Source organism: Nelumbo nucifera, chromosome 4, assembly GCF_055504915.1.
Source record: "Nelumbo nucifera cultivar China Antique chromosome 4, China Antique-T2T, whole genome shotgun sequence".
Lineage (NCBI taxonomy): Eukaryota > Viridiplantae > Streptophyta > Magnoliopsida > Proteales > Nelumbonaceae > Nelumbo > Nelumbo nucifera.
Window position 1 is genome coordinate 96947027 of NC_142652.1, and position 144179 is coordinate 97091205.

At 37.3% G+C, this 144179-nt stretch overlaps 4 protein-coding genes across 9 annotated transcripts in view; 3 read left to right on the top strand and 1 right to left on the bottom strand.

Moving 5' to 3' along the window:
- Positions 1 to 5006: 5006 nt before the first annotated feature.
- Positions 5007 to 55581, top strand: MTR4 (RNA helicase, ATP-dependent, SK12/DOB1 protein). Of its 2 annotated transcripts, XM_010277657.3 has the most exons (14): positions 5007 to 5571; positions 9158 to 9358; positions 9440 to 9658; positions 9839 to 10177; positions 28898 to 29002; positions 31013 to 31123; positions 34489 to 34739; positions 37339 to 37462; positions 37562 to 37844; positions 37934 to 38088; positions 42881 to 43030; positions 43120 to 43352; positions 50294 to 50558; positions 54917 to 55581. In XM_010277657.3, exons 1-14 carry the CDS (start codon positions 5311 to 5313, stop codon positions 55193 to 55195), a joined length of 2976 nt encoding a protein of 991 aa, XP_010275959.1. In that variant the 5' UTR covers positions 5007 to 5310; the 3' UTR covers positions 55196 to 55581. The 2 variants fall into 2 exon arrangements, with proteins under 2 accessions (XP_010275959.1, XP_010275960.1); XM_010277658.3 differs by lacking the exon at positions 31013 to 31123.
- Positions 55582 to 61412: 5831 nt separating this feature from the next.
- Positions 61413 to 101419, top strand: LOC104610843 (26S proteasome regulatory subunit 6A homolog). The gene is made up of 10 exons (XM_010277659.3): positions 61413 to 61680; positions 61788 to 61904; positions 64290 to 64397; positions 76934 to 77125; positions 78171 to 78362; positions 83059 to 83177; positions 89625 to 89712; positions 99855 to 99974; positions 100069 to 100209; positions 101106 to 101419. The coding sequence occupies exons 1-10, from the start codon at positions 61564 to 61566 to the stop codon at positions 101181 to 101183; spliced, it is 1272 nt and encodes a 423-aa protein (XP_010275961.1). The 5' UTR covers positions 61413 to 61563; the 3' UTR covers positions 101184 to 101419.
- Positions 101420 to 106551: 5132 nt separating this feature from the next.
- SMB (NAC (No Apical Meristem) domain transcriptional regulator superfamily protein) lies at positions 106552 to 109655 on the bottom strand. Of its 4 annotated transcripts, none has more exons than XM_088903395.1 (5): positions 109401 to 109655; positions 108325 to 108521; positions 107408 to 107682; positions 107101 to 107205; positions 106552 to 107013 (listed from the first exon to the last, which is right to left on the bottom strand). In XM_088903395.1, the coding sequence occupies exons 2-5, from the start codon at positions 108497 to 108499 to the stop codon at positions 106693 to 106695; spliced, it is 876 nt and encodes a 291-aa protein (XP_088759521.1). In that variant the 5' UTR covers positions 108500 to 108521; positions 109401 to 109655; the 3' UTR covers positions 106552 to 106692. The 4 variants fall into 4 exon arrangements, with proteins under 4 accessions (XP_088759521.1, XP_088759522.1, XP_010275962.1 ...); XM_088903396.1 differs by having other exon boundaries at positions 107101 to 107202; positions 109401 to 109654; XM_010277660.3 differs by having other exon boundaries at positions 106552 to 107205; positions 109401 to 109654.
- A 23896-nt stretch (positions 109656 to 133551) lies between these two features.
- Positions 133552 to 144179, top strand: part of LOC104610845 (uncharacterized) — an 18367-nt gene continuing 7739 nt past the window's right edge. Inside the window, exons 1-3 of one of the 2 annotated variants that reach the window (XM_010277664.3) lie at positions 133552 to 133837; positions 138228 to 138823; positions 138935 to 139050. In XM_010277664.3, the coding sequence (XP_010275966.1) occupies positions 133650 to 133837; positions 138228 to 138823; positions 138935 to 139050 (900 nt within the window). In that variant the 5' untranslated portion in view covers positions 133552 to 133649. Of the gene's footprint in view, positions 133838 to 138227; positions 139051 to 144179 lie in introns of both variants that reach the window. The other variant, XM_010277663.3, reaches the window with a different exon arrangement.

Consider the following 144179-nt stretch of genomic DNA (forward strand, 5'->3'; position numbering starts at 1 on the left):
ACCATTGAAATACCAAAATGTCCCTAAACAGATAAGAGATTATATGTTCATGCCATATCATAGTATCATACATGGTTCAAGAGATTACATATAAAAAAAAAGTCTCTAAACAAATGGTGGGGAGCTTTTTAGTACATGAATGATGTGGCCAATATGAGCCATGCATCAACAAAATAGAGGACCCTTTGGATTGACCATTTATTTAATCCTTTAATCAAAATCAACCCCAATACCACTTGCTATTTGTATTTTCTCATAATTAATAATTTTCTCATGAGTCAAAGTTTTAATATTTGAATATTGTTTGATTTATTCAAATGAAAAAATAGCAATAAAACAACAGGTTATGGTTTAAAATTTTCCCATAAATTGTTAAATAACAAGAGGATGTCACATGAAATATTTCCTTTAAGTCTTTGGCATGAATCCTGCTCTATCATCTTGTTTTGTCAAATGCTATATCCGTTGTTAAACATTGAGCTCTTAAATTGTTTCTAACTACTTCGACCAAGTTATTTTTTTGGCCTTAAATTGTTTCTAAATTATAAGATTAATTGACCTGCCTCAATGATATATTATCATATAATATAGGGTTGAAAGATAAATACGTAATCTCATGCTCTATCTTGGACACCGAATATAAGAACTTGGACTGCAAAGCGGCATGAGTTGGTCATTAAATGGTGAAGATATGGTACTATGGAGCAGTTGAACCAGCTTCAAGCTTTCAAAAGTTATAGGGGCCCAACTAACGCGTGAAATACTCCGCCTGTTTGGATGAATTGGAGAAAGGAAATTGAAGAACACTCAAAATAAAGTTATAGAACCCCTATTGGCTGTTGAGGTTGAGAGGTTGATGGGATAATTGAAGACTAAAGGGAGATTGTCGAGTTTGGGACTTGGGACTTTGGGAGGGAGGAGAGGCAAACTCATAGGGTTTCATAGTTCACAACGAATGTGAAAATTGAATGAGGAGAAAAAGGGTATTGGGCGGTCCTTCATACCGGGTATGTTGGAAAGTGTGCTTGGAAGAGAGATTAAGGTCTTATCACAGGTTGTATTAGTTTAGCACATTTATGTATAGTGACAAATGGAGTGTCTGACAGATCTAACTACCCTTATTTGGGTCACCCTTGTTGGTGAGGTGCTAAGTTGGTTGATCATTAAGGTTGGTCTACACAACAAAATTAACGGTTAGAGGATTGGTAGGTATTGGGTTGTTGTTTCTCGTTTGCAAATTGCAAATTATATAACTATAGTGAACTCACCCTAAGGAATTTAAAAACCCTAAATGATCATTTCCAATGGATCTCAAGGTTGAAATTCAATTGGGAAAAGAGTTGTGTACCGAGAGTTTTCATGGGAGAGGAATGCCTTGTTTAGTTTGTGAGACTACTATCTTGTGATGTGAAAAGTAGGACCCTAGAGTACCTTGTTTATATTAATTATGGAAATAATCAATATATAGCTTTTTCTTAAAAAGGGACATTGATTTACTTAATTTGCAAATGAATCCCTCAAAATTTAATCATAACATCTCATTACACATTAATTGTTTGTGTCATCCCTAAACACACATGTTAGGTGTAATGGCTAGTTAAATCCCAATAAATACTATTTTAAAATTTAAAGAATTCACTGTATTAAAAAAAAAAAACTTAAACAACTCAACAAATCACACATATATGAAAGGACAATCATCCAAAAAGTTATCCTACCTTAATCAAACATACACCCTAGCACTCTTGCTTGTTGACATGATATTTCTATCAATAAGCAAGGGGCTAATGTTAAGAGAAAACATCGTGAGATCATTAGACTCCTTTCAAAAATAACATAAACAACATTGCAAGATCACCAAACCCATTTTCAAAAATCATAAAATGACTAACGTTGTTGACAATAAGTCATGCTTATTGATGAATACTCCTATCAATAAACTGGAGGGCTAAATGTAAGTATGTGTAGATCACCATCATATATATTGTGATAAGGACCATGATAACACAAAGGCAACCACAATAGCAGAACCAATGATGAACACTATATCAATTGCTAGAGGCATCGCAAGTCGCAATCACAAAACCCTGTAATTTCCCAAAATCATACAAGAACTACAATGACACATGTAGTGTCACCAGTAAATGAGAATCATGGTTACCAACAATGTCTAGAGTAGCCTGACAGTAGAGTACGCCATGTAGGTAACCGTGATGGCACTTTATTCACAATTGGTCGTGTGGTCATCAAAAGAAACTCATCCATGTGGTCGTGTGGTCATTACAAGTAAGCTAAAAGGGTTGTAGCTATAAATTTTCCCACGTTAAAAGCTTATGGATATGTGGTGAAACCTAGTGAACTTAACCATTATGTATTCAATGAATTATAACTACCTTTCAAGACAATAAAGTTTCTTCCTATCATTTCTCGTATCCCTTTATAGCCTAATCTACTCATCTATAAAAGGGAGAGGCTTGAAAGCCTCCAAACGGGATCATCTCAAAAGTACTAAGAGATCTCTTGCCTACTAAGCCTTCTGCCTTCTTATTTCCATTACCATCATCCTTACTTGTCCTAGACTAACACCCTTTTCCTTCTCTCACCCCTCCGGTCATCCTTTGCCTTTTAAGGAGACCTTACTATGTGTTGCCTTACCTCCCTAACTTCACACTTTGTTCTTTTTGGATAATATGTTGAAATGGGTCTTCAATTTCCTACATATCTTAGGTTAGTTTGAGGTAGTCTCATGTTAGAAGGTAAATGTGGCAAATAATGAGATGTGTGGTAATATGAGAAGTGGGAAATATATCAAATTTGATAGAAGTTATTGTCTATCAAGCGGGAAAATTTCCAACTAACTATTTAGGTTTACCCCTAGGCGCCAAACATAATATAAAAAGCATTTGAAACCTAACTATATAGGCCATTAGCAATGTATAGGGGTGTTCACGGTTCGGTTAACCGAACCATGGCCCCTTTTTGTAAACCGAAAAGGTAGTACCGGTTTTTTCATTTTGCCAAACTAAAACCGAACCGGTACCACCGGTTAACCGGTTCGCCGGTTTCGGTTTTTGACCGGTTTGGTTCTTCGGTTTTTTGGTTTTTTATATTTATAGTATATATTATATAAATATATGTATATTATTATATTATAAATAATAAATGATATATAATATATTATAAATATTTTAAAAAGATATAACATATTTATAAATAGATCATTATAAATATAATATAAGTATATATTTTATATATAATGAATATATATTTATATAAAATACATAGAAAATATGTGACATATATTAAAAATATTTATAAAATATACATATAAATATATATACTGGTCGGTTCGGTTAACCGTCGGCTTTTTATAGGTTAACTGAAAACCAAACCGGTCCTTCGGTTTTTCAAAAATTCCGAACCAAAACTGAACCGACCAGTTCGGTTAACCGCATTTTGCGGTTTGGTTTTCTCGATTCGGTTCGATTTTTCGATTTTTCGATTTTTCATGGACACCCTTAGCAATGTATCTTAGAGGAGTAAATTAACTCTAACAAAAAGTGTCTTTTCAAGACCAACGGTTTAAAATGTGTCTCTTTTTTCAATCCCAATGGAGGTGACTAAAAACTAGGTGAAGGCAATAAGGGATTTCTTGTATAAATGTTGGAAAGATGAAGATAAATGTCATATGGTGAGATGGGAGTATATATGCAAATTGAATAATTTTCCTTTGGTAGTCTTCCAACATCAAGGAGCCTTTCTATAATGAAGACAAATAATTGGCAAATCCTTGTGAAAAATGAGTGTGTAACAAATAATAAAAAGCTAGGAGGGAAAGATATAAATTGACACATCCTTGAAACATCAAGAATTAAGAACTAATTGATAACGAGTGTAATGCTTTCGACTATAGGTAGACATATGGTTGTTGAGTATGAAGGGGACTTTGTAAAATCTTAAAGAAGTTCGTAAGATAGCATAAAATACCTTCTTGGCAATGGGACTATAATAAATTTCTCATTGGACTTTTTCTATGGTAATTTGACATCATAAGAAAGTTTTCCAGAGTTATTTGACTTGCAACTTTGTTGCAGCAGTCCCAAAGCTGGGGCAGGTTTTGCTTGCCCCATACCCAACCCCTAACTCAAATGTTCCATCCCTGTCTAGTTGTCCTTGCCCCAAACCCCAATGGGGCTAGAAATCCTATCCCCATCCCGTCCCTGCAAGGAACGGGGATCCCCAAATTTGCCCCGTCCCGCCTCAATCATTCCTACTTGCATATTACAAATTTATTATTATTTTTCGTTTTTTTTTTGAAAACTACATAGAACTATTTTATTTTATGTAATATAATATAGTATAATATAATATAACATATATTAACAACTAGACTAGTTTGAAAAAAGTAGAAATGCAAATATATATAGCACAAATGTATATAAAATAATTTTGCACTCTACATATTTGTATTTGTACTCCCTCCATAAATTTTGACCAATCAAAACCCACCCATGAATTTGATAAATAACACTATGTTCCCTACCACGTTTATGATTATGGTTTTATTGGTGAGTTGTTTTTTGGATATCATATCTTTTTCATATCATAGTGAAACCCATATATATTATATAATATAATTGGGGCAGGGTCAATGTTGGGTTCCATTCTTGATCCCTTGAATTTTGGGTTTTTCAGAACCCCTTGAACCCCGACGAGTGGTAAAAAATCCCGCCCTGACTAGGGTAGGGCTATATGGTGACACAAGGACACGTCAAATTGCCGTCTCCAAATTACTCTCATACAGTCATTTACACCAGAACAAATAAATTTTGCACCGTAAATTATAAAAGCTCAGCTTAGAAGGAGTATAAATATAAATATGTACGGTACATATCCATATAAAATAATATAAAATACATAGTTTTGCACTCTATAAATCTGTATTTGTACTCCTTTCAAATGAGATTGGCCCGTTCAAACACTAACCACCTTTACAGCCTTGCATCGGGGGAGATATTCCCGATGCAAGATTATGATGGTTGTTCCAACGGGCCTTGCAGTGACTGAAGCCGATCTCTTTTTGACCTCCGGTTCGAAAGGTCCGATTCTGACAAACATTTGATCTCTATCTCGCTGGATTTATGCATACTTGCATAGACCATGGCGGTTATCCTAAGCAGACCAAAACCCTAATAAAATAGAAAAAGGATCCCTCTCTCAAATACGACACAAATCCAGTGTTTTCGTGGTTCTTGAAATTTAATTGCTTGTAAGTAATCTCTCCGTTTTGAATCCTTGTTCTGAGCGTCAATGGGGCCTTTGAAGAGGAAATCATTCGACAGTCCCTCAGAAGAGTCTGGCCAACCGCAGAAACAGCAGAGAGAGAACGATTTGGTTCGTCTAGATGAGACGGTAGCCTGTGTTCATGACGTTTCCTACCCCGAAGGTTACGTTCATTCGTCAAAATCTTCAACTCGAGAACATTCGAAGCCTGCGAAGGAATTTCCTTTCAAGCTTGACCCTTTTCAGTCGGAGGCAATCAAATGCCTTGATAATGGTGAATCCGTTATGGTGAGCTGCAATTCTTCCCGCTATGAAGTAGCATTATTCTAATATTACTTGACAGACCCACATTCCTCGTTTCCTGTTTCGAGTGTCTTTTCTCATGAAATTTGTTCTGCTCGTCGTCTGTTTATCATACTTTAAATTTTTAAATGATATGGAAGCTATCTTGATAGAAATTGAGTGCTACAGTTGAACTGTAACTTGGAAATTCCTGAGATACACCTAGAGCCAATATGAGCTCTATAGGTATGACCCAGAACCGCGAGAGAGAAAAGTTGTTACAACTCAGATACAGCTAATCTTTTACGACTTGTAACCACTCTAACTAATTCTATTTATACTGTTGCTATGACAATAAATCTGGGAACCGGCTGTGAATGGAGCTGCAGTCTTCCCATGTAGATCTTCTGGAGCTGTATGTGACCATTGAATCAATACATGTGTGACTGGAGCATTATGTCGTTTGATCAGTCGGTGTTGTAGTACTGCTACTGGCTGCACTCGAAATTGACAGTCAGTCCCTGGTAGTGTGGGATGGGGACTTGCGTTGGTCCTAACCTTTCTTTTGAGCTGGGAAGCATGAAAGACAGGATGCACCATGGAAGTAGGTGGCAGATTCAACTCATAAGCAAACTGCACCAATCTTCTGGAGAACCTGAAAGGGTCCGTAGTATTTGGCCATGAGCTTTAGGTGCCATAATGCCACCGAACTCTCTGTAAGGTTGCAACCTAAGGTAGATCCAATCGCCTACCTGAAAGGTCCTCTCAGTGTGGTCCTTGTCTGCTAATTGCTTCATTCTATTTTGTGCCACGGAGAGATTATCTTTGGTGAGCTGTATCATCTGCTGCCTCTGGAACCAAAGGTCCTCCATAGCCGCTACTGTAGACTTCAATTGATGTCCAATAGACAATTAGGGTGGAACATAACCATAGAGGGCCTGAAATGGCGTCATTTTTAAGGCGGTGTGGTAGTTGGTATTGTACCACCATTCAGCCAAGGACAGCCATTTACACCACTGCTTAGGTCTTTGGCATGTTATGCATCTAAGATGGGTTTCCAAGCACCTGTTGAGTCTCTCAGTCTGCCCATCTATCTAAAGATGATAGGCTGAATTGAAATGGAACAGAGTCCCTAATAGTTTAAAGAGCTCCCTCCAAAATCCACTAACAAAGAATTTGTCCCTATCCGTGACAATGCTTTGGGGTAACCCATGAAGCTTGTGGATGTGTTCTAGGAATAAGACTATAAGAGACCAATGGACTCAGTAGTAAAGGGGTGTGCCAAAGGAATAAAGTGCACATACTTGGTAAATCTATCAATGATGACCATGATGGTGTCTTTGCCTTCTAACTTAGCAAGTCCCTTGAAAAAGTCCATGCAAATGTGGCTCCATGACTGGTTGGGTATGGGTAGTGGCTGAAGCAGCCCAGGATAAGGGACAATCTCTTCTTTGTTTTGCTGACATACATCACTCTTAGTCACAAACTTCTGAACATCTGCTTTTAGGCAGGACAATAGAAGAGAGACTTAATTCTATTGTAGCATGCCTGAATTCCTGAATGCCCCCCTACAACTCAAGTGTGTAGGCTACTAAGAATTTTTGCCTTTAAGGTGTTGTTAGAGCCCATGTAAATTCTGCCTTGGTACCGCAAAATGCCTTGGTGATACTGATAATGGGGTTCAACATCTTTATTGACGTAAAGGGCTGCAATGAGTTGCCTTGCTTTAGCATCTTTTTCATAACTTTTGATGATTTCTTCCATCCATAATGGCTGAACACTGGACACAACATTACAACAACCTTGATCTTCAGTAAGCTTAGAAAGAGCATCGTCTGCTCTATTCTCCACCCCTTTCTTATATTCAATTCTGTAGTTGAATCCCAACGATTTAGCAAGCCACTTTTGTTGTAGAGTAGTAGACCATTTCTTTTCTAACAAGTACTTTGAACTTTGATGGTTAGTATAGTAAATTATTGTCTCAATAGGTAAGACCTCCATTTGGTGACTGTGAAAACTACTGCCATAAGTTCTTTCTCATAGATAGAGAGGCTCAAATTCCTCGTGCTCAATGCCTTGCTGAGATATGCCAATGGCTTTCCATTTTGCATAAGGACAAGCAATGTCTGAGTACCCAATTGAGCCACCCATCAGTTGGTAGAAGTAGGGCTGTTCACGGGTCGGTTCAGTTTGGTTACACAATATTTTAGCAACCGAACCAAACATCTCAAATTGGCTAATAAGCCAACCGAAACTGACCCAAAAATAACACAAACCGGTTAAAAATAATGCTGTCAGATGCTCGGTTTGGTCGGTTTTAACCGAACCGAGATTTCCATTGATGGATTGTTTTTTCTTTTTGCAGTTTATAGGTTGTAGCTTGGGGTTTCGTATGAAATGACATGAAAATTGAAAATAAAAAAGAAAAATCGTTACGACTTGTACAGCTTTTATGGCACTTGTTTTGATAACAAATAATTATTTGAATATTTTAATCAAATATCAAAATACAAATTTAATGAAAAAGTGATAAGGAGTTAAACAATGAATATGAATTGTACACGTTTGCGGTTTGCCTAAAAATAGGCCTAGAGGGTAGGGGCTAGGATTGCAGACCTACAAAACTTGGTAAGTCATGTCCTTGTCTTGTGATGTCTTAGAAAAAGTAGTTTACATTACATATCACATGTGAGAGAGAATTGACTTTTTTAACCATTATAACACATTATGTATCTCACTGTCTACAACCATTTATGTATCCCACTTTATACAACTGTTCAGATCGGTTTTACTTGGTTTGTAAATTACTAAATTCAAAAACTGCAACACAAACCGATCGGTCGGCTTATTTATGTCTATAAACCAAGGCTGATTGAAAATTTAACAAAGCCGACCAACTTAGATCAAGTTGGGTTGGTTTAATCGGTTTGGCCCAATTCATGAACAGCCCTAGGTAGAAGCAGGATAACTTCATCAAAATTGAAGGAAAAAGAACATCTATTCCATTGGTCCAAGAGGGGATTCAATTCTTGACCAATTAACCTGGATTTTTAAGCTGATTGGTTGCAAGAAGCTTGCATCATCTATGCTATTTTTATCTCATGTGCCATACTGCTGAATATATTCTACAAGTTATACACCATAATAGTCCTTTTTTAACAATGTTGTTACATTTTGATATGGCTCTTAGTTTCTAGTTTTCCTTCTGTTATGTACTTGATTGGGTTCCGCACTTCACCACTCAGACTTGCTACTGTTTTGTATTTTTAATTCTATGAATTTTATTTTGTTTAGAATTTTCTTTTCATTTTTGAATGGATTTATGGTTTGTAAATAGAGAAAAAGAAAAACATGGATGTATGATTAGTAAATAAAGAAAAAGAAAAACATGGATATATGATTTGTAAATAGAGAAATGAGTTTCCTGAATACAAGACATGCTGCTTTAGATCGACTTTGGATAGCCCTATGCTTGTATGATTAATTTGTAAACAGAGAACAAAGAAAACAAAGAAGTTTGTGTCCCTACATATAACACCATGATAGATACCTCCCTAGGTGTACTTAAAGTTTTCCTATGGTCTTCTTATAGGTATCTGCCCATACATCAGCTGGAAAAACGGTAGTAGCTCTGTATGCTATTGCAATGTCCTTACGAGACAACCAGCGGGTCATCTACACTTCACCAATCAAAGCATTGAGCAACCAAAAATTTAGAGAATTTAAAGAAGAGTTTTCAGATGTTGGTTTGATGACTGGAGACATAACCATTGAGCCAAATGCTTCATGTTTGGTATGTTGAATGACTCATTTTGTGCTTCTTTGTGTTTTCTTTGTGAGACTGAAAGTAGGATCCAAGAACTGATGTTTTCAGGTCATGACCACGGAAATTTGGCGTAGTATGCAATATAAAGGATCAGAGATTATGCGGGAGGTGGCCTGGGTTATTTTTGATGAGGTACATTACATGCGTGACAGGGAAAGAGGTGTAGTTTGGGAAGAGAGTATTGTCATGGCTCCAAAGAACTCATGTTTTGTATTCCTGTCGGCAACAGTTCCTAATGCTAAGGAGTTTGCTGATTGGGTAGCAAAGGTGATTTCCTCTTGCTCACATTTTACATACTACCATTAAGCACCAGCATACGGTAATGCTCCTATTTAAAAATATCATTTTTCAGTGGTATGCATTGTTTGAAGGACCATGCTTGATATAGTGCTGTATTAATCTTGTTCCCATTGACTAAAAAATATTAATATTGTCCCAAAAATGCAGGTACACCGACAACCATGCCATATTGTTTATACAGATTATCGGCCTACACCACTTCAGCATTATATTTTCCCTTCTGGAGGCGATGGCCTATACTTGGTGGTGGATGAAAAGGGTAAATTTCGTGAGGACAGTTTCCAGAAAGCCCTAAATGCTCTTCTTCCTGCTGGAGAAGGAAACAAGAAAAGAGAGAATGGGAAGTGGCAGAAGGGGTTAATGGTGGGTAAAGCAGGAGAAGAGAGTGACATTTTCAAGATGGTGAAAATGATAATTCAGCGTCAGTATGATCCTGTTATACTTTTCAGCTTTAGCAAAAGGGATTGTGAGCTTTTGGCAATGCAGGTAAATTTTCATTTCTTGAAAAAATGGCTTTCTAGTGAATGTGTGCCCCTATCATTATAAGCTTTACAAGTCATATGGTTTATGGTTTTAACTCTAACTTTAATTTATTGTTTTTGATCAGTAAAAGATTTTGTTAATAATTCATAAGTTTAGTACAGTCATTAAAGCAATTTCCACCCAAATTACATCATATTACAACTTTGCCCAAAATAAAAGAGGCCTGTCAACTCCCTGTTTTGCTAACACATGTGATTCTTGGCAGTCCTTACCCAGCTGAAAGTAGAATTGGACCTATTTGCTGGAGTATCAATTTCCCTGAAGGCATGTCTGTATTTCCAAGGGTCCGAGTTGATTTTCTTGGTCCAAGTGATGACTAGTTGTGAATCTCCTTCAATTTCAAATTCCCTTATTTCAAGGTATCACAAATCTCATTCCTTGTAATAGAGCCAATATTTCAGCCTGAACCAAGTCTCCAAAGCTAATTGGTCCCAAATACAAGGCTACTACCTCTCCTTGGTTGTTTTTGAATACACCCCTTATGTCTGCTCTTCTTGGACTGCCCAATGAGCTACCATCAAAGTTCAATTTCAGTTTGTTAAAAACTGGAGGTCTCCATTCCACTCATACAGTTTCTATGTGTCTATCTGTTTGTGCCACTTCAGTCCAAGCCCTTATTATATCATTGGTTGAGAATTTTCGGAAGAGGTTTAAAGTATTTAGCCAATGTGTTGTCCTAACTGTTATGGCTTCAATCAGTTCCTCCTTAGATTTACTCATCTCATTGAAGATCCTTTGATTTCATCCTTTCCGAATGGCCCACACCACCACTGCTCTTACTGCCTTCCTCATAATTCTTTATCTCTTTTTCTGTTGCCTCAAGAAGTTGGAGTTGAGCAAATCTACCACATCTTGCGAGGGAACCTATTTTCCACCAAAAAGAGAGCAAAAGTATTCCCAAATACTGAAAGGATGAGAGATCCATCGTATGGACGCTCAAATCTTGCGGAATTAGGGGGCGAATTTCAAAAATTTTTCTCTCCCTTCAACTGGGAATCACATTCCCTATTTAGAAAATCACATTTTCAAGGATCAATCTTGAACCATAAATTGAACCAGATCTGAACAAAAGCAGTAGGAGAGGATTATACCTGATACGGAGAAATAGTATCTCCCAACGAAGGTGTTCACGCCCAAGGAAGATGGTGTAGTGTAGGATGGAGCAGAATCAGCAGTGTTCTTCTCCAAGAACCTGTTCCTTCGCAAGAAATAGCAGGATGGCACGTGAGCACAGCTTCCTATCAGTCCCTTCACAAGGAACTGATATCAAGATCGAATCTTGATTTCTCCCACTGAAGAGGAGGTCGAACTGGCAGGTGAGGCGGCGGTAGGAAAGAGGCGGCAAGAGAGTATTTTGGCAGGTATGCTGAATTCTCTCTTTTGTGATTTCAGCTCTAAAGACTTGCAGTGATCTGATGATCTTGTGATAATCTAAAGGCTGCCGCCCCTTCCTTCTTTTGTAACCTTAAAGGATCAGCTCCTAATCCCATTAGGTGTTGCTGATCCAAATCTTATTTGGATCAGACATCCCTTTAGGTGTTGCTGATCCAAATCTTATTTGGATCAGACATCCCTTTAGGTGATAAGGATAAACCCTTATCTTATCTGTAGATTAGATAAGCCTTCTCCTAATCTCATTAGGAGGTTTCCAGATCTAAACCACATTTAGATCTGGACTCTCTGAGTGGATAGGGTTAAGACCCTATCCTATCTGCTAATCCATCTCAGAATTCACCCCATATTTAACTAATTAAAACAGCCCAGTTCGAAATGGGCTTTAGGCCCATTAAGGTCATGTGCTCACTTATCCTTCCTAACTGCTGCCCAGTTGGGCTTCCTTGTATGGTGTGGGACCCAAGCATTGATCTACACATCAGCCACATGGGTTCAGCCCAGCTTTTGTTACAAGGCCTGGCCGAATACACTGTTATGGACAGTGCACCTCTGAAACCCATCATCAGGTATTACCCATCATATGGGCTCTATGGGCCCAACACTTACACTAAGTGGTCCCTGGGCCAAGCCACTTTGTAACACCTAGGGACTGTGGGCAGATGCAAGATTAGCCCATCAGGTATTACCCTCTATGGTCTTACACTCAACCTCTCAGCCCATAATGATCAAACACTGCCCGACAAGAGAGGACCTCTCCCTCGGCTGCAAGGAACAATGTTGCACTCTCTGTTTATATGGATCTCGGGAATTAAAACCTTCTTGCAAACATTTTGGAAACCGTAATATATATACTTTTATATCTCATATAAAATATATTTTGCAAAACAAATCTCAACGATTGAAATCGGCTGCCGACAGTCTTGGTTTCCATTAGTGAAAGTGCATCCTCGATCATTACCTTTGTCCGACAAAGGGGCTGATCCTGTCACTATGATCACCCACTCAGATGAATTCTCAGACTGCCCCAACATACCCAGGTTTTGACCCCCGCTAAGGATCTTACTGATTGGTACATCAAAGACTGCCCAATCCAACACCTAGTGTAGTATAATAATCGAGTCTAGGGGTCGTGTGTAATTTTCCAGTTTTGCCCATTAATCTCCAAGGTCCAGGGCAATACTGGAAATCTGGTCCGGTTCAAAGATCAATTAATCCTACACTGCATGTGCCTTGGGTCTCACCCTGGCGGCTGAGATAGGCCACCCCAACCGACTTGGTGGCACATTAGTGTCAGCCTTATCAGGATAGGTCTCCCCAGACCGACCCACTGGTTGTGAACATTCTAAACTAACACGAGTCTCATTAAGTGTGCAGTTTAAGGGTATTACACAGAAACATACCAGAGGAACATGAATCAAATATGTACTTTTATTCATTTACAATAAACTCATAATGTACATCGTTCTGATTGAAGATAAGGGCATACAAAAACTGTCTAACAAATACAAGATACAAAGGAACATGATATTAATAAATGGGAAAGAGTCTCACCACTATTCTTGAAAAGAAACACATGTGAGGAGATAGATACTTATTTTGCCTTCTTTTCTATAGCAAGTCACATGTATTGATCTTTCCAAGAAATACTTCCCAGCACAAAGCTTGTACTTTAGGAGTTATAGATTTAGACCAGATTTTTCTTACCAGGAAGTTCACTCCACAGGCTCAGATAGAACTAGGAGGTTAAAAAAAGAAGCACAAGTGAATAGGCCATCAGGCAAGGGGACCCAAACTCTACCATCTGAAATATTTTGATCCAAAAAACATTTTCAAGTTTTGTGAGTAGAACAAGGGAGTCACACAGAGAACACATAGGAAAAATATGTTAGGTTTGCTTCACACTAGCGACCAAGTGGGAGAAGTGGAGAAGAAAAGTTTTCTGTTGGAAGAAACTGGTGGAAATTTCATTCCCAAAATAAGGGAGGATAAGAGTTCCATGGTGATTTTGTAGGCGACAAAATAAAAGATTTTAGGAGCCAAACTAAAGTGTATCCCATGCTCCCTGGAACTGTTCACCGGTGGATGTTGGCAGTGGTTGTGGCTGGTGTTGACAGTTGAAGCGGTGCTGGGGGAAGAAGGTAGGAAGAGAAGGAGATGCTGGTGGGAAGTGTGGCTTGAGCAAGACGAAGAGGTGAGGGAGGTTCAGGAAACCTGCCTTCAAAGGAAGATTTTGAGTAAGTTTGAATCCCATCATGTAGAAGTAAGTAAAAGGGGAGCCTCCTACGTGGAAGCTTTAAAAAGAGGCAAAGGTGAGGCCTCACATGGCCTCTTACGTCACGTCTAAAGAGGTTTTTTTCCCCCCTTTTCCTGATGGGAGACCGCAGGAAGGTCTGTCACTTGACTATGAGCAGAGGGGTCGAAGACAAGCTCTCTATATTGGATTAAACATCAAATCCCTCATCAGGACAAACCTAATCCCAGATATTCTAGAGACAAAGAATATCGATAGGAAGAAGAGGATGATGGGGAATGGGTTAATCGTGAGGAAGAGTGATGCTTGGCACCCAAAAGATTTCAGGCCTATCAGTTTAGTGTCTAGCATTTAAAGATTATTGCTAAATTGCTGTCATTAAGGATAAAAAAGGTGCTTCCCTCATTGATCTCATAGGCTTAAGGGGCCTTTATTCAGGATAGACAGATTGTTGACCAAATTTTAATTGCGAATGAATGCGTGGAGGCTTAAAAAAAGATAAAGGAAAAGGGTGTTTCTATCAAATTGACCTGGAGAAATCCTATGATCTTGTTGGTTCCTAATTAACGTTTTAAGAAACTATGGCTTTGAAGGGTTGTGGTGCAAGTGGATTAGAGGGTGTTTGCAAACTAGTCACTTCTCGGTCATTGTTAATGGGTTAGTGGTTGATTTCTTTGAGGGGATCCGAGGACTTAGACAAGGTGATTCTCTTTCACCTTTTCTGTTCATCTTGGTGGCTGAGGTTTTTTAGTAAGCTGATCTCAAGAAGCAATTGTTTGAAACTCTTCAGAGGTTGTACAGTAGGAAGAGAGAGTATTGGCGACTCACTTTCAATTTGTAGATGATATCTTGATCTTTTGCTATGGGGAGAATGGAGAAGGAATTGCAAACCTAAAGTTGGTGGTTAACCTTTTTGAGGCGTACGCCTGGAGGCGCTCTCAAAACGCCTTGAGGCGTATGCCTCTTGCGCTTTTTTCATGAGGCATGCTAGAGGCGTACGCCTCATGCACCTCTTGTGTTCTGAACTACGCCTCATGCCTCTAGGTAGTGGAACGCTCACGTCATGCCTCTGTGTTTTAAAACATTGATTGTGGAAGCCCAATTGTATCGCAAGCCTTAGCCCCTGTAGTAGACCTACCAGTTCTGCTATCAATGCATCACCATGCTCCAAGGGTCCTAAATACAAGGTCACCACTCTACCTTCTATATCTCTAAAAACACCCCCTGTTGTCAATCATGCTTCCATCAAACTTTAGTTTTTTGAAGTTGGGAGCAAGGGGCTTCCACTCCATCACTACACTTGCCTTGTCTTGAGCCCATGGTGTCACCTCTTTCCAGGTTCTCAAAATATCATTCAGTGAAAAGACTGAAGTCATCCAATATTTTCGCCTATTTTGCAGCTTTTAGTTTACTAAATCAAAGATTTATGCTTGAGACCTACTCTTGTCATTGAAAATTCTTCTGAAATAAACTGTGAACTATGAAGATGGCTGGTAGTTGGGGTGACAATGGTTGCCGGCATCAGCGGCCGTCGGCGATAAGGCACGTTAGATCAGAAGGAAAGGAGCTTAGGCGTTGGAGTCATTGGGGGAATCAGTTTGAGAGGGAGGAGACTTCAACCAAAAGAGTGGAAGGCGACAAGGAAAGAAGGGAGTTGATGAATGGGGTGTGGAGATGAAGTACGTTGAAGGTAGCATCGCCCTAGAGTGGCCGTTGGGAGGAGAAGCTGTTCTAAGGGTAAACTTGAAATCCTTCCTAGTGGTTGATAAGTGCAGAAGAGAGAGTGCGCTTCTTGTTGTTGTGTTGGTTGGGACTTTCGACTGGGAGGGCTTCCATTTTAGCGACTCGTAGAGTTGGATAAATAAGGTTAGGGATTGCCCTTCAGAGATTGGGGTGCAACGCCTAGACAAGAAGAGATGAATCTTCATCTTTCCAAAAGGGAAGATGCTCAAAAAGTCTTGGATACTGGAGATAGGTGTTTTAAAGGGGCCCTTTTGCATCTTGAGCCTTGGTTGGAATCCTTTGGAGTTTGGCGGGGAAGTGGAGACTTACCAGGGTTCATTTGGGTTCAATTCTACGTACTGCCTCTCCACCTATGGTGCACTGAGCTTGCTAAGAAGTTAAGACTTAAGAGATTTGTGTGGAGGCTTTTTGGAAATTGATGACATAGAGTTTCTTCGAGAGTCCTTTGAATATGTTCGAATTAAGGTGCGATGGTTGCGTTTACCTCCTCAGATGACGAACATTGTGGTGGGTGAGGTTATGTATGGCGTCACTATATGGTCAGAGCTGAAACTAGAGAAGATGAAAGTGTTGGAGGATTTCCAAGAGGTGGTGGAAATCGAATCGGAGCTGGTTTAGAAGGTTCTGGCAGGATGCTCCATTGAGATAGAAGTCATGGCAAGGTGGGAAGACTAGAAAAGGAAACACAGGGAAGGGGTTGGAGGAGAAGCCGCTTGGTGGGGCTCTGCCACTGTGGACAAGGGAGGAGAATGTAGGTTGGTTGAAAGGAGCAGAGGAAGGAGACGTAATCATGACCGTTGAAAGCCTAGTAGATTGGATGGCCAGGAGGGCGTTTCGAAATCTTGTTCGGTTGAGGTGAAGTCACAAGATTTTCAAATTTCAAATAGGTGGGGTGCTTTAGGCTAAGACGCGGAGTTCATTGAAAGGATCTCGGAGGTGGTTGTTAACCATTTCAAGACTCATGGAGTTGAAGTGAACTTCGACCAAGGGGCTTGGGCCCATTGGAAGGAGGTGGGCCATTTTTCTAATTTGCTTGCCAAAGGGGCTAGGTCTGATTTGCTTTAAGGGTCTAGTTATCTTGTGTCGATTGGGTTTAAAGCCGACCGACCATCAAGGCAAGGGCAAGTCACCAGCTCAGGTTGAAGACTTGCTCTCTTCTTCTTCGAGGGACTACGATAGATATGAAGAAGTTGGAGAGGGGTTGAGCCGCTTTTCTTTGATGAGTGAAGGAGAGATGGAAGAAGTGCTCAGAGGCGCTTGTAGCGGTGGGAATCATCGGATTGAAGCTAGCCCGTTGTGTTTGGAAGTGGGAGATCAGAGAACTCTAGAGTTAAGGATTGGTCGGCGGACTGGAGGAAAGGTTTGGTCGAATGTTTCTAGCAATGGTGGGGCGGGAGAGGAAATAGGGTCATTAGTTGTCAATCTAGAGGAGGCACTCATTGGAGGAGTTTTAGCAAGTCCAAGGGAATCCAAGCAGTTAGGCAGATAACAAGGACTAGTAGTGAATCTAGTAGTAGTAACAACTGATAAAGATGGGTTGCCAATAGCTCCACCGGAACCTTTAGCGGTGAAGAAAGGAAATCAAAGCAGCTGTTGAGGCTTGCTTGGGGCCTAAACGAAAATGCGGGGAGTGCAAGTTGGAGTAATAAAACTTCTTGCAGGTGGTTTGAATGGAGAATCTAAAAATAATTTCGTGGAACATCCGGGGCTTGGGCTTAGGCAAAAGAAGAATGGTAGTAGGCGGCTTTTTGAGAGACAAGAAGACTGACTTTCTAATTTTGCAGGAGACTAAGCTTCATAAGATGAAGCACGACGTGATTCATCTTATGGTCTAGTTTTTAATCTTTTCTCTTTAGACTTACTTCAGAGAAAGAGACCCAACTATTGTCTACTTCCTAATAGATGTGCTCTTTGTAAAGCTGATGGGGAATCTGGCTACCACCTCATGGTCTCTTGTAAGGCTGCTAAAACTGTTTGGGAGTGGGTTTTCTCCCGTTTTGGGTGTTCTTGGTATCCTCCGGAGACTGTCCATGGTTTGCTTTCTCCTTCTTTTTTCAATTGGCCTAGGAAGCGAGGGAAGACTATGTGGAGGTGTATTAGGGCAGCGATATGCTGGTCATTGTGGGAAGAAAGAAACTCACGCATTTTTTCCGACAAGGAAAGAACATTGGAAGAATTGTTAGATCGAATCCTTTTAAGGGTTGTTCACTGGCTAAAATCTTTGGAGTTGTTTTCAGATTTTCCTGTGGATGACTTGCTAAGAAACTGGAAAGAGATTGCTTCCAATGCTAGATGCAAGAGGACTCTTTGTCCGTTTTGGTCCCCTCCCCCCTTGGGCTTTATAGAGCTGAATTTTGATGGCAGCAGTGTAAGGAATCCAGGGCCCTCTGGGATTGGAGGAGTCTTCAGGAATGAGGAAGGGATTGTTATTGCTTTATTCTCTGGCCCTATTGGAGAAGGTGACTCTCTTAGGGCTGAGATCCTTGCAGCGCTTGAAGGAATTCGAAGAGCAAAGGAATTAAATATCAGCCGTTTGATCCTAGAAGGTGATTCGAAGGTGGTGGTTAGTTGGTTGAAGACAAAGGACAGTGGTTTGTGGAACTTTAACAATGAAAAAAAACAGTTATTATGGCTGGGTAGGGACATTGAGATTCAGTACAGCTGGGTGAAGAGGAGTGCCAACTCATTTGCGGATGGGTTGGCCAAGCAAGGAGTGAATAGGGAGTCTGTTTTTTGGGATAGTTTTTAATCTTTTCTCTTTGCACTCCCTTTGTTTTCTGTTTTTAGGGAGCTAAGATATTTTATCTCCCCTTTTGTATCCATATTCTCTCTTTTCTTTTAATTTAATGAAGCTGGTGTTATTGATAAAAAAAAAAAAAAGCACGACGTGATTCTTAGTGTATGGGGTCTGATCCTTGTGACTGGCTAGCTGTGCCAGCCGAAAATACAGCAGGAGGAATTGTTTTAATCTGGAACAGTCGAGCTTTTAAGTTGGTGGACAAGGAGTGTATGGGTTGATTGTTTCTTCGCTAAAAGAAGCTTTTCGGGAAGAGTTGAATGAAGTAAAGAGGAAGTGGGATGGTTCTTGGGCTATTGGTGGGGATTTCAGTGCACTCTCGAGGCAAGAGCACATGAAGGGGTGCAGGGGCACAAACAAGGGGACGCGGATGTTTGTAGACTTCATTCGAAGATGGGAACTGTTTGATCTACCGCTAGGTGGAGCTTGGTACACTTGGACCAACAACCAGGAGATCCCCTCTTTGGTTAGGCTAGATAGGTTCATTATCTCTACAGACTGGGAAGACCTCTTTCCCAATACTTCTCAGGAAGCCTTACCGAGAGTTTTGTCTGAGCACGTCCCATTGCAGCTGTTGACTAGTGGCCCTAGGAATAAGGTTCAGCCCTTCTGGCTGGAACATTGTTGGATGGACTCAGAGAATTTCTAAGCAAATGTAAAAAAGGAGAGCTGATTGCTTGAGAGCGGAGATGGATCTCTAGGGGAGTCAAAGAGAGTGGAGAGGCTCAAGGCTAGGACGGAATATGATTCTTTAACTTATCAGGAGGAAGTGAAGTGGGGGCAGAGATCCAAGGCTCTATGGTTGATATCAGGGGACAATAACTCTGCTTTTTTTTCACAAGTTTGCAAATGCAAGAAGGAAGAATGACATCAAGAGGCTGCAAGTAGGGGATGCTGTTGTGGATCAGGAGAACGCGATTGAGGAAGTCATTGTCAATTTCTATGAGCAGCTTTACAGTGAATCGTGTAACGCTAGACCAACTTTGGATGGTTTCCATTTTGAGACGCTGTCCGAACACCAAGTGGCTGAGCTGGAAAAACCTTTTACTAAGGGGGTGAAGAGAGCTTTAGATGAAATGGAGGGGGGCAAAGTGCCAGGTCCTGACGGCTTCACTATCCTCTTCTATAAGAAGGTCTGGGATGTCCTAAAACCTGATCTAATGCGGTTTCTGGAGGAGTTCCATCATTCTGCAGCCTTAGAGCAGAGCTTGAATGCTTCCTTCATATCCCTAATTCTGAAGAAGAGTGGTGCAGTGGAGATGAAGGGCTTTCGTCCCATTAGTCTAATTGGAATCGTTTACAAAAGCCTGGCTAAAATGCTAGCCTTCCAGTTAAGGAGCGTCATAGGCTCTCTCGTATCCATCTATCAAGGGGCTTTTGTTTATAACATACACATTCAGGACGAGGTGTTAATTGTGAATGATTTTATTTATTCTAGAAGGAGAAACGGCAGAAAAGGTTTGGTGTGTAAAATTGACTTAGAAAAGGCCTACAACCATGTCAATTGGGCTTTTTTGGATTATAATGGTTAGAATGCATTTTGGTAGCAAATGGAGAGATTGGATGAAGGTGTATGTGACAACCCCCAGGTTCTCTATACTAATAAATGGTGCTGCTCATGGGAACTTCAAGAGTTACAGAGGATTTAGGCAAGGCGACCCTTTGTCTCTGCTGCTCTTTCTTGTTGTAATGGAAGGCTTAAGCAGGCTGACTGCTAGGTCTGCTGAGGCAGGGTGTGTTGATGGTCTCAAGGTCAGTAACAATGGTACAGAAATCCCTATTTTGCAGTTTGCTGACGATACATTTTTCTTTTGTGATGCCTCATCAGACCAGCTAACCAATCTGAAACTCTTGCTGTTCTCGTTTGAGGTGGTGTCTGGCTTAAAAGTGAATCTGTCCAAGAGTGAGTTAATGGCAGTAGGGGAAGTCGAGAATGCAGCTGATTCGGCAAGCCTATTGGGCTGCAAAGTGGGTCGGTCGCTTCTCCCATAAGTATTTGGGTCTGTCCCTCGGGGCCAAGTGCTTTTCAAAAGCCTTGTGGATTTCAGTTTTAGAGAAAGTTGATTTAAAGCTAGGCTCCTGGAAGGCTAGGTATCTGTCTAAGGGTGGACAGAGAAACTGGTTTTCACCTATTGGAAACTTGCCAGTTTGCTAAGTCCATTTGGGTGTGGGCATTATCCCTCTTTGGGGGTAGATGGAACCCTCCATCAAATTTGCAAAGCCTTTTTTCCCCTTCCTTCTTCAGGTGCCAATTGAAAAGGGGAAGGACCATGTGGAGATGCTTGAGGGCTGCAGTATGTTGGGCTTTGTGGGAGGAAAGCAATTCCAGGATCTTCTCTGACGTAGAGAGAGACAGTGAAGAATTGAGAGAACTGATCCATATAAGGGTAGTACAGTGGTTGAAATCTTCAGAGATGTTTACAGACTTCACAGTGGATGATTTATTGAGGAAGTGGGGTGAGATTGCTAATTGCACCCAGCCCAAAACAGTAATGAGTGCGTCTTGGACCCCCCCCACCGGCCAGTTTTTTAAAACTAAACTTTGACAGGAGTAGTCGGGGGAATCCTGGACAATCGGGGATTGGAGGTGTGTTTAGGGATGAGAATGGGCTTGTTTCATCCATGTTTTCAGGCCCAATTGGAGTGGGTGATTCTCTCAGGGCTGAGATTTTTGCAGTTCTGGAAGGAGTCCAAAGAGCTAAGGAGATGAATATAAGAAAGCTCATCATTGAAGGGGACTCGGAGGTAGTGGTAGGGTGGCTGAATAAAGAAAATAGCAGGTTATGGATGTACAGTAATGAGAGGAGGAAATTTAGATGGCTGGTTCAAGAGATGGAAATCAAGATCAACTGGGTGAAAATATCAGCTAACTCTTTTGCTGATGGGTTAGCTAAGCAAGGAGTTGAGAGGGAGTTAATGTTTTGGGCACAAGTGTAATTTTTTCCTTTTTTCTGTTCTTGGGAGCTCAAGCTCCAGTTGGAAGATAAGAAGGTTTATCTTCATCCTTGTAATATTTTTGTGATTAATTAATGAAATGTGGTTATTGATCAAAAACAAAAGGTAACACTATTTAAAAGCGTACTAGCCAGTCTTCCGGCTTATTACATGTCCATTCTTCCAATTCCTTCTGAGGTGGCTGACCATATAGAAAGGAGAATGAGAGACTTTCTGTGGAGTGGATGGAAGGACTCATCCAAGTATCACTTGGTGATCTGGGATCAGGTCTGCAAATGTGTGTCGCTTGGAGGTTTGGGGTTAAGGAAGGTCAAGCTGTTCAACAAAGCTCTTTTGGGTAGGTGGCTCTGGAGGTTTGCTATGGAGCCAAATAATCTGTGGAGGAAAATCATAGCTGAGAAGTTTGGTTTGAGTAGCAACGGATGGGATACAGATCTATCACTCTCTACCTACAGCTGCAGTTTGTGGAAAGGCATATCTAAAGTTTCAAGTAGTTTTAATGAGGGGCTGCTATCCAAAGTAGGGGATGGAAGGAAGGTGAGGTTTTGGTTGGACTCTTGGTGTGGTGATTTTACTTTAAAATGGTTCCCTTTTTATATAGCATGGCAGAAAACAAATTGGCTTGGGTGGCAGATTGCTATGAAGTGAATGGTAGCTCGATCTTTTGGAGGCCTTCTTTTAGAAGGGGTTTCAATGATGGAGATTAATCAAATCTCTGATTTGCTAGCTCTACTGCAGGTTCAGCCTCTCGAGGTGCAGAATCAGGATTCAAGACTTTGGAAGTGGACCCCCACAGGGGTCTTCTCAATCAAGTCCTTTTACAAAGGCTATCCAGGGTTCAGCAGCTCCCTCCTAGGTGAAATTCTTTGCATGAGTGGCAGTGTTAGAGAAATATTTGACTAAGGATATGCTATTGAGGAAGGGGTACCCTATCCACTTTTGAAGGGCTCTTAACTTGCATTGGTGCTGCCCTTTCTCAGTCAAGGACCTTTTGCTAGAGTGGGGTATTCTGGGCTTGTCAAGGAAAGGGAGAGTATGCTGGTTAGCAGTTCCTTTAGCTGTTTTGCGAGCCATCTGGTCAGAAAGAAACTTGGGGATTTTTGAGCAAAAAGCTTCACCAGGTTTTGTGGTGTTAAGGAGCTGGTTGTCAATACATTATGTATTTAGAAATGATACTTTGTCTTCTTCCGTTTTGAATATAGACTTTTTTTTTTGTTTTTTTGGGGGGGGGTGTAAATCATAGTTGTCAAGGTGTCGACTAGCCACCTCGTCCAAATGCCATGACTTTAGCAGCTAGGTGCTTTCCTAGGTGACAAAAATGACAAGGCGGGCGCTTTTTATGATATCATCTATATTGTTGTATCTTATTAATGTACATGTTAAAAGATTTTATTATATACTACATATATCAATTATACTTTGTTTTAATGTTTTACTATTGAAATTTAAAAGATCAAAGGGTTTTGAGGAGAGAAAAAGAAAGAAAGAAAGAAAGAAAGAAAGAAAGAAAAAAAGAAAGAGGAAAGAAAGAAAAATATTATAAAGAGGTTCTTTTTTTCTACTCTCTCTCTCTCTAATTAAATAAACAGAAACTCCATCCTTGTTTTTCCTATTTTACTTTCCATCTTGAATATTGATCATATAAATTTAATAACCATCTTTAGCTGCTAATTGATATGAAATTGCTTTGTTAAATAATTATTATAGTAGTATTATTTTTGAAAATAATGAAATTAATATATGTGATGATTTGCCACATTTACAGGAAATTTAATGTTCTTACTAAAGGGAATTGCTATTTTTTCTATTAAAATACATGCTGAATGATATATAAAACTAGGGAACTATCAAAAGTTAGCATTTTATATTATAAACTTTTTATTGCCTAGGTGACTATGCGCCCCGGTGTTGCCTAGATGCCTTGAAAACTATGCTTATAAGTACATACTCTCATGTACAACCTCTTATATTCGATGAAATTTTGCTTTACTTATTTTGCGTTAAAAAATTTTTTATTGATAAAAAAAATTTTTGCTTTACTTATTTTAAAAAAAAAAGTCCATTTCTTTCTTGCCAAATAGTCCAAATCATGGCTGTTCTCATTGCTTTCTAAAGTAATATTCCTCTTTTTGTTGGTTGACTCAAGAAGTTAGGATCAGAAAGGCCTGCCATGTCCTGAGGAGTCCACCTGCACCCAAATAGAAAAAGAAGCTACTCCCAAATACAATACACAAAGGAACAAGAAATGAAAATATGGGAAATTGTTTCACCACTATTCAAGCAAAGAGAATACATGTGAGGGGGGATAAGCATTTATTTGGCTTTTTTTTTTTGTAGCACATCGCAAGTGTTTATCTTTTCAAGAAAGATCTCTCAACAGAGGGCTTGAATTTTAAGAGGGATAGGCTTGCTCCAAATTTCTTTCACTAGGGAGTTCACCGTCCAAGATAGTAGGTTGTGTTGAGATATTGAAAAAGGAAGCACAAATGAAAGATCTAATTGGGAGATATTGACCACACCCTGTTGTCCTCCAAATTTAGATCCAAATAAATTGACTCAAGTCTAGCCATCAAAAGCATGAGAGATTCACATGCTGAAACCCTAAGCCCTCTTCTAAAGCCAAAGTCCTAACTTAAACTTGATTTAGAGAAAGCCACAAATTTTGAGATAGATTCAAGATTGTAAATGGAGATTGCATAGAGCAAGGGATATTGGACGTTGAGAGGATTGTCCCCCAACCAAATATCCTCCCAAAACAGGTCTTTTTGTCTGTTTCACACATCATATTGAATGAGATTGAGAAGGGATATTACCTCATAGATTGCTTACCAAGGAGAAGTTGAAGTTGCATTAGAAGCTACCTTTGCATCCCAACCATAGTTTGATTGCCCATGCATGCTTTTAATAACCTTATGCTAGAGGCTTTCACTTTCAAGTGGAAACCTCCACAACCACTTCCCTAAGAGAGCTATATTCTTTTGAACCAAATTACCTTACCCAATTCCCCCTTCTCCTTTGGCCTACTAACCTGTTCCCAATTAACCGAGCGATCCTTCTTCTCAACCTCTGATTCCCATAGAGGTGTAAATCGGGCCGTGTCGAGGCAGGGGCCTAAGCGGGTCGGGCTGGTCCGTGGGCCAAGCCTTGGGCTAGACAAAAAATTGAAAAAATCTTAAAATTTTATTTTATATGAAATTTGATGTATACAATTGTTTATATATCTAATAATAAAATGAAATTAAAAAAATTACAATACAATTCTAATAAAATAGTATAATAACATCGAAAATAAAAATTTATATATATATATTAATATATTATATATTATAAAAATTATATTATCCCGTTCCGGCCCGTGGGCCTGAAAACACAAGCCCGACATGGCCCATACCTTCGTGATGTGCCTGGCACGGGCCACGTGCTATAGTGATGGGCCGCAGTTGGCATAGTCCAATTTACAACTCTAGGTTCCCATATAAAGTCCCTCATGATCTTCTCTAACTGCCCAAGAATCTTAATAGGGACATGGAAGGTAGAGAGGACATAAACCGGGAGATTTTTCAGAGTAGCCTTGATCAGGGTTATCCTTCCTCATAGTGAGATATAATTCCTTTTCCAAGAAGCCAACATTTTAGTAAATCTCTCCATTATTGGTTTCCAAAAGCCCTTAGTCCTTGGATTCCCGCCCAGTGGAAGGCCTAACTACTCTATGGGCCAATTTTTAACTTCACAATCTAGCTCCTCAGGTAACCCACAGATTACCTCTTCCTGCACATAAACACCTGCAATACAACTCTTTCCTCAATTTACCCTTAAGATTAGAGCTATCCTCGAAAACTCTTATTTTTTTATTAGTTTTAAAACTAATAAAACCGGAAGCAGATATCTGAAGCCAATCTAAGAAAGGAACTTGGAAAGAAATCGCTCCTTTCCCTCAAACGGATCGGGAGGGAGGTGTGCCACCCGAAGTCGAACCACACACGCTCATCTCTTACTGTACGCCTCTGTCTGAACCGAGTGCTAAAGTGCTTTTAGATTACTAAGAAAGGTTATCTCTCCTCTATTGTGTAATTTTCCTCTAATATAATCAAATTCTGTTACCGATCAAAAAAAAAAGGCACCGAAATGGCTTTTGAATGTTGGAAGAATTGAACCTACATATTCCATCCTTGGAGTGATTATCTTTGCAGTGTGAGAAACATGTATCATTGCTAGTGGACCTGAATTCCCAAATGCAGGAGCGTATGCAAGTAATCCAAGAATCTTGCTGGCATCCCTGTTCAGAGAAACAATGCTTGGAAGCACTGCCCTGTAAAAGTTGAACTGGTCTCCTTGGTAGCTTGCACTCCCAAGACAATGACTGCAATTTAGGAGGCTTGAAATGTTACACTGAGAACAGAGAGTCAAGCACACAGAACATCAGAGAATCGAAATGGGGGACCTGAGAGGTCAATTGCTCGGTTGGGGAAAGAAGCAGAGGGGCAGGAACAGGATTGATGACTTGGGTTGAAGACACAAGTCTGAGGAGAGAGGATGAGTGCTGAAGTTGGGAGAGCATAGGATCTGGAACAATGGGTGATTGCAACTGGGAGACAAGGAGAAAGGGAACAGAGTTAGAGGTGATTATGATAAAAAAAAAAACAAAGTTAGAGGTGAATGGGGGGCAATAAGTTATATTTGTCATTGGTGAATGAAAATGTATGAGCTGTCTTGCTCTGGGGGCGAGCTGTGGGCTATCTTCAATTTGGGACCTAGTTATTGAAGGAATGGAGAGAAAATTGGCATCTTGGAAAGCAAAATACTTTTCTTTTGGGGGTAGGGTGACTTTGATTAAGAGTATACTATCCAATTTACCTACCTACTTCCTCTCCCTTTTCCCTATTCCTAACAAAGTTGCAAGAAAGCTTGAAAAACTTCAAAGGAACTTTGTTTGGAGGGGTTGGGATGAGGAGAAAAAAATCCATCTTGTTAGTTGGGAGCAAGTCTGCCTCCCCAAGGATGAAGGTGGTTTAGGCATAAGGAAGTTGAAAACTTTTAATTCTGCCCTTCTCTGTAAGTGGATTTGGAGATTTGCGGCTGAAAATGATGCCTGGTGGAGATCTCTCATTGCTAGTAAGTATGGTGTGGAGTGGGGCAACTGGAGAACTAGGGACCCTCCTCCCAGTTGGGGAAATTCTCTGTGGAAAGGGATAATGAAGAACTTCATTATTCTTGCTGATGGGATATCAATTAAGGTCGGCAATGGTAGTAGAACCAAGTTTTGGAATGATTCTTGGTGCTTGGATGGTCCTCTTGCTGAATCTTTTACTCTCCTCTTTCAGTGTGCATCTAACCAAGAGGCTTCTGTTGCTGAGTGTTGCAGCTTATTTGGAGATTCAATTACTTGGTCCCCTACATTTAGAAGCAATCTTTTTGATTGGGAGTTGGAAGAGATAATGGACATGTTGATTATTCTTCAGACTCAAGAGGTCGATTTCTGCTCAGAAGATAAGTGGTATTGGAAGTGGAGTCCAGATGGTGTTTTCTCTGTCAAGTCTTTGGCTTCCAAACTTTGTAGAATGGGTGCCACTGATTTCCCTTGTCATCAGGTATGGAATCCCATTAGCCCATCTAAATCCAACTTTCTAGTTTGGACTATGGTTCTGAATAAATGTCTGCTTAGAGCTAATCTTGTGAGAAGGGGCATTCAGCTTTTGGACCTGTCGTGCAGTCTGTGTGGGAACAATCCTGAAACTACTGATCATTTGTGCATTCACTGCCCGTATTCTTCTCATCTGTGGAATCACTTCTTTGGCTCTATGAACTTAAGATGGGCTATGCCAAGTTCAGTAAAGGAACTTTTGTGTTGCTGGAATATCAAGGGGCTTAACAAGAAGAGGAAGATAGTGTGGAAGACTATTCCTAGTGCTGTCTTATGGTCCATCTGGTCTGAGAGGAATAGTAGGCTTTTCTGTAATAAGGCTTTAAGTCCAGAAGAGTTAATCCAGAAAGCTGTGGGCAAACTAATCTCTTGGGTGTCAGTCTCTGAGGAGTTCAGAAATTGTAACATGTCTGTTGTTTTTCATTCCAGTTCTTGGTGGAATATGTAATTGCCGAATTGTTCAGTCGGCCTTTCTGGGACTGATCTCAGCTTGTTTGTGTATCTTTTGATTCAATAAATATTATGTTATCTTTTTCCAAAAAAAATTTATGAGCTGTCTTCAGATTGACAGAAAGAAGTTGGAAAGAGATGAATAAGATGACAATGATTATCAACTGTAGCGGTGATGATGGAGGAAGGTCTAGTTGATAAATGTTATCATCAGTGGAGACTGGTGAGATTCGGAGAAATCTAACGTGAGACTTGGATTGACTGAGAGACAGACATAAGGCGAGGGGGGGGGGGGGGAGCTGTGGAGAGAACTGAGCAGAAAAGAGACTTGCGAAAAGAGGGGTGTCTGGTTTGTAAGGTGGGGTTAGGTGAACTGGGTAAATGAAGACAAAAGAGTTTTCAGTAGAAGACCAAGGGACTGCCATATCTTCTTATTAAGATACCATGGTGCGGGAATTGGGAAATAGATAGTAAAGTATTAGGTGCAGTGGGATTTTGAATTCTGGCCGAGCTTATTTGGGTTTTCAATTTACAAATAGCATACATATGTACTTTTCCCAAGATTATCAGGCTCTCCACAAGGTTTAAAATGCCAGTGTCGGTGGAAATGTTGGTCATTCAAATATAGGAAACATGTTGGAAATGTTGGAAATATTGTATAATTTATAGACATGGTGGAAACATTGTAAAGTTTGCAAAAATATAGAATGATATTTTATGAAATGATAAAAGAAGCATAGGCACACCTTTTTAAATTGTTATCTTGTTCCAAATCATTAAACAGAACTAAGAAATTAAGGTTATAGACAAAATAATGCACTGTGAAGTTGTTTTCTTGTAAGCCTTAAGATCCAAAACTACATGATAGAATGTGTTCAAGCAAAACTACATGATAGTCTTGTCACCAAATTTGTTATAATACTATCCCTTGCACTCCATCATAGTGCTGGACCTGCTGGTAGTGTTCACTGGGGAATATGTTGATTCTAGTAAAATTTTGTGTCGCTACCCATGGAAATGGAAGTATGTCATGGATATATTAGGAAATTTATGGACATTTCAAACCATGACTCTCCTTGTGCAAGAGTGTTTATATAATCTATTAATTTATGTTTGTAGAGCCATATATTAGGAAAATATTTATTCCTAGATTATGCTGAAATTTTTTATCTTTTTTTGGGTAACTTTAATTTGAAGTTTTTGAACAGACAGCAGTTAAACATGAATCTAACTTGGTTGTTCTTTCATCTTATCATTTTTTGTCTAATCAAGTTTTACAGTGTTTTAATTCGATGGTTCTTTTTCTTTATTTGTTATAAAAAATTTCCATTTACTAGTGTTTTTGACTTTTTTCAAGCTTCATATGGCTTTCTGGTGATTATAATTGACAGCTAAAGCTATGGGTATTTCTCATTTTTCTTGGTCTTATAGATGGCAAAAATGGATCTTAATGAGGATGATGAAAAAGTTAATATAGAAACTATATTTTGGAGTGCCATGGACATGCTTTCAGATGATGATAAGAAGCTTCCCCAGGCAAGATGCTATTCCCTTCACATCCATATAATATGTATGTTGTTAAAGTATTTATGTACATGCATGAATGTTATGATAAGCCTAAACCTTGGTAAACTCTTGACTTGTTCCTTAACTTGTCATTCAGGTTTGAGGTACTACAAAACCATATTTCCTGAGGCTGTGTTTGCTTTGAAGGAAAAGGTAGGGAAACAATGTTAACCTATACAAGGTTTGTATAGGTTTCCCTTCCTTTCCCTACTTTTTCCTTCTAACCAAACACATCTTTAAAGATTTATTCTCTTTTTAGTGGTCCACTAATTTTTACTGTGTCTATGTTTATACTTTTTAGTCCAAAAAACACAAACTCAATCAGCTACTTGGAATGCAGGAATGTTAACAGGGAAGGCTGTAAAATTAGTAGATGCAATGATATAGATGGATTTAAGCAATCATTGACTAAACCTCAATAAAAAATGAAAATGGAGTTAATAGAGAACACTATTCACTGTCTATCTTCCATGCATATCTTGTAAAGCTAATTTCTCTTTATCCAACCATTGGATTATATTAAGATATGGATATACTGAAGCTTAAGAAGTGTAGAGGAGACCCTCCAAGTATCAAGCTAATCAGGTGGTAGGAAGGCTTTCATCAAGAGAGATCACTGTTTTTGTTTTTTTTTGAATGTTAACAAATTGTCAGTGAAAGTCAACAGGTTGACCAGTAGGCCCCACTAGTATTTATAGTACTTCCCGTAATTGCTATTATGGTGAGTTTCATCATTACCATTTATAGTAAATCATGACTTATATTTTTTGTAATTTCTGGTTTCTTTTGTGAAATTAGTTTTAGTAAAATTATAAAGTTATGGAAGTGTCCTTTTTGAAAAGGAAGTTTTTAATTTTTTTGAACTATGAATAGAAGTAGGAGTTAAGAGTCCAAGAACAAGTTGGAAGTTATTTTCGGGTCTACCGAATAGTGTCAACAAGTCTTGAAAAGAAAAACATATATATACTGATAGGTTTGTGAATAGCAATGTATTTTATTCTAATTTTTTTCCTGCTAAGGACTAAACGAAGAATTCTTTCTGTTTCTACCATAGCCATCAGCTGTTTTAGAAGTGATACTTATGCCCTGTTCTATTTTCTCAAGCTGGTTCAGCTCTGCTACCTTGGTTAGGTTGGTGTTGGTGATCTGGTTTGTGGAAGGTCGATTTTTTGGGTTTGTTGGTTTAATCTTTGACCAATTTTAACTCTTAACTCCAAATTTACCGTCTTTGTACCTTGGAGATTTTTTTGGTAATTATGTACCTTAGGGATTTGGAAGGAAAGGAATAGAAGGATTTTTGAAAGCAAGACAATACTACTAGAATTTACAAATATCTCAGCTCTTTTATTTTGGACAGGGTGTTGGTGCATAAAGATTTTAAAGACATGAGCAGGACTGATTTTGATATGAAGTGGGCGGATCTTGTGGGACATTAAAGGGTGCTGAATTTACATTCCCCCCCCCCCCCCCCTTTATTTTTTCGATAGGAAACAGTGACTTTCATTGAAGTTAATTTAATACAAAATTACAACTATCAACCACCCAAGCACATGGATGCTAACCCCAAAAAACAAACTTAAATTACATTACTGTCCAAAAGAAGCTTTCTCTAAAAGTCCCCTGCTTTGCCAATATATCAGTTAGCGCATTAGCTGACTTTTTGACCCAATTGAATGAGACTCCTATCTCCCTTGCTAGCCAATTTAATTCCCTCCTTTATCACAATTCTGTATTTGGGATCCTCTCATTTTAGGAGGTTTCCCACATCTATATTTGTAGACATATTAAATATAAATATTTTGATTGATACTACCACTACTGATAAAAAGGGAAAATTTGGTTGAAGTGTTTGATGGAAGTATATATATGTGCTTCTGTGCTTCTCCTCAAGTTTATTTTGGTTCTCATGTTGAGAAAACAGGTTCATTGACCAATTGTTATTTTTCTTATGTGGTTTCTTAATGTTCTAATAATCTACAGGTTTCAAACATGTTGCCCTTGTTGAAGCGTGGAATAGGTGTTCACCATTCTGGGTTGCTTCCAATTTTAAAAGAAGTGATTGAAATACTGTTTCAAGAAGGTCTGATCAAGGTTAGAGGAAAAAAAAACATAAAAATTTTCAATTTTATAGTGGGTGTTTTTAGCAGATTAATAATTATCCTGACTATCTGGGGTAATGGCCTATTGGGAGGGGTAGACTGGATATGGACGTAGCCTTTGGCTCTCCCTTCCCCCAAATTGGCCATTCTCTGAATCACCTCATTCAGTTTATATTACCAAAAAAATGATTGCTTGTTTTTTAATCCCTATTTTCTTTTCACTTATCCTTCTGTTTATACTTCCTGTTATGAAATTACTAGTTTTCAAATGTTTTTTGAAGAAGGTGAAGTATTGTATTATATTCAATGGAGAAATGTAGTCCAAATGCAGCTGTACTACTAATTGAGAGAATTTGCAGTGAATGAAAAGGTGATTTGGGGACTCCAGGACTTCATTGCATAGAGAAACATAGAGCATTAGATCTCTTCTTCTCATCCGGTTTGTAGTCAAACATCTTTCAAATGATGCAGTCAATTTTGGAAGGGATGTGGGGGTGCTAAATTCTGGACCAGGGAAAGTCATTCTTCTGCTAAAGTGACAGCATATTATTAGGACTGATCTGATAATTTACAAGAATTTTTTATAAGCTACACAGAATTTTATTAAAATTTAGAGGAGAATACAACAAGGGGCTAGATATAAAACCCTTTACAACAAAAAACCCCACCACCCTATTATAATTGAGCCCAATACAAATGATGTCTTATGTACTCCTTAGCTAATCCATCTACCAAGCCATTAGCGGATCTTCTTATGCATCTTACTCGAATTTTCACTTGTCTTGGCAGCATCTTTTTTTGATAAACAAAGTAATTCATTATATTAATTAAAGCAAGGGGTATTCTTGAAGAGGCGCAAGCTGTGTACTCTCCAAGGCAACAACAAACTACAACTGTGCCCAATACAAATGATCCTTGGCTACCCCTTGCTTGGCTAGACAGCCATAGCATTGGCTGATTTCCCAAAATGCATAGTAGACTATGATAGTTGTGGCATGAAATGCCTGACTGTGAGACATGGTTGACTAACCCAAAATGCATAGTCGACCAACTGTAATAGAAATGCCCTGTCTGAGAGGAATATTGCCAAAGATAGCAATAGTCATTTAAACCTTAACTAACTGAGTTAAAACAAGTATTAGTTGACTGAATAAAAGGAGTTAGTTGACCAAAGGATAGAAAAATATTCCCCCCTTGATCTAGTAGATGACTACTAGAACATAGTAGTTGACTACTTAGAAGAAATTTGACCATTTGAAGGTTTAAATGACTATTGCTATCTTTGGCAAGCCTTCTATCATGTTGGGGAGATATTTTAAATCATTACTATGTTTAGTTAGAGACTTTAAATGCCTAGAAAACGGTCACTTGCTTTCCAGACTTCTATAAATGGAGGTCTCCATCTTGATTCAAACACAAGCAAGAAAAAAAACAACCTGAGCTATTAGTGTACATAGTTTTTTATTTTTTGAAGCGACTTTTGAGCTTTGATAGTTTTTAGAGGTGAGTAAAGCTGAGAAGCCAAAGGTCTCATACAGTCTCACCTATCTATTGAGTGTATCTTCGTTGATCTGAGCATTTCTAGGTATAGTCTTGCAACTGAATAGATTTGTGTTGTATATTGTTATATCTGCCTATTTGAGAGGCCTTGAGTCTTGCTGTACTGTGTTTTACTTGTAATTCTGAGCATTTCTATGTATAGTCTTGCAACTGAATAGATTTGTGTTGTATATTGTTATATCTGTCTATTTGAGAGGCCTTGAGTCTTGCTGTACTGTGTTTTACTTGTAATACCTTGAGTGCAAGAGGCGTCTGTTGGGTAGCTGCCCAACTCAGATCCTCTTCGAGGGAGGATAACCTCCAGAATAGGGGAAAGTGAGAGTGAAAAGAGGAAGAGATCAAATCTTCTTATTATCTCCTTATTGTAAGTACACCTCTGTATTTATATTCAATCTTGCCTTCAATGTGACTGATTTACAACAGAATTATAACAACTTGCCAACTTGTTTGATTTAGTTAACTCCAATTTGACTCAGTTAATTCCAGCTGTCTTTGCACTGGCTTCCTTATGCAGAGGTGGCCTTCTTCTCCTTCCAGAATATACTTGTAGTTTCTGCCCCCTTGTGCCTCTAACAGTGTCCTAGGTTGAACACCATTTAGGGTTTGATAGAGACCTTGAAGATCTACTAGTTCAGGTTTGGCAGGCACTTGTGAAGTTCTGTTGTGTTTGGATATCACTTGGAAGCTTATCCAAGGTTGTAGGAGCCTTGAAAAACCTATAGTTGTAAGGCTCTGTTGGGGCTTGGAAAGTCCAGCTGGTTTGGTTAGAGAAAATCCTTAGAGGATGTTTGAGGTAGAGGACATAAGTAGGGGTTTCTGTCAAATCTCTATAAAAATCTTGTGTGCCTTTCTCTGTGCTTTCTTTGCTTTATATTTTCTTTACTTTTCAGGTTTCTGCAGTTCCTTTGCTACTAGCATTTACTAACTCTTTTACTAACTGCTTAAACTTGAGTATCTAAAGATCTTGCAGTTATTGCACATTATTTTGTTTATTTTCATTTGAACTCCAAGATTTAGATATCTTGGTTCAATTACTGAGCTACCAACTTTACTAACTCTACTAACTGCACTAATATCTTTGATTAGTAGTTTGTGTGATTTATAACTACTAATCACTAACATTTAACTGTTTCACATTTACATTTCTGCAGTTATTTACATTTATTGCTTTATTCATTATTCAACTGCATTATTTATTTTTAGTACTTAAATTGTCCTTGAAATTCCGGTAGCAGTTCTTCAACTGCTTGAATCTCAAGTTGATTATTCCCTAGTAGCTGGTTGGTCCTTATCGCTAGTTGCAAATCTTGGCATACACAAGGAAAATTTTGGAACTGATATTTGGTCCTCTTTGAATTGGTCTTAATGGGATTGAAAGCATATGTATTTGAAGCCTGCTAGTTTCTGTTTGTACTGTTTCTCTTTTAGTTTTGTAATTTGTGTGATGCCTCATCACCTATTATTCTTGTACTTTCTTTTCAATTAATGATTTTTTTCTTTTTTTTTTATCTTCAAAAAAAATTCTATCCTCCTATACAGTGTTGGGCATTATACTTTGAATGAGAGTTAACAGTTCATTCATTGGAGGGACTTCTCAATCATTTAGATTCCTTCTAAAAATAGGATTCCAAATCAGTTCTTCATTCAACTGTTCATGGCAGTCTTCTTTTATGGCTTTATTTGGGCAAGAACATAGAGGGAACAAACACTTCTTACTTGTTTCTTTTTACCTATTTTATTTTCTTGTCTATAATTGATTTTCAAAGTGCTTCTTAGTAATGATATATTCTCTTTCAGTGTTTATTTGCCACAGAGACCTTCAGCATAGGTTTGAACATGCCTGCAAAAACTGTTGTGTTTACAAATGTTCGTAAGTTTGATGGTGATAAGTTCAGATGGATTTCTAGTGGAGAGTATATACAGATGAGTGGTCGTGCTGGTCGCCGTGGTATTGATGAACGAGGGATATGCATCCTCATGGTTGATGAGACGCTGGAGCCATCCACAGCTAAAACGATGCTGAAGGGAAGTGCTGATTGTCTGAACAGGTAAGTACACCTCTTGGTCAATACTCAACTTGATGTTTGTATCTCATCTATGCATGAATTAATGACAAAAAAGAATGGAAACTAATAATTTAGTGGTATTGCATAATTATAAGGCAAGAAAGTCAACTAGGTTACAGAAATGTACATGTGTATTTCTCTTATTGTGCATGTAGAGTATGAACTATATGTATATCTGTACACTACATACATGGATGGATGGGCTTCTTGAGTAAAGGATCCAGAAATCTTCTTTGTGGTCATATCCTTTGTATTTTTTATGGTGCAATTTCTTTTTTATTTTTTTTATTTTTGATAAGCATCAAGGAAAATTTTATTAAAGAACAGAAACCACACTGCTTAGAACCAGAGCAGGTGGCCAAAAATTACAATGTCCTTAGTAGAGCAAAAAAATGACAAAAACAGCAGAAGAAATTTCTCTTACAAATTACAGCCTGGTCCTGGACAATTTTCTTAACACCCCTTGCCACCTTTGGCCAAAACAAGCCCTTCTTGGTTTATTTTTAATAAAGACATTGATATGTTGGACAGGCCCTATTATTCAGGGAAAACTTTAATACTGGGTAAGGTATGAGGTTGATGTGGACTTGGGAGTGAATTTTGGCTGATCTACAGCTCTGATTGATGGTTTAGATTGGATTCCTCCACATGGCAGAAATAAGTGGGGTTATCTGGAAAGAATTCCTGATTGACCTGATTGGGGAACTTTTTTTTTTTATAAATTGAAAGATAATTTTATTAAGAAAAGAATAAGCATTGCAAACATCTCAATGAGAGGCACGAGATGTGACCTCTCCTTTAAGAAATATTACAGTTTTTTAATAACTAAACCATTACAATGCAGCCCAGTATAAGAGTTCCTGAGTTGCCCGCTTATTTAGCAAAATAATCAACCATTATATTTTCTGATCCGCCCATCCATTGAATTTTAATTGCTCATATTCCTTGTTAGCCTGTTACCTTTTTTTAGAGGATTCTTATAACACCAAGTGAAAGAATCTGGGTCCAACAGCCACCTTGGAATCTCATTCAACTAGTAGATTCTCCCCTCGAAGTTGGTGTATAATCTAAATCCCCTATATAGCAGCTACAAGGGAATACATGACGTAAATGCATACATACACATATGTACATGCATATTGGATCAACAATAGAATTTTATGAATACAATGGCTTCTTTTTGTTCGTCTTACAAAATTTCCCTCTTGTGAACCATTGAAGGACTAGCCAATTTTTCTGATAGATATTTTTATTTTTTTCTTAGTAAAAGGATTTTGTCCTTTTTCTCCTTTCCTGTCTCAAAAAGTAGTTTCTATTACCAATAAAATTATGGTTACTGCTTACAGAAAAGGGTTACTATCCTTTTATATCTATAAAAGGGGAACCACATAGCTGTGTGGGAGGTGGTTGCAATTTTTGTTTTTTTAAAGGTCTAATTGGTTGACGAGACAATTAGCAACTTTTCAACCTCAAAGTTATTTTAAAGTTTTTTTTTTGTTTATCTCTAATTATTTAAAATGACATGGTATATAATTTTATTTCATTGTTCATTTTGCTTTTTACGTATTTGTGATCCCAATTTTATGGGGTCTACATGAATCCTGTTTCACTATTTGGTTCTGTTTAATGCCATATCCATTGTTAAATTATGATTTATGAGCACGTTAAGTCATTTCTTTCTACTTCGACCCATGTCCTCTTTGGCCAGCCTCTAGCCCTCCTAGCCCCTGTAGCATATTAAAGATTGCTTCTTACAGTACTGTATGCTGTCTTTTATGCACATGACCAAACCATCTTAGTCTACTTTCTCTCATTTTATCATCTATTGGAGCTAGCCCTTAGTTCTTCTCATTGACTTCATTTTTGACCCTGCCTAGCTTTTCCACTCATCCATCTTTGTATACATGTTTTTTCCCCACCTATTTTTCTGGACACATCTTTCTTGATTGTCCTACACTCTGCTCCATGCAGCATAACTGGCTTTATCAATTCACCAGATTTATCAAACAAAACCTCCTTTTGCATCATCTCTTCAAAACTAAAAAACTCTCACAACACTCTGCATATCTTTGTCCAACCTTCGCTTCTTCTACCCTCAGGAAAGTGATTGATTTGCTTTTATCCTATCCCAAAAAATTCAAGGACAGAAATGTACCTCCCCTTTGCATTTTTCTTCCTTTCTGCAACATATTTCTTCTTTTGTGTTCTTCCAACACCTACTTCTTGCGAGCAAAGCATCATCAAAGAGCTTCAAGCACCATTCAATCACCTCTCTTCCAACCCAAAAAAAAACAATGACAAATCTTTCTCCTTAAATACTAACTGTTATTTTGTGTGGACTAGGATACAAGTCATTTATGTGGTTTTTATACCCTTGAAATACCGATAGTGCTTTGGATTGCTCATATCTGATTCCCAGAGCCTTAAATGATTATGGAGTAGGGGGTTTAAACAAATGCAGGAAAAGAAGTGAGATTTGTATATTTTAGGAACTGTGTGGTATAGATCTATGACTGCAATTACTGTCTTTTATTTTGCATCTTTTCCTCTTTGACCTGTTCCCTTTTTCCCATGCATTCAGTGCTTTCCATCTAAGCTACAACATGCTTTTGAATCAAATTCGATGTGAAGATGGTGATCCAGAGAACCTACTCAGGAATTCATTCTATCAGTTTCAATCTGACCGTGCAATTCCCAATCTTGAGGTCAGTTGATATTGGCCAAGCTCCAAAGGAGTTGTTTTACTATTTTAAGGAAATGAGTTGGAATAGTTGTTTAGCTAACCAGTATGATTTATTTTGCAGAAAGAAGCAAAGAACCTTGAAGAGGAGAGAGATTCAATAATAATTGAAGAAGAAGAGAGTTTGAAGAATTACTATACTCTCTTACAACAGTACAAAAGTTTGAAGAAGGATGTTTGTGATATTGTGTTCTCCCCAAGGTACTGCTTACCCTTCTTGCAGCCTGGCAGGCTTGTACGTCTCCGATGCAATGAAAATGATGACAGTACTCCTTCTTTTTCCCTGGAGGATCAGGCTACATGGGGGGTAATAATCAATTTTGAAAAGGTGAAAGATGTTTCTGAAGGTATGTGGCCTGAAATGATTTTTGGTTGAGCAATAACTCTCTCTTCTCATTTCAGCCTATTGATTATTCACATTCACTTCAACTTCCAGATGATGAAAGTAGAAAACCAGAGGATGCAAACTACACAGTAAATGTTCTTACTAGGTGTATTTTCAACAAGGATGGGATTACGAAAAAGTCTCTTAGAGTTATCCCGTTAAAGAAATCTGGAGAGCCTGCTGTTGTTTCCATCCCTATTACACAGGTAAGTCATCATTTGTTCCTAGTGATTGTCCAGTTTATTTTTACCAAGGATATCATATTCTGTTCTTTTCTTTTGGGCTTTTTAGCGTTCTCTTATTTAGTCTAGACTAATATACTTTGAAATTGGGAAAGAACTTAAATACCTTTAGGATTTCAGACTAGATGCCCTGGGCCAGTAAGAATTTGTGAAAATAGGTCTCACCTCTCCTTTAGTCTTATCTAGGGGAAAGGAAAGGAGGTTGCAAGAGGGGGATTGCTATCGTTGATGTTGTCAAGTTCTAACCTTTCTTCCTTGGGGGGGGGGGGGGGGGGCTTCTAAAAGTTTGATAAAGAGGGGGAAGTGATACTGGTAGGAGGGATGAATTCCTTACCAATCGATGTCATTGTGTCTAACCCTCAGCAGGCTTCAACCTTGCTTGAAGAGCTTGGTAAGATGCCAGAGAACTTGGAGACCACTCCCCAGGGAGCAAGGCAAGTCAAAGCTTAGAGTGAAGCAAATTTTGAACCTCTGGCTGCCATCCTATTGAAGCATCAGGGTCAAGAATAACATGGAAAGGAAAATGATGTTTGTTTGGTCCAACTGGGATGTGTACAAGACAGTGAAGTGTCTTTGTGGGTCGTGTCTAAGTTGCTCAGTTTCGGGGAATTTTTGGGAGTTTCAATAAAGAGTCTGGAAGAAGAAACCAAGACCTTGCTGGTTGCTTTGGAAAATAGGCATCTAATTATAAAAGTCAAACAGAATAGGAGACAAAGGGAGGAACTTCTGCGACTGACTTGGGGGTTGAATGAGGGGGCTGAAAGAAGACGGTTAGTAGCAGGGGATTTCATTAAAGAAAAAAAGCTGGATATTTTGATATTGCAGGAAACTAAATTGCAGAAAGTTGATTTCCCAGTATTAAGAAGCATCTGGGTTTTTAGCCGTGCAACTGGCTTTTTATTCCAGAAGTGAACACTGCAGGGGGTGTAGCTCTTGTTTGGAATTGTTCCACCTTTGAATTGTTGGATAAACAGGTAGGAGTCTTCTCTTTTACGGTGAAACTTTATTGGCAGCAAATGGACACATCCATATTGGTCTCTACAGCCTATGGTCCCACTGGTTCTTCCCTAAAGCCCTTATTATGGGAATAACTCAGTGCAGTGAGATGTGTGAACAGTCCTGATGTTGTATATGTTGTATTATGTTACTGTAGTCCCTGTTGTACACCATTCCTCGTTTGTTTCTTTGTTGCCTTCTTCTTTAGCCCTATAAGGGCTTTTCTGTAATTGTATCTATCTATCTATCTATCTATCTATCTATCTATCTATCTATCTATCTATCTATCTATCTATATATATATATATATATATATAGGCTCTTTGGGGTGGGGTCGATTCATTCTGGATTCACCCCTGATTTCTGGTGCTTTCTCTCTAGTACGAACTGGTTGTCTGGCATGGTCTCAGAGCAGGTTGCTCTATAATCTGTGTTTACTGGTTACTCTCTCAAGTTTTGTTGGTTTCTGGATTCAACGACTGCTCTAGGGTTGTTTTAATCAACCTTAAAACTGGTTCTATCTGTCCTGTGATTTCAGCAAGAGAAATCTCCTTAGAACTCTTGGAAGTTTTCTGTTCGAAGTGAAATTTCATTGGCTGTTGCCCAGACCAGTTTTACTTGCTCAGAAATTTTCTTTCAGTTTGGACAAGTACTAGAGGAGTTCTGATCTCCTCTCTTGGGCGGCAGCAGGTTTCTTCTTCTTAATTGGACTGTCTCATTCTCAAGTGTTCTTGCAAGCTTCGAACACTTCATCGCTGGCTGCTATTGTTCCAGTCTGAAGAGTTTTCACTAGGCTTTTAACATCCATCTTTGAGCCCTTGGTTGGAAGTCATTTGAATACTGTTTCGATCTGCACAAAATAGCACACTTTTTTCTGGAAAATTCGCAAATCAGGTTGGTGAATTTCTTTTTTTTTTCTCAATCGACTGTTCCATTCCTCTTGGGACCATAGATTTGGTGTTGCCCTAGGGCAATTTTACTCTTCAGTTGCTTTGTTGAGGTTCTGATCAGTTCTGGAGGGTCCCTTAGTTTGACAGCCCTGAAACTCTACTGGTTTGGACTGTCAACACTCAGCACTAGTTGGTTGAAGTTGTTTTGGTACTTTTCTTGAAGGATTTCAATTCCTTTATAGGGTGGAGCATCTCTGTGGTTTGTCCAACTGAAGTTGATTGGTTCTACAATTTTTTGGACTCAGTTTCTCTCTCTCTCTCTCTCTCTCTCTATTTTTTTACTTCAGCCTTGCTGTCAAGGGTGATGAATTTTGTAACACTGATGAGGGAAGCAAGTTAATAAGAAACACTATAGTGCTGGCCGACTCCACCCAAAAGGAATTAGCTGCATGTGAGATCGAAAGAAGGGTCCTCACCACACTCAGAATATGCCCATTCTTGTGTTCTGCCACCCATTTTATTTTTTTGATGAATAATAATAAGTTTATTGATTCAGAAGCAACTTTAGAGTGAGTTCATACGTCATCCCAACGAGAGGCACGAGCTGCAGCCCCTCCTTGAGTCTTACAAGTAAACTAGGAAAGGAAAACAATAATCACAATTGAGCCCAAAATAATTCTTCCCTATTTACCCCTTGCTTAGCTAACACATCTGACAAAGTATTTGCTGATCTCCCCACCCACTGTACATTGACCAACATATTCCTTGTCAACCAACTAAATTTCTTCATTTCATTCTTGTATCGCCACATAGCCTCTTCAGAATTTTTAACCAACCCACCACCACTTTGGAATCCCCCTCGATTATTAGGTGTTGTACCCCCAGCTGGTTTGCAAATTGCACCCCTTGTACAGCAGCTAAGAGTTCTGCCCTGATGGAGTTCCCAATTCCCAAGGGACCTGAGTAGAGCAACAAAATCTCTCCCTTCTCATTTCTCAAAGCACCCCCCACTCCGGATAATCCTGGATTACCCATGTTGCTTCCATCAAAGTTCAACTTTATTGAGCCTTCGGGTGGAGGAGACCAGCTTGTAATTGATTTGTCCTTTAAAGATGAGCACCTTGCTACTGCTGACCAATTTCTCCAAAGGTCATTAAAGGAGAATTGATGGAAGATTTCCAAGGTCTTCAGCCAATGTATTGCCCTGTTTAACACATAGTCTTTCAATTCCTAACTGCTCCTTTCCTTTTCTTGAAAATTTCTAACATTCCTTTCTTCCCAAAGAGTCCAAATCAAGGCAGCACGAGCACATCTCCACATAATTCTCTCTATTTTTGTAGGCCAATAAAAGGTAGAATGGTTGAAGAGCATGTGAACTTCTGCTGGTAGATTCCAACTACTCCCAAACAACGAAAGTAGCCAAGCCCAAAGGTCTGCAGAAAAGAGACAAGATATTAATAGGTGGTAACAATCCTCACCGTGAGCTCTACAGAGGATACACCAATTAGGAGAAATATAGAGAAAAGGTCTTCTCTTTTGTAGGTTTTCTAGAGTGTTTACTTTCCCATGGAATACTTCCCAACAAAACGTCATAATTTTTTGGGGAACTGGTCTGCACCAAATTTCTTTTGACGGAAAGGGTTGGTGAGAAGAAAGTTGAGAGATGGACTTGAAGAAAGAAGCACAAGAGAAAGTTCCAAGAAGGTTTGAAAAAATCTTTCCTCTGTTCTTTCAAGAAGGTTTGAAAAACACCTGAGTTTCCATCATAATACTCTCTCCCTGAATGTAAAACTTTCACCAAGGCATTGAATTGAAATCACAGCCTTTATTTTCCAAAGAAATGTGCATCCTTAACTAATCGATACGCCCTTTGTTTGTGGTAATTCCATACCAAAGCACCAGTATTTAGATATAAACTTAAAAGGATTCCTTTTCTAAAGAATGGTATTGATAATTTAGGTTATAATCTTTGTTTTGCAAACAAAGAAAAAGTTAGGCTAGGATAGAGAATCACAACTTTTGTTTTCCTAAGAAAAGTGCAACTTTAACTAATCGACTTGCCCTTTGTTTATAGCAATTCCACACTGAACACCAATAATTAGATGATAACTTGAAAGGATTCCATTGCTGCCTTATTTTATTATTCTTTTTTATCCATTTTATATGTCACCATCCATTCATGTTCCATCACAAATACTTGAAGCAACAGTGTGAATATAACAAAATGCAAACACATTCTATTTTATTTCAAATAGTTAGAGCTACAAACAAACATACAAACAAAGCTTTGAAAGGACTTTGTGGTTGATTTGGTTGAATAGCCGTTAACTAACTAGTCAACCTAGTTGATGATATGTCCTAGGTGACTTCATCATGAGTATACCGACCTACTGGTAATGCAGTCTGTCTGTCCCTTGACTTACTGGTCACTTGACAGTTGGATAACTGTTTTTTCATTAGTTCCTTGAAGAAATTGAAAGTTCTTTATTTATTTTTTTTGGAGAGAGGAATCTATTAATATGCTGTGGCTTGAACAAATTGGGAATGTTGAGCCTTTAAAACTTTAGTTGGTCCAATGTTGGTCACAACTTTTGGTAGTTTCTGCACAGTGTTCATGCTTTAAGACTTGAGCCTATTTTCTAATGTTTGCATGCCAGACAATGGCCCAACTCTAGTACATCTGCCACAATGAATATGTCAAATAGTGCAAATTGACCAAGATCATTGAGCTTTACTGTTTATTTAGCATATTCCTTTTCGTGTTGAACATTCAAAGTTTTATTTTTTTGTTTAAGTACATACCTTTGAATATTCTGACAAGCTAGAATATTCTTACTAAAAAATTGTTTACTATTTTTCTTGACAAACAGATTGATAGTTTGAGTAGTATTCGCCTTATCATAGCAAAGGATCTTTTGCCATTGCAAGCTCGAGAGAATACTATAAAGAAGATTTTAGAAGTGCTTTCCCGATTTTCTAAAGAAGGGATGCCTCTCCTGGACCCTGAAGAGGACATGAAGGTTTGTTATGTTGAATTTTCTTTAAATCATCTTGTATTTATGCTTTCATTTGTTTAATTGGTTATATCCGGTTTTTGCATATTCATCAGGTTCAAAGTAACTCGTACAAAAAGGCTATGCGTCGGATAGAGGCTTTGGAGAGCTTGTTTGTCAAACATGAAGTTGCTAAGTCTCCACTTATTGAGGAAAAGCTCAAAGTCTTACAAAAAAAGCAAGATTTAACAGCCAAGATAAAGTCAATAAGGAGAACAATGCGTTCTTCCACAGCATTGGCTTTTAAGGATGAATTGAAGGCACGGAAGCGGGTTTTACGGAGGCTAGGGTATTGATATTTATTTAGATTTTGATTTCATCATTCCAAGGTGGAAAGAGTTCTTTAAGTAGTAAAACTCTTGTTTTGCAATTTTTCTTGACACATACCATTTGATAACCTGTAATGGTATCTGCCTTTGCTGCCTCCTGCTCAAAACTCTGATGTTTTTGAAGTTCTTTCTCAGCCATCCTTTTTCATTTCAACAATTGGTGTAATTGAATCCACCAAACTTAATGGAGGCTTGTCATCTCTTCCTATTCAAGAATCTCAACTTTTCATGTATCCCCATTTTCGTAACACCATTTTGTTCTTTTTAACAGCAAATGTTGTATCATCTATTTAAGCTGTTGTAATAAAGGTTTATCCTTTTCTAGAGTGGTTTGTTTTGGTCACAAAAGGAACATGAATTCAAACCAGAAAATTTTCTTCACTTATTGTACTAAAATAAACTGAGCCTAAAGAAACTGGAACATTATGTCATATGTTAACAAGCTTCAAGGGCAGGTTACCCTGTAATTGTGAGTCACCATGGTTCTAGTTTCGAAAAGGTTGCTTCATATGTATTTAATTCATATTACTTGATGGTGTTGGATTTTTGTTTTAATAGGAATCTGCTGAATTAAAAAAATATATATATGAAGGAAAGTAGTTTCTTGAAGAGAGAAGGAAGAGAGAAGGAGAAGAAGAGAAAAAGAGAAGTTGAAAAGAAAAGAGAGCAATAATCTGGCCGCCCCCTTCACTTATTATTTATACTAAAATAATAGAACAGTACAAAAACAACTATGCCCTTATAGGGCGACAAAACATAAAACAGCATATATAACACTCAAAACCATAATAAAATTTGGATTCACATAACTACTGTGGTCCCCACCTCCTATCTAACAACTAACATAAATCATCTACTCGGAAAAACATCATAAAACTAATTAATCTTCAACACTCCCCCTCAAGTTGGGAGTAAATGTCACACATTTCCAACTTGCGTAGATCATGTTCAAGCTTGTTTTTTTTTTTCTTTGATGAATAATAATAAGTTTATTGATTCATAAGCAAATTAGAGTGAGTTCATACATCATCCCAGTGAGAGGCTCGAGCTGCAGCCCCTCCTTGAAACTTACAAATAAACTAGGAAAGAAAAACAAGAATCACAACTGAGTCCAAAATAATTCTTCCCTATTTACCCCTTGCTTAGCTAACACATCTGACAAGGTATTTGCTGGTCTCCTCCACCCGAAGGCTCAATTAAGTTGAACTTTGATGGAAGCAGCATGGGTAATCCAGGATTATCCGGAGTGGGGGGTGCTTTGAGAAATGAGAAGGGAGAGATTTTGTTGCTCTACTCAGGTCCTTTGGGAATTGGGAATTCCATCAGGGCAGAACTTTTAGCTGCTGTACAAGGGGTCCAATTTGCAAACCAGCTGGGGGTTCAAACTTGTTCTTTGCCACCCCTTTAGTGAGAACATCAGCTAGCTGCAACTCTGAAGAGACATAAGGCAAACAAACTTCTCCGGTTGTTACCCTATCTCTTATAAAGTGTCTATCAACTTCAATGTGTTTTGTCCTATCATGCTGAATTGGATTGTGGGCAATATTGATTGCAGCCTGATTGTCACAGTATAACATCATATGTTCCCCTACTTTCACTCCAATCTCACTCAAAAGAGATCTAACCCAAAGAAGTTCTGAGACACCATGAGCCATGGATCTATACTCAGCCTCTACACTTGACCTTGCCACAATTGCTTGCTTCTTACTCTTCCAGGAGATCAAGTTTCCACCTACAAAGGTACACACTCCTGATGTAGACCTCCTGTCATCTAAGCATCCTGCCCAGTCTATATCTGTATAGGATTCTAGCTTCAGGTTCTCATAATTTGAGAAAAGAATGCCTCTGCCAGGGTGCTTTTTCAGATATGCAAGTATTCTCTCAATAGCTTCTCAGTGTTGAACCCGAGGTGCATGCATGTACTGACTCACAACACTGACAGCATAAGAAATATCTGGTCGTGTCATACACAAATACAGCAGCCGGCCCACCATTCTTTGATATCTTCTCACATCCTTTACCAATTCACCATCCACACCAATAATTCTGTGATTTGGATCAATAGGAGTGCCTGCTAGTTTGGTCCCCAGCTTCCTAGTCTCTCGTAGTAGGTCAAGTACATACTTTCTCTGTGAAATGAAGATCCCATGCTTGGATCTTGCAACTTCAATCCCTAAGAAGTATTTGAGCTCATCAAGATCTTTTATCTCAAATTCTTGCTACAATGATTTTTTGAGATCATCAATCTCCTCCAGATCATTTCCTGTCACCACTATATCATCCACGTACACAATCAGAGTTGACACCAGAGTATCTCTCCTCTTCACAAAGTGGGTGTGATCAGACTATGTCTGTGTGTATCCAAAACGGATGAGTGCCCCTCTGAACCTGTCAAACCAAGCCCTAGGTGATTGTTTCAGTCCATACAGAGATTTTCTGAGTCTGCACACCTTTCCTTTACCAACATTTTCATAAAAGCCTACTGGAATGTCCATATATACCTCCTCCTGTAAATCACCATTGAGGAAAGCATTTTTGACATCAAGCTGGAACAAGGGCCATGAATAGGTGGTTGCTAGAGATAAAAGGATACAAATTGAACTCATCTTAGCTACTAGTGCAAAGGTTTCCAGATAATCAACACCATAGGTCTGAGTGTACCCTTTTGCTACCAACCTTGCCTTGTACCTCTCTATCCTGCCATCGGCCTTATACTTCACTGTGAATACCAATCGATATCCGACTGTCTCCTTGTCTAGGGGGAGATCAACTATTTCCCAAGTTTGGTTTTTTACCAAAGCATCCATCTCATCTTGCATGGTTGTTTTTCACTCAGGTTTGGAGAGAGCCACAGTAACATTTCTGGGTATAGACACAGAATCTAGGGAAGAAAGAAAAACACGGTAGGAGGGTGATAAGGCACTGTAGGAAAGATGGTGTGAAATGCAGTGGGTTGTACACTTTCTCTTCCCCTTACGAAGTGCACTGGGAAGATCAAGGTTAGTGGGATCAGTTGCAACAATGGTGTTAGGGGCAGAAACATTATCATCAGAAAACATAACAGGCTCAGGCTCAAGAGGAATACCTGGAGTTGTATCTTCTGAATCTGGAGTTTCAAAAGGACTGACAGAGAGTGGTGTGGGTTGAGGATGTGTGGAGTCAACCATCATCTGTCAGCGCTGATATTGCTGTGAGGTTGCCCGTAGTGGCTCAGGTAATTAAATTGGAGGTGCAGGTGCTGGCTGAACTGATGGAGGCACCATAGAAACAGGAAGAGGAACAGATTGTGAGTTCTCCCCAAAACTCTCCCCCTGAGGAGAACCACTCGAGAAGAAGAATGTGGATTCAAAAAAGGTAACATCCATAGTGACAAATCTGCTCCTCGACACTGTGTCATAACAGCAATACCCCTTTTGGTTCTGAGCATACCCAAGAAAAACACATTTCTTGGCCTTGAAATCCAATTTCTTGCGATGAGGGCCAAGAATGTGAACAAAAGAAACACAACCAAAAACCCTCAGAGGTATATGAAATATCTCTCCATCTGGAGAAAGAAGGCTAAATGGCACCTTAAACCCCAAAGTCTGTGAAGGAACATGGTTAATCAAATGCACGGCTGTAAGGATTGCATCTCCCCAGAACTGCACAGGAACTGAAGCACACACCATAAGACTCCTTGCCACCTCCACAATGTGTTTGTTTTTCCTCTCAGCAACTCCATTCTGTTGTGGTGTATAAGCAACTGCTCTGATGAACTACACCATGTTCTAAAAGATACGTGGTCAGGTCCTTTTCAAAGTACTCTCTGCCATTACTTGGTCTAAAAGCCTTAGTTCTCACTCTAAATTGTGTGGGAACCATCTGGTGGAATTGTCGTACTAAGTTAGGAACCTCATCACGTGATCTCATCAAATATATCCAAGAATATCATGTATAATCATACATCAGTGTGAACAATATTAAAAGCAGAAGTACTTTTATTATTTGGTTTAAAAGACTGTCTACAATGCTTTCCTAACTGACAACTCTCACACTCCAAAGTAGATAATTGAACAGACTTAAACAACTTTGGGAAAAGACATTTCAAAGAACTAAAAGAAAGATGTCCCAAGCGATTGTTCCAAAGCATAATCTGGTTCACTGACTCTGACCCACTACTACTGCTGCCGCTAACATGATGGCCCTGATGTCTTGGAATCTCATCCAGAAGGTAGACTCCATTCTCCTCACAACCACTCCCAATCATCTTCTTTGACTCCAGATCCTACAAAACACAATTACCAGGAAGGTCACAGAACAATTCAAATTTTTTGTCAAAGAACTAACAGACAGTAGGTTGGTATGAAGTATAAGGACATGTAAAATAGAAGATAGAGTTATATCATTGGTCACTCTAACTGTCCCCTTCTCAGCAATGGGCATATGTGAACCATCTGCGGTAGAGACTCCAGAGCACAATTGATAGGAACTGAAAATGGTAGGGGCATTAGTCATATGCTCAAATGCTCTTGAGTCTATAATCCAGGGAGGTCGCTCCTTACCTGAAGTGGATGCAAGATTTGCAGTTGCATATGAACTACCTGTATGTGCAAAGGAAGTGGTGTAGTTGGGTCTTGCATTCTGCTGTCCATCTGGAAGGGTAGAGCTGGGTGAATCTTTCTTACTCACAAGCTGTCTGAACCTCTCTAATTATGTTCTCACTGCTGCTACTACAATGGATTCCCAATCAGTTTGAGAGAGAGGGGCTGAAGAGTCTCCTGTAGTGGCTACATTTGCATTTCCCTTCTTGTTTCTTATCCGAGCAGGCATAAGATTTGGATGAAGTTTCCAACAAGTGTCCCTGGTATACTTAGGCTTCTTGCAATAATCACACACCAAGTCCTTCTTATCTTCCCTTCTAGTCTCACTACTCCCTTTGTCTCCATTCGGCTTAGATTTTGTTATACCAACCATTGCCAACTAGTCAATCCTAGGCTGTCTCAGCATTACATTCCTCCTACTCTCCTCTCCAGAGACAAAAGCATAGGCCTGAGAGAGTGTCACACCCTCCCTAGAAAGAATATACTGCCTAGCAATGTCAAATTCAGGGTTCAGCCCTGCCAAGAACTCAAAAACCCTATTCCTCTCTACCAGTCTGTGATAAGTTGTTGCGTCATTTACACTTTCCCATACCACAGTTTCTAAGTGATCTATTTCCTGCCATAGGGTTTTCAACATGGAGAAATACACAGCAAGAGGTTTTTCTCCCTGTTTCATACTTATCACCTAATTTCTTAACTGATAGGCTCTGGCTTCATTTTGTTTCTGAGAGTAGGTTTCAGTCATTCCATCCCAAATCTCCTTAGCAATATTAGCCCATAGGAAATTTTTTGCAATATGAGGTAACATAGAATTATACAGCCAAGACATTGCCATGTAATTCTCTTGCACCCATCGGGAAGTGTTTGCATCAGGTTTCTTCTCCTCCCCAATGAGATACCCTAATTTTCCACGGGCACCAATAGCCATCTTAGCTGATTGTGCCCACTCCAATGAGATACCCTAATTTCCCTCAGTATCGGTAGATTTTTTTTCGGTATTCCAACTCTCCATTTTACTTCAAACAGTTCAACAGTAAAAAAAAAAAATAGATTGGAGACCTTCAAAAAATAATTTAATATCACACACACAGAAACCAACCCTTCCGAAAGAAGAAAACCCTAGCTGGAGGGAAATCTCTCTCCTCCCCACGCCTCCCAACAGAGAGAAAAGTGAGTCGATCACTCCGGGAGGCCTAGAAAATTCCAGAAACCAAACCGCCCTCTTCAGAAAATCAAAAGAAAACTAACAATACCTAGGCGCCCAATTCTGGGACTCTTCCTCGTACTCCAATTCTTCTTGATTTTGATGCCGAACAGTAGATCACCTTCCTGATGTCTAGATCCCACAAAAAACTCCAAGAACTGGGCAATCCATAGCAGATCGATCAGCCCTTTACTACTTCATGCAGTCGACTGATCTAGAGTTGTATGAGAATGCTTCAAGAAACCCTAGCCGATGCTCTGATACCAAGTAGGAATCTGTTGTATTAAAAAAATATGAAAGAAAGTAGTTTCTTGAAGAGAGAAGGAGAAGAGAAGAAGAGAAATTGAAAAGAAAAGAGAGCAATAATCTAGCCGCCCCCTTCACTTATTATTTATACTAAAATAATAGAACAGTACAAAGACAACTATGCCCTTATAGGGTGGCAAAACATAAAACAACATATATAACACTCAAAACCATAAAATTTGGACTCACATATCTACTGTGGTCCCCACCTCCTATCTAACAACTAACATAAAACATCTACTCAGAAAAACATCATAAAACTAATTAATCTTCAACAGTTTTCATTCTTGTATTACATCTCATTGCTATTCTGTTCAAGATGGCAAAGAAAAGGCTATCCTGTTATATGTTCTCTCTATCTCTCTCTGCAGTGCTTGGTAACTGCCATTAGGGGCCATTACTTGGTGCAGTAATAAAACCCCATGCTGACAAGAATGTGAACATGGATTTCATTCTGAGAGCAACCACTTTGTGCAAAAAGGGCACAAGGTTCAGTCCGTACCCAGTCCACTCCTCCTAAGACACGGAATAGTGGGGATCAACATTGGGTAATGGCCCTTATTGGATCAGTAATGCCACCCTTCCACTTGGTCAGAATAGAGGATATTTAGAGAACACAAATGATGAACCTTTATAGGCTGACTAGCTACTTTCTGGCTAAATAATTTCCATTAGGGTGGTTAGTAAATTACATGAATTTATGCATATTTTTAGCAGATAATCACGGCCTACTAAATATAAACTATTGATTGCCACAGCTCTCTCTTATTTTAGGTGTCACATTGAAATGTTTGAATGGAATATATTGCAGATATGTTGCAAGTGATGATGTTGTGGAGTTGAAGGGAAAAGTTGCTTGTGAGATCACTAGTGCAGAAGAGTTGACACTGACAGAGCTCATGTTCAATGGGGTGTTAAAGGACATTACCATTGAAGAAATGGTGTCACTTCTCTCATGCTTTGTGTGGCAGGAGAAGCTTCAGGATGCCCACAAGCCCAGAGAAGAGCTTGGCTTGCTCTTTACTCAATTACAAGAGACCGCAAGGCAGGTTGCAAAAGTTCAGCTTGAGTGTAAGGTACAGATTGGACCTCCTGTTGTTTTTTATTATGTTTCTTTGATCATCACACAAAGTAATCTGAAGTGCAACTTGGAAAAAGGAAAATATAAGTGCAAGTCAGTGGTAACTGGGTCAGATAAACATACTAGGTTCTAAATCATAGTCTTAAACTGATGAGCGTCCAGATTCAAGTCATTTTATTTTATTGATTCTTTTAGTTTAAGTCAAACTGTGGTGTACATTTATGGTTATAGTCTTTAGAAGATATAATATAAATGAAGTGCTTCCCTGCCATTTGGGCTGTGATCTGGCTACCTCTTACACTACCTGCCATCGTAAAATTTGTATAATTTTTAAGATTCCAGGGAAAGAAAAAAAACTTTGACTGAAAGTGTGGCAAATAAAAGTGGTTGTATGACTACAATGCTTCTTAACAAATGAAGGTCAAAATTCACTGAAACCAAGTTTTGGGTGGGAAAGATTGGTTATCGAGTGTTTGACATACTTTAGGCTTTCTTACGGAGTCGCATCATGCCTCAGCCTCACCTTGATGTTTCCATGTTAAAGTGTAATTATTTTAGTTGTAATGCAGTTAATCACATCATATTGTATAAGCATGCTTGAAAAGGTGTATAGGGGTAACATAAAAAACCAAGCTACACCTTAAAGAGACATAATTAGGGCTTTGCTTCTTCAGTTTTTTCCTTTTCTTTGCAATACCTACTTTGATGCTGTCTCCTCTCTATATCTTTGTTCCATTTGAAATAACATGTGCCCCATCTCTAAATATGTTTGTTTTTTTCATCTTTTTATTTAACATATTCATAGTCTCTGTATCTTCCTCATGCATTAAAGGAGCAGAGACCCATTCCCTAGTTTTTGATGGGCTATATAATGTTTTCTTAACTATTGCAGTGTTTGATCACTTAAATGCTTTCTAGTTGCTGCACCAACTAAGGAAACTTGAAAATTCATAGGAAAAAACTTAGAGCATCTCAAAACTACACTAGCTGCATTGTGCCATCACAAATTATTTGCTAAAGAATCTAAATGTGATTTTGGAAAAAATCACGTTCATTACTTGGGTCTTTCTGAGTGCCTAAGAGGATTTTTGGCCTCAACTCACATCTATTCACGTTCATTACTTTGGGTCTTTCTGAGTGCTATACACAGTTCATAAGGGGATACGGGCAGATGGTAGGCCCATTAAGATTCATTTGTATGGACCAAAGCAGCCCAATCCACATTTGATCAATTAAAACAAGCTTTCTCCATCCCACCTGCACTTACTCTACCTGATTTTAATAAGACTTTTATACTTGAATGTGATGCCTTGGGTGGTGGCTTAGGAGTCCTTATGCAAGATAGTCAGCCAATTGCCTACTTTTGCAAGACACTCAATGGACAGTCACTTTGCAAGTTCACACATGAAAGAGAGTTGATGGCACTTGTGCATGCAGTCCAAAAATGGAGGGCCTATTTGTTGGGTTGCAAATTTATTATTTGTATGGACCAACAAATTCTGAAACATTTGTTGGAACAGCAAGTCTATACAGATGCTCAACTCAAATGGGCCTACAAGCTTATGGCGTTTGATTATGTGATCGAATGTAAAGCTGGGACTTCCAATAAAGTGGCTGATGCACTACCTTATATGCATGAACTCTCCCACTTATTAGTTTCACAGCCCCACTATCTATTATTGGACATTTTCAAGAAAGAAGCCCAAGAGGACTCTAATATTCAGCTGATTCATTCCAAATGGGCCCAAGACCCAACATCAGTACCTGGATATTTGGTGGAAGGTTCAACTATTTTTTACAAAGGACATATGGTCCTCTCTTTTACTTCTGCACACTTGCCTCAACTATTGCAATTATACCACAACTCCCCAAAAGGAGGATGTTTAGGTCTCTTACGGAATCCTGTCATATTGTTTCCGTCTATTATTGGGTGGGATGAAGTTTCCCTTGACTTCATTGTGGGCCTACCAAAATCAAAAGGCTTTTCTATTATCCTAATAGTTGTTGATCATTTATCTAAATATGCTCATTTTATCCCATTGGCTCACCCATACACTGCGGCATCAGTGGCAGCTATATTCATAAGAGAGGTCACATGCCTCCATGGCACACCCATTGGCCACCATGGGTTGTTTAAGTGTGGTATAATTCCACATTCCATGCTTCTATGAGTATGACCCCATTCAGAGCACTCTGTGGTTGTGATCCTTCCCCCATTCTTCCTTATGAGAAAGGTTCCACCTCTGTAGCTGTTGTTGGCAGTGGCACACATCTAACAACAAGAGACAACATTCTTAAAGAGCTCAAGGCATATTTATTAAGGGCCCATCAGCAGATGAATGCTCAGTATGACAAACACCATTGTCAAGTTGAATACAATGTGGGAGATTTGGTCTAACTAAAGCTCATTCCCTACCGTTAAACCACATTGGCGGGGAAAGCCTGGCACAAATTCTCCCCAAGATTCTATGGGTCATTCACTATCACTAAATTGGTAGGGTCAATTGCCTACCGTTTGGACCTTCCCCAACATTGCCGACTTCATCCTGTTTTCTGTGTATCAAAACTCAAAGGCCATGTAGGACCTGCAACTGTCATAATCCCCTGTTTTACCTTGATTAGGATAGCCAACCCTTGCTTCAGCCCCAACAAATATTGGGTTATAGATGGACACAGAAGAACAAGCAGCTGGTTTAGGAAGCCCTAGTTGCCTGGCAAGGACTACCTCCAGAAGATGCTACATGGGAAGCTTGCTCATTGCTGCGCCAACAATTTCCTCACTTCACCCTCACGGACAAGGGTGCTTTGGGAGTGAGGAGATGAGGAACTGTTAGAAACCAAAAACAGAGCAAGCCTATTATTTAGGTGTACTCAAGAAAGAATACATGTGGGATTAAACCAGCTGTTCAACAAACTAACCAGCAGGAGACCTTACCAACCAGCTGGTTGGCACCTTGCATACAAGTGGGAATCTTGATTCTTGAGTGGTTACAGCTGCTAGAAATCTACATTATACATGCATAAATAGTAGATCAGGAATAAGAGAAGTTTACATTTGTTTCGATTCTCTCTCTCTCTCTTCAGGAGACCACTGCTATCTCAAATTAGTGTCTGTGTTAGGCAGGAACCCAACAACTTATGCAGCCTGCAGCCCTAGCCGATTCTTTGTTGGAATTTGGGTACGGAAGAGCTGGCCGTTCTGGGTGCTGTGCTGCAACTAATGCTCAGAGCAGCATGGTGATTGGTCGGGTCAGAGACTGTGCTGGTCCTGTCCATGTTGCTAGAGTGCATAGAAACTTACCCTGGGTGGCGTGCCCTTAAATAAATGTCCAGAGAGCCATTGTGCCTCCCTTTCGTGGGACACATGTTGTGGCAAATGGTCCTTGGTTGAGCCATTCCTCGATGTGGCTTGCATGTGCCATCATGGGCGGGGGGCCTTGAGCTGTTGTACTGACTTTGGCAGTTGGCACAGAGCTCGTGGGTGCCACGCGTCCCACTACGTCTGGGACATGTCATGTTTCCTCGGTGCTGGCCTGTTGGTCACGTACATGAGCTCGAGGGTGACACATCATAGTTCCGCAGCACATACATCCTTTCAATGACATGTTAGACCTCAGCTCGGCCATTTGTCTGTTCTTGGTTTGGCCACATGGCAATCCATGCCAGACTTTGGGTAAGGGCAGCTACAACTCTAATAATGTATTTTACGATGAGAGACCCTTCCACCTTCCCTGTCTTTGTAGTAATTGGTCAAATGGTCGTTTGACATAAATATCTTTGTTTATATAGTTTCTTGCTAGTGATTGTTTCCTAAATTTACTTGGATTTAAAAAAACCAAAAAAAAAGTGAAAATTAGAAAGGGGGTTTGAAGCAAGAGGCCATACTGACATGGTACACTTGACTTATATAGAATGAATTGTTCCAGATCTGAGATGTAAAATAGTTTCCGGATAAGGAAATAAACCAGATATTCTGATAATTGGTCCATGAGGGTTTTCAGAGAGTATATACCAAAACAATGTTAAGCATGGATGTCAGACACACTTAAGGTTATGTTTAGTTTGAAACAAAAAGTAGGGAAACTTTTACAAATCTTGTATAGGTTTCCCTATCTTTTCTTCCTTTTCCTACCTTCCTGTTCAAACCAAACATAGCCTAAGTGAAACTGTGCATGCTGCTACAAGGCCGTATCTATTTTATTTTGTTTATTTTTAAGTGGTTTGCATATTCCATGTGTTTCATTCCTTTGGAGTGTATGCAGTGACTGTGAAGCACTCTTTTTATATTTTGCGCATATTATATGCATGGGTTCTTTCCTTTGTTTTCTGCTCTTGATCTCTTTGATGGAATAGGTCCAAATTGATGTGGAGGCTTTTGTAAATTCTTTCCGACCTGACATCATGGAGGCTGTGTATGCATGGGCAAAAGGATCCAAATTCTATGAGATAATGGAAATTACACAGGTCTTTGAGGGCAGTCTTATCAGGGCTATCAGGAGATTGGAGGAAGTTCTCCAGCAGCTTATACTGGCAGCAAAATCAATAGGAGAAACCCAGTTAGAATCAAAATTTGAGGAAGCTGTTTCCAAGATCAAGAGAGACATTGTCTTCGCTGCTTCTCTATATTTGTAGGTAATCCAACCATAACTGCACAACATATGTGCTCAAGGTTAGTCATAAGCAAATAGGCTGGGGTTTTCATATTTTCAGTATTTATCACATGCTCTATGCCTTCAATCCAACTCATTGGGATAATGATATAAAAAGGAATGTACTTCATGAAAAGCAGTTGAGTCTTGTATATTGCTCATGTTAAGATTTCTTCATTCCTACTAATTCAATGTCCTTCATGTTACAATGGACATTTATGAAGAGGAGGTATTTATGTAATTACAGAAATTTGATGAGGTGAATTGGAGCAATCCTGATTCTCAAAACCCTTGAAAGTTGAAACAATGATTTTTTATCGAAAATTTACCATTTCTATGAGAACATTCTATAATAGAAGAAAATTCAAATATTTTTTTGATATTTCAAATTTTCTATCTATTGGTAAAATTTTCAATTTGTTATGTGCAAATATTCAAATAAAATATTGATAAATTTTCATTATTTTGTGAAAATCAATTGGAAACAATTTTGTGACAAAAACTTCCTAAATTCATTATCTACCTTATATTAAGAATAAATGTGTTTGAATTTATCGATCTGACCTTTAATTAATAACTCTAATTGTGTTTTGGAAATGTAGATCTTAAAATGGTAGGTGACTGATAGGACTGGGGACATCCAGAGGAAACACAGAGAACATGCTAATTTTTCTCTTGGAAGTTGTCACCTAATAGAAATTTGAGGGTGCTTTTGGATGTTTTGTCCCAGCCATATGGGGTGGACTAATAAATACTGTTTTGCCATTTTGCTGTATTCAATTGCTGAGATGGTTATTGGGCATTCCTGTCAATATGGAGTTGCGGGATCAAACCTGTATAACTGCAGTCAGTGGACCTCACGGGTGCTTGAAACTCTTGCTTGGGCATTCAATTGCAGTTAAATGCCCAAGGAATACTGCAGTTAATTGCAGTTAGTGATGAATATTCCTTGGGCATTCAATTGCAGTTATACAGGTTTCAATAACCATCTCTGCCATCTCATCTCGTCAATGGATGAGATGGCATAGACGACTCTGTGCTTGAAACTCTTGCTTACAGCCATCACGGGTGCAAGTTGGGTAGTTGAAGACAACCCAAGCCAACTCAAGTTTCTTCTAGGACTACGACTGGATTGGATTGAACTTGGATAGTTGGATAGAGATGTATCCAGAATTGATCTCATAAAGAATCGATTTGATTTTTAAAACCTATACCAAGGTTCGAAATATTGGAAATAGGTGTATTGAAAATGTAGTTTTAAGAGACATCAAGATATCTTTCGGGTATCGTATGGATATGGATGAAAATTCATGATACATATAAAAATACATCAATAAAACTAAACACAACTTTTAAATATTATACACATAAAAATGACATGCTTTAATGGACTCAATTAAATCTCCAATCAACTAAAATCTCAACAAGTGAAATGATCAAGTACAACTGTTACATATTTAAGTAGGGCGATACGCCGGTAGGGTGTATCATCCTGTATCTGTACTGTTTTTTTTTTTTTTTTTTTTAGTTTTTTTGAATCTGGTTCAGAGGGACCAGTTTAAGACTGGTCTATCCCCTGAACCACTCGCCAACCCGAAACACCCCTTGTAGGGGTGTATCGGGAAAGCCCCGATATGTATCGAAAATTTGAACCTTGGGGATAGCATTGTATTTCTTGCATCTATAGTTGTTGGGATCCATGTGATGCATGGGTTTTATTAAATGAAATTGATGCAAGAGGCTTATGGCATTTTCCTTTGGGCCAATCCAAGATTTCAACCATTACTTTGATAGATTATTACTTTGATATAGGCTTATGGCATTTTTTAGTTTCATCTATTTATGATGATTTTTATTAATCCATTTTAAAACTAAATTTAAGATTTTATATTTTTTGTCCTAAATATTTTATAAATTTGAAATATTTCATTTTTATTAAATCTTACTAGTGTGGCCTTGTATGATGCACAGGAAAATCCTATATCAATAAGTAATATTGTGATTGAAGGAAACTATAGAAAAGTTAAAAAAAAAAGAAACTAAAATTTTTCAGTTAACAAAAAAATAATAGAAGAAATTATAAGAAAAAATGAAAACAAAAAATTAATTATGTTAATTAATTTTTTGTGTACATTATATGTTAATAAAATACATTAATTTTGTGTAAAATAGTAACATTTTGTCTTACTTTTGTAGTTATTTTTTTCTTTTAACACATCCAGTATGATCATCATATAGATATTTATTTATTTTCGTATATTAATTTATTTTTGGCAGAGTAATTTATAAATTTCATTTAAATATTACTTATAAATTATAATACATCTTTTAATATATTAATAGTTCTACTTGCTATCTTACTATTAGTTAGTTTGTAGTTATTTTAACTCAAATTATCTAGGGCACGTGATCTGGAAACTCATGCCACAAATAGTGAACCTACATTGCTACAAACTATTAAATACTAAACACCCATCACCAAAAATTCTTCCTAACATAACAAAAGAGCACAATGTAGTTTAAAGTGCTTGAAGAACACAACCAATGATGGTTGAGACTTTGATAATAAGTTGGTCAGCCAATGTAGTGGCTCCTTGAACTCAGGTGTAAGGTGGCGGTGCTAATGGTCTAGGTCTTGAAGTTGAGAGAAAGAATGGTGAAGAGAGGAATTAAGAAGATTGTGAAAAGGATGAGTGAGAATCCCCCTTCATCGAGGAAGGGCTCTCTATTTATAGGCCAAAGCAAATTCTCATACTTTTAAGAACTTTCTAACTCAATTATGCCCATATCCCCAGGCTGATTTGGCAGGGACACATAAGGTCATAGAGTAGGGACCAACTATCGATGTCTATGGATAGTTATTGACTTATTGTCTAAGGGGGTGTTATGTAGTGTGGATGAGAAATTGGTGGTCCACACCACACCTTGTGGTAGGGACCAATCCACACCACACCATAGTTCGTAGTTGTTCTTAATTGTCAATAGATTGTGTGGACCGAACCAGTCCACACCCAAGGTGGTGTTTTGTAGGTGTGGTGTGGAACTTTTTTATTCCATGTATCTCATATACATTTTATGGGAGATTTACATAGTCGATCATAAATATCTAATATTTTCATTTTATATGGTAAATAAATTGAAAAAAAAGACATCAATATGTAGACAACAATTGCATTTTTAAATAATTAAAAATATTATTTTAAATATTACAAATATTATTTTATTAATAAAAATATTAAAATTTTAATATTTAAATAATAAACAAAGAGTTGAGAAGGAGAACCATTGGACTTGTGCTAGGATTAACATTAAAGTTTATTATTTTATTGAAAAAATATTAAACAATTAAAATTATTAAAAGATTAAATAAAATGAAAGTAATTGGACCAATGTAATGCAAGTGCGTTACAATAAAACCTTCCCACAAACTCTCCACACCATAATGTGGACCATCCACGAGAAAATATTGTGGACGATAAATTGGGGTGCGATCCGTCCCTGTCCACACTATTTTGTGGACGGGGACCATCCACACATAGCAGAACGTCATATCTTATCGTGGACAGGACCAAAACGGTCCCATCCATGATATATACACTCTACCAAATGCCACCTAAATGAGATTCAAAGCCTTTAACTACATATCACCCTACATTCACCGAAAACAAATAATTTTAACAGTGAAAATGTATAACGAAAGGGTATTATTTGTCAATTTGGGTGACAATGTTTCCTAGTCATGAAATCTAGGGATCAAGGTACAAGACAGGTACATGACTCTTCTTGAAGTTCGTTTGCAACAATGTAGAGACCAAGCCAGGACTGGACTCTTCCCGAAGTTTGTCTCTCTCATGGTTTTTCTTTTAACTTAAGGACAAGATGGATATTTCGTCCTTTTCTGTTACGATTTAATGACAACGATTATTTAAAAAAAATAGTTAAATAGTAAGGGTAAAGTTAGTAAATTTGCTAAATAGCAATGATAATTTAAGAAATTTGCCTATTTTGTGTGAGATTTTTAACGAAAGGGTATTTTCGTTTTAAAATGGTTAATGTTTTATCACATCACATTCACTTTTTTTGCCATTATTTTTCAAATAGCATTCGCATCGCACGTGTAATCATAAAAAACCCATTTACTTTAATCACAAAACTAGAGAATGAGCCCGTACCAAGTATGAGGTAACTAAATGTATGCATAATTTAGTTTGAAGTTTACTATTTAGTTAACAAAAATTAAATTAAAAAAAACTAATACGGGTCTTGCATCTTTGTAATTAATAATTTATTCTAGCCTATTTTATTTGAAACCCACTATTAGTTTATGTTTTTTTAATTTGATTTAAGATATTAAATGAGATGTTATTGGTAAAAAATAACCCACTTTATTTGGTATTTACTATTTATCTAATAAACCTATTTTGAGTTATTTATTTTTAAAAGTTAAATTAGGTTGCTTCCTAAAAGTTAAATCAAGTTTGTAATTAATAAATTATTTTCTTTTTGAAAAAAAATCATTTAAAAACAATCATGGGTTTATGGCAATGTTTTAATGAGTCTCACAATTTGTATTTAATGGACTATGGATAAGCATGTGTTAAACTAATAAATAACTGTTATTGATAATGTTTAGGAGTGAAACTACCCACTTTTTGAATCCTATTTCTTGAATTAATAGGATGCCACGTGTCTGAATGGTGGTAGTGGGTTGTGAGTTTTAGCAACAATTTCTCAAAAAATGCCACGTGTATAATTTAGTTTAATCACAAAACTAGAGAATGACCCCGTACTAAGTACGAGGTAACTAAATGTATGCATAATTTAGTTTAAAGTTTACTATTTAGTTATCAAAAATTAAATTTAAAAAAAACTAATATGGGTCTTGCATCTTTGTAATTGATAATTTATTCTAGCCTATTTTATTTGAAACCCACTATTAATTTATGTTTTTTTAATTTGATTTAAGATATTAAATGAGATGTTATTGGTAAACAATAACCCACTTTATTTGGTATTTACTATTTATCTAATAAGCCTATTTTGAGTTATTTATTTTTAAAAGTTAAATTAGGTTGCTTCCTAGAAGTTAAATCAAGTTTGTAATTAATAAATTATTTTCTTTTTGAAAAAAAAAATCATTTAAAAACAAAGGTGGGTTTATGGCAATGTTTTAATGAGTTCCACCATTTGTATTTAATGGACTATGGATAAACACGTGTATAGCTTTACAGAAAAATGAGAAGGCCACATGTCTGAGTGGTGGGGGGCTGTAGCCTGGTAGTGGGTTGTGGGCATTCGCAACACACGTGCCTCGGAATGGTGGGTAGGGTACCCGTGCAAATTGCCTTACCCATTCCCAAACCCACCTATGTATCTTCTTAATGCTTATAATGTGACTTGAACCCAAATCAATTAATAATAGCACCAAATCTCGTAACACTATTTTAAGCCACTAAGCCATCTCACTTTTTGTGTTATTTAATGAAATAAAATAAATTGTATTAACTTTTCTATTCATCAAAACAATCAATACATGTATATGATTAACAATTCCAAATGAAAATTAAAAGGAATAATATTTAAAATTAGCATTTTACAACTAAATGAAATAAACAATCTATCAAATCCAAATTTACATCAAATAATGATTTTAGTCCCAATAAATTTATACAAATAAAATATTAATAATAGAATAATTATCTTAGAACTTAAAATTTATAAATCTGTGCATGATATATATAATGAGTTCATATTCATGCATCCCGGGCATCGGGTATCGAATACGCTAAAGTCAAAACCCAAACTCATCTCAAACCCTATAGGGTTTTAATAAACGGGTCCTATTAGGGTCTATACGGGTCGGATACCAAAAAATTCCCACAAAATTGCCATCCCTACACGTGCCCCACCACTCATATACACGGTTGTTAAGACTGTGTTTAGTTGCAATGCAAATAAATTTGCACTGATGCAAAACTTTGGCAATGCAAATGATTTGAATGTAATTTATGACCTGTCTTTGTTTCAAATTTTAGCTTATTTTGTTTGATTACATACAAATGGAGTCAATTAAAACATGAAGCAGAATAAAGCAAAACCTGAAACAAAATTAAACTAGAATTTGCATTTTCTTCATTTGCACTCCCATGCATTTATCCTAGTGCGAATAAAATTGCATAGCAACCAAACACACCCTAAATGACGTCAAGAACCCATGGTGGATCCATATGCAGACCCTTTACCATGAGCCGCTGGCCTTTGCATTTGGTTAAATCAATACCAGAGCGTTAAATCGGATTCTTGTTGCTGTTGGACTTCTCTGTACCGTAACCCCTGTTTATTTTTCAAGCAATGGCTGCAGCAAGGGTCGATGATAGCAGTTTTGAGGACGATCAGCTGGCGTCGATGTCTGTAGATGACATCGCTAGGGCTTCTCGGCTTCTGGACAACGAGATTCGGATTCTCAAGGTAAGGAATTTTTTATCTTTCATTTCTTTTAAAGTTTAATTTTTAGGGTTTCGTTCAATCTCATTTTCTTCTGGTTCGATCTTTACTTGTTTTGTTTAAAATGGAAGGAGGAGTTGCAGAGAACGAATCTTGAGCTTGAATCCTTCAAGGAGAAGATCAAAGAGAACCAAGAGAAGATCAAGCTTAACAAACAGCTTCCTTACCTTGTTGGGAACATCGTTGAGGTCAGTAGGTGCCTGTATATCAAGCTCTCCATGTATTTTTCCTTTTTCTTTTTATTTTGAGTTTCTTTTTTTCTGTAATAAAATAAAATTTATTAATTATTGATAAAAAAATAAATTTTATTAAAAGAAAAAAAAGTTGCAGAGGGGAGTGGCCAGAAGTCAATAGAGAGAAAAGAGAAAAGTAACATTACTTCAAGACTCAACACAAGCACTCCAAGCCATCCTAGCCTCCAAAAAAACCAGCAGAAACCAGAACCCACATAAACGCCACAAAACAAAAGCCCCACAACAGCTAAAGATCCCCAAAACAGCCTAGAAACAAAAAATCAAGGCTCAGGCCAACAAAGACAAGAACCACATCAAGACCCCGCCATTATGCATCTAATCTCGAAAACAACCAAAAACCACAACAATCTCGCAAGCTACAACGTTTGATCTGCTATAATACTAATGCCTTCTTACGGTTTTCTTGATCTTCAACAACTTCTTGTTTTTTTTACAATCCCAAATAGGCTTCCTTTTAGTCTGGTGAAAGCCTTTGAAACCAACATATTTCTATGCTTTTTTGTCTTTTAAGTCTTCTATTTCCTGCAACAATCTTCCTGGATTCCAACGGGCAAGAAAAGTTCTCATTGATCCTTTCAGCTCTAGAACTCTGTTTTTCTCAAAAAACTGAGCATCAACCAATGCTGTAGTTCTTTCATTATCAACTTCTTCTGGTCTAATTATACTCAAGTCATTATAACTCTCGACAGTCAAAGGTGGATGTGTTTGAAGATCTCCATTATTCTCCCTTACAGCCATCTTGTATTGTTCCTTTAACTCTTTAAACATCTTCTTCGTGAAAGATTCACCTCCCAACACAAGTAAACCTAGGGCTTTACCAACCTCCGCTGCTTGATCACCCACTTTGTTTAAATCAAAAGTCCTATCAATGTAGTGTGTTTCGTCCAAATAAACCTCCTCAGTTGCCTCACTTAACTTCTCACCTTCGTCAGAAAGAGTCATCACCTTCCTGCGTTTTTTCTTCTTCTGTTAAAGGTCTTGTTTGATAAGGTCTCTTAACTAAACCTTAGAATCATAATCAGCCAACAAAAAACCTTTATTTCTTTTCCTTTCTTTCTCTCCAATTTCTTCTACAGATTCAAGGCCAATTGTAACAGGGTGGGTCCCCTCTTCCAAAGTTTCCTCTATCACTTTTGGTTTTGCACTCCCCTTGGTAAATACCTTTGGTTCTACCTTCCACCTCTGGAATCCTCCCCTCTGAGTTAAGTGACAGATCCTCACTAGATCTTGGGGCATCTGCAGTCCTTTCCTCCTCTTCAACAGGATTCATACAATCATACTGGTTCAAAACATCCATTTGTAGTGATTGCCTCCTGCCCTTTTTCAAGTTGTGATTCTTTAGATTCCTTCCCTTCTTTAATTTTGAGCAAAAAACGAATCACTGGCACCTACCTCCTTTGATCCCTTTTAACCAATATGGTTAAGAGCGACGTCATCAAGAAGTTCTTTTTCTGCCCCTAACACTGGTGTCGAGGCTTCCATCAGGTTGACTGGTTGATGCAGTGCTGAAATTGCTCCAAAACCTCCCTCAATGAGGTGAATGACGTGGTAAATGATTGGGTAGTAGACTAATGATGTGGTTTATTCATCAAAAAAGAAAAAAAATGATGTGGTTTCCACGTGTCAAGGTATTCAAGTAGATGCGTGGGCTGGAAAGATGTCACATGAGCTGGTCCTATTGGGCTGTAGAGAGCTTTGGAATTTGTATCATTTTCATATGAGGGGCTCATATTCATTTAATTGTCACGAGTTGATTTTGCTATGTTTCGGATTATGTACTAAGCTGGAGCTCTCTGATGGGTATGATGATAAAAGCCATGAATTAAACATAGGGTGGAAAAAAACATAGAGTGAAATATTGGAACTATGACAATTATAAAAAAAATGGCACCATGGCAAATTTTAATTTACTGCATTACTTCTTTCCTCAAACTGTCAGTTCCTGCTGGGTGTGAATGTAGTTATTTTGTCCAAAAATACCTGCTCTGGGAGTTTCTTAAACACCCAAGTAAAATTGTTTGTTAGCAACTAAATGATGTTTCTATTCCTGTTCCAGCTTGTGAATGATTTTTCATCATTTGGAGCAACTCTTGTCTTTTGGGAAACTTTAGCAAGCATTATTCATATATTAGGTGCTTAGGTTAAGAAACCAGAACACAATTTATTCAACTTGCTTTTCTATTTAATTTATATTCTTTTTTTGGGTTTGGATATCCTGAATCTGAATCATCATGCATCAATTCACTCTATTGTTTAGCTTGGAAGCCTTGGATGTGCCTTCTGCAGTGGCTTCTGATGCTTGTCTATTGTTCTTTTTAGATTTTGGAGATGAACCCAGAAGAGGATGCAGAGGAAGATGGTGCCAATGTTGATTTGGACTCACAAAGGAAGGGGAAATGTGTTGTGTTAAAAACATCTACTCGTCAGGTAAGCTAGCATTCTTGTACTCTTTACATGATTGGATCCTTTCTGCAACCTATCATCCAATGACCATGCATGTCCATGCTCCTGTTGTTTTTTGTCATTGGATAGGATTTTTAAGAATGATGGAATATGATGGAATGTGCATGGTTAGAGATAGTTTCTCTATGTGCATAGACCAGTAGACCACCAATGACTGCACCAGTGAGGATTGACTTGGTAGAAGTTGAAGAATCTAAGAGAGCAAAGGGTAAGAAATAATGCAGAACATAGTTTTCAAGGCGTCAAGGCGAGGCTAGGTGACAAGGCGAAGGTTTTTTTTTTTAAGTAAAACCATATATCCTAGGGTAGTTCCCTTAGGTTCCATAACCATCTTTCCTTAATAATTATCCATAATTTTCATAAGAGAAGTATAAATTTCATGTTTAAGTCTAGAAAATCAACATTTTATGAGAAGAAAAAGAAGGAAAGAAAATTTAAAAAATATAGGAGTTGAACCCCTACTTTTGTTATAGGAAAAAAAGAAAAGAAAAGGTGGAAGAAGAAAATGTGTTGATTAGACAAAATTTTAAGTTCTTCCCTTGCTTATTGGTTTAGGTTTTGAAATCATTGAGGGTTCAATCAAGGATCAAAATTTTGATACGATACGCTCCGTATATTGGGCGTATTGTATTGTATCTTTGGGGTTCCAATACACCTGTTTATAGGTGTTTTTGAGAACCCATTTTTTTTAAATAATATATATATATATATATATATATATATAAATGAAATTGAAAACCAAAAAAGAAAGGGGGGAGTATTATTATAAGTACTGACACACCTTTGCTGATACACAAAGGTGTATCGATACTTTGAACCATGGGTTAAATACAACAGTTAGCAATGTTTGTGTTGATTAAACCCTAACAAATAAGAAAATAATAAAAATAAATTAGTATATAAACACATAAAATGAATATTCTAGTTTAATAATGTCTATTTTATAATTATAATGTCAAAAAATAAAAAATATAAAAGTATTTTATAACACAGTACACAAAACTGCTTGGCGATTGAGCGAGGTGAGCCTCCAAGGGTGCTTTGTCGCCTAGGTGTTGCCTTGACAACTATGATGCAGAACCAATTGTTGAGGGAAGGAAATTGAACCTATTTCTTCCTTTAGATCTATATGGGCCTTCTAGTGGTTGTCATGATGGATCAATAATTATAGTTTCACAAATATGATCTGTTCATCAAATCCAAGTCCAATAAATGTCTGAATTGCTTGGAAGGCCCACAGCATTAAGTCCACTCCAGTAAGCGCAAGAATTTTACTGCCAACTCATGTGGATCCAATGTGATATTGTGCAAACGGTTCACTCCCCATCAAATATTTTCAAGATTCTTATAGTCAAATCTTTTCAAAATTTGATTGGATCCTCAACCTCAAGATTTGCTAAATATATGAAGGATTTAGAAGATTTATTTTCTAGCAAGTGTTTTTTAATTTTTTGGCAAGGTAAAGTATTGCATTAATAATCAAAACACAAGGATTAGACCATGACTCCTCAACCTGTACACCAGATTATGCAGCTTTGTTAGCAAGATATTAACAAAAAGCAGTATGTCTATCAAAAAATTGGCTATAATTCAGGCCTTCAAATTCCCTATGCCCAGAGGACAAAGAATACAGCTTTACTTTGATTCTTCCCAATAAATCAAGGATTGAAGAGAATTCTTTAAAACCTTGGCATGTTTTTTTGATAAATCTTTAAAACCTTGGCATTCCTCTCCCATATACACAAAAACACTGCTATTGGAATTAGATTCCACCAAACTTTGCCCTTGTTGTTGATGTCCTCTAGCAGCCAAAAGATTGCATGGACCGTGGGGAGCATCCAACCCACCCAAAGGTATCAAGAACAGTATAAAAAAAAAAAATTCTGGCCACAAATTGACAATGCAAAAATATATGGTTTATAGATTCTTCTAATAAAAAGACACAGCCCACCTGATCAAGCTGGACGATCAGTCCTTTATGGTCCCTTTCTTATTTTTTTTTTTATCAAAATAACACTCATATTATATTAATAAAAAACAGGATTACATACAACACTCCGGGGAGAGATAAAATGACTTAACTCTCCCCAAGAGAACAAGAAAAAGATTACAAATTAACCCAAAACATTTGATCCCTTCTCACTCCCTGCTTTGCCAATGTATCTGCAAAGGCATTTGCAGTTCTCTTCACCCAATGAAATTGAACTTCCAACCCCCTGGATAACCACTTAACCTCCCTTCTCTCATTGGCATATTTCCAGAGTCCACTGTCCTTCCCTAACCAGTTTAAAACCAGCTTTGAGTCTCCTTCAACAACTAGCTTTTGAATATTCAGCTCCTTTGCCTTCCTTAAACCTTCCATTAAAGCGTAGATCTCAGCTCTAAGAGAGTCACCAACCCCCATGCGACCTGAGTACATTGCGACCACCTTCCCATTTTCATCTCTGAAGATACCTCCAACTCCTGAAGGTCCTGGATTGCCCTCACTACTACCATTAAAGTTTAATTTTATAAAACCAGTAGTTGGTGGTGACCGATGAGGACACACAGTTGAATGAGCTGGTTCAGAATTTGCCACCTTCTTCCCATTCTTCTTTTACTGAGAAAGTTTGGACAATGCTATTGGCAGGTTGCACCAAAGACTTAAAAAAAGAAGCATAAGAAAAATTCTAAAGACTTAAATGGATGTCAAGGAACATGTCAATCCAGGTGGGATGGGTTAGGAGATCTGCCAACAGTTTGGAAGATAGCTTAGCAAAGCAAGGGGTTCAAAGAACACATATGTTTTGGGCACATTTGTAATTCTGTCTCGGGTCAGCTTACTAAAGCTGGCTTCTTTCACAACTTCTTGTTGTATCCTAAAGTTTTCTAATTAATGAAATCTTTTCAGAGTTATTGATCAAAAAAAAAAAAAGAAGCATATGAAAAAATACCAAAGGGAGGTAAGGTCCAATATCACCCCATTCAAAATCTGGATTAGATGCAAAACATTCCCAAGTTCTGAATCCCTAAGGTCTCTTCTAAGATCAAAATCCCAATTGAACCCAAAGTTTGACTCAGAAGGGAACAAAAAAATTAGACACAAGTTTCCCTTTATACTGGGAAGGAGAAAGTAAAAAGGGAAATTGATCTTTGAAAGGCACATTTCTGATCTCCCACCCAAGGATGCTCCCAGAACCTCACTTGGTTCCCAAAACAAAGATCATACCTAATGTACTGCAGAAAGGAGGGAAGAATGGCATGTATGCGGAGATTGGAAGATTGGAAGAAACTAGTAATCCCCAACAATCCATCACAACTAGTATGTGGAGGTTTAATAGCTTTATTGCGGATTGTGAGTTGAAGAAAATTCCACTTTTACATGTGGCTTACCCACCCGGACTTTGTGAACAAAGTAAGATTTGGTGGAATCAGGAACTGGGGGGAATAAAGTGGAAAGGGGTAAGGATTCACAAGGAATTGCAGAGGCTAAGATCTAAAATAAAAGAGTGGAATAGGGATCAATTTGGAAGAATTGAGGAACAAAAAGTGAGTCTAACTTCTAGTATAGAAGAGCTGGATGAGAAATAATCTCAAAATGGTTTGCCTGAGAATGATAGAGAACAGAGTAGACAATTGAAAAAAGACCTGGAAGAGGTACTTCTGAGAGAGGAAATAAGTTGGAGGCAAAAATCAAGGCACAAGTGGATTAAGGAAGGCGATGGAAATACTAAGTTTGTTCATGATGTGACTAATAGGAGGAGGAGAAAGACTTTTGTGTCTAAGTTAGAGATTGGAGTGGAGGTGTTCACTAATCAAGAGGGTATTGCCAGGAGGTTTGTGGACCACTTTAAATCGATTTATAATAGACCCCTGAATGAAAGGAGAGAAAATAAGGGATAGATCGGCCAATACCGGATGAAGAGAAGATGAGGTGGCTGGAAAGGAAGTTCGAGGAAGAAGAGATTAAACACGCGGTGTTCCTAGTGGATAAATCGAAATCTCCATGCCTAGATGGATTCACTATAGCATTTTATCAAGATTGCTGCGAGGTCATTAAAGATGACCTGTGTGATGTATTTAAGGAGTTTGTGATAAGTACTTAGTTAGTTGAGGCATTAATGCTACTTTTTTGGCGCTAATCCCAAAGAAATATGATGCAATCCATCCTAAAGACTTCAGACCGATTAGCTTGGTGACAAGTATTTATAAAATTCTGTCCAAGGTTCTTTCCTTGAGGATTAAAGAACCCTCCCCTCCATCATTAGTCAGGCACAAGGGGCTTTCATTCGAGGACGACAAATAGTTGATTAGATTTTGATTTCAAATGAATGTGTGGAGGAGATGAAGAGATCCAAGCAAAGAGGCTTTGTTTGTAAGCTAGACCTTGAGAAAGCTTATGATTTGGTGGACTGGTAGTTTCTAATGGAGGTTTTGAGGAAGTGTAGGTTTGGGGAAAGGTGGTGTAATTGGATGGTTGGATGTGTTAGCAACTGTCATTATTCCATCCTGGTAAATGGGGGGGGGGTAAGCGATTTTTTTCCAGCCGATAGCGGTTTACGACAAGGGGATCCTCTATCACCTTTCCTCTTTACCTTGGTAGCCGCTGTTCTTAGTTGTATTATCATTAGAGCTGATAGTGAAGGGATGGGAGATCCATCATATGGATGGCCGAACCCTGTAGGAAGGTTGGGCGAAATTTCAAAAATGTCTTTACCCCCATCCGGGAATCCTATTCCCAATTTAGAAAATTGCATTTTCAAGGTTCGTTCTTGTAACCAAACCGGACCAAATATGAAACCAAGATTAGGGAGGGATATACCTGATACGGAATCCACGTAAAAAGCTCCTCCCAACGTAGGTGTTCACGCTCAAAGAGTGTACCAAATCCTCCCTTCACCGAAGATGACACATCTTAGGATGAGGCAGGATCAGTAGGTAGTTGTTCACCAAGAACTTGTGATTCTTCAACAAGAATCGAATGGGTTAGTGAGCACAACTTCAAAATTGTTTATTCTAGCAAGAAACAGTATCAAGATCAAATTTTGATCAGATCCAAGAATTGGAGATCGAACAGGGTAGGGCGGCAAGAGTAGGAAGAAAAAGAACTGAAGGCAAGATCAGTCTAACCGAGTTGTCTTCTGTAATGTCTGTGTTTTTTGTGTGTCTTTTTTAGGTCCGCCCTGCTCTTTATTTATAGCCTTAAAGAGACAACCTCCTAATCTGATTAGGAGTCTCCTGATCCAAATCTTTATTTGGATATGGATTCTTTAAGTGATAAGGATAACCCCTTATCTTATATATAGTTCAAGATCAGCTTATTCCTAATCAAATTAGGAGTTCCCTGATCCAAACCTTTATTTGGATCTGTACTCTTTAAGTGGATAAGAGTTATCCTCTTATCCTTATCTGCTGATCCAAGCCCAGATCCACCCCAATTTAATTAATCCAATTAACCTAGTTCGAAATGGGCTTTAGGCCCATTAAGCTTTCAGCCTCACTTCCTTTTAATGCTGGTTAGCTTTGCTCTCTTTGTATGGCGTGGGACCCTAACATTGATCTACACATCAGCCACATGGGTTCAGCCTAGCCTCTGTTACAAGGCCTGGCCGAATTCATTGTTGAATACAGTGAACCCCTGAGTCCATCACTATGGGCTCTTACAATAAATGACATAATGTACATCATGCTGATTGGAGCTAAGGGCATACACTGTTTAACAGATAGGGAAGAGCTAAGGGCATATGGCATATAAAGCCTTTTGGGTAACTTACATATGGGGAACGAAATATTACGCCCTAGTTTTATTTAGGTCAAACCAAAGTGGCTCCCATTGGCTTTCTTAAAGCCAGATTTAAATGGGCCCTAAAACGGCTAGGGTTCCGCATGGTTCCTCTTGGGTAGGAAGCTGATGTGGGGCCCATCAAACAGGGAGATCATCCAATGATCTTATGGACACCATGGCAACGATGTGCATTCAGCCATGGTGTGTGAAAGAGCCACTATCGAATTAATCATGGGCCAAGTACTCATGGCCCATGTACGTAGCACATCACACATCCATACATCACGTGCATGAAACAAATTGATTCAATCAATTAAAATATCTGTAAAACCCTTAATTAATTAGATTAAATCAGTATCAACCCAACATAGCCCATAATGTTATCATATAACATTATCTATGTACATGGGCTGTATTGCAAAAAGCAGTTCGGCCCATGTAGCTAAGTCAGGGCTGATTCAGTTTTATCATATTATAACTAGGTTTTTATAGAGGTGGGCCGAATTAAAACTTGAAGTGGGCCATCAACCCTTTGGCCTAAATCGAATTAGGGTCAGAAAAATCAACCCCATCGAACCAATAATTCGGTCCAACCACTTTGGACCAAATCTGGTACAAATTGGCCCAAGTTTTGGTGTTTAGTTCAAGATTAAATTCAAGAATGATATGAAAAATAAATTAATTCAAGATAACCAAATTATCAAGAAAATGAAATCAGAGGGCTGCACTGTGATTTTCTTGGACATCTTGGAAACCTGCAAAGAACAGTTAATCGCAGATTGCAGAATCGACATCTGCAAAATCACAGATCGCAGAACTTCTTTCGCGAAATCTTCTTCTCCTTTGTTGCGCACTCCAGCAATCTCCAGATGGAAATAAAATAGAAAAACTTAATTTTTCTATTATTACATCACATCGAATTCCTATACAAGTTGTCTAAAAATAAAAAAAATTATTTATAGACCAAATTGAATAGAAAAGAAATAGCAGGGTGCGCCAATCTTGGCACAAAAAAGATTCGATCTCCATCACATGTGCAACACAAGAATTCAAGAAACATTCACAGAACAATTCTATAAATATAACAGAACAATAAAGATTTATTTTCTAGATCATCCGCTCATAATCTGGGAACCAATTCCCAGAAAAAAACGCTAATTGCGCAAATTGGGTAGAACGCCTTCTGCCCATTTGCGTAGATCCAAATCTGATCTAATTTGGTTCAAAACTTGAACTTGGCTCTAATACCACTGAAGGGATGGGAGATCCATCATATGGATGGCTGAACCCTGCAGGAAGGTTGGGCGAAATTTCAAAATTTTCTGTACCCTCATCCGGGAATCCTATTCCCAATTTAGAAAATTGCATTTTCAAGATTCGTTTTTGTAACCAAACCGGACCAAATCTGAAACCAAGATTAGGGAGGGATATACCTGATACGGAATCCACGTAAAAAGCTCCTCTCAACGTAGGTGTTCACGCTCAAAGAGTGTACCAAATCCTCCCTCCACTGAAGATGACACAGCTTAGGATGAGGCAGGATCAGTAGGTAGTTCTTCACCAAGAACTTGTGATTCTTCAGCAAGAATCGAATGGGTTAGTGAGCACAACTTCAAAATTGTTTTTTCTAGCAAGAAACAATATCAAGATCAAATCTTGGTTAGATCCAAGAATTGGAGATCGAACAGGGTAGGGCGGCAAGAGCAGGAAGAAAAAGAACTGAAGGCAAGATCAGTCTAACCAAGTTGTCTTCTGTAATGTCTGTGTTTTCTGTGTGTCTTTTTCAGGTCCGCCCTGCTCTCTATTTATAGCTTTAAAGAGACAACCTCCTAATCTGATTAGGAGTCTCCTGATCCAAATCTTTATTTGGGTTTGGATTCTTTAAGTGATAAGGATAATCCCTTATCTTATCTATAGTTCAAGATCAGCTTACTCTTTTAGTGGATAAGAGTTATCCTCTTATCCTTATCTGCTGATCCAAGCTTAGATCCGCCCCAATTTAATTAATCCAATTAACCTAGTTCGAAATGGGCTTTAGGCCCATTAAGCTTTCAGGCTCACTTCCTTTTAATGTTGGGTAGCTTGGCTCTCTTTGTATGGCGTGGGACCTTAACGCTGATCTACACATCAGCCACATGGGTTCAGCCTAGCCTCTGTTACAAGGCCTGGCCAAATTTGCTATTGAATACTGTGAACCCTTTGAGTCCATCACTATGAGCTCTTAATGGGCCCAACATTTATACTAAATGGTCTTTGGGTCCAGCCATCTTATGAAGGCCCAAGGACTGTGGGAAGATGCAAGATTACTTCATCAAGTATAACCCTCAATGGTCTTACACTTTACCTCTCAGCCCTTAATGATCAAACACTACCCGACAAGAGAAGACCTCTCCCTCGGCTGCAAGGTAAAGTGCTACACTTTCTACTCACATGGATCCTAGGAAATAAAACCTTTTGCAAACAATTTGTGAAACCATAATATATAAATATATCTCTGTATAAATATATCTTGCAAAACCAATTTTCAAACACATTTGAAATCCACTGTCGGCAGTTTAGGTTTTCATCAGAGAGTGCATTTTCCTAATCATTCACTTTGTCCGACAAAGAGACTGATCCTGTCACTATGATTACCCACTCAGGTGAATTCTCGGACTGTCCCAACATACCCAGGTTTTGACCCCCTCTAAGGATCTCACTGATTGGCATATCAAAGACAGCCCAATCCGACACCTAGTGCTGTATCATAATCGAGTCTAGGGGTCAAGTGTAACATTCCAGTTTTGCCCATCTATTTCCAAGGTCCAAGGCAATACTGGAATTTTGGTCTGGTTCAGGGTTTCAAGAAAACCCACACTGCATGTACCTTAGGTCTCACCCTGGCAGCTGAGACAAGCCACCCCAACCAACTTGGTGGTACATCAGTGTCAACCTTGGCAGGATAAATCTCCCCAAATCTATCAAACGGCTGTGAAGATTCTAAACTAACACGAGTCTTATATGTGTCCAGTTTAAGGGTATTACACAGAAACACACCACAATAACATGAATCAATTATGCACTTTATTCATTTACAATAAATGACATAATGTACATCATGCTGATTGGAGCTAAGGGCATATACTGTTTAACAGAAATGGAAGAGGTTATAAAGGGATGAAGAATAGGTAGAATCCAAATTCCAGTTACCCATATTCAGTTTGCAGATGACTTGATGATTTTTTGTGATGGAGGCTATACTGAGAAGGTGGGAAACCTGAAGGAGTTGATTAAAACTTTTGAAGAAATCTCCCATTTGAAAATCAACTTAGAGAAGAGCTGCATAGCGGGGGTCAACTTCGAGATTGAGGAGATTGAGGCTATTGCAAGTTGTCTTGAGTGTACTATATCCTCTTGGCCTATGTCCTATTTAGGGCTTCCGTTAGGGGCAAATCCTAGGGAGAGTAGGTTTTGGACTCCAGTCATAGAGAAATCCGAAAAGAGGTTAGCTTTGTGGAAAAAGAATTATATCTCATTGGGTGGAAGGATCACCTTGAGAAGAGCTACCCTCACGAATCTACCTACCTACTACCTCTTTGTCTTTAGGATACCACCTAGGGAAGCAAAGAAATTAGAAAAATTGATGAGAGACTTTCTTTGGGAATCAGGAGGGGTAGAAAAGATCATTTAATTATATGGGAGATTAAGCCTAAGAAATGTGGTAAAAAAGAATTTGGCACTGTTTGGGAAGTGGTTGTGGAGGTGGCCTTTGGAGCGAGAGAGGCTTTGGCATGAAGTGGTGTTCATGGGTGCGTAGCGAATGGGTGGGATGCTGGTGCATCAAGGAGGGCTAATATGGCAAATCCATGTAAGGCAATTCACAAACTTCTCCCACAGTTCATCAATTATGTCAGGTATGATGTTGGTTCCTGTAATTTTGTTTGGTTTTGGGAAGACACTTAGGCAGGTAATCTTCCTTTTAATGACCTCTTTTCGTCCTTGTTCTCTGTTTCTTTGCATAAAAATGAGGTGATTTCAAAATTCCTTCCTTCTGTGTTAAACCCGTTGGCCTTGACTTGGGATTTTTGGTTTCCATAGAGGGTTAAGGGATGAGGAAATCCAGTGTTTGTCTAATTTTCTTTGTCTCTTTGAAAAGGTTTGGTTGGACCCCTCAAAGCCAGATAGGAGGATTTAGGCCCCTCATCCAAGAGGGTTTTTTTCCTGCGGTTCCTTTTGTAAGTCACTTTGCAACTCACCCTCTCAACAGGTTTTCCCTTTCAAAGAAGTCTAGTGTAGGGCAGTTCCCCCTAAGGTCATGGCTTTATGTTGGGAAGTGTGCCATGGGAAAGTTAACATTATGGATAACCTACAAAAGAGAAGACCCTTTCTTTGTGTCTCCCCTAACTGGTGTACTCTTTGCAGATCTTGTGGTGAGGACTGTTACCACTTATTTTTATCTTGTAGTGTCATTGCTAGACCTGGCAATTGGGTTGGGTGGGTCGGGTTCGGGTTGGGTCATGAGTCAAGACACTTCGGGTTGAATTTCGGGTCGGGTTATCAAATGCTAGATCCTAACCCTAAATGTTCGGGTTAGGATTGACCCACAGGTCAATTCGGGTCATCCCAAAAAAAACTGAAATTAAAAAAAATAAAGAAAAACTACATGAAAAATGCCATAATTAAAGGGATTAACCTTAAAATTCCAAATATAAAATAAAAAAACTTGAGCATTTAACAATTTAAAGAGTAAACAATAAAGATTAAAGACTAAATAGAAAAAAATTAAAGAGTGGAAACTTCTAACAATGCCTACTTATTCCCAATTAGACTTGACAATCAGGTCAGCGGGTTGACCCAACTCAACCCAACCCAGTTTTTTCTGGGTTGGGTCGGGTCGGGTCATTCTCACATTCATATGAGTCCCTAACCCTGTTTTTTCAGGTTGGGTTGGGTCGGGTTCATGGGTTGGGTCAACTTTTTGCCAGGTCTAGTGTCTGCAGAGCTTTGGGTTTGGTTTTTCTCCTTGTTTGGGTGCAGGTGGGAGATGCCAGTAGAAGTAAGCATGTTGTTTAACCCATTTACTCTCTCTTGGAAGATTCTAGCATTCCTTTGAATAGGGCAATACAGTGGTTAAAGACTATGGAACTGTTTCACCAATTTTCCTTTAATGACTTATGGAGGAACTGGTTAGCAGTAGCAGGCTATTCATCCTCAAAGGAAAGGGTCTCTACAAACTGGGCCCCCCTCCTCAAGGTTTTCTGAAGTTGAGTTTTGATGGGAGTAGCCAGGGCTACCCAGGGCCCTCTTGGTTGGGAGGTGTCTTGAGAAATGAGGCTGGAGAGGTTATCCTTCTCTACTCTGGCCCATTGAGTGCTGGGAAATCTATTAGGGCAGAATTGCTAGCTGCTATGCAAGGGGTCCCTCCTGGCAAAAGAATTGGGTGTAGTGCAGTTGCTGATTGAAGGGGACTCTAAGGTAGCGGTGGAGTGGTTAAATAATCTGGAGAACATTGTGTGTGGGGTTACAATAATGAGCTAAAGAAATACAAATGGTTGACAAGGAATATGACTGTTACTGTACAGTGGGTGAGGAGATCAGCTAATGCCTTTGCTGATAGCTTGGTAAAACAGGGCACAATTCGGGAAACACTATTTTGGGCTAAGCTGTAATTTTGTGTTTTAAGATTCTATGTGCTTCATGTTTGGAGAGGCGGCATCTCGCGCCTTCCCAAGGGACTGATTATGCAATTTCTTTCTGATTTAATGGAAATATGATATTTTATCTATCAAAAAAAAAAAAAGATGATCCCTTTCTCTCCCCTTGCTGAATAGAAGATGTTCTCTACTCAAAGAGAACAAGGAGACATTACAGTCTGACTAGGTCGATCAACTTGGTTCTGATACCATGTTAACTTCCTTAAAAGGTTATGAAAAGGTGAGAAAAAGGGGAAGAAAAGTCAAGAAAATGGTGTGGTCAGAAGAAAGAGGAAGGAAAAAAGAAGAAGGGGGGGTTCTCAGTGAGAGAAGTCGAATCACTTTCTCTCACTATCGACCATTTGTTTCGTTAAGCTTTAATAACTGAGAAATTACTATAGAGCACAAATCTACCTAGGGATGGCCAAACATCTAAGATTAAGCATTGAGCTGGGTTAGATTGGGCTTCTTCCAGCTTCTCCATACAACTTTAGTTTTATAGTCAGGCTAGAACACTGCCCAAGGTGTTGGATGCAGACCCAGCCCATGCAGGAGTTGGGACTGTCTTTGGATCTGTTTTGGGGCTTGCTGCACTCAACATATCTTTTTTTATCAGTAGCAGAAGACTTTATTAAATAATATAAGAGTAAACAGTTACGACAAAAACACATCTTTGTCAAGCTCATTAAATCTGCATTTTAGCCAGTACTTATGTGATAGACAACATGACATTCTATTTTTGTAATTTGGCTATTTCGGGTACCATCTAGTATTTGGAGAGATGTGACCACAATTTTCCAGATACATTTGGTTATTTAGGAAAGCTTATACAACTATCCAAGTGCGGTGTTTTTTTTTTTTTTTTTCCAAATACATTTATTTTGTATTTTGACTTACATGAACTAAGATATTTCATTCTTAGGTTCTAGATAAGATTATCCATATTCTGCTAAGAAAGAATAGTAGTCTTTAAAGAAAGTGGCTTTCATCTGGCTTCTAGATTTAGATCTCATCTGACATGGTATGAAACTAAAGTTTTTTTGGTATTCACTTCTTCAATGTAGACAATCTTTCTCCCTGTTGTTGGACTCGTTGATCCAGATAAGCTAAAACCTGGTGATTTGGTTGGTGTTAACAAGGACAGCTACCTGATATTAGATACTCTTCCCTCAGAGTATGATTCACGTGTAAAAGCAATGGAGGTTGATGAAAAACCAACTGAAGATTATAATGATATTGGTGGCCTTGAAAAGCAGGTGAGTTTATATGTTACATATTGTTTGATATATACTTTGCATGAATAAACCATCTACAGATTTCCATAATCTCCCTCTACCTAAAAGTATTTTGGTTTGTATACCAGTATTCTCTCTCTCTCTCTCTCCAAGTGTTTTAAGAGTGCACATGGGCCACGTTTTATGATTAGTTCCTAGATCAGAGCCTACCTAAAATATTTCTGTTTACGAGTATTCTTCTCTCACAAGCTTTTGAGAGTGCTCATGGGGTATGCTGGGATCTATCAGTTCCTAAATCAGAGCTATTAAATTTTATTGAATTTGGACTTGACTCGGAACTCTGACTATCTTGAGGCTAAACAATTCATGCCTCAAACATTGATTGCCTTAACATGGTTAAATGTAACATTTATCTTGAAGGTACTCTGTGTGATTATAAAACCTTGGCAGCTAGCACACACAAACAAAAAATCATGAGAAAGCAAACATCCAATAAGGAGTCCATACTAAACATTCTTGTTTTCTTATTTTTATTATTTTTTGCACATGCATTAAATATCATTTGTCACTTTGTTGCCGTTCCATAAATTTTGGAAGTGATGTCCTGAATGTCTATTTACCTGAATACCTGGAACGTTGATATGTCAAGTTAATACTGCTGCTGGGCAAAGTATGATGTAACTTATGGCTCTATTAGTTTAATTGCCTTCTTGGATGTGTTAACACCCATTGGACTCGCTAGAAAAGGGAAAAACTGCCTAAAAGGAAACCTGCTTAGTATATTCTAAGTTTTGGATGTGAATGTAAAAGCTTAATACCAACTGGTGGAAATTAAACTGCAGCCAGCTTCAAAAGTAGCTGCTACTCCAGGCATGGAGAAAAGTAAAAAAATGAAAAAAAAAATAAATTTCCACAATTTTCTTTTATTTCAAAAAAACATTAAACCTGCATCTCCTGGTAGTCATAGAAATATAGATACTAATACTGAACATCTTATCAATTTTCATTTCTTTGTTAATAACCTAATATTCTTTATTTGATGAGGGATCTTTATTTATTTTGGCAGATACAAGAACTTATTGAGGCCATTGTTTTGCCCATGACCCACAGAGAGAGGTTTGAGAAATTAGGAATTCGTCCACCAAAGGGAGTGCTCTTGTATGGACCACCTGGTACTGGGAAAACCTTAATGGCTCGTGCATGTGCAGCACAAACAAATGCTACATTTTTAAAGCTAGCTGGTCCACAGTTGGTTCAGGTTATTATTATTATTATTATTGTTGTTGTTGTTGTTGTTGTTTGAGTGTTGGTTCTGGTGATTATTTTATAGTGCAAGGAAATCTGGAATGTAGCTTATACTCCCTGTATTCTTTTAATGGTCATCAGTTTGAAGCTTTGTCTCTTGCATAGTTGTCAAGGCGTCACCTAGGCGACTAGGTGCCCTTGGCTGGGCACCTTTGCCCAACTTGACTTTTAGCAACTAGGCGCCTGCCTAGGTGACCAAAATGACAAGGCGGGTTCCTATATAATATCATTTATATTGCTGTATCTTATTAATATTTGTGCTAATATTAGAAAAAATAGAAAAAAAAACATTCAAGGACCAAACTAATCTGAAATAACCTTCCATTAACATGTGATATTTTTTTGTCTTTTTTTGCTAAATAGTCTAAGAATAAAACGCAATCAACATTGTAAGCAAAAATATAAAAAATATGCCACAATTTGTGTAAAACAAATTTGGGTAATGGCATATTTATTCACATTGATATGGAAAAAATTCAATAAAATCATCAAACAGTTTGTATCTTTGCTATGAAACTAAGAAAAATGATTACAACTGTCGTTTTGCCGGTGGTGGGATGTGTCCTAATCATCCCAAACTCAGATCTGTGCAAGAATGGTGCAGATTTGGTTTCAGACTAAAAAAATTGCAAAAACTACAAGAAACAACAGAGGAATGGTGAAATAGCAGGGGAAAACATTGAGAATCACCATACCTGAGAGCCAAATCGCAAGAAGAATTTCCGGTCGCTGCTCTGGTATAGCTCCCTGCTGTGGTGCTGCCGCTGCAACCTCTATGTGCAAATGGAGAAGATGATAGGGTTTTCTCCATTTGTAGGGGCAGTGTTGGCATTTTGAAAGTTTTTTAGGGACACTTGTCCCAGAAAAAATAAATAAGCACTTATTTTTTAAGTACTTAAAATAAGCAGCCCTGGGCTAGCTATTTTTTTGAGCACTTATTTTCAAATTAAGTACTTATTCTTGCAATTTGGGGTTGGTTTTAGCCCTGGGACACTCAGAGTAGACATTAGTCCCCAAACCTGGGACTCAAGTCGTGTGAATTGTTAAGTAAGCTTGTGGTAGGGGTTAGTTTTAGCCCGATAGGAGATGATAAGGCTGATCTATCTAGTCCCCTTCAATGGCTACTAGAAGAGGGGGAAGAAGGAACAAACTACGAAGTAAGAATGGAAGAGCGATGCTGTGGGTTCTGCATAAACCTACAAAGACGAAATGTCCCAATCCAAGGTACTCGAGATGTAGGGGTGATCGATCGTTTGTTGGAGGCAAGTGATTTGGGGTGGATTAATCTTGAATAAAATGAACAGGAGAGCAGCTTAGACAATGAGTCCAACATAGATAGTGTGGATGCAATGGTGTGTATAGTGGTGGACCAAGAGGAGGATCATAACTTGACAAATCTATTTGGTGAGAATAACCAGGAGGTACTTAATGAAGATTTGGTCCAGGAAGTGGAGAACTACATACAATTTGAAGGAGCAAGGGACAGCAATGATTTGATTCAAGTGACAAAGGGGGTCTCAGGCAAGCAGAGGGGGGGGGGGGGGGGAGGGGGGAAGCTCAACCAAATCACAACCTAATACAGGGTGTATGGGCAATGGTGGAGAAGTAATTCTAGGATAGATGTACGATAAATCCGGTAGTGGAAACAAGGCTCGATTTGGAGCTCTTTCATAATGCTTTTGTGGAAGGCACTCATGTAACTTAGGTTGATCATAAAGGAACACTATTAACTCTCCGGAATAGGAACAGGAACCCAGGTTGGAGACTCCTTGCCTAAGTGACATTCATTTGGGTCACCTAGTTAATTCCATGTGGTTCTGGGGACTAATGTCTACTCAGAATGTCATGCAGATAATTTGGAGTTGAAGTCATCCTCTTGAAGAGCCCAAAAATGTTGAGATAAATGATGAGGGAAAGGTAGGAGAGGAAGGGAGAAGGGAAATAATAATGTAATAGATGGACTTGGGTGCAGGCTGAAGACAATGAGCTGGATCATAAGGCAGAATCTGGGGGGGGGGTGAAGCAGTAGAGGGGATGGGGAAGGGAGAGATACTGAAGTTGGGTGGTGAGGTGATGGAAGAAAGAGAGGGAGCGTGTTTGTGTCGATGAGGAAGAAGGGGAAAGAGCAAATGGGGGACAGAAAGTAGATAGCAAAGGGGAGTAGCTAGTGGGGGAGTTAGTCAACAAAATGAGACTATTGATAAACTCTCCAAAGTAAATTAAGTCCTATGTTAGAAAAGCAAAGGAACAAATGGGTGACAGAAAGTAGATAGCAAAGAGGGGAAGCCATTGGGGGAGTTGGTCAACAAAATGAGACTATTGATAAACTCTCCAAAGTAAATCAAGTCCTATGTTGGAAAAAGGAAACGAGGGAGGAAAAAGCAGGAAAAGGAAAATGAGTGAAGTGGAGATGTTGATGAATGATGTCAAGGGTGATAAAGATTTAAGTGCTAGAAGCGGTAGAAGAAAAGGAAACAATTAAGGAGGAGAGAGATGTAGTGCGGGACTAAATTTAAGGCCGGTGACATGAAGAAAGTTAGTGGGAATGTGAGAGGCTTGGGTGCTGCCACTAGGAGTAGAGCAATCAAAGAAGTTCTTAGAAGAAAAAGACCTGATAGGCTGATACTTTGTTGATCTAGGAATCCAAAGTGTAGGGGATTGATAGAAGATGGGTTAGGGATTTGTGGGGGGAAAGAGGAATTAAATGGATACTGGCACCATCATGGTCATTTTAATGTTGCTAGATTCTCCAACTGACCAATAGTTTGAGGCAAATGTTAGCTGCCAGTATGAAGAGATTTAATAGCTTTATTGAGTTTCATGAGCTTAGAGAAATACCATGGGGCAAACAAAATATACTTAGCCCAATTTTTATGAGAACCCAATATGTTCTAAGTTGGATAGGTTCTTTGTGACTCTAGATTTGAAAAGGCAAACAAGCTGTGTAGCATCATTTGCTTACATCATTGCATCTCTCTGTATCTGTAAGTTTAGGTATGCTTTTGAACACTTCTTTTTAATGAATAGTTTGACTTTTTGAAGCAGAGAATTCCAACACTCACCATAAGCTTCAGGCACAAGTATTAACTAGCAAATAAAGAAGGGAAAATAGAAGAGGAAGCAAGAGTTAATTCTACTAAAGCTGCTGGCTATGGCAGAACTAGAAAACAAAAGGAATTCTTTGCTCATTTCAATGGAATAGATTGCCTTTTACAAGATCTGTTGACACACTTTTATAGACCCGAAGTACCACTCCCAACTCCTATTTGGATTCTAACTTCCAAGTCCTTCTAGTTCCTTTTCAAACTTCAAACAAAAATTAGAAACTTCCTTTTCAAACTAGGACACACTATAGCTCCCTAATTCGTAATTCTACTAAACATAAGAAACCCAAAATTACTAAAAATAGTACGTCATCCTTTACTGTAAATAGTAATGACCAAAATTACCATAAATGCTAGTCAACTTGTTGACTAGGACTTTGACCATGACTTGCAGAACAAAAAATCCAGCCCACTTAAAGTCTTAGGTTGGGGCACTTTTACATGTTGGATTGAGCTGAAGTTTTACAATATTGGGCACCAAATTTCAGCCAAATCAAAGAACATTTGACTGGTCAAACTGTCACTTTTTTTTCCAGTTGGTGATGCATTTCACAAGTCTACTATTTGACCTTTTTTCTTGAATTTCTTTTGTTGAGACTTGTTTAAAATCTTCTTATAAGCACTTGCTTCACTTTTATCAAAGAATTAATATATACAAAATTTACAAATATCATTGCAATTTAAAAAGCATGATAGCTTAGGTTTGCACAGCTACCTATAACCCACCATCGCCTACTCTTTTACCTCTAAATCTCATTACAAATACGAAGATACATTTGATCACTGTTTACACCTTGTCTTGCCAAAGCATCAAGCATGCTGTTAGCTGATCTGTGAACCCAAACACTTGCTAACAATCTTCCCCTCTTCATCTCTTGTATTTCTTTCATCAAACACTTGTTAAGAATCTTCCCCTCCTCATCAAAGCATATCATTCTATTCATTCAACATATAAATCACATTCAGTTCCCTCTCCAATTTCCATAATCAGATTGTTAAGGTCTAGAGATATTGCAATTTTTAGTCCTTGAAGTACAGCTGTCAGTTTGGCTGTGGTGGAGTCTCTATGGCCACAATTTCCTGAATATAATGCCAAAACCCAAAATAAAGCCATCACAATCCCTATACTGTTACGATCGAAATCCCATTTCATTTTATGAAGTGCAGGTGGTCTCCATTGATGAGAAGAGGATTTTTCTTGGCAGAGCAGAGTTGTTAATTCAAAACCACTCTCTACCCCACTCCTTGATTGAGAAATTATCAAACAAACTAGTGTTTTGATCTAATGAATTACCTTAATGTTTATGCTGTTAAATAAAATGCTTATAAACCTGTGCTTCTTTAATGGCCTCATTTCTTTCTTTCCTAACAACCCATGAGATGACTGCCCTTGTGTACCTCCATAGAACTCTTTCAGGAGGGGTTTGAAAGGTCTGCTAAACCTTGAACAAATTGCCACTATGGTAAATGGTATAATACATGTAAATCGTGTTTCATCATTGTTCAAAGCAATTCCTGTTTGATTTGTGACGTGGAATTTTTCAGATGTTCATTGGAGATGGAGCAAAACTTGTTCGTGATGCTTTTCAACTTGCAAAGGAGAAATCTCCCTGCATAATATTTATAGATGAGATTGATGCAATTGGAACAAAGCGGTTTGATAGGTATTCCTTTATCTTTTATGATGCCCCAAGTCATGCAATTACCATTTGGAGCATTGGTTTCTTAAATTAATTGGTAAAATAATTATATGGTATTGTGTGTGCACTTGATCTCTGTAAAATGGACACAGTTTTCTGACTTGAATGTTTTACCTATTGTTTCTACCCCTTCACAGTGGAAACATTGTTTTCCACTGTTTCGTATCTGTTTTAATGTAAATGGCAGGGAAAGTATAGTTCTCATTGTAAAACTAGTAAAATATGGCTCAAGTATTTCACACCGAAAGATTTTTCACTTTTTTTATGTTAAAAGACCCAACAGCTGCTTGTCTCCTCATTGGTGTGTTCTCTGTAAGTCTGATGGTGAGTCTGGATATCATTTACTAATATCTTGTCGGTTTGTTAAAACTATTTGGGTATGGTTTATTTCTCTGTTTGGATGCAGGTGGACTCCCCCTTTGAATGTTTCAAGCTTGTTTTCTTCCATGCCTAATTGGCCAACTAAAAGGGCTAAAATCATGTGGAGGTGTGGTAGAGCTGCAGTCTGTTGGATAGTGTGGGAGGAGAGGAACTCAAGGATCTTCTCAAATAAAGAGAGAAGTGCGGAAGAAATCATGGAGATCATCCACATTAGGATGGTACAATGGTTGAGAACATTGGAACTGTTCAAAGTGTTCTCAGTTGATGAGCTGTTAAGGAATTGGAAGGAGATTGCAGATTCAGGTTTATGTAGAAAGATATTAAAAGTGTGCTGGACGACTCCACCCCTTGGGTTCACTAAACTGAACTTTGATGGCAGCAACATAGGCAGCCCAGGGCCTTTTGGAATTGGGGGTGTGATAAGGGATGAAATAGGGAACTCGTTAGCCTTGTACTCTGGGCCGATTGGGGTGGGTGACTCTTTGAGGGCTGAGATTTTAGGAGCTATTGAAGGGATACAAAAGGTCAAGGAAATGAATATAAAAAAGGTGGTTATAGAAGGTGATTCTGAAACAGTGGTGAAATGGCTAAAAGAGGACAGTGCTATGATGTGGAAATACAGCAATGAAAAGAGGAAGTATAAGTGGTTAACCAGGGACATGGAAATTCAATGTACATGGATAAAGAGAAGTGCAAATGCATTGGCTGATGGTCTAGCTAGGAAAGGGGTAAATAGAGATACATTATTTTGGGCTATTTTGTAATCACTGCATGGTCAGAAAGTTTCTTGGGTAGCTGGAGTTGAGACTTTTTTAGCTCCATCCCTTTGTAAACCTGATTTTTATTATTAATAAAATTTCACTGTTACTGATAAAAAAAAATGGAGCCATGGGGAAAAATCAATAGTCACAAGGTTTCTTAAGTTTAAATGTTCCCCAACTCTGAGTTCTAATCTTATTAGAAGTTCTGTAAGGTGGCAAGACTCCTAACTACATTAATAACAAGAGAGCTCCAAACCCAAACCCATAGACAATTCAACCCAAATAACCATTTGCACATGACAACTTAAGTGTTCATGCGACCATTCTTACTAGTTAATGGGCTAGGCCCATAACTTAAGTGGTTCTTTAATTACATTAGTTGCAAGTCAATTAGGCTTGGATATTGTATTATGTGAGATCCACAATGTTGTCATATTAGTCCATAAAGGTTTGGCCCATGCATAGAAACACATTCTTACTAGTTAATGGGCTAGGCCCATAACTTAAGTGATCTTTAATTACATTAGTTGCAAGTCAATTAGGCCTGGATATTGTATTATGTGAGACCCACAATGTTGTCATATTAGTCCATAAAGGTTTGGCCCATGCATAGAAACACATTGGCAGACTTCACTAGGTAAACCTAGTGAACCCTAAGCCAATCGAATTGGGTTTAGTTTAGTATGGGCCCAACACTTAAAGTGTAATTGTGTAAGCGATCTTTGATTTCAGCCACCTTATGATGCCCAAAGATAATGGATTAATATAAAATATATGTCCATCAGGTTTCAACACTAAATGATCTTTTGCTCTAAATCTCCCAACCTAGAATATTCAAACACTATTCATAAAAAAAATCCAAACACTGTTCATAGGGAAGTACCTTTCCTTGATTGCTTATTGCAGTGTCACATCCTCTGCTTAGATGGGTCTTGCGATTAAAACCTTTTGCAAACATTTTCATAAAATAATTTATTATAAATATAAATACACTTTGAAAAATTGATTTCAAAAACATGTTGAAATCCATTGTCAATAATTTTAGGTTTCCATTAGAGAGAGTGTCAATCCGATATTCTCTGTCTAATAAAGTGGTTGATTCTATCACATTGATCACCCACTTAGGTGATATTCCAAACTGCTCCAATATACCTAGGTATTTGACCATTAAAGCATCTCATTGGTTGGCATATCAAAAGCAGCCAGTCCAAAACCTAGTGCAATGTCATTCTGCAGTCTAGTGTTAAGTGCAACTTTTAGTAATAACTGGAAATTGGTTCATGTTCAATGTTTCACATAAATACCCACTGACTGTATCTTGGGTCTAACCCTAGCAACTGAGGCAAGTTGCTCCACTAATTTGGTAGTACATCAGTATTAGCCTTGTCAGGATAAACTCCTCAAGTCTATCCAATGGCTAAGAACTTTCTAAACTAACACAAGTCTCATTCTCATAAATGTCCAGTTTAATGGGTAATAGACAGAAAACATACCAAACACAAATATGAAATAATTATGATATGATTTTATTAATGATAAAAGTCAGAATACATCAGTTTGCTTGGAGCTAAGGGCATACACCGTCTAACACTTGCATGTTTGGTAGGTGAACACTTTTGGCAGTTGGGACTCGACGTTATCTATTGTGAAGTTTGCCAATAACAATTTAGTCAATTGATCAGCTGACAAAAGACCTTTTGAGCTTGTCTATGGTTTTACATTTTGTACACTTGTTGACCTTGTTCTCTTACCTCTCGATGCTTGTACTTTTACTTCTGTTGATTTTTTTGCTCTACATATTCATGGTTTGCATATTAGTATAAGACAAGAAATTGTTTTAAGTAATGAGAGCTCTACAAATGTCATTTCAAAATCAAGAATTCAATGAGATCGATTATGCTATGGTTTGTGTGTGTCCTAAGTATTACCCAAATCACTATTTCAAAAAGTTATATGCCCGAGCCAATTGCCCATTTCACATCACCCAAAAGACATGATCTAATACACATGAACTTGACTTAACTATGGATATGGGGATTACTCCAACTTTCAATGTAGAGAATTTGTTTCCTTATTGAGGCACCTTCAAGCCTCCTACTTTACCTACAAGTGTGGCCATAGTTGGTACTACATCTTTAGTACTAGTATCATTTTTGCCCCCAGTTTAGACTTCGCATGCCCCAAACCGATTGAGAGTGTTCCCTAAGATGAGATTGTCACCTCCCAACTAGGTGGTTATCAATGCTACCTTATAAAATGGAAAGGTTGTCCTGACACTGTTACTACGGGGCAAGGAAGGAATGCTGGGAAGGGGCGACAACAAGAATCCGAAAGCCATTTGTTGTGTTGAGGACTTGGAAGAGGTTTTGGACAAGTACAGGGAAACTGGTTTGTCAGTAGAGTGAGAATTTCCAAAATCTTGTAAGTCTTAGTTGGTAGAATAGGAGTCGATTTAGGTCGGAGAAGAAGCATTGATGAGGAAGATGTTTTTTTTTTGGATCAGCAACACAAAAAATTTCATTAATTATGAGAGAAACATGATTACAACAAGAAGTAGTGAAAAGAACCAGCTATAGAAGCTGTCCCAAATCAGTACTACATTTGAGCCCAAAACATATGTGTTCTATGTACCCCTTGCTTGGCTAAGCTATCTGCCTTGCTATTAGCAGTCCTCATCCATTTCACTCGGATGGGTGAGGAGATGTTGAACATCTAGAAGGGGTGGAGAAAGCAGAGAATCTAACAAGTTTCATTTTGTCCACGTATCAAAGATTAAAAAGATGTAGATTCCAAGAAGAAAGGAAGGGGTAGAGTTTTCAAGCTGCAACAAAGGAGAAAACGTCGACTCCGACAAAGGAAGATCTATGGTTAGGCCAGGGCCAGGAAATAAGGAGGGAGGTTGGGTTGGTGTGAGTTGTTCTGCTTTATCTCAACAACTTAGAAAGGAGGAGGTGGATAAAATGGAGATCAGGAGCTTGGTTGATAGGGATGTTAGAATTGGCAAGAGCTTAGGGTTATTTTTTTTGGTGAGGTGAAGAGTTTGCTAGAAGAGCTTTCGGAGTATTTGAAAAGAGCAAAAGGGAAGAGGGAATGAAGAAGTTGTTAGGGGAAGGAGGAAAGGTTTGGAATGAGGACAACGATGGGTATGACGAGTCATTTGAAGCTGAAGACTAGTTCTTTTACTAGTGGGGAGGAGGGTTTGTTGTCATTTCTTTGCCCGTCTTTGCTGTCCTCCTGTAGTTGGTTTGGGTGTTATCTTTTTTTTTTATTTTTTTTGATAATTATGGTTTGGGTTTGGGCTTGGGTGTTATCTTAGCACCCATGTTTGGTTGTAACAAGTTTTTGCACTTATGTTAGGCATAGATGACATTAATCCAGGATTTATTTTGTTCAATGTAGAATTTGGGTTTATTTGTAATTTTTATATTTTATAGGGGCTTGATTGTAATTAACTGTTTTGAGGTTCATTATAAATCTAACATTATGTTAGGGTTGTATGTTATGCTTAATTTGAAATATATTGAACTTTCTTCTTCCTCCTTTCCCTTGTTTTCCTAATTTTTTCTTCTAATAGGTGCTGAGGCTGCATCACTTGATTGTAATTTTCTTTCTTTTTCCAAACTGTATAACAATCATTTGATAAAGCAGGCTAGCAATCGGAGGAATCTTATCTTTGATTTTAGTAGATATAACCATGTATAATGAGAGTAGTCATCCATAAATGTAATAAAACATTGCAAGTAGGGGTGATCATGAGCAGGTCTGGTATTTACGTTATATAATATATAATGCATGTTTAAGAATTATTCCATACTTCATAAAATATCAAATATTGTATATATAATATCTATACTCCTATTTGTGAATTTGGTCTCACTCTGATTGTGAGGGCAGAAAATGTAATTTGAACTACTACTAGATTAGATCTATATCCAATACGCTTAACAATATAAAAAACCATAGTTTTTAAAACAACCCCAAAGCGAAACCATTCTTTTGTCCAAGTGGTAGTTTAGCAATCCAACCATCCGGTCAAATAGGTCAACCCATGATGTCACTATTAAATAACAAAATATAAAATTTTTTATAAAAAGGTAAAAATTTGCGGAGAACACAAAATAAATACAAAAAAATGTGTTAACCCTTGATGCCATAATTAGATAATAAAAATAAAAAGATAAAAGCACAAAAATGTTACAACAAACAAATTTTGTAGAAAACATTTAGCACATCTCTAATATTTTTAAATTCATCGTGTTAAAAAAAATAAGTGTGATAAATACGAAATATCTTTATAGACATAAAAACATAAAAAGTTGTAGAAAAATTGACACATTGCTATCATCATCATCATGTTCTGCTAAAATTGCCATGTGCATATTTGCTAGTACATAAAATAGCACTATATATATATATATTATTGTTCACAAAAGTTGGACACCACCGGACAAAGGCTTCTTATAACTTTGATGGGAGTAGTAGGGGAGCCTGGGAACCTCAAGAGTTGGGGGACTGTTTAGAGATGAAGGAACTAATATTGCTATTTTGTTCTTGGGCCTGATTGGAGTAGATGACTCACCAAGGGCTGAAGTCCTGGTAGTAATGGAAGGTGTACAAAGGTCAAAGGAGATGAATTTGGGGAAGCTGATTATTGTAAGAGAGTTAAAACTGGTGGTGGTTGGATGTGCAAGAGAGGCTGCTTTATGGTCTACAGTAATGAGGCTAAAAACTTTTAAGTGCTTGACTAGGGACATGGAGGTGAAGATTCAAAGGGTTCCAGGGGAAGTTAACAGCTTGGCGGATGCTCTAGCTAAGCTAGGGGTTGGAGAAAGAACAAATATTTTGGGCGCAGTTGTAAAATCAAATGTTTGGAGTGTTTTTATAAATTCAAAAGGAAACAAAAAGGGGTAGAGATAGGACTCCTTATCTGAGCAATGAGTACTTGTATATATTTGGACTTCATCTCTCTTTATTACTAAAATTTGATTGTTATTGATCAAAATAATTACATACATATTTATATACATCTCATTATCAAATAACACTATATATTGGACTGAGCCTAAAGTCTTGGGCCCAAGCCTAGCCCAGATATTTGGATGTGACTTCTTTTTATATGGGGTACTGTTGTGTGCTTATATTTTTGCTTGTTGAAGTCAAGTTGAATAATGTGAACTGCAGCTTAGATATGTTATAAGCTAGCATTAACTATTAGCTCTTTTCAAAAGACATGTTGCTAATGTGGGCATTCCACTTGTCTTTGCTGCAGTGAAGTAAGTGGAGATAGAGAAGTGCAACGAACAATGTTGGAGCTACTAAACCAACTAGATGGTTTTAGCAGCGATGAGCGGATAAAAGTATGTACTTCCTAACCTTTGTGGTGTTTGACATTCTTATATTGGTTGAAGTCATTTGTTATAGCTTCTCGGTCAGGTTTATATTTAACAATTCTTTTTGCTATTGCCAACACAAGTTTCGTGTGTAAATTTGTGGCACAATTCTTTTTTTTCCCCTTCTTCCTCGGTGAAGAATGCACTCCGATTCACTTGTTGAGTACACAATGCAAAAAGCTTGATCACTTTCAATTGTAGAAGAAACAAGTAGTGATTGGTTGTGTATGAACAAAGCTTTTTGTTCACAATCAATTGTTGATTTGAACGTGAACCACGACGCTAATCTTTAATTGTAGAAGGTCCCTTGGTTGTAATGATTTGATGAAAGCCTTCTTGGTAGCAACAGTTTGATGACTTGGATTCTTGAGTTGGAAGCTACAACAATTTAGCCGTAAGAATCTTGGTGGCATGGACATAAGTTGCAACAATTTGGAATGGGAATTACTGATTGGATGAAGTCTTCTTCTTCTTTTCTATAAGAAAAAAGGTGTTACAGTGAGGAGCTGAAGGAGGACCTTTCCTCTTGTTCTCTCCTCTATTTATAGAGGTTCATTGTTAGATGAGCCTGCTAAAAAGATTTGAATTCAAATGCAAGGAGCCATGCTCGACCAACCATGTGAGATTGACATGGGGTCCACCAAATTGGCAGCTTGATGATAATTTTTTTTTATTTTTTTATCTCATATGAGATTTAATTGGGTCAAAAGAATGGTTTTGCTGATGTCTTGGCAAAACAAGGGGTGGGAAGAAATCAGTTATTTTGGGCTCAGTTGTAACTTCATTAAATTTGGGGAGAGTTAAGAGATTTTGTCTCCCTCTTTGTATTCTATTTTTTGGTTTAATGAAATTTTAAGTTTATTGATCAAAGAAAAGTTTTTTTTTTATCCCATTTTTTTTTCTAAGGAAAGTGGGTCTCTTATTAAAGTCTGGTCCAATTCCTAATAGTTGTTGTTGGGACCAAATGGTACTTGGCAAGGGATTGGGGCCACACATAAAAGGTAATTCATCCAACTGTAATTTTCCTTCTTTAGACAACAATTTGGGTGCTGTTACAACCATTTAAATCGGCCCCACTTAGCTAATTTGAGAGAATCTCTCTATTTGGTTTGAGTGAATTGCTCTAATTTATCATGATTTGAGGGAATCTCTCTAATCAGTTTTGCAATTTTCTGTCCTTTTGCTAGATGATATAGTGCAATGGCCAGTTGGGCTTTATCACCTATTTTGTTATTTTTCCAAGATCCTCTTTCCAATTGTATCTCTTAAGATTTCTCTTGATATTCTCTTACGAGTGTCACATTTGGTTTGAGGCAAGCCACATGGTAGGAGAGAAAACTCATTCTCATGGAGTTAACATCCCTTTCCTCCTCAATGTAGTTTCACCTTGGATCTCATCCAATATGTTTCTTGATAAATACCCTTTTTGCTAGTGGGCCCAATGTCCATTTTTATAAACAACCTCTTTAAGCCTTACCCAATACACTATATGGCCCAATACATTAGTTAAACCATTGCCATTCAACAACCAATCTTCACATCGGATCCACCCAAGACATTTCCTTGGCCCCTCTTCCTTTCTCTTTTTCCTTTTTTTCATACCAATAAATGCTCTCCAAGTCGGTGGCTGTTATTGCAATTAGCAATGCCATCACCGACTTAAAGGGGAATTTAACTTTCCTATTTTTTTTTTCTTTCCTTCCTTCACGATTGGTATTTTGTGAGTATAAGGTGACTATATATGTCCATTGAGTGGTGGAGATTGTCTTGCCTTGCTTAGAGCACTATGCCCAATTTTAAATTCTTGGCTTTTGGTTTCTTTTTTTCCACTAGATGTCCTTGTTGCTAGTTGTGCATTTTGGAGGATACTAGCTCTTGTGCAACCATGTACTTTAAAGGTCCAGTGATGTAGGACCAGCTCAGTTCTAATCCTTGGAGAATGTTGAGTGGTTTCCTTGATCAGATGTTTATGGCTGTTGATGGCTGTAATGGCTTCTTGAAGGAATAAGAGAGAAAATAGGGAGAGAAAGAAGAGAGAAAATACTTGGAATCACTCATAGGGTGCCTAGAATCACTCTAGGGCATGTGAATCTAGTGATTCAAAAGGTGCGCCTAGGTGCACAAGTGAGGCACATTTTAGGGATGCGCCTTTTTAAAATTTTGCACTTTTTGCTTTTTTTTTTGAGCCTAACGGCTGGGCACCGAAGCTCCAAGAACCCCCCCCCCCCCCCCCCTATTTGCTAATGTTCATTCTTTCATTCCAATAAAATATCTTCTTAAAAGGCGATTCAAATTATAAAATCATTATTTTTTATGTGAGAAATAAGAATTTAAGACCCTAATGTGGACTTGCTCGGGCTTGCATTGAAAGGCGTGGTACAAAGGCGACTCATAGAATCAAGAATGCAATATGTTTTACATCACATTAGCTACTTGAAGTAATGCAATTGAGGAAAAAAAGAGATTGCGGGTTTTACATTCTTGAAAATGCTTTATATGTTTGCTTTTATTTTTAAATTTTCATTTGAATATGCTTTACATGTTATGTTTATGTATTTTAATTTTAGATAATAGGTTTTTTAAAACATTTATTTTAAAATTTAAGTTTATATTTTTTATTAACATTATGTTTAATATTTTTGAATTTTTGCATTTTTAAAAATTTTGCCATTTTTTTGAATTTTCTGACCTTTTTTTATTTTAGCATTTTTTTTTGTAATTTTGTGCCTTGCTTCAAAAAGGCGTGCGCCTCGCCTTGTGCCTTGCACCTTAGGCGCAAATTGGCCCTTGTGCATTTTTTGTGCCTTGCGCTTTTAAAACACTGTGAATCACTCACCATAGCTAGCATAAGCTGAAGAAAACTCAATAAACTTCATTGCCTTTTGTGTAAAATGTCCATACATATTTATAAACTCTAAACTCATAATAATCCTAGGAATCAAACTGTTAGACTCATAGTAGTCTTAGAAGTCAAATTGTTAGACTCAATAATCCTAGTTGGACTAAAACTAAGCTGTCATATCCTATTCCAATTCAAAGAAAACTCAATAACTCTAATCCTACTTATGCAATGACTTTGAGATTTTAAACATAAGCAAACTATAATTAGGCAATCAAGCCCTATTATTGGACCCTACAGAAAAATTATAAAATGGCAAAAATACCCTTGGTGTTCAATTCAGTCCAAATCCCAAGTACCATCACTATGCCATATCAGTACCTGTTGTAAGGCCTTCTTCTTTCTAGAATGTCTTCAAGGGTGCTGATTGATTCCTACTATCCAGTTATTGTATTATTTATTTATTTTTCTTCTTTTGTTTGCTGGACAATAATGACACAAGCACTTGACTTCTCACGAGGACAGGCTCTTGTTTGCAACAAGGCCATAAAGTTCAAGGCAAGGTTGATGTTGAACTCCCCTTCATGCATCTAGTGAACGGAGAAAGGTTTATTATTTATTTATTTCTTCAGACTTTGTCTAATAACGCCACATTGGTTTTCTGGTCCGAAGACATGATGATGATGTCACAAATGCTGTTCTGCCAATGACATACCTTAGGCTTTGTAATTGATGGACGAAAACATGTTCGCCCCTTAAGAATTTTTGCTTCATTTTTTTTTCTTTCTTTTTCGTTTTTTGTGAAGGACATATAGAACTGTGGCTATCATATATTCAACGAGGGCAGGTCCTTGCTTGCATTGGGGCCGTAAAGCCTGAACCTGTGGTTGTTGGTGTGTTTAGAGACCTTCTAGTTGTGGTCTTCAGTGGGAACAGGTCATGCACATGGGCATTACCCAACTAGGAAAACCACCAAAGCAACTCATTAATTCAACTATTATTATCTTCAACTTCATGAGGCCTTCTCCTTGACTAATGGGACCAATTTCCCATAGGTGAAGTCAAGTCTGCCAATTAATTTATGTAGCTAACACTGTTAGGCTCAAAGGAGCACCCTCCTTTTTGGAACCATGGATTTGTAAGAGGTGAGGGAGACTGGATGAGCAATGCTTTGGAACCATGAACATGTTCACACTAAAACATGTAAAAGTCATATTTTCCAAGAAAGAGTCATACATTCCACGAGGGCAGGTCCTTGCTTGCATTGGGACTGTAATGCCCAAGAGCATGGCATGTTAGGCCTCTTTGTAACCAGGGAAGTTCTCTACAGTGGAACGAAACTGGATGACCAATGCTAGATTTGGCATGCTATTGCCTTTTTCTCTCTTTTTTTTCTTTTTTGTTTAATTTATTTTTAGTGGGTTGTAATGATTTACTTGTATATATTGACTTGTTTAGGAGTCCTCCAATGATAATTACTACATATATGGAGAGAGGATGACCCATAGCATGGGTTGAAGAACACCCAAATTTGAAATGTGAGCAATCTCGTTTTTGCTTTTTAAAAGGGAACTGTGCTTTGATTGTTTTTGACCCTATGATAGGTCCCAAGTGTGGCTCGAAGATTTGAGTGATCCTGTTGTTGATGTGGAGTGCATTCTAGACAATTCAAGATGGTGCCTATTTTCCATTGTATTAGTGCTCATCATAATTCTGTGCATTCATTATGCTGACTCCAACTATTGCACAAAAAATCGCTAACAACCTCACTCGTGTTTTGGCTTGTGTCCTTGTGGTGAGACTTGTCGGATGAGCGGTTTTGGGGATTAGGGCCGCATTGTACTTTGAGAGTATTGTATGGAGCTAGAGATGACTAAGATTTATTCCTTTGTTTTGAGATCTACTTATGATTATAATAGAGCTATTGAGATGTATCATGCCCTATGCGAGTCTTGGTGTAGGCACACAAACACTTTTGTCGCAAAAGCGGATGAGATTGGAATATCTTTGTGGAATCTAAATGGATCATCATACTCCCCATTTATGGTGAATTTTATGAAGTCAATCCATGTGTTGAGGGGTTGACAGGAGTTGATGAGAAAGGCAACATGTTTCTTTCAAAGAGTTGTGAGTATCTCTACAAAGCTTACGCTTAGTTGATGGAGGGAGTGATTAAGCATCGAGGCAGTGCTACCAAGGTTAGTCAAGAGTCAGGAAGGCGTAACAATGAAAAGGTAAGCCAAGATGAATTGCCTGAATTTTGGTTTATGGACTTGGAAAGGGTTCCTGAACACCCCCCCCCCCCCCTTGTTGTCAAAAGTTGAATCACCTTTTGGGTTCATGACATAGCTAGGATCGGTCAAGGCTTCCCTTACTATTGAGTGATCCAGAAGATTGTAGCCATTTGTGTAGAACGAAGAATGAGAAGACACCCTTTGAACGCTTAGACTTCGAGTGTGATCCTATATAGAAAGATAAACATTTCTGTTTGCGTATTTATCATTGTGGATATGCCATTTTCTCCTTCCTTCATGTATCAAGAATTTGGTCATGCCCACGGTATTTAAAGCAGCTTTAAAGATGGCCCAAGTCGTTCATTATAGTCTTGCCCCACCCATACGCTTCCATTTACTATGGCCTCTCATTAACCTATCTTTCTTGTTAGTGATCAGGTCAATGTGTTTTCCAGCACATTTCTTATATGCATGGGTTGGCTTGCATTTTAATAAAGTTTGTTGTAGGTTTGACTCCTAGCAATTTGTTCTTATGATTGGCCTTTGCAGTACTGGCAAGGCATATATGTGTCTAGAACACTTTGGTAAAGAAGATTGTCATAAGGTTAGGACTTGTTGGGATTTTCACCGGCAATTGGATGTCACCATACCTTCATTTGCAGATGGTAGGGAGAGGTGTGACATAAATCTCTCTCTCTCAAAGAATTGGAGTTTTGTTATTAGCATGCGTCCAAGCATCTTATCATGGAAGACAAATTCCATGGTAGAATCTAACTTGTATAGTCCACATCGGTTTGCTTGCCAATTTGGTTTCTACCAGACAACATTTGATCTCCCAACTGACATCAAGTCGAGCCTAATGAAGTTAGAGCCTATTATCATTGGAGGTCTCTCTTGAAAAAGGACATCGAGTCTAAGGTTGGAGGTCTCCCAACGTTCAACTACGACCACCTATTTAGGTTGGTGGTATATTGAGGTTTTGTTGATTCTACAACAATTCAACATCAAAGTTTGTACTAGTAATGAGACAAGCTTTTACCGTGTTGATCACTGGTGTCCAAGAGGACAATCTTGTCATGAGAAATGCTCGTGATAAAGATGACCATGTTGAATCAGAAGACGAAGTAGTCACCTAAATTCTTTAAGTGCCAATGACAAGGCAGCCATGAGGATGACTCTGTCTCCACAAGCTACTAGTTGAATAAGATTTCATCAACAACAACCCCAATAAAAGTTGCGAGGAGGAAGATGTTGGTCACTAAACCTAAGGGATCACATTATTTACCTTCAAGAGGGACACACCGCCTTTTTTTCTATAAATTATTACTTGGTTATATCTATTTGATGTATGTTTCTTCATTAACCTGCTTTGTAGGTGAAAGAGTTGCAGTTCCAGAGAAGGTGGTTCCACAGACAGTTATTGGTAGCTGCCAAGTAGAGATAGGCACATGGAGCAATGCTAAGTAGTTTAAGCTCTTGTATAAGAGTGTTGGTAGATAGTTTAGGTTCATATTTGAGAGCAATGCCATAAATTTTCATGGATAATACCTTTTCAAGTATTTCTCATTAATGGATTCAAGACATAGTCCATCAAGAGTAATGAGTAAGCACCATTGTTGTAGACTTCTTGCACCTTATGTGAGCCATCCCACTTGGGGTCAAACTTTTTCCCAGAGCGATGTGATAGAATGATCGGCCTACTCATTTTTATTAAAGGCTTGAGCCATTCGGGCTTGGTAGCACTCTAAGCATTGTAGTGCTTCTAACCTTTTCTCGTCGAGGCCATTGAGCTTTGTGAGCCTAAGCCTTGCATTCTCATTGTCTATAAGCCCTTCTTGGATTGCCATGTGTAGTGGCAAAATTTGTACTTCAAGTGGAAGCACCATCTCGACCCCATAAATCAACAAGTGGTTGCTTGTGTAGCTGTACGGTAGGAAGTATTATTGGCTCACATTGCTTCGCCCATACATTCATGCCAACATCTTTTACTTTTAGAGATTACTGTCTCCAACAATTTTGCATAAGGGTTTATTAAAGGCCTCAACCAAGTCATTTGCAGCCACATTGTACATATTGGAGCACCTTTGTTTAATACTTGTCGTTCTCGCAAAATTGTTTCATTAAATGGTTGCTAAATGGATTCCCATTGTCAGTCACAATATAACTTGGGATGCCATAGTGATAGATAATGTAATTTCTAATGAACTCCATGATTATCTCTTTCTTGACTTCTTTGAGTGCTATAGATTCAATCCACATAGTCAGTGGCAGAAAGGATGTAAAGATATCCCTTGGAGACTTTTGGAGTGGACCAATAACATCTAATTCCCAAGCATCAAAGGGCCATGAAGCAACCATTGGGTGCAGAGACTCTAGAGGTTGTTGAATGAAGTCTCCATGAAATTGACATGCTTGGCAGATATTCCCTTGAGTCATTTACCATTGTTGGCCAATAATATCCCATTCTTATATATCAGATCATGGAGTTTAGGCCTAGACTGATGAGCCCCACAGGTTCCAGCATGAGCAACATCTAATGTAATTGTTTTCTCCTCTATTTTTAGAGTTTCATTGTTAGATGAACCTAGTTAAATGATTTGAATTCAAATGCAAGGAGCCATGTTTGGGCAACCATAATTTCCTTTTATTTAATCATGGTGATTGACATGGGGCCCACCGAATTGGCAATTCAGTGACTGGTTTTTTTTTTTCTTTTTTATCCCAATATTTTTTTTCCAAGTGGTCCTCTCCTTAAAGGTGGGTTCAATTCCTAAGAGTTGTGGTTGAGACCAAATGCCACTTGGCAAGGGATTGAGATCACACAAAAGGTAATTCATCCAACCATGATTTTGCTTCTTCAATTGACAACAATTTGGGTGCTATTACAACCATTTAAATGAGTACCACTAAGCTGATTTGAGAGAATCTCTCTATTCGATTTGAGCGCATCTGTCTAATTTATTGTGATTCGAGAGGAAATCTCTCTAACCAGTTTTTCAATTTTTTGTCCTTTTGTTGGTTGGTTGGGCTTTATCACCTATTTTGCCATTTTACCAAGATACACTTTCCAATTGTATCTCTTAAGATTTATCTTGATATTCTCTTATGAGTTGCACGTTTGGATTGAGGCAAGCCACGTGCTAGGAGAGAGAGAACTCATTCTCATGGTGTTAACATCCTATGTCCTGGGTCTTCAAGGAGTTTGTGATGAGAAATTCTTGCAGACTTTGTCCAAGATTATATTGTTTATATTAGGATGGGATTACAGGAAAAAGTCAAGAAGATACTTGGTTTGAGTGAAATTCTTTCAGAACTTGTCCAAGATTATATTGTTTATATACTTGCAAATAAATGTTTGAATAAGCAGTGCTTTTGAACACAGATAAGAGGTGTTCTGGTGTCTAACATTAGAAGAGCATTTACTTGGGAGGGTAAGATGGAAGAATGCCTTTGGCCCTTCTTAGACATTCAGGGAAGTTTCGTGTTGTGTTTCTATTTGTTGACTGTAGGTATGGAGGGAGAGAATAAGGGAATTTTTTAAAATCATTTTATTCTATGGTAAATGTTTATAAATTCACCTTATTTATCTGTGATGGGGATGATTTGAGGGAAAGATGTAATTTTACCAAGACCAGATCTTCAGTGACTCTGGATAGTACTGAGGTTGATGATTTTTGGGAGTGAGGATGCCCATTGAACACTTGGTGCATCATTTGTAATTTGACTCAAGAAATGAAGTTCTTATACATATCATATTTTTGTTTATTTTATTGTTACTATTGATGTGGAGCATAGTTTTCAAGGCGCCAAGGCGAGGCTAGGTGACTGGGGGGTGCCTTGTCGCCTAGTCGCGCCTAGGTGTCGCCTAGGCAATGGATTTTTATGTTGAAAACATAGATCCTAGGGCAGTTCCCTAGGTACCATAACCATATTTCTTTAATAATTATTCATGATTTTCATAAAAAAAGTATAAATTTCATGTTGAAGTATTGAAAATCAACATATTCATGAGAAGAAAAGGAAGAAGGAAAATAAAATTCAAAAAATATAGGGACTGAACCCTTATTTTTGTTATAGGAAAAGAAGAAAATAATAATAATAATAATAATAATAATAATAATAATAATAATAATAATAATAATAATAATAATAATAATAATAATAATAATAAGAGAAGAAGAAGAACCAGCACACAACTTCAAGAGAAAAGAGTAAATCACTTATGGCAATCAATATAAGAATATAGAGAAAAGATAAATCTGTCCTTAATAGCAATAGCTACTTTTCTAGCAATCAACTAGAGAAAAGAATAAAAGAAAATTTAACTTTATTGATGTAACATAAAACAAATTCAATATGAATGATATGAATAGTGTCGTGTTTCAATATGAATAAGTGAACAATGGCCTGATCAGATTTATCAAAAAAAAAAGGGCCTGATCAGTATTGTGAACAGCATTATTATCTAACTTCTTAGTCTCCTGAAATACTACAAAACATCAATATTAACCACCTAAACTACCCCTGGCTGTTGGACTCTATTAATTGATGTTCGAATCAACCAATTGTGCTCCCCAAGATACCCTTGTATTGAAGAAACAGATGGAAAAGACAAAACTGACCCTATTTTCCTATAACTGAGGCTAATTATGACTTACCGCTGACCCGATTAACATGAAGTTGAACCAAAATTATTATTTGGTGACTAGAGATGCTGGGCATGTTGGTCTAATCTTTGACTTTGGCCAAATGTTGACAGTTCCAGTCTCCTAGAATTCTGGCAAAAATAACCTCCCTTGTTCAAAGCCTTCAATCTGATATTGATAAAAGAAAGACTTTAATCTGATTAGTTTGATATTTAGGTCTCTTCTACACTATTTTGATCGACCTGAACATGAATGTTCTGAAAACATTCTTAAAGTTGTCAGTATCTGGTCCGACTAGTTTAATCCTTTACTACAAATGTGTAAAATTTCATGATATCAATAACTTCGTGAAGCTGTTTATGATGATTAATAATTGCTAGCAATGCTCAGGTTATAGCAGCAACTAATCGAGCTGATATCCTTGATCCTGCTCTTATGCGTTCCGGTCGATTGGATCGTAAAATTGAGTTGCCTCATCCATCTGAAGAAGCGAGGGCCAGAATAATGCAGGTTGGGCTAATTATTAGCTCTTGATAATAATTACAGATCTACATACTTTCTTTTAGTTGTTATTTAGTTATTTTCCTTTTGATTGGAATTACAGATCCACTCGAGAAAAATGAATGTGCGTCCAGATGTGAACTTTGAGGAGCTTGCTCGTTCAACAGACGACTTCAATGGGGCACAACTAAAAGCAGTGTGTGTAGAGGCTGGCATGCTTGCTCTCCGCCGAGATGCAACAGAGGTTTGTTTCCTATTCCACTTTCTGTTTTCTATTTCAATTGCTTCGAGGTATAAACGGATAACTATTGGATTTCTATGTGCACCATTTTGAATTTATTCTGCCACTGAACTTTGCCTCTGATCTCTAAGGAAACAAGCCTAAAATAACAACCCACAAGCAATGTTAATATAATGTTATTTATTTTTCATATTCATAAAAAGAAAATGCTATTTATCTTTAATTGATGTATGCCATTGTTATCATCAGTTGTCTCTTAATTTCTAATCAACCTTAATCACCCGTTTGAAGTATTAGTGTTATCATTTGGGATCCATTGAGTTGGTCTACAACCTACTTCCGTTGTTGTACCTGACTGGTGGTCCGGATGTACAAAGCTCTATGCCTTGCAATGTTACCTTGATTGACAATCTAGAATTTCCTGTCGAATTGGAATGTAGTGGTGCCTTCCTTGCTCATGTCTATTATTTCATAAGACAATAATTTTATTTTGTAGGAAAAGAATTTATTATTTGGTGAAATGGAAAAATCTCTATCTAACAAGTGTGAGAATGTGGGTTTGAGTCTTTGGAAGCAGCTACTTTGTGCAAAAGGTTAAATGCCAAAGTTTAGGACTGCACCCGTCTCTGACCCCGATATAGCCGAGACCAATATTAGATAAAAGATCTTTCTAGACAAAGAAAATTCATTAAAAATAAGCGGGAAGAGACAAAGCTAGGTGCTAAGATGTCATCACAGATTGAGACAAACCATCATAACCAATTAATATCACCATTATCCGTGTCATCATCTTTGCTTTCGTTGCTTCCATCAACTGATTTTCAATTATTGCTATTTTTGGGTTATGTGGAAACATTTTAACGTCTGTGGATCTAAGATGGTGTCTTGTTATGATCTAGGTGACCCACGAAGACTTCAATGAGGGAATTATTCAGGTACAAGCTAAGAAGAAAGCAAGCTTAAATTATTATGCATAGTTGTGACTTGTGTCATTTGTTATTGTATTATGTAAAAATTGCAAGTGAATTTCTGTCCTAGCTATCTAACAAACAGGCGTTTTAAGAACAATGACTTGTGAGATATCTATATTTCCTTATTTTTTTCTTTTTTTTTTGGGGGGTAAATGATGAACAGCTACATACACATTTATCCAAAAAACTTTGGATCCGAATCTCCCTACATTTTATCATAATCTTGGTTTTGCCCTAGAAAATATCCATCAACTCTTGAAACTAAGCCCAACTATGATATAGAGACTTGGTTTCTGTCACCAGTGGCAGTGTTTTCAACCTTTGGAAATCATTATCCAGTCGTGATTCTGGGTTCGGTTTACTTGAAATTTGGTTGTTCGGTTAGGGTGATCTTTGCCCTGTTGTATCCAAGGTTCAAAATGTCCACAGCCTGTATCGGTATTATTTTTGTGTTTTTTTTTTTTCTTTGAAACTGGTTCAGAGGAGATGGTTCAAGGCCGGTCTACCCTCTGAACCACTTGCCGACCCGAAACACCCTTCCTTGGTTATATCCTAATTTTTATCGGGATGAAATTTTGATCCTTGGTTATATCCTAATTTTTATATTGTGTATATATATATAGAAAACCTTGTTCTTTCAAGATGTCCTATATGCAGCCTCAAGACCCTTCCTCAAGCAAAGATTGCAGAGAGGGTACCAAAGGCTGCCCAACTCCGCTAGGTCTAGATTAACCATGGCAGTCCTTACAAATGTTTTTTCATAGTCCGAAGAGAGCAACAAGGCAACAGTACCGAAGGATTTGAACTTTGAAGGTTGGGTTGGGTATTTCTTATCTCTTATATCCAAGCCTTAAAGTGTTAATTTAATGTTGTTGCCACTAGATATAGATGGAGGAGTTTAGGCTTCAGGAAACGTCTAAAATTCAAATAATTTGTTTAGACGTGATTCTCGTGGTTCAAGATTGCAGTGACTGTGATCTACTTTCCATGAGTGCGCTGCCCTAAGAGATTGGAGCAGTGGCAATCTGTTTGAGGGAGGATAATCGTAATTAGCTATGGTTTGGGTGGAGATGGTAGCAATATTTCTTGTCTTCCAATATTAAGGCAGGAAACCATAAGTCAGAAGCTCCTCCCACCTTTTCGCTACCTTACTAAAATAAGAAAACCCCTGTCCTTCGTGGTAAATAGGTTTTGTTCAAACACTGGTACATAAACAAAATGCAACCTGACCTAAGATGGTGCTACCGGAAACCACGGAGATCTTCCATATTGCCATGGTCCATGGTTAGATCGGGAAGGTGGGATCTTACTGCTGAGAATGGCGAGGGTTCAAAAGCAATGACAAGGTGTGAGCTGTATGGGTTCTATTTGATTTGTTTACATCATAGAAGGATGAACCGTAGTCTGCCTAATTTTTGGATACAAACCACTGTTTTCAAAACCGGACTGGACCGGACGGTCGGACCAGAAAAACTGGGAACCGGTCACCTGACCGGTTCCATTTTCCCCCAAAACCGAAAAACCATTGATTTTGGTCAGCAAACCGCTGAACTGGCCGGTTAACCGCTCGAACCGTTTTCCAAATTTTAATTTATTTTTTTTAATTTTTTATTTTTTTGTCAGAACGGGCTGACCATTCGGGTCGAATGGTTGGACCGTTTGAACTGGTAACCGGACCTCTGACCGGTTCGGTCACTGGTTCGTTTTTAAAAACCATGATACAAACCATGCTCTCAGTTTTGGGGTAAAACTGCCAAAAAGTGCAAAAAAAAAAAAACCTGCTGAATTTTTATGCAAAAATTACACACAACTGAACTGAGCTACATATTTACATTGGTTGAGTGTTTGTACTCTTACCAGAAACAGTGTCAGGTTCTTAACTTGGGTGCTATTTGGCAAATCGTTTTTGAAAGATCTTCTTCTGGAAGATCTGACAGCCAAAAGACGTAATGGGCTTTTACATAAAAATCTTAGCAGTTCACATACCATTTGGTTGGAGGCACATCTTTTTATACGTCTTTCCATGTGAAGACGAAACAAAAACAAGGTGAGAGGCTCCATTTCTAGCTTTCTGAAATAAATTCAAATCAAGCTTCTCGTGTCTTTTTGGGATGCAATCTTTCGACAGCTAAATCTTCTCTCAACTAAATGAGAAAAGACGAAAAACGCAAGCTGTCAGACTTTTAAACAACGGACAGCTTGCATGGAAAGACACGCCAAGGCTTTCAACCTTTACCACCGTACCAGCAACACCCTGGAACCATAAGTGGAGGAAAATTGGTTGATTTGATTTGGATCAAATTTCAAAACATCAATGCTTCCATATTCTCCGTAAACCCAACCCTTCATTTCAGAATATATGGGACAGATAGCAGATGGAGTCAAAGAAGAAAGAGCAGCTTGGAAATCAGCAGAAGTGACAGAGAGTGCAGAGGAAGTGGATGGCTTTGTATTGGCTTTTGGGGAGGTAGCTCATGGTGATCATGGTGTCTTCTTCTTTTTGTTAGTTAGTGTTTTTTCTTCTTCTTTTTTTCTGGGGATGGGGAAGGTTCTATGATCAGGGAGATTATTGTTGATATTTACCACTCTGACCCGTTAAACGACTATACATGTGAATCATAAATAGAACTGGAATGTTGTTTTGGGGGGATTGGTGGGAGGCCAAGTTGCAGTTTGGGAAGGATGATTCTCGTGAAAATCCTGATTATCTATCAAATGGAAACACTTTGCCATGTATCGAAAGAAATGTCCTTTGCATCAATAGTGGGGACTAAACCAAAGGTCAGGAAAAAGAATCAACTTCATTTTATTTATTCACACTCAAGTGCATGTTTTGAAAATTTAAAGAACAATTAAGAGTGTTTTTCTCTTTTAATTTTTTCATTGATCTTGACGTTTGCTTAAGTGTTTTAACAGGGTATATTTAAGTAGTTAGTGAAAAGTACATGGTCTATGTAGTTTTGAAATCATAGGATATATTTAAATAATTAACCCTTAATTTGAATTAAACTCGAAATTTAATTGGAACTGAAGAAGGTAGACGCGCATCAAATCCAATAATCAATTGGATGTCAGTTCTAACATCCAAATCTGAGGTAATCAGCAGCAGGTAGATGCCAACTTTGGTTTGAGTTTCAGAGTCCATTTACAGACTTATACAATATCCATATTAAAACAAGTAGATAATCTGGGGATGTTCATTCACCATTCACCTTTACAATAGGCAACGCCCAAAATACTGCATTGTGTTGATGCATAGTATACAATTAGTTTTGAGTGTTTGACCCATTGAAACGTCATATACAGGGTGTCAAGGTTCAATTGCAGGGTTCTGTTAAACCAAATACACCATAGTTCAGTGCAGTTCATTAAAAGATCCGGGAACGTTATGGCACACTTTTTGGCCAGAAAAGCACTATCTCTTTCATCAACATTTACCTGGTCCGATGTTCTAGACTTTTTGCGACAAGCTTTCCTAAATGATTGTACACTGAGCATCTCAAGTTAATTCTCATGTCATTTGGCGTAAAAAAAGAAAGTAGGTATTTTGGGTTTAGTGCCACTTAGGTCTCCGAACTTTAAAATGCAACAATTCAGTACCCAAACTTTTAAAACGTGACAATCCAGTACCTGTCGTTAAATAGATATTAACCCATCATTAAGTGGTTTGAAAAAGACATAAATGTCCTTCAAGTGTTATTTAATTTTCTTTATCAACCATCTAAATGTTGACAAAAAATTAATAGTCTCAAATATTTGCCTTTTCCATTCAAGGAAGTTGGGGTCACGTTTGAGACTGTTAATTTTTTGTCAATGTTTGGATGGTTGATAAAGAAAATTAGATGACACTCGAAGGACATTTGTGTCTTTTTCAAATGCCACTTAACGGTTGATTAACAACTAGTTAACAACAGATATTGGATTGTCATGTTTTGAAATTTTGGATACTGAATTGTTGCATTTTAAAGTTCTGGGACCAAAGTGGCACTAGGCCCAAAGTACAAGATACTAATTAGAATAATAATAATAATAATAATATCATTTAACATAAAAGAACACGTATACATATATATAAAATATATTTTTTAAATATAAGTGGGTTGGGCTGGGCCCAAGCTAGGCTTGAAGTATTAGGCCCAAGTCAACCTTAAAATTTGTAGGCCTAGTGTGGGCCCAAGCTCTTGTCAAGGGTAATTTTGTCATAAAAATATTTGATAAATTTGATTGGCCATTTAGGATGGTTTGGTCATGTAAAATACTTAAATGCTTATACCATGTAAACAACATCTATTAAGTAATCCTTAATAGCGATCTAACATAAACCTAATGGAAAATGAATTTTAGACAATTAAATTCATTGATCATGGGATCTTGAGGTTTTGAAAAGTCCTGGTGACCATTTAGGGTGGTTTGGTTATGTGAACAACATCTATCTATTAAGCAATCTTTAATGGCGGAAATCTAGTGGAAGATAAATTTTAGATAATAAAATTCATTGATAAGGGGTTCTTGAGGCTTTTAAAAGTCATGGTGGTGACTTTAATAGAGATGGCGAGTAAGTTAGGGTGAATTTTGGATAATATCTGTAAGCCAAACAGACACATGGACATTATTGTTAGATAGTGTATGCCCTTAGCTCCAACTAACATATTGTATATATCCTTTTATGAAAACAAAATAACATTTCTTTTATTTGTTATGGATTTATTCAGCTGAATCATCTCTTAGTTCTTGTTAGTATTATTTATAAGACCGCATGATTATTAAATTATGAATTCAAATATTCACAACTAGTGGATAGACTTGAAGAATCTATCTAAAGGCAATTAAGAGAATATTTAGATATATAAAAGGAACTCCAAAGATAGGACTATGGTATGGGAAGATTAATGATTTCAGACTCGTCTGCAGGAAGTAAAACTGATAGAATGAGTAGTAGCGGTGCTTGTCAATTTTTAGGGCCTTGTTTAGTTTCATTGATGTGAGAAAAAAAAAAAAAGCATCAGTAGCTTTAGATTCATTTTTAACTCAAAAAAAAAGTTAAAATGGACCCTTTTTTTTTGATAAAACGAGAGGGGCTACCCATTTTTTTTTTATAATGGAGTAATGGACCCATTTTAACTATCTTGAAGAATCCTAAGAAAACTAGAATCCTCATCAAGTCGGAATTAATGTCCAATTAGCCTTACAAAGGGACCAAAATGGATCAAATAATGCCTACTCTCTTAAGATAGAATTAGATACATGAAATTCATCTGGTAAATAATATGATGATTTGGGAAGACCAAAAAATATCCTAAAATTGAAAATGAAGAAGGGTGATAAACGGAAAAGGAAAAAAAAAAAACAACCAGCAAAAAGCAAACAAACTGCGTCCAACCAAAAGCCATATAGAGAACAATCATGTCCCTTAATAGTGCGTGAGACGAGTATATATATACATTTAACACTGAAACCCACAGTTCTAGATTAATAGGGAATTGCAAATCTAGTCAAACATAGACGTCCAGCAATTTCACTTGGAAAATTTCAGAATGTCCGTTTCACAACCAAGATACTGGAATGGAAATTTCTGACTCGAAGTACCCACATCAAAAACTTGCGAAGAAGAACTGCATTTGTTCTGCTGGTAGAGCTGATCTAGACTTTGATGGGAGTGGGATGCCAGAAGTTTGTCCAAGAAAGACCAATCTCCATTAATCCTCTGATCATGCTGAAGCAGTCCACCTCCGCTGGATGTTAACTTCATAAGGTTGTGAGAGCACTCAATGTCCGTGGTGTTGAACGTAATAGGCGGAAAGAAAGATGGAGCAACAGCTGACTCTGGGCTCATCAACTGTGGAAGATGCATGGAGCCATCGAAGGTAAAATCATACTGGGTTAGAAAATTTTGTTTTGGATCCAATGGAAGAGACCCACTTGCCTTGAAGTAATTGAAATTTTCTTCTTCCCGAGTAGCTTCTGGTTGGAAGCCTCTGTGATGGTTCTTCTTCTTGAATACCCTACAAACAACCCACCCATCTTCCTGCTAAACCGATAGATGGGAGAAAGAAATTAAGTAATTAATCTAATAACACTACTTAATGAAGAACCTACAGTGTTTCTCTGTATGCAATAATTAATTTTCTAGAACACTGGCATAGAGGAGACGACGACGATATGATTTAATTTGGATTATGATTCATGAAGAAATTAAGGCTGGATGGATATTTATATATATATATATATACCTGCTGGAGTTCTGTATTCTCGTCGTCAAGGCGATACTCATGCATGATCCAGTCTGTCTTTTGGCCATGAGGGGCTCGTCCAGTGTAAAAAACAAGGGTCTTCCTCATACCGATTCTCTTGGAATTGCTGAGGTGAATGGCCTTGTCCCTGCCGGTGGCCTTCCAAAATCCAGCTGTAGTGGCCCGATTTGTTCGAGTTCCGGTTGGATATTTTTTGTCCTTGTGGCTGAAGAAATACCACTCATTCTGAGGGCCCGATCCAATTCTGCATTTTTCTGGATACCACCAAACATGCAAATTAATAAATAAAGTTGAGTTCCATTTGTTATCACCGCACCGGTTTTGGGTTTTGCTGCTTCTAGGAATTGAAGGAGGTACTCTTAATGTGGATAAACTACTACCAAAAGCTGTTTGGATTTTGAAACAAAAATCATTTATAAGCTCTTGGTAAGAGTACTGCTTTTAAAAACACTGCCAAACAAAATTTGAGCTTGCTTTTGGTGGTATGTAATGAGGCCAAATATTAATTACAGTATACATATAAGCTGGGAATGGTGAGCTTAGTGGGTCTCACCAAACATACAAAAGTACGTTCTTCCCATGGAACCACGTTATCCTAAACTTAAAGAATGGGTCTCACTTTCTTTGAATCGTTTAAAAGGGGTGCAGAACCATCGACAGATGGAAAAGAAGGCCACATAACCCATGTTGTCATGTGAAGTTTCAGATTCTTTCAGATATTCGCTCCTTTAACGTAGACTGTTAGTAACTTAGATTGCTCAAATATTAGCAAAATGAACCAAGGAAACATTAAGAGACATTTAGTTTCCACTCTAAAGATCATAGATTGAGGGGCTTAGATAGCTATCAAGCCTAAATGTAAAGAAGAAGGAAGAAGTAGTGAAGTTGTCTATTACCTTTGAGGTCCCAGGGTTCAAGCTTGTTAAGATCGACATCCTTGATAACATCGAGGTCTATGACCTCGTATGCAACCTTCTTCCTCAGATAATAGTAGAGAAGTTCCTCATCCGTTGGATGAAATCGGAAACCTGGGGGAACCGATACTTGTCCATTTGCTGGCATCATCCTCATCTTATCTTGTCTTTCAGCTACCCTGAACATTACAGGAGAGTGAAGAATACAGTACTGTTACACATCTGAAACAAACTAAATAAAACAGGAAGCTTTTGTAAACTATTTAAGTAGGGCTACGTATCACGCTATCTGGCCTGGTAATGTTTGTGAAGAAAAAGAAGTAGAAGAAGCAGAAGAAGACCCCAGAAAGAACTGTAACTGAATGCTCACCTCCTAATCTTTCCTCAGTTATCTTCCTTTCTTATCGTGTTTTATCTATTAATTTCTTGAGTAAAATCAACACCTGATCTGATCTAGGAAAATCAACACCGGTCAAGATGAAAACAAAAGATGTTCTTCTTCTCGGTTAACTTAAATTTTTTTCGCCACAAAACCTTCTGGTTTTTTGTACAGACCCTATGAAGTAATAATGCCAGTCGAAGTTCAGAAACTTCAGGAACCATCTCTGATAATGAGACTTCCGGTTCTGGAAACCATTTCCACAAGAGTAAAAAAGAAAAGCACATTCCCTCCTTACGGAAAAAAGAAAAGTCGTCTAAAGGAAAAGGAGGAATGAATCCCAATAAATCATTTAGTAGAACCTTCATTAAGATCCCTGCATTCCATTGCTCTCGTTTTCAGATTCATTTCGTTATGAAAACAGAGTCAAGAAGAAGCCAAAAAGAAAAAGAGCCATTATATTTTGCTGAGAAAACTGAAAAGGAGCTAACAGGATAAATTCCTAAGCTCCAATGACGAATAAGATGAAGAAGAAGATATATAACTCTGCTAGTATCCTTAAAAAAGTACACCATTTAATATCGTCATACTCTCATCCCTGTCCCTTACTAAATCAAGTTCAGTAATACCAAAAAGCAAGAAAATTTGAGTAAAATGGAGATGAATAACAAACACAGACCTCTGGATAAGGAAATCGTTCTTCTCAGCAACGCAACGCAACGCAGAAGAAAGACGACCCAGGAATACAAACAGCAAGGTAGCCAATTCCTTCGCTTGTAGCGTACGAAGTGGCTTTAGCCTTTAAGAGAGAGAGAGAGAGAGATGATGCGATGAACTTAATACCGAGGACGAGGAACAGAAAGAAAGAAAAATAATAAAATAGAAAGAGAAGAAATTTGAGGTGCATAGGTTACGGTGAGATAGGAAATGTCCGTTGAATCGGGGTACTTGTCCAGGAAATCGCCCCATAAGAATGAAGAAAATAAGCACAGCTGTCAAATGGGGCTATATGATAATCAGTTTTAATTTGAAGATTTTATTATTATCAATATTCAATCATATGTAGTCAAGAGCCAGAGGAATGAAACCTTCCATTCCATTCCCCACCGCTTCTATTCTTCTAACCTAATAATATTTTTTCTTGTTTTCCCAAAAGGATCAGGATGTGTAATGCTTTATTTACTACTATATATATATTAGATAAATGGAATTTATCTAAAAACTCTGTTGACTTCACTGAGACATTAATGGTAAAAACTTCCCCAACTTTTGGATACCTCCAATGACTCATTATTCTACCCTTCGTTTATTTTCTAAAAAAAAAATACATGAGCATGGGGGTACATATATGGACGGTTCTTATTAATATAGATCTTTGTAATTAGTTCAATATTTAGTTCTTGTTCGTTTTTTAGTAAGTTATTTATGCAGGTAAATACAGTTATTTGGGTAAGTTTTTCTTGGAAAATACTTATCGGTGTAAGTGCATTTATCCATATTCTTTTATTTCTCATATAAATAAGATAATAATCATTTTGGCCATAAAAATCCATTATTAAAAAGGACATTTTTGTCCCATTCAAGTGTTGGCAACTCTCTCTAGGTGGGAAAGTTATTTACCCACCTAGGAAATGGGTATCACTTACTAAGTGATACTCAGGAAAATAAACTTTCCCTAATCCCCGCATAAATTTGAAAAAAGAATACGGAATTCTTGGTCAATAGAAACCAAAATCCCATTGACCAACTTTCTCCCCTCTGAAAATCTGAAAAAAGAACGCCCTCTTAGATTTTGGTACAAGATATTGTTACGTTGTAGAGAACATGCTTTCCTTTTTTATGCATAAATTTTGAAAATAAGTAAAAAACAAATTTTGAGTTAATTGATCAACAAATTGGAGGTGGGAGAAAAAATGATCAGCATGTATTAGGGGTATTTTTGTTATATTGAAATGTAAAGTCAGTCAGGGTCATTTTTATCATTTAGGCTATGTTTGGTTTGAAGGAAAAATGTAGGGAAAGAAAGGGAAAAGTAGGAAAACCTTTACAATCCTTGTATTGGTTTCCCTACCTTTTCCTTCAAACCAAACATAGGCTTAAAAATTACTTTTTCTATGTCAGTTAAATTATTGTGACTTGAGACCTTGAGACAATTTTCTTACGAGTTTACCCTACCGCAATCTATTAGGCTGCGTTTGGTTTTGGGGGAGTGAAAGCTAATAAAATTTGAAACATCTTCATTAACCTTTAAACACCTAATCAAACAAAACAATTAAACAAATATAATCTCCAGTCAAAAAAATAAATAAAACAAAACCTAATTAACTTCCCTCTAAGTTGTATACCATGTGGGCTTTCTAATTGGCTTAAATCTAATGGAATGGCTAAAACCGCATTAGAAACCAGATTAGACTAATAAAACAGTTTGGTCTAATTTGGTTTCTATACTAAAACATTTGATTTGGTCTGAGAATTTCTTACATCATAATTTTTTAATTTGATATGAGATTTTCTCTAAACAAGACCAAACTAGACTGTGAACATTTTGTGGGAGAGAAAAATGACTAATTCAAAGGGCCTAAATTAGGCTTGTGAATGGTACTTAAAAGGATATGACCTGGTCGGAAGTTGGATTCAATTATCTCAGAATTGGATGGGACATTTATATAAATGGGTCACATTCGAATGGTGTGAGTCCAATCAATAATCGGATCAGATTTGGATACTCTGTAAACGTATATATGTATAAATAATAGGTTTATGAGTTTATTAAAATTACCTCTAAAAATAGGGTTCAAAAATCACAATGTAGTATCATATTACATATGCTAAATATCGGGTATTTTGTATTTTTGTTATTTTCACAGGATAGACCTTGCTTAATACAACCCCCTATAAAATTTTGAAAAGAAAGCTAGAACAAAAAAAAAAAAAAAGAGCATAATGGAAACACCAGATACTTTGAACCAAGGTTTTTTAAATTGAATTGGACCACAGACCTGCCAGGGGTCTGGTTTCTAGGTCGAATGGTCTAACTGTTCGAATTGAATGAACGGCCCATTCTAACAAAAAAATAAAAAACCACCAAACCGTTGGACAGTTCGAACATCTGCGTCAACGATTTGCTGATCAAATCAACAGTTTTTGGAGAAATAATGATTCTGAGGTAAAATGGCTGACCGGTTCTCAGTTTTTCCGGTCCAACCATCTGATTCAGTCCGGTTTTAAAAACCATGCTTTGAACCTTGCCTAAAAATATGTTTAAGTTGCTCTCTAATTTATCTTGATATATTGTATTGTTGAAGGTAAATAGATAAATAAATGAAAATTTTCCCTGTTCCTCTTTTACATTTGAGATCAGTCGATCGAAACCCTATTCCTAACCAAGGATCAAAACCGTATTGTTGATATGTATCGTATCGGTGAGCAACTGATACACAAAATTGGGCTACCAATACGCAAAATTATCATACAGGGGCAGAGGGGAGACATGTCTTAAAAATCCCCACACTCCCCATTTTATATCCAACCTTATATTTTGTTCCCATCTATATATTATGTTAATACTTTTGACTCACTGGTAAGAGGGTGGCCTTATATGAGTACGTGGACCTGACCAAACTCGGGTCAAACCCAGGTCAGACCAATTCATTTTAGACCAACTAATTAAGGGTTCAAGTTTTGAATATTCTAGAATGCTAATTAAACATGGGCATTAATAAATAAATAAGGGAACATTCCAGGATAAGGGTAAAATGGAAAATGTAAAGAAATTTTTAAAATCTACTTCACCCAAAATCTTAGGATTTCATACCTATTTTAAGGGACCTTTCATTCCATAGAATCTAGGATGCATTTTGTGACCATAAAAGAGAAGGAAACCCACTTCTTCTCTCTCCACCTCTTCCCTCTCTTCCTTCTCTCTCCTCTATTTCACCACCACCATTCCTTAGACGGTTAGACTTTCTAGTAGACCATATAAAATAATACAAAATACAAGGTCTTATACTTTACATAATTGTATTTGCATTCCTTCCAAATGTAGCCTTAACAAAAATCCTGACTCCACTCTTATTGTCATATGTGTTCTGTTATGTATGGTTGTAGTTGTATTCTAAATTACATATAACCACAACCATTGTTCTATTTGTGGTTCATTTCTTGGTCTTAGCACATTGTTAACATTTCAGTGAGGCTTAGACATGTATATAAGTAATTCATTTATCACCATTCAATTTTGAAAGTATGCCCAATTATTTATTATATGCTAACAATAATATGCAATACGTTGAAAATGCGATGTAACATGTTAAAAGTTATATACAATATATTAAAAACTATATAATATGTGAAAATACAATTAATATATTAATAGTATATATAATATATTCTGTCACATATATGAAATATATGTTGTATTTTATAAGTATAGGAATATGGCCTATGATGTGGAGATGTTAACCTTCTTTTTAAACCATGTGATTGTGTTCAAAACGTTGTCCTCCATAATGTTGAATAAATGAGAATTTTGCTGATTTTGGTAGTATCAACAAAATAAAAATGTCCTCTAGAACATTGGTTGTCTTCGAGATTGGAATGGCAGCAGGGTCAGGCCGGGTTTTTCCTGCCCCGTCCTTGACCCTGAACTCAAATGCCCTGCCCCTTCCTTGCCCAAAACCCTGGTGGGCTACAAATCCTAACCCCATCCCCGTTTCTCCATTACGGGGATCCCTGAATTTCTCTCCCCCCACCCTTGTCATTCCTACTTGTATATTTATAAATTTATTTATTTTTTGATTTTTTCAAAACTTACCTAGAACTATTTTATATTATGTAGTATAATATAATATATATTAACATGTATTAATAGTTTATATATATATATATATATAGGTGGGGTGGACAAATACCATCCCAACCATGGTTTTTAAAAACGAACCGGTCAGGGGTCTGGTTACTGGTTCGAACGGTCTGACCGTTTGATCCAAACGGTCCGGTTATTCGACCCAAACGGCCGGCCGTTCAGATAAGAACATAAAAAAAAATTTAAAAAAATTAAAAAATTGGAAAACGGTCAAAACCATTCGAACGATTAACCAGTCGATTTAGCGGTTTGCTGACCAAAATCAATAATTTTGGGGGAAAAAACGGTTTTGGAGAAAAACGGAACCGGCTAGATGACCAGTTTCCAATTTTTCCGGTATGACTGTCCGGTCCGATTTTGAAAACAGTGATCCCAACCCTATCCCTGACCCCTAGAGTTTCAGGTTTCCCCAAATCCACCCTAACCTATGGGATGGATCAAATTGCCATCCTAACTTTAAGATCCATATGAAACATAAACACAACCACGAAAAGAAAGCCCTCAATTTTTCCTATTCAATCTTAACCATAAATGCTTTTGTCAAGTTTAGCCCTCCTTTTGGTTGGTTAGGCTCGCAATCTAAAACCCAATAGATCTTATCTGAATCGAATGAAAATTGAATTCTCATATCATGTATCTTGTTGTATCTAATCCAATTACTAGCTTATACATGTAAATGGATTTCGGATCAAATTTGGATAGGTAAATTTTTAATCAGATTGAACTCGAATTTAAGTACATCGAATCCAATATTCGATCTATTCCACGCCTAGCCCGAATATGGATAGATGGTCTATATATTGGCCATCTATATCATAATTTTTCGAGACCCTAACGGTTTTAGGTTGCGACAGGTTTGTAGTCGGAATGAGAATGATCTATTTTATAATTTATTTAGTTCAGACAAAAAATCAAAATGAAAATTAAAATCAGTTGAAATGAGATTTTATTTTCAAAGAAGGGAGAGAGAATAGTCATTCCCTTTAATGAAGAAATAGTATACAAAAAAAAGGGAGAAAAATGATTCAGCCTAAGGTCAGAAATTTTAAGCTCAAAATACAGTTGGGGTAGATGTCAGTTTGGAGTTGATGCCAATTCATGGGTGAACATTAATGTATAAAATGAGAATTTTTGATATTTTAAATATTTATAAATCTGCAGCAGAATTCAGAAATCTGCATTAAACCTGTTCATACTTTTCCAAAAAAAAAATAAAATTTCAAACAATTAGAATTGAAATGACCCATTTTAATTCCAATTCCAGACCTTATTCCCGTTAACCAAATGGGCCCTAAATTTCATACAAGCCACCCAAAAGAACATTTAAAACGCCACGAGAAAAATCTAAATTTCAAACAACATTTTTGTTATGTAATTTATTAAATGATCAGGGGCGTTGATCTTGATTCGGTGAATACTCACGTGAGTACGGTTTCGGGTGATAACAAAAATGCAAAAACCCTCAAAGTGCGTAACTTCTGCACGTGGTTGATCCAACATGAGGCACACTGAGCAAGGCCTCGATATTCTTAAACAAGGGAAGAGGCCCTTTATTTCTGATCGGAGGGATTCTTAAGCAATCTCTCTCTCTCTTCTCTCTCCCGGTCAAACGGCGATGAGGGCTTTCGCCAGATATAATTACAACGGCACCCTTGTACTTTTACTAATTGCAACAATATGATTAAAAATGATGCCGTTGCCTTGACGAAGACTCCAGCACGTTAATTGGTAGTTTAATGAGGAAATATTTTACATGTATCAGTCGTAAACAAGACTATAGCTTGTAGCGATGCTATTTTTGATGATTATGTTATGATCATTATTCTATCATCATCAAGTGTTAATTAATTTCTTAGCCTTAAGCCAATAGGGAATCAGGTCTTGCATGTGATATCCTAACATATACAGTAATTAAGTTGATGTGTAACGTAACCTTTCTCTATCATGCGGAAAACCTAAGCAATGGAGCAGGAATCTGTGTTTAGAGTCTTCTAATGTCAATATATAGGTCGGGTCTGATTCGGGATAGGATGTATCAACTGTACTGAGCTAATTATTAATGGGTTTCATAACAAATTATTAATCAGATAATTCGGTTTGATAATATAATCTTAACAAAAAAAATGATAATGAAATAACAAACTGTTTATATGTTAATAAAATAAGTGTTTTTTTAACCAAAATTATATACTGTTTATAAAATTTATCCTTTTACATATAAAATATAATAAAACTAGAATTTCAAACTGGGTGATGATAAAATTTCGGTGGTAATTAATTCTCAACCTGACTCATTATCAACCATTCAATTCAAACCCCATTTTCTTTTGAGGTTCAGTTTACATATCTTAATCTGAAGAATAGTCATGTCGGGTTTCCAGTTGGCATTTTTGTAAAACAAATGGGTCGTGGGTCGGGTTTAAATTGTTCAAATTGTGTGATCCCACAAGAATATACAGTCATAGGTTGATCGACAGCTGCAAACAAGTAATCCAGCAGCTGGCACATTATGACAAAAATAAAATATATTAAACAATGAAATATGGTTATAGGGTAGCTAGAAAAGAAGCTGGTTGGAGAACACTATGTGTCTTTTAGGGTTTGTTTGATGAGAGCTGCAATCACTGAACAGAATTCTTTAGACACCGAAGTGTTTTACTTCACAAATGAAGTGTTTATTTTCATCTATTTTTCTAAAAAGAATAAAAAAATTAGGATGCAATTGATTGGGCATTTAAAGTGATTTGACTTAATATTATAACTAGCGAAGGGGGCTCTGCGTTATAGGGGCTCGCTCATAAACTATCAGGCTCGAGCTCGGCTCGAGTCAAAAGTTCGGAAGTTCGAGCTCAGCTACCTTTGATTGTAGGTCTCTCAAGTAGCCGAGGTCTTTCTCAATTGCCGAGGTGCCAAACCGAGGTCTCCCTCAGCTGCTGAAGTGTCGAGCTGAGGTTTCCCTAGCATGTGAGGTGTTGAGCTAAGGTCTCCCTTAGTTGACAAGGTGCCAAACCGAGGTCTTCCTCAGTTGTCGAGGTGCTGAGCCAAGATCTCCCTCGATGACCGAGGTGCTGAGCCGAGGTCTCCCTTAGTGGTCGAGATGTTGTCTAACTCGAGCTCGATTCGAATTAGAGACTTGAGGTTGAGCTCAAAAGTTCAAGCTCGGCTTAGCTCGACTCGAACTCGACTACCTTTGGTTGCATGTCTCCTGATAGCTGAGATGCCGAGCTGAGGTCTCCCTTAGTTGGAGAGAGAGAGAGAGAGAGTGAGTGACATTCTTGTAATTTGTAAGAGAGAGAGAGAGAGAGTGGCATTCTTGCAATTTGAAAGAAAAAAAAAAAGCAAGAGAGAGAATTGATAGAGAGTGGCATTCTTATAATTTCTAAGAAAAGGCAAAAAATACTATTAGATTCCATTTTCCTCATCATCCTAGGCCTTCTTACATACACATTTCAGCTTAATATATTTATATAGATAAATTTATAATGACAATTGTATAATATTTCAGAAAAATAGTCAGCTTTTACAAATTTCAAATTTTCAATGTATCAATTGTCACCAAAGCAATCCAAGGAACACCAAGGTGATTCATGTTTCAAAACATCCCTCATTTCCTGAATTCTAAAGATAATCATTACAAAAATGATATTTTGAAAATAAGGATTAGGAAATGGCCGATTCCGTTTAATTGCTGGTGTGGCATGCATGATACATTAATATAAAATTTATACAGAACACTTGTGAAACGCTATGATGCCAAACATAAGGTGGCTGAAATATAACACAAAGCAATAACTCATTGAGTTCAACTCCTAGTCAATTAAAATTGATGAAGCCTTTCAAAATGGAGAGCTGAAATCGCTTAACAGAATGACTTGTTAGTTCAATCTTTTCTTGAAAAAGTTATTATGGAGGTTGTGAGTAGGGTTGTCAATTGGACTGGATTTAGTCCAATCTAATATCGGTCCATTTTCAAATAGATTGGAGCAAATCCAGTCAAAATCCATGCAAATGAAGTCCAATCCGGTTCAATTAAAATGCAAATGGACTAAATTGGGTCCAATCCAACCCAAATTGAATCAAACACCAAAATAATATTAGAAATCCAGAAAATATATAAAAAACTACATTGCTGTAATCCAATCCAGTCCAATTAAAATGCAAGCGGATCCGATTGGGTCCAATCCAATCCAAAGTGAATGAATAAAAGTACTTTGATGAAAGTACTTTTGTAAAAATACTTTCATGTAAAAGTACTTTTTATAAAATTATTTTTATAAAAGTGTTTTCACAAAAGTACTTTCATAAATGTGTTTTTATGTCAGCTTCAATTTTGATCAGTTTCAAATTGGACAAGGGTTTGACCTCATGTTTGGGTTATTGGAAATTTAGTTTAGGTTCGATTCAAACCAATAAGGATATGGACCAATTTATTTTGGATTGACCCAATCCAATAATTACAATAGACTGTCCAAATCCAAATTGATAAGGTTTGGATCAGATTGGATTCAATCCAAAATCAATCCATTGACACCCCTAGTTGTGAATTCCCTAGTGCCTCAAATTAAAATTGGGTTAATTATTTTAGTTTCAAATGTAACACAAAGCAATAACTCATTGAGTTCAACTCCTAGTCAATTAAAATTGATGAAGCCTTTCAAAATGGAGATTCTGATGTTTGAAGAGTACTGCGAATCGACTTAATTGAGGGAGGAGATTGATTATCTATTCTATATATAAAAGTGTGAATGTAGAGTGGAAGTTTTTTTGGACTAAAATTACCCTCTATTTCTTTGTTTGAGAGTGGATATAAAAGTCATTTTATTATAGTTTTAATGCTAATTCTAATGTCTACTAAAATAACCATATTTGTCTATTTATTCCATCTCTAATTGTAAGGGTTGAAAATGTAATTTCAATTATTACTTTCTAGTTCATTTAATCCCCTCTCATTAAGTATTATACTTAAAAATATCAACTCTCATTTTCTCTTATTAAATTCTATATGTAAGTTGTTTTTCACTAATAAATGATACTAATTAGATCTATGTCAATATTTTTAACAATATAAGCCCATATATTTTAAAACTGATTAAAAAAATAAAACTATTCTTTTTCCAAGTGGTGGCTAAGCAATTCAACTATCCGAATCAAATTAATTAACATATGAAGTTATAGTTAGGTAATAAAATTTTTAAAATAGAAATAAATATAGAAAATTACAAAAATGTATAAAAAATTAGACACATTTATGATATTTTTATTGATCAAATTAAAAAAATAATTGTAATAAAAAAGAATTAATGTTATTGATAATGAAAATGAAATACATAATTTAGAACTAACAAAAAATGAAAGTATTTTACTACTTGACAAAGTTCAATAATTCAACTTTTGGGTCAAATGTGTTAACATTTAATGACATAAATAAATAATAAAAATTAATAAAATACAAAAACAAAAAAAAACATAAACTTTACAAAAAACATTCAAACGCATGTCTAATAATATATATATATATATATAATTATCATATTAAACAAAAAGTAAGTGTGGCATATCAGAATTATTTTTATATATGGGAATACAAAAAAAAAGTTGAAGAAAAATTTAACACGTCTATAATTCTATATTTACACTACTATTAAAAATATGAATAAGAATGTGGAACTTTATTTTGACTAAAATTCTCATTTTTGAATTTAGTCATTATTTAATTGTGAGGTTTAAATTGTAAATTAAACTACTTTTCACCTCATTCAATTCCCTCTATTTAAATCTTACATTTCTTTTATACTTGAGCTAAAAAAAAAGATACACAAAAAAGATAAAGCATTACAAAAAATAAAAAGAATATAGCCAAGTAGGTAGGCCTGTCAATGATACTTAAAACTTCACAATTTGATCCAATTATCAAATACTTAAATGATGTATTTATGTAATCAGATTTGAATTTTACAACTTATATCCGATTAATAATGCAAAAGAAAAAAATATAAAACAAAAAATAAAAATATATATTATACAATTTTTTGGATACATTATTACTATCATTATCATCATTTAGAATTATCATGTGTAAAGCATGTAATCACTTACTAATATAGTGGAAAGTATAAAGATTAGTGGGTGATAGAAAAATTGAAATAAAAGTTAGGTTCCAAGTATCGACACGTATCATCCCGTATCGGCCAATACATATCGTTTCGAGAGCTCCTCGATATGCCCCTACAGGGGTGTCAAGGTTCTGACCGGTTCAAAGGATGGAGGAGCCTTAAACCGGTGTATCGGACGTATCATCATTGATCTAGATGGTTAAACCATTTGGTCAAAAAACCATTAAATTAATTGGTTTCATTTTACCCCTACCAGGTGTTTTGTCAAAACCGTTGATTTGATTAATAGCCCGTTGATCCAAAGAACTGTTTATATCAAACAATCGAATTGTTGACCCGAAAACCCGTGGCCAAAGCGATTTCAGTTCCGGATCGATTTTTAAAACATTGACGATGGGTTAAAAACTTAAAGTTAAGCAGCAACATCGATAACAGTAGAGATGACCGTATGGGAATGGGCGGGGACTCGCGGAGGTAAAAGTAAGAGAGGGTGGTTAAATCGTCAAGGCACTCCTCCTTCGCCTACAATTCTGTGCCGTGTCACTGAAATCGGTGACACTTCGTAGAAAGCAGCAAGGATCCAATGATCAAATTGAGAAGGGTAAATTACGATGAGGCTTTGTTTGGTCTGAAACGAAAGGTAAGAAAATTTATACAAACCAAACACAGCCTCCTTAAGTATTAAATTTCCTCTTTTGGGATACATTCATTTTATTTTATTTTTCAATAATCAATGTTTCTCTCTCCACGGTCCACGCACAGACACACTTAATTAACATGGTCAATGTGTTCCAATACTTGTGCAGTGATTGGATACGCGCGGATGTAAGTGCAGAATCGGAATCTGCTACACACGTTTGCTGAACATAATTGCTGTACATAAAATAATATTTTAATCATCAGTCACGTAGCAAGTAGCAACCCACCTTCGTATGTTTTGAAGTGCATCCCGATCGAAGTCCTGGATTGCTGTTAGACCTAGATTATGTGCGGTGCGAATTCCACTTGCTAGAGGAATATAAATAGGCTGGGTTTGGTTGCTATTAAGTTTTATTTGTTTTAGTACAAATATATGAGAGTGCAAATAAAAAAAATGCAAATTCTTATTTAATTTTATTTGGGGTTTTATTTTATTCTGTTTCATGTTTTAATTTACTTTTTTTGTGCTGCAATTAAACAAAATAAGCTAAAATTTGAAATAAAAATAAGTTAAGATTTACACTCAAATAATTTATATTACCATGATTTTGTATCAGTGCAAATCTATTTGCATTGCAACCAAGCACAGCCTCAGTTTGTAAGGAGTATAAATACAAATATGTAGAGTGCAAAACTATGTCTTTTATATTATTTAGTATGTATTTTACAGTACATATTTGTAATTATACTCCTTCCAAACCGAGCCTGAGATGTAAAATGATGTGGTCCATAATATGATCCCCACTTTATAAGGAGAGAAAATTAAGATAAGAGAAATGTAAATTTTGCATCAGTTTTTTAGATATAAAATTTGTATTTTTCATGAACGCAAAATTTAATCACCAAAAAATAACAATATGAAAAATTGAACCGAGTGCAAAATTTGGATCTGGTAGAGATTTGCACTTTAAAAAAATAGATCCTAATAGATGGAAAGGGCTGGGAAAAGCAAAGTTGCAATGGCCTGCCAGAAATATTGGAATAAAGTGTTTTAAAACCTGAAACTCGGAAGCTCATTGGATCAAAGTTCACCGGGGAGTCACACAGCATATTTTACCATTGAATTTCAAGTTTACTCCCCATTTCAAAACTATGTATTTGGTTGCAGTGCAATTTTGTTTGCACTGCTATAAATGCATGGAAGTGCAAATAAAAAGAATGCAAATTCTAATTTAACTTGTACTGCAATCAAACAAAAAATAATAATTTTTAAAAAAAATAATAATAATTTGCATTGAAATCATTTATACCATAATTTTGCGTCAATATAAATAAATTTGCATTGCAACCAAGCACAGCATGGCTCATATCAAACCAAAACACGTTAGCTAGAATGTTGCCAGAATGTTGAGTTGTGAGATATGCATTTGGAGTTTCAACTTATATGAGAAAATGATAGTCAGACGAACAAGCTACAATCCATTAATCATCTCGAGTTCTCATTTGATTACACCAGACATGATTTACGTGTTGGGGTGCTTGAACCCGTGAACCATTAATTAATAATAGTTAATTAACAACCAAGCCCATCAGTCTTAAGTGGTGAGTGTCGTCTAACAGACTGAGCACTAGTATTTGTCACTAGTTGCAAACATGAAACATCCCAGGCCCAGTGCAATTTGAACGCTCTCTTGTCTTTTTTTCGTCATGAGTCAAAAGTCAATAGTTGATGACTTTTAATTTTCTTAATATAAGTTTTCCATTTTCTCCCCTTGGTTTTATTTGTTTGGTTCATTAGGTTTCTTCATTTTATCTCCTTTAGCTAGCAGCAGTAGCTTCGGTTTTCTGGTGTTGGGAAAACCTAGGAGCCAATAATGAACTCGAGACAATACCGTTTTCAAGCACAAAAGCGCTTGTTGGTATATGACCATATGTGAACATGCAGAGGAATAATAGAAATATAGAAAGCAGATGGTCAAAATGTCAACCCATGAGGCTGATTTTTGGTCCTGGAAATCCCCTACAGAAGAGTCACCTTGTGAGTTATTGATTCACTGAAATTGTGACATCAGTCCAGATTTCATGCCCAAAAACCCCACGTCTGGACTCTGAGTATTCGAACAGCAGGCCCCCTTATTGCCTTGGCGCTTTCCTCTGAGCTGTGAGTAATGTACTGTTTCTTGTCATTTTCTCGTTGGAAAGTTGTTTTGTTGATTTTATGTCCTTGCCTACAAGTTGCGTACTTGTAGTAACCTCTTGTCTTGTACTTAATTAAATTTCAAAATGCAAATGGGAAAAAGTAGGGAAAGGAAGGGAATGTAGGGAAACCTTACAAATCGTGTATAGGTTTCTTTACCTTTTTCTTCAAACCAAACATAGCCTTAGATTTATTCCCATGTTGAATAGGGCTGCAAGTTGGGCCATGTTATCGTTGAAACTCGAGTTAAGGTTAGCCAGTTTAGTTAAGAAGTATATTGACCCCATTTAACTTTTGGGTTAGGTTATGGTTTAGGCTTTGACATGAACATGTATCTATGTATATATGTATCTATAAATGTATGCATGTGTATGTATTATATGTCAAACAAATTTTATGTTTAAAGACAATTTTATAAAACATGATAATTATATTTTTTTACACATTACAATGCTAAAGTTGAATTATATATCCCGAACCCTTCATTCTAAGAAACATATAAGAGCATTTGACAAAAGAAGTAGAGAAATCGAACCAACCCAAACCCAACACGATCCCAACCTTGGGTTCGATTAGGGTCAGAGTTGGGTGTTAAACAGCTTCAACTGGATTAGCTACTAATAAGGGTTGACCTCGACCCGGCCCAACCCAATCCAACTTACAACCCTATGGGCCTCCAGCGAAAACTGTGTTTAGAAAACAACAGAGTATCATGAACAATCTTTCTTTTGCTTTCAAATTTGTGAGATACAATTGGGCCTGGATTGTGATAGGGACAGGTGCAGTCAGCTGAATGGGAAAGGCCCAGTCTAAATGTCAAGAAAAGGGAAAGGCTCAATTATGTTTATTCTCGACGTTAACTGGTGACCTATAAGCTTAATCAATGCGAGTCACATATGCTGCGAGGCTGCCATATGGCAGATCAACATCTATATATATATAACTAGTAATTAAGCATATGTGTTGTACATGAGAATTTTTTTTTCACATTAATTACTTGAATTTTAGATATATTATACTTAAGATAGAAATTGAAATTAAAAAAAAAATAACAATATGATTAAAAATAAATTTAAATATTTATTATTCAATTATGACATCATGCGTTTTTTTGAAAAGTTGGATCATAACCCACCATCTAGATAATCAATAATATTGCTTTTGGATTAGTTTTAAATTAAGGAAAATTATAGTCTGTACATTTAAAATTTGGTTACAAGTTGGTCCATAAACCAAAAAAACTCTAACAAACAACTCTACATTTCAAGTTATAAAAACCATCGCCATGTCATCGAAGGGTTATGTGGCTATTGCCAACATGAGACTCTTAATCCATATATTGGACACAATAAAAAGCTTATACTTAAATTGCCCTTTAATGTTAGGTGATTGGAAAAAAAAGTGGGGGTTTTAGTCTCTCTCTCTCTCTCTCACACACACACACACACACACACACACTTTCTCTCTTAATCTCCCTCATACTCTTTCACTCACAGTCATCTTTATCTGCTCAATGACTATGTGATTTGAAAATAAATAAAAATGGTTTTTGGTTTCTGTATTTACGTTCTGTATATCAATTTCTCTCATTCTCTCTCTCTACATGTCGTTCTCCCTCAATATATCTCTCTCATTCTCTTTCTCGGTCGATCTTTCCTTCTCCCTTAATTTCTATTCTCCCTTAGTTTCTCTCTCTCTCCCTCTCTCGTTTTTTTTTTGTTTTCTTATTTTCTTACACATTTATATGGTATTAATCAGATCGTATAAAAGAACTTTAGACCAACTTGGTATGGTTAAAAAATTATTACACCAAATTGATAAAATTCACAAGAAACTCTTGGCTATGAAATTTACACCAATTGGAGAATGATAGACATTGAGGGAGAAGGAGATTTTGACCAAAGGGAGAGAGAGGGAGAAGAATGAGAAAAATTGAGGGAGAACAATAGAGAGAGATTTTGATTTGACTATAAGCCGAAGCAGAGAGAGTGAGAGAGACAGAGGGAGCGGGAGATCGAGAGATGACTATGAGAGTGAGAGAGAAGGGAGGGAGATCGAGAGATAGAGGGAGTGGGAGAGAAACTGAAAACCTATTTTTGATATAGGTTTTCTGTTGTGTCCAACACGGAATAAGAGTCCCATGTTGGCAACAGCCACATAAGCCTCTGATGACATGGCAGGGGTTTTTATAATTTGAAATGAGAGCCAATTTTCAGAGTTTGGTTGGTTTTTAGACCAACATGCAACCTAATTTTAAATGTACAACCAACTTTGACTATAATTTTCCCTTTAAATTATATATTTCATTTACATTATATAAAATATTTTTTACTTATCACACTTAAGTTTTGTTTGTCTATGGTATCATTTTACTCAAACCACTAACCCACCATCTAAAAATAAAAATTGTTTGATTTTTAGGTTGACATTAAATTTTTTATTACATTTTCATCATTGATAAAATTATCTCTTGTGTATAAAACTTATTTTTGTTCAATATAATGAATGTACAATATTAGAGATGTATCCAATATTTTATTTTTTACAAATATATAATATTAGATATATGCCCAAAATTTTCTCTTATATATTTTTTTATTTTTGTGATTCTTTGTATATTCCATTATTAAAAATTTTATTATGTGGCTATGACATCATTCATACTTTTTAAAGTAGTATAGATATATCATATATACGTGAGAGCAACCCAGTAATTACTGCCATATAAATAACAGTAATTACTAATTATCACATGAACTAATTACTGTAATTTAATAATTACTGATTATTACAGTAATTTAATAAATATACAATTAGTGATTATAATTAATACTTATTGTTGTTATAAATATTGTTAATAACTAGATATTTACTTTAAAATTATAAATACTACTATTAAAAAATACTGTTAATAAATTACTGATTATTGTAGTAATTTAATAAATATATAATTAGTGATTATAATTAATAATTACTATTATTATAAATATTGTTAATAAATTTAGTAACTATTTTTATATTAAAAATAATTAAAAATGATATTAAAAGTATTGTTATTGATTATTTAATAAAATATTATAATTACTAACTATTACTGATAAATACTATTCATTTAATTTAATTTTGGTAATTATTAATTTAATTAATATTGTTAATAAATCCTATTCATATTAAAAATAACTAAATAATATTATTAAAACTATCATTAATGATTATTTAATTAAATAGTATAATTACTTACTATTATTGATAAATGTTGTTAATAACGTTCTAACAACCGACGGTTCGACCGTCCGGTTCGAACGGATGACCTATTCTAACAACAAAAATTATAAGCAAAAAATTATGAAACCGTTCTGACCACCGATTTTTGGGTCAACGGTTCGATCATCTGATTCAAACGGATGGTCCGTTCTGACAACAAAAATTATAGGAAAAATATTGAGTTTGTGAGGTCCATTAAGTAGTATCATACGTGTTATGTCATTCGAGCGTGTGACTCATATGACACGAAAATGGAACCGTTCTGTCCACTGTTTTTTGGGTTGACAGTTCGACCGTTCGGTTTGAACAGATAACCCGTTCTAACAACAAAAAATAAAAAATAAAAAATGGCCAAAAACCATTGCACGGGTCAACTGGTTAATGGTTTGACCACTTGGGTCAATGGGTTGTTGACCGATTCAACTGCTTTTGGCCAAGAACCGAGATTGGGGTAAAACGAAACTTGTTGCCTGAAAGGTTCCCAATTAAAAAAAAAAAAAAAAAAAAAACGGGTGACCTGTTTTGACAAAAAAAATTACAGGCAAAAAATTGAGTGTGTGAGGTCCATTAAGTAGTGTCATACGTGTTATATCATTCGAGCGTGTGACTCATACGACCTGAAAACAAAACCGTTCTGGCCACCGATTTTCGGATTGACGGTTCAACTGTTTGGTTCGAACGAATGGCCTGTTCTAAAAACAAAATTAAAAAAATAAATAAACGACCAAAAACCATTGAACGGGTCAATGTTCGACCGCCTAGGTCAATGGGTCGTTGACCGATTCAACGATTTTTTGTGAGGGACCAAGATTAGGATAAAATGGAATTGGTTGCCTAGATGGTTCCCAATTAAAAAAATAAAAAAAGGCCAAAAACCATTGAACAGGCCAACGGTTCGACCGCTTGGGTTAATGGGTCATTGACCGATTCAATGGTTTTTAGTCAGGGACTCTGGGTCAACGGGTCAACAGTTCCATTCCAACCCCCACGAAGCAGGGCCCCTCCGCTAGTTTATATATTAAAATGGAATGTGTTAAGTTGGCATTTTACTATTTTAATACTTCTTATCTTTTTTCTAGTTTCTTATTAGAGGCACCTATCTTTTTATCTAGTTTTTTAATTTTTTAATTTTAAAATTGAACAAAATAACTCAAGTGACTAATCACATTTAAGACTTTTTAGCACCCCTCATTAATACACTATTAACTCTCTATCATCTCCATTAGTCAATTAAATTGCATAAAATACACTAACTTTATCTATATATATCCATTTCAATCTAACTAACTAACTATATATATATATTAAACTGTAATTATTATTAAAGATTAATTATATTGAAATTGAGATATTCAATGGTATATTATTGTGCTAAATAATCTACTTTCATTTAAAATTATAATCCATTTATATTCCATTTGAAAATAATAAAAATTAATTTACCATGATAAAAATAATTTATTAATTTACTTAAATAATAAAATAATTATTAATGATATTTGATGGAATATTATTTAAAATCTAATATCAATTTAAAATTAATATAAAACTAATACAAAATTATCAAACAATTATTAGTTATATAATTAAATTTTATTAATTTAAAACCAACTTAAGTTTCATTGAGAAATAAAACTTTATATAGTTAATTAAATTTCATAAAGAATTTAAGTTTAATAAAAACTTATTATACTTAAATAAATTCAATTTTTACTAATTTAAAAAATTAATTAATTTTTTTTATTTTAAATATAGTTTAATTATTTTAAAATCAATTTAAATTCCATTTAAAAATAAGGAAAATTATAAAAACCTCCTTGGGTTTCCAGTTTCTAACAATCCTATGAAACTCCTCAATGTTTTGGTCTTGACAAAAACCTCTCCTATTGTTTTGAAAAAAAAAAGTGCGAATACCTTCCTTTCGTCAATATTCCAAATAAAAAATGTTCATGTAATGCATTAATTTTACTTCATTTAACCTTTTTACCTTATTTTGTCGAAGAAGAATAAATAGAATTGTTCTTTAAAAGTTGTCTAACAAAATAAATTAGTAGAGGGTAAAGTTGAAACTTTAAATTATGTATGATAATGCATTAGCAATGATAAAGGTATTTTGGTAACTGTAATGTCATTATTACCGAAAATCCAAGGGAAAAGAGGTATTTTCACTTTTTTTCCTCAAAACCATAGGAGAGGCCTTTGTTAGGGTCAAAACACAAAGGTAGTTTATAGAATTGTTATAAGAGGATGTCTTTTATAATTTTACCTAAAAATAATACAAAAATAATAACAACCCAATAAAAATATATTTTTTCAAAAAAATTAATAAACTAGTCATAAACCCACTAAAGTGCAACTTAGGTTATGATTGGCCACTCTTACTAAAGTGCAACTTAGGTTATGATTGGCCACTCTTACTAAAGTGCAACTTAGAGAATAGGAAATTGGCCACTTTCACTAAAACGCATGATTGGATAAACTAGGAATAACCCCAAAAATTAATACTTGAATTGAACTTAGATAGACACTCTTTAATTGGAAATGTCATAGAGCTCTATCTTCGATTTTGCTTATAAATGAAGCCCGTGTGTCACACGAGTCCTGATTGGTATACTTAAAAATTCAATGTGCCAACTGGTTGGTTGGTAATGTCTCTTGTTGTTGCTGGTTGTAGTGGAGATTTGGGATCAAATCCTACCTGCACCTAGGTTGGGGATTTATGGGTTTGGGGGATGGGCTACCCCCATTTTGTAACCCCTTGGAGCAAAAAAAAAGGTCATTTACTTAAACACCCCTATAGTTTTATATATTTATTAAAATCTACCCTCTATTAAGTTCTAAATGTCGACATGGGCCGACACGCCGGTAGGGCGTATCGCCTGTGTTGGTGCTTTTTTTTATGTTTCTTATTTCTTGTTTGAAATTGGTTCAGAGAGGCGGGTTTAAGGCCCGACTACCCTCTGAACCAGTGGATGACCCTATACAACTCCTATAGGGGTGTATCGGGAAGCCACCAACACGATACATATCTAACGATATGGGTTGATACATGCCGATATTTTGAACCTTGCCCTCTATTTTGCATATACTTTACCCCTATAGTTTACATATGTTTTACTTAATTGATCCTCCATCAAGAATCATTTGTATTTTCATTTGAGAATCGTCACATGACCTCTTAAAGCATGTCAAAAATATGAAGGGGCATTGGTCCATGGTTTTCAAAACCGGACCGGACCGGACAGTCGGATTGGAAAAACCAAGAACCGGTCAAATGATCGATAAGTGACTCAGTCTACCAAGCTTTTAAAAACACGTTTAGAGACTACATATCATGCAAAAAGACCAAAAAGCTTCATTTAAAGCTTTCCAAAATTTGGCATTTTCGATATTTTTGGGTCTTTCTACGCATATGTCTTCTCATCTTTATAGCTTGTGGTTATGAAACGTAAAAAGACTAATTTTCGATCTTTCAAGCTTGTCGAAGCCTTGAAGACCGCATAGAAAGACTTGCCAAACACTGCCTAAGTAAAACAATTGCAAACTATAGGAAGTTTTAGTAATATGCAAACTGGAGGGTAGGTTTTAGCAAGTATGTGAATATAGGGGGTGTCTAAGTAAATGACCTAAAAAACTATATACCAAAAGCATTTGAGTGAGGCACGGATGATAGTTGAGGGTCAAATGTGTGACTGCCCTGCTTTCCAATGCATATCTTCATCTATCATTTCCCCCATTGTTATTCCTTTTGCCTTTTCCTCTATCTTTCTCTCTCATTTTCCCTTTTTATTTCTCTCCTTTCGATGCATGGTGTTGCCGGTCAGAATGGGCTGAGGGCAATACTTTCAATTTGCTTCCAAGTCGAGGCGTGGCTGAGTAGTCCGAGGCTTGGAGAAGCCGAGGGTTGATAGGCTTGCCTGCAAGGAGTAAAGGAGAGAGAACGTCAGAGGCCTGGGTTAATTCTTAGTATTTTCAAGTCTAGATTCTAGATGTTTACCTAGAGGGAATTACTCCCTATTTATACTTGAGCCCATCTGGAGGTAGGTGGGCTCGGACGGTCAAGATGTGGTCCTTTCCTGTAGAGTGTGTCCATCCAAGGCCGCCGCCTGCCATGTGTGTGTGCCTACATCACGTGGCATCATATTTCCTTTTTCCTTTTTTAGATTTTTCATTTAGTTTTTTCTCTCTCCATTTCCCTTGGCTCCTCTCTCCTCTATCCCTAGGCTATGGATGACATCATTTAGTTTTTAGTTAAAATCTGTTGAATCGGATTTCCCACAAGCAACCTTCCATTGCCCTTTGTTTCACTTTTCTCAAGGAAACTTGAACTAAATAATTTTTTGTTCACCTATGAACTTAACATGATAAAGCCTTTTTACCCGTATTGCATACAACAATTATGCGGCTAAACGCCATCTTGCCTATTAGATTGATACTAGATCTGGATTTTCAACCGCAAATTGGGAATTCTATTATGTAATGAACCACTTTCCTAGAATGGCTACAAAAGAGATACCAAAGGAGAAGAAAAAATCTTAGTAAGCCAATCCAGATCTACTTCAATCCAAGAACTATAAAATGGAAGATAAAGAGAAAATGAAAGAAAGAAGAAAAAGAAAGGTTGGAATCACATATCTGTTTGATTCCATTCATCATCCTCATGACCAGAAATTTTCATGCTTGTTTTTCCCTTGGAATTTGTGATATGGACTTGAATTTTGGGAGTCACCTTCCTTTAGAGATTAGAACTAAACCAAAGATTCTTACTATAAGGTGGTGGAGATGCGGTCTATGACTTGAAAGTCCAAAAAAGTGACAAGATTAATCAGAAAGGGGAAAGGAGGAAAAATAAAGGTAACTATACCCCTTAAGGGGCTACCTACATACCCTCTGACAGCCATTGTAATTCACAGAAATTGGAATTCCAACGGGGGGAGATAAAGAAAGTGAGCCAGTGGTTGTAGGAGAGAGAGAGAGTGAATGGGCCTCCAATGATTGAGAGGTTAAGAGTCCTAAAATCCACCCCCAAAGCCCCTTGAAATGGGTTTGGAGCTCCTATTTCTTACCTTGGCTTGGTCTTTCCAATTGTACCCTTAGTTTGGAATATTTCTTAGGTAATATTTAGCACTTTGCAATTCTAGAAAGTTCTTAACTGTTAATTACTAAAGGTTTTTAACTTTCTATTAGACATTTCTTGGCCCAAAACGGTTTGCTTTGACCTAGGTTCAGGCCAGGTTAACTAGGTCAGACCCACTTATGCAACACTATCTTCTTACTCGACCATTTATCAAATTTGTTTGTAAAACTAGCATTAACATTTAATGAGAAACCTTGAGGGACTGGTCAGGGAGAGATTCCACAATTCATTAACCACAAGATCAGAAAGTGCCTAGGCATCTCTCCGAGGGTGAAGAATTACATCGCTTTTACCTTCCCTTGGGAGAATATATATATAGTCTGACATGGACTAGGCCTAGCCCACACTTATGTGTCAAGCCCATAACCCTGGTTGGACCAAATCCAGCCCGAGCTATAGCCCTTATGGCCTTATCCTTATTAAAGGCACTAAACTTGGCCCATGATCATCCTTCTATTGTTCCAACCAAGGTTTAAAAAGAATAATATTCAAAAATAGTGTTTTATAACTAATGGAATAAATAATTTACCATATCCATATTTAATCAAAAATAATTTTTAATTTCAAGAAATTCATATAAATAAAAATATTAATAGCAGAATAATTATTTTAATACTTAAAAGATATAATTTTGCAAATGATATGCATCTTAAAATTTTTATAAATTACTAATTAATATTTCAATTTTCATTAAATAGCAATGCATTTAATATTTACAAGAGTAAAATTATTCCTGTACAAAATATTTAAGAATATAAATTGAAATAATAATGAAACAATTATTTTAGTAATAAAAATTTATGAATTTGCACTTGATATGTATCTTTTAAAGTTTAATAGATTTGATATATTTTAAGTTAAGATTATATATTTTTATAAATTATTAATTTATATTTTGTAATAATATATTTATTTTATATAAAAATAAAAATATTGTTTACCAAATATTTTAGAATTAGTTTTTTACTTGACCTTTTTGTTAATGTTAAAAATTAAAAATAATAAAATAGAAAATAACTGATATAATAATTCAAATATAATAGTTATTTATGTTTGGTGCCTTGGACTTTGATAGAAAATAACATTATAATGGCTTTGTGCATGTTTTAATTTGTAAAAATCTATATAATATGTGTCTTGGACTCTTAATTGATGCATTATCACTAAAACTTGTATGATATATATGCATCCTTCTATATTAATTATAATGTACTTCTTTATATATATTATTAAAATATATATATATATATATATTTTACGTATTTTATATATTATTTATGACATTAAACTTAATATTATTAATATATTTATATGCATTTAATTAATGTATACAAGCTTTCTATATTTTTCATCTATATCGATACATTTCTAAAACGTATCTATCTAAATCATCCGATGCCATACCCGATTCCAACCTCGACTTTTATTTTGGGTTAATTCAAACTAATCTGGCCCAAAATTTCATCCTATCCCATATGCGATACACCGTGCTATTTTCGTTAGGGGTGAGCAAAAAAATTGGAAAACCAAACCCACCAAAACCGAATTCGGTTTGATATTCTTAAAAAATCGAAAATTTCAATTCGGTTTCGGTTAACCTTGTACAAAAACCGACAATTAACCCAACCAACCGGTGTATATATACAATAATATATTGTATATTGTATATATTATATATTATATTTTTATTTTTTAAAATTGAATAACCTTACCTGGCGCGCGTCTGCCACTCTATCTATTTGGTGCCTTTTTAGTTTTCCCCCTTTCCAAGTTTCCCCTTCTTGGAAACCTAAACCAGTAAATGTAATAGGTAGTAGGCTAACCCTTGGCTTTCTCACTCTCTCAACTTGTCTCTTGACTCTCTTCATCTTCCCCAATCCCCAGTTTTTTCTCCGATGCTGGTCATCCTTAGGCCGATGGCCTCTCAAGTCTCACCTAGTGGCCAGTTTTCCTCTTGCTTTGTTGCTTCCTTGTGCATCTTTCTCTCTCTATCGCTTGTCATCTCCGTCTCCGCCACAACAACCATCAAGACGCCGGTCGCCACCCTCCGATTTTTTTGCTCACCCTATAACAACCAACCAAGACAATGGTCACCGCCTCAACTCCACTAGGACTGCCACCTCCTAGGCCCTATCATTGTCTCTCTCATCTCTCATCTCCACGGCTCCGCCACCTCTTAGGCTTTTACTTCAGGCGACAACAACCACTAACCAGTCCAACCTCATTGGCTCGCCCCTCTGCAATGTTTGTTTAGGTATTTTTTCCCTTTTTTCTTAATTTTGAGTGCAAAAAAGATATCGAAAAACTGAACCACAGTTAACCGGTCCACCACCGATTACATTGGTTCGGTTTTGGTTTAGATTTTTAAAAAACCGATCAAGTTGGTTCGGTTAAAAAAACCCCACGGTTCGGTTTTTTCTTAATTTTGAGTGCAAAAAAATTGAAAAACTGAACCGCGGTTAACTGGTCCACCACCGGTTACATCGGTTCGATTTCGGTTTAGATTTTTAAAAAACCGATCAAGTCGGTTCGGTTCAAGAAAAACCCACGGTTCGGTTAACCGAACGGTGAGCACCCCAGTTTTCGTTTAGGCACTTTGCAGGGGGGGGGGGAGGGGAGATGAAGAGACTATAGAGAGAGAGGGAAAGAGAGAGAGAGAGAGTAGTGAGTATCGCAGCCTTTCTTTCGACTGTTTACTATAACCATTATCCAGTATGAGTCCAATTCGTCGGATCGAGGAAGCGAAGGAAAGATGCATAGCTGTTGCAAACCGGGTTCAAAGCTTACCTCTCTCGAAGGTCACGGATTCATGCAAGCAAACACTTCTCCGATTGGTAAATTCAGAGCTTAATTTCCTCTCCCGTTTATCATCGGCTTCTCCAGATTTCTCCGGTCCTATTAGGTATGCAGTAACAATGGTCTTTGTCGGTAGGAATGTCGTACTGTTGTTTTGTTACTCTTTTTCTCCGACAACAGGGCTGTTATTCAATTGAAATTGAACTAATGTCTTGGATGAAATTCATTATCATGTCACTTCTTTGTACACTGACCTGGTTTGGTCTTAGGGACTTTCGTCTTGAAATATCTGGATCAGTAATAAAACAGAGTATTTTAATGGATTTACAATCGGTACGTGAAAGATAAAAAGGGTTCCTTATTAGTATTCCAGAAAAGATCCCATTTATATTACAGCCCATGGACCGCAAGATGCCATTTATTAGGGGAGCGGTTTCTCCAAGAATATGTTTAGTTTAGCGAATTTGCAGATAAAAGAGAATCCATGATAGTTCAAGAGAACCGATGGGAATTCTTTGTTTCACATCCAAGAGAATTCTATTTTCATGACACTTTTGACGAATTGACATTGCTCCTTCCATGAAGGATGCACCAGGGACACTGGGAGGCATGAAAACAAAATTTTTTAGGGCTTGAACACTCTCCTTTTTTGCTGACACCCCTCAAGTTCCGGTTAACAAGCAAGTCCAACACACCAAATGGGACCATAAGTGCCGGAATAGGTGGTTGCTGGTTTTACATCCTCATCATAAGTGATGCAAGTGTCGGTTGTCCTCTCATCCTTTACTAACCAGTTTATCCACACTAAGACATTTATTGAAAGAGGGTGTCATACCTGAGAGCTCGCTTTGGAGATATAATTTCTACACTAGCTTAGAAGTATAATAACCAACTCCTCTGAAAATGCACATAAAGTGACCTATCTAAGAACCTCAAGGAATAAATAATCATTTTCTTGAATCAATAGGGGAGTTATTGCAACAATTTCCCCGTCATTAGCTAATGATGAAATCATGGAACTCAGACCACAACTCAGAACTCATTTCAGAATGATCCTTCACCAACATATTCTTATCAATTGCTGCCTCAGATAAGGGATTACATAAGAGGTAGATAGATTATCACACCATATATATTCCAAGTTTTTACCCTTGCACTATCTTCTATACTATAACAGATTACGCTAATGAATCCAAACGATACCACAATTCCTTTCCAAGTTGTCATAAGGTAGACAATTGTCATTTCATCTGGCCCAAACTAGAAACCCATGTTTCCTGATTAATTTTCTTCATAGTAAACTGAAAATGGATGAAAAGAAAATGATGCAAAGGCAGGAAGCAACAACTTAAAAAAAAGACTGGCCCTACTGACAAGATGTCACAACCAGCTGGTATACAAAAGGGAAAAGGTAACCCACAAGACCAGCTCCCCACCATGCCAACACATACTCTATATTTAATCGCTCTAAAGTAGATCTTAAAACAGCACCAAACTACAAGAAAACAGCCCATGAAGAAAGAACAAAGTCAGCATCTCTTCAAGGAAGCACTTCTTGAGGTTATCACCATCAAGGTTAGGCTGAAAGTACAACCTCTCTTCAAGGACTTTCCCTCAGCTGACTTAATTAGAAATTGGAGTGCTATAGCTGTATCCTCTCCCTCCCCTGTGGTATAAGAGAGTTGGGTACCACCGCTTTAGTTCAGGGTGAAGTTAAACTTTGATGGAAGCTCCTTGGGTAATCCAGGTCAGCCAGGAGTTGGGGGTGTGTTCAGAAATGAGGAAGGAAAAGTCTTGGCCCTTTACTCAGGCCCAATTGGGATGGGAGATTCTTTAAGGGCAGAAGTAATGGCCTTACTTCAAGGATTGAGACTGGTGAAACAATGGGAAATGCAGCAAAGAAATGGAAGGAAACTCTAAGCTGGTAATAGGGTGGATGCAATCTGGAAACTTGGGAGTTTGGTCTCTTAGACAGCCTCTAAGAAAGATTATTAGCTTAGCAAGGGGGATTGGAGTGCAATTTAAATGGGTAAGAAGGTCAGTAAATGGAACTGATAAAAAAAAAAGGTCAGTAAATGGAATGGCTGACACTTTAGCTAAGCAAGGAGCTACTAGGGAGACTTTGTTTTGGGATTGTTTGTATGATATTGATTTGATATTCCATCCATTTTATGGGTGGTAAATCTGTAATATTTTCTAATCGTCAATGAAAGTTACCGTTTCCTATTAAAAAAAAAGAAAGAACAAAGTCAGACCAAAGTGCCATACCTAGACAGAACTCAGAAAACTAAATGTGGGTGAGCCAAAATGTGAACCAATACCCAGCAAAACATCCCCAACTACCAAGTTACCAAGACAAAGTTCTGGGCTTTTCCCCTTTAAAACCAAATGCAGGAACAAAGAAATCATTTTTTTTTAATTTCCTGTGTATTTTTGTAATTTTTGATAGTAGGGGTATTTCTGGTCATTTTATATATTGCCTCTTGTCCTGATTTATCATCTGATTTTTCTAGCTATAGTTTGTTTATATATAAAGTATCATTGTCATTGATTGAGTAGTTTAAGCGTTATTGAGTTTTTTAAGAAATAACGAAATATTTAATGATAAAGAAAGGGATGAAGATTCTGTGGGAATATCTGCTGTTTAGGGCTATTAACTGGGCTAAAGCTTTGGATCTATTTTCACTATTCTCCTTTGATGGCATATGGAGAAACTGGGAACTAGTTGCTAAAGCTTCTTTGGTTAAGGACAAACCTGTTCTAGCCTGGAAGCCCCCGGAAGAAAGTTTCACAAAACTAAACTTTGATGGCAGCAGCTTCGGTAATCCTGGGCACTCTGGGATTGGAGGAGTATTCAGGAATGCAGAGGGCCAGATAGTGGCTTTATTCTCTGGTCCAATTGGAGTGGGGGATATGGTTAGTGCAGAGGTTCAAACTGTTTTACAGGGGGCTCAAATCGCTAAAGAGATGAACTTCAGAAATCTGGTCATAGAAGGAGACTCTAAAGTGGTAATTGGGTGGCTGAAAGAACTGGAGACAGTAGCTTGGCCTTTCAGGGGGGCGATGAGAAGATTCAAATGGCCAACTTCTAATTTAACAGTCATAGTTCAGTAGGAGAGAAGATTGGAAAATGGGTTGGCAGACCTACTAGCTAAGCAAGGGGTGAATAGGGATCAATTATTCTGGGCTACACTGTAATTTATCTTGTTTGTTGAGGCAGCTTCTTGCGCCTCTTGGGAAAACAACATGCTGTATCAGTTGTAAATCCATCTTAAAAAATTTTTAATGAAATGCTTTGTTATTTTATTATTCATAAAAAAGGCATTATTGAGTTTTTTCTTTCCTTTTTAATTATAGTGCCAGTTCTGTAATTTTTAATGATAAATTGGCTCTCTTATTGTGTCTCTATTTATGTTCTAAGTTCAAAGATGTGGAGGAATGACTGCAATTAATATATTTGAATTCATATGGAGTATGTTAAGAGTTGTGAACATCAACCTTAAGGAGCTCACAACCTACTTAATAATATTTACTAGAAGTCAAAGCAACACATCTTCCAGTACAGCTACTTCAGCTGTTATCAAACAGCCTCCAGGACTAAGATACCTTTTTCTCTCCTATAACCAAACCAAATTCTTTACTCATAAAAAACCAAACCAAAATTTTCTTCTTACTTTTTTTCATCCACCTCCCTCATAAGAGTGGTGAAAATCAACCTTTAGGAGCTCAGAACCTACTTAATAACATTTACTAAAAGACAAAACAATAACTCTTCTACTTCAGCTGTTATTAGACTGTCCCCAAGACTAAGATACCCTTCTCTCCAAAACCAAACTGAACTCTTTATTATTTTTTTCATCCATCTCCCTCAAACTAACCACAGCCCTGAGATAATAGCTATTCCATTCTCAGCACTTACATTATATTTGATCCTCTGAAAAAAAGCAAAGATTTGTATGAACAGCCTAAACAGAAGTAAAGAATATAGACATTGAGAACAAAAATTATCTTCTGAGATGTTATTAATTAGTTATTTGAAATATGATTTAGTGTCTCAAGACTCAACCATAAATTTGTGACTAAAACTTTTCGTTATTCAAATTAGGTTATCAGTTTGCAGAATATTAAACTACATGAGTTTCATTCAAGTTACCTTCTAAGCATGGTAGCTTTCTGCATCCACAATTCTGTGAAATGTAATCCTTTGGAATTCTGCCCATGTATGAGCCATGAGATGAAGCTTCTGAGTATGATGTTTCTATTGCTCATGGTTTTTAGGGGTTTGGTCTTCTTAGTGCAAATGTGGATCATTAGCAGAAAGACTAACACAAAATCCTTTGAAATTTCAATTTTCCTCTCTTTAATTTTATCTTCAGTTTCTGAACCCAAAAGATTCTTGAATATGCATCAAAGTACATTCTTCAATACACACTTATGGTTTTACATTTTTCCTATAAAAAGATTTATGAAAGTTGAACTTTTGTATCATATTGCAGTGCTAACATTGGTTACCTTGAGTCAGTTGTTCACATTCTTCAGCAGACATTCGTAACTGGAGTATCACGTGTGTGCAAGCCTATTCCTCTGTCATCAGAAAATGAAGAAAGAAAATGTTCTTCCAAGGGCATCCATGTTGATATAGTTTGTACTGTTGATAGAAGACCAGTCTGGTTTATTGTGTCAGACAGGAACCCGAAATACATCTCATGGTTAGGATCTCACAAAAATAAGGGGCTAAGAGCACGTGTAGAGAAGGTTCTTTCAGCGGCACAGTCCTGTCTGATGTTAAAACCATTCTCAGTCATTCTTTTCTTTTCAAATGGACTTGACGACGTTGTTACTCAGAAGCTTCTAAATGAATTTGGGGCCTCTCAATTTGGCAAAGAGTTTTCTGAATTTGATTGTGATTTTTCTAAGGACTTGGAATATGAATGGGTTAATGATTTTTCTAGATCATACAGAAGGGCAATCATCTTCCAATTAAAGGTTGAGCACTATAGCACTTCTTCAGAGTCAAGCCAGGGGTGTACATGTCCACTTTTGGGAGCTGTTACACCAGATTGGGCTGATAAACAAAGCCAACTAACCTTAGGTGATGCATTTTGTTCCCTAATTTTGACATTGAAACTGGACAACCAAGATATGGAATCTTCAAAACAAAGGGCTATTTTGGGTGATGATCTTTTAAATTTTGATACAACAGCTTTGATTGCTCTTGTCTCTGGAATCAGCAATGGTGGTACAGGGAAACTATTGGCAACACCAGTTTGTGAGATGATGAAGCGGTTTAAGAGCAATTATGAATTTGTGATGGCACAGGTAGATATCTGCTCTTATGCTCTTGCAGATGCTTTTTAATTTTGAAAATGGTTTCTCATAACTCTAGCATTTACTAAATCATCTGTTAATGTTTGCATAAATTGCCAACATGGTGGAAGGGACCAGCTAGCCTGCTGGTAAAGTCTCAGTTTGGTTGTAGTGGAAACCTGGGATTGAATCCTTCCTCCAACCAGGTTGTGGAGGCTCTAGGGGTTTAGGGAGGGCTATCCCCTGTTTTGTAGCTCATTACCAAAAAAAAAAAAAACCACTATGGTGTCTGTTTGCTGTTGGTGAAGGTCTAGTATTTTACAAAGGTCATCATGCAATGCTAGTCCCAGTTGTCTGGGTCCTGGGAGGGGTTGGATTGAATAAGAAATGGACCTAACCTTTGGCATTTTAGCATGAAGAGGCTACTTCAGCACTGTTTTTTTTTATTGGAATCAGTAACTTCATTAAACAGAATTTAAAACACAACTGTCACCCCTAGTGTAGGGGTTTGAGATACAATCACTGAGTTACAACACTGCCCAGAACATGTTCCCCCTAACATCCCCCTGTTTTGTTAATGTATTCACTAATCCATTAGCTGATCTTCTTGTCCACTTAAGTAGATGCCAATCTCTTGTTAGTCTGATAATTCCCTCATCAACTGTATGTATCCATGCTCCCGAACTACCTGATTGCAGCCAGCCTATTACCATCTTTGAATCCCCTTCTATTTCTATTTGTTGTAGTCCCAACTGCTTTGCGTAATCACCCACTCCCATTGGACCCGAGAACAATGCTAAAATTCTGCCTTCTCCATCTCTTAAAACACCCTATACCCGAGGGTCCTGAGTTGCCTATAGAACTGCCATCGAAATTCATCTTTACCCTGTTTTGTGTTGGTGGGGACCAAAATTCCTGTATAACAAGTTTAATGGAGCTTGTGCTTGCCACAACACCCCAGTTTCTATAAATATTTTTAGCTCAGAAGTCTTTAAACACATCAATTGTTTCCATCCAGTGGATAGCTTTTATAGTCACTCCTACAATTTCCTCCTTGGATCTAACCTTGCTTTTGAAAATTCTGTTGTTTCTTTCTTCCCAAATTGACCAAAGCACTGCTGCTCTTGTTGCTGTCCACATAATTCTTCCCTGCTTCTTTGGTTACCTGAAAATTTGGGTCAAAGAGGCCTATCACATCTGGGGGAGGAGTCCACTTGCAACCAATGGGAGAAGAGAACCGAGACCAAATAAAGGACGCAAATGACAGGAAATCAATAGATGTGTGATCGTCTCACCAGCCCCCAAGCAAAGGCTACAAACATGGGTGAAAGGCATTGATGTGGCCTTTTTCTTTGCAGCAAATCTAGGGTATTGATTCTTTGGAGTACCACCTCCTAGCAGAAAGCCCTAATTTTTGAAGGCATAGGGCTACACCAAACCTTCTTTGTTTGAAAGTTTCCTAATAAGGTTAGATGACTGTAGGAGGATATTAAAGAAGAAGAACAAGCGAAAAAGCCGGAGGAAAGTTTCCAAATTCTGCTACCCAAACAAGACTGGTCTATGACTAGGGCCTGACATTCCTTTCTCATGGACAAACTGATGATGGTGCCCCTCCATCAGTTTGAGGGGGAATGTAGAGATAGAGATAGTGAGGGCTGAATAGTAATTTTACTTTCTTATTGTATCATTGCTTTTCTATTCTTTATATCTTGTACATTACTTTTTGTACTATAAGGACAGAAATGTCCTTTTACATTCTTTAATATAAATAGTCCTTTCTTGGTGTGGTTGACTACTAGACACACCCCAAATTTGTGTTCTTTCTCTTGTTCGAGCTGATTGACACTATGGATTCTCGGTCAAGTAATTCGACTATTGGTACTTCCCAAGAACATTCTGTTGGTTCGGACCAATGTTTTAAAATGCGGAGGCATGACGTGTAGTCCAGAACGTGAGAGGCGTAAGCTTCTCAAACACAAGGAGGCTTACGCCTCCTTAAGAAGAGTTAGGAGGAAGGAGGAGGAAGAAGAGGACGATGGGATCTCATTTTTTCTTTATTTTTAATATATATACATATATATATATATATATTTATATTAAGAAGAATAAAAATGCATAGCACTAGTTGAAAGGGGGGTTCTGGGGGGCGAAGCCCCTCAGCCAAAGGGGCTGGGGGTAGACCGCTTTCTTTCCCCTTATCTTTTCTTCCCTTCCCTTTCCTTTTCTTTTTCTTTCCCTTCCCTTTCTTTTCTTTTCCTTTCCTTTTTTTTTCCTTTTCATTTTTTTTAGTCTTTTTATATGAGGTGTGCATGAGGGGCATGAAAAAAGCACATGAGGCGTATGCCTCTTGCACCCGAGGAGTACGCCTCAGAGGTGTCAACGCCTTTGGCATATGCCTTAGGGCATTTTGGGAGCGCCTTGCCTGGAGATGCCTCCAGGCGTATGCCTCCCACGCCTTTTAAAACATTGGTTCTGACCCTAAAGAAGATATCATTAATTCCTTCAGAGATCACTTGGAACTATATGGTAGGACCTTGGGACAGATGGATAGGTCGGATCCTACCCCCTCTACCTCATTTTTGTCTACATCTGGTAAAAGTGCTTTTGCATTTCATGTGTCTAGCTCCATTCCAGATTCCCCTTGGATCATTAACTCAAGGGCATCTAATCATGACTGGTAAGTCAAATTTATTTCAGCCCTACACTCTTCTCTTTGGTAGGGATAAAGTTAGACTAGCGGATAGATCATTCTCCACCAATGCTGGTCAAGGTTCATTATTTATGCCCGGTGGTCTTATCTTTCCCCATGCTCTCCATGTTCCAAAACTTCCTATTAATTTACTATCCATTAGTAGTATCAGTCAATCCTTAAATTGTTGTGTAAGCTTTTTTCCTCGCTCGTGTTTTTCAAGATTTGGCCTCGGGGAGGATGATTGGTAAAGGAGACATGGTTGATGGCCTCTACATTTTGGAGAATAAAGCTGGTCCTACGACATCATCTCCTATGAGTCTTTTGAGTAAGTTTGTGAGTTAGTCTACTAAGAGTCAAGTGTGGTTGTAGCATAATCGCGATGGTCATTTGCCTTTTGAGTCCTTGAAAGTTATGTTTCCTGATTTATTTTAGTGTGTGTCTACTTCTAGATTGCAATGTTAAACTTCTCAATTGAGCAAACATTGTAGAACAAATTTTCCTTACAGTAATAAAAGATGCATTTGCCTTTCCATATTGTGCACTCTGATGTTTGGGGCCCAATGAACATACCTACTGAGGGCAGATACAGGTATTTACCAGCTTCATTGATGACTATTCTAGATATAACTGAATATATCCTATGCATTCCCGAGAAGAGGTACCCAAAATTGTGAATGAATTTCATCACATGGTTTTTATTCAGTTTCATGTTGAGATACTGACTTTCCAATCGGATATTGTGAAAGAATATTTTCGTCATAATTTAATTGACTTCTTTGCACCTCATTGATCACTTCATTGAAGCTCTTGTGCCAAAACACCACAACAGAATGGTGTTGCAGAAAGGAAGAACCGACATCTTCTTGAAGTTGCTTGAAGTATGATGCTATACATGAATGTTCCCAAGCAGTTTTGGGTTGATGCTATGATGGCTGTGGCTTATGTCATCAATTTCATGTCATCTCATCTCTTACAATATAAGGCCCCACATTAACTCTTGTTCACTCAATCTCTTTTGTTTTTTATTTTTTTGGGTTACTTGTCCTCTCAGAAGGGCTGCAAATGCTTTAATCTTGTTTCTTGCAAGTACTTTGTATCAATGGATGTGCCATTTTTTGAGTTTGATCCTTTCTTCCCGACCTCTCCTTGGGGAGAATAGGGTGCAGGAGGAGAGGCAAGTTCCTCAAGTTCCACTCCCTTTCATTCTTGGCTCACTCCATTTCATGTTTTTTTGAGGCACCATAAGGGATAGCTGAGTTTGAAGGGTGTGAATCAGCTAAAAATTGTGCATCCAGCATCATCCAACTCCTTGGAGGCGGATCCAGGTACCCTTGTTCCCCTTGATGTTACTATTTGATAATTCTACTAATGACCTTAATTTTCATATTGCTCATAGAAAGGGTGTTAGATCATGCACTACTAAACATCCTATTGCCCATTTATTGTCTTATGAAAATATCTTACCCTCGTTCCCTGCTTTTCTAGCTGCCCTTGATTGTGTCTCCATTTCCAAAAGTTTTGCAAGAGCCATGTCTATCCCTGAAGGACAAATGCAATGGAGGAAATTTGTGCTCTACACAAAAACAACACTTGGGAGTTGGTGGATCTTCTTGAAGGCAAAGAGCCAATGGTGTGTAAGTGGATATTCATGGTGAAACACAAGGCTGATGGGATGGTTGAGAGGTATAAGGCTACGTTAGTTGCAAAAGGGTACACAGGTATATGGGGTCGACTATGCAGAAACCTTTGCCCTAGTTGCTAAAATGAACTCTATTCGGATCATGTTTATCCTTGGTTGTTAACTTTGATTGGGAGCTTCATCAACTGGACATTAAAAATGCTTCTTGAATGAATCATCTAGAAGAAGTGTATATGATTCATCCTCTTGAGTTTATAGCACAAGTGTGTAAAGGAAAAGTTTGCAAACTAAAGAAATCCCTGTATGGGCTAAGTAATCCCCTAGGGCCTAGTTTAGCATATTTCACTTGGCTCTTCAACAGATTGGGTTCAAGTAGTGTCAGTCTGACCATACTCTATTTGTAAAAAGAAACCAAGAGAAAATTGTGGTCGTAGTCGTGTATGTAGATGACATAGTTATTACAGGGGACTGGGACTTTGAGATTCAGAAAGTGAAAGAACCTAGGACAATTATGTTATTTTCTTAGAATTGAGGTTGCTTGTTCTCAAAAGGGCTTCTTCATTTCTCAAAGGAAATATATTAGATCTCCTACAAGATACAAGGAAGTTGGGAGCAAAGCCTGCAAATTCCCCTATTGATGAAAATTACAGACTTGGTGATTGTGCTAGAGAACCTGTGACAGATGTCAAGAAGTTTCAAAGGTTGGTTAGTAGGAAGACTCCTCTACTTGCCAATGACTTAATTGGATATAGCATATGTTGTTGGTGTCCTCGGTCAGTCTATGCATGCTTCAAAGAGTTCCCATTTGGA

Bases quoted from the DNA above. Each gene is read 5' to 3' on its own strand.
- MTR4 (XM_010277657.3), top strand. From the start codon at position 5,311: ATGGGGCCTTTGAAGAGGAAATCATTCGACAGTCCCTCAGAAGAGTCT. The intron at 31,124-34,488 runs GTTAGAGGAAAA...ATTCTCTTTCAG, and splicing joins TTCAAGAAGGTCTGATCAAG to TGTTTATTTGCCACAGAGAC. The intron at 37,463-37,561 runs GTCAGTTGATAT...TTTATTTTGCAG, and splicing joins GTGCAATTCCCAATCTTGAG to AAAGAAGCAAAGAACCTTGA.
- LOC104610843 (XM_010277659.3), top strand. From the start codon at position 61,564: ATGGCTGCAGCAAGGGTCGATGATAGCAGTTTTGAGGACGATCAGCTG. The intron at 77,126-78,170 runs GTGAGTTTATAT...TTATTTTGGCAG, and splicing joins TTGGTGGCCTTGAAAAGCAG to ATACAAGAACTTATTGAGGC. The intron at 89,713-99,854 runs GTATGTACTTCC...AGCAATGCTCAG, and splicing joins GCAGCGATGAGCGGATAAAA to GTTATAGCAGCAACTAATCG.
- SMB (XM_010277660.3), bottom strand. From the start codon at position 108,499: ATGAGGATGATGCCAGCAAATGGACAAGTATCGGTTCCCCCAGGTTTC. The intron at 107,683-108,324 runs GTAATAGACAAC...GGTGGTATCCAG, and splicing joins TGAACCCTGGGACCTCAAAG to AAAAATGCAGAATTGGATCG. The intron at 107,206-107,407 runs GTATATATATAT...CTATCGGTTTAG, and splicing joins AGAATACAGAACTCCAGCAG to CAGGAAGATGGGTGGGTTGT.